Below are 144179 nucleotides of genomic sequence, written 5' to 3'. Positions count from 1 at the left end.
CAAGCATAAAGTCCTATAAGCACACAAATAGGGTGGGCACAGTTATGCCCATTCTATAGCAATGTTATTTATTTCCACAGATGATAAATGCTAGAAGTTAGGCATGGCTCTGACTACAAAATTCCTACTGGGAATTTGTCACCAAGACAGAAAGAAACAAAGTGGGAGGGACTCAAATATTTATCACCCAAAAAACAAAGAACTGTTCATCTATCCACAAATCCCAAACCCTCTGACCTATTAGTGAGTGCATTTGTTTCCAAGGGCCTCTGCAGCAAGGATGGGTGTCTTTAAAGCCAGACACAGCCTGGCAGTTATGGAGGGTCAAAATCCAAAACGAAGTTATCTGTGGGTTTGGCTCCTTCTGAGAGCCCAAAGGGAAGGATTTATTACAGACCTTTCTCCTTAGTTTATAGGTAACTGTCTCCAAAGTCACATAGCGCCCTTCTTGTCTGTGTCCATGCTTCCCATTTTAACTAAAGGCTGGGATTACCAAGAAAATTGAGCTCCCCTCTTGAGGTTCCCACTTTCCTTAATAAAATAACTTAAGAATGGAGTCCAAAGAAAGCTGGAGCTGGGTTTAATGGTGCACAACTTTAACCCCAACTCAGGAGGCAGAGGCAGAAGCATTTTTGTGAGTTTGAGACCAGCCTGATCTGCATAGCAAGCTCTAGGCCAGCCAGGGCTTTCTTTTACTTGTCAAAAGAAAGCAAGCTCTCTCAAGGACACTTTTTAGAGTTTAAAAGGAAAACCCCAGGGTATGCAGCTGTAGATGTCAGCTGCTGCCTAGAAAAGGAAGAGAAAGAACCAATCCATTTGAGTTAAGCTAGCATGGAGAACAGTCACATGGGATTTACGAAGCTTCTCGGTTAAAGTTCCATAAGATTAACACCTGCCAGAGGGACAGGTGTTAATCCCAAAGATGTGAGGAGAAAGACCACAAGACAAATCATGGCCAAATTAATTAAAGCAAGCAATTAACTAAAGCAAGCTTTTTTATTCATGTACACAGGCTTTCTCTCCCTAAAAACAGGGTTCAAGACATCAGCATTGGATGTGAGGAAGACAAGACCCCCTTCAGGAGCAGGGGGTTGCAGGAACAGAACATAAGCATAAGTTAGTCATGCCATCTTAAAACAAAGACATGAATTCAGGTGGTCATAACAAGATAGTTATTAACAACAGGTAGTCATAACAAAGTAGTCATAAAAACCCTTTGAAACAAAGGTAGGATTGAAAGATGGTTATAATAGTTGTTTAAAACAAAGAGAGCGGACTCTCTATCCCTCGTGGGTTCCTGTTCAGCACCCAGCGGTGTGGAGAGCCGGGAGCCTATCCAGGCCTCCGAGGCGAAAATGGTGGACTACAGCATTTGGGATCACATCGAGGTGTCGGACGATGAGGATGAGACGCACCCCAACATCGACACGGCCAGCCTCTTCCGCTGGCGGCACAAGGCCCGAGTGGAGCGCGTGGAGCAGTTTCAGAAGGAGAAGGACGAACTGGACCGATGCTGCCGTGAATGCAAGCAAAAGGTAGCCGAGCGCCAACACAAGCTGAGGGAGCTGGAAGTGGCTGAAGGCAGTGGCCAGGTGGAGCTTGAGCGGCCGCGAGCCGAGCCACAGCAGCAATGCAAGGAGGAGCAAAGCTGGAAGCAGAAGCTGGGGGACACGCCCAAGAAGAGCATGCCCTGGAATGTGGACACCCTCAGCAAGGACGGCTTCAGCAAGAGCACGGTCAATACCAAGCCTGAGAAGGCAGAGGAAGACTCAGAGGAGGCAAGAGAGCAGAAACACAAGGCCTGCGTTGAAAAGTACGAGAAACAGAGCAAGCATTTCGGCATGCTCCACCGCTGGTATGACAGGCAGAAGTACCTGTCAGACAATGTCCACCTGGTGTGTGAGGAGACCGCCAACTACCTGGTTATCTGGTGCATTGACCTGGAAGTGGAGGAGAAATGTGCACTGATGGAGCAGGTAGCTCACCAGACCATGGTGATGCAGTTTATTCTGGAGCTGGCCAAGAGTCTGAAGGTCGATCCCCGCGCCTGCTTCCGGCAGTTTTTTACCAAGATCAAAACCAACAGTACATGAAGGGCTTGTTTTTCATCAAGATCAAGCCAACAGTACATGGAAGGCTTCAAATACGAACTGGAGGCCTTTAGGGAGCGTTTCGGGGCCATGCCAAGCTGCACATAGAGAAGGCCATGAAGGAGTACGAGGAGGAGGAGCACAAGAAGAGGCTGGGCCCTGGTGGCCTGGACCCCGTGGAGGTCTCTGAGTCCCTGCCTGAGGAGCTGCAGAAGTGCTTTGATGTGAAGGACGTGCAAATGCTGCAAGATGCCATCAGCAAGATGGATCCCACTGATGCCAAATATCACATGCAGCGTTACATCGATTCTGGGCTCTGGGTCCCCAGCTCCAAGTCTGGTGAGGCCAAGGAGTGGGGAGGAGGCGGGCCCTGGGGACCCATTGCCGGAAGCCGTCCCCAAAGCCGGCAACAAGAAAGACTTCAGTGCATGACCTGCCCCGGCCACTGCCAGCAGCCTGCAGGCTTCTATGGGTCCTTCTCCAGAAAAGGAAACCTAGACACCATGTTCCTAGCTCCTGACTTCCTTCACTTCTGCTGCCCCTTACATCCCGGCCCATGGCTTGCCCCGTGTTCCCTCTCTTCCAGCCTGTCCCCAGCACTCATCAGACTTTCTGCTTCGGGTTGAGGGGCTCCACTGTCTGCAGCCCCTGCCCCCCAATCAGCATTATGCCAAAGTCCTGGGGGACTGGGGAGGGGCAGCAGTTGCCAGGTTGATTCACTGGGTTGAGGATACACATGTTCCCTAACGGGCAGGGTCTGTCCGTATGGGTCTGTGATCACTGTTTTTCTCCTGTCTAGCTTTCTGTCCTGCAACTGGTGCCAATGTCTAATAAACAGTTCCAGGTGCAGAGAGAGAGAGAGAGAGAGAGAGAGAGAGAGAGAGAGAGAGAGAGAGAGAGAGAGAGGGTTGCCATTTCCTGGAATAGGCATAGCAGAACTGTTATGCCCAGTTCTCAGGACCCCAAAAGAACCACCGCCAAGGAGACAACTTACCGAATGCAAAGACAAAGGTTTCTTTATTATCAAGCCACTCAGCAGGGATTCACCCACTCAGGAGCAAGTGGAATGTTGCTTACAGCTAAAGGGGTTGGGGGTAAAAGGAAAAGACCATAAGTTTAAAAGCCTCAAGATTACAAAGCTTCTGTGGTTGCATAGGATAAACAATAACTATGTTTTTTAAGCAGGACACAATTGAGCAGGATATTGTAGGGTTATGGGCTTGTTAATTATCTCCTGGACCAGGGATTTTTATAACTGTGAATTGGGGGCTATCTAGTTTTTTTAGAACAAAGGAATGTTGACACAGACAGTGGTGTGTTATCTGGTTTTAGGTCTCTAGGCACATGCTCAGTCCTTTGTTTAGCCTTATCTGTTGGGCTGCCCTTAGAGAGCTGAGAGGAGCTTGAAATTTTCCTTTTTCCTATATGGGCTTTGTAGTATAAGTTTTTAGACTTTTATTAATTTTTCTTATTTCAAGAACCATTTGTAGTTATGGTTACAGGTTGGGCATAGCCCCAGCCTTGAGAAAGAGAGTCTTAATCACAAACAGGAATGAACCAAGTTTGTCTTTACTATAAGACAGCTTTTAAGACCAAGATGGTAGCAGGCTGGTTCATCACTGGAACTCTGGAAAGGAAGAGCACTTTTCTCTTTAAAGAGGTAATTATTCCTCATCTCTTAAGCTGACTTCAGCAGATCTGAGTACTTGAGGGGGCATTCTTTAGCCAGATGATTGACCTGCCTAGCTGGACTGTTAGGTCTCTCCCAGGCCAAAGGTATCATTTTCTTGACAAAAGGAAATAGTTTTCCCTCAATAGGCCTTGACTGCTAGTGTGACAGTAGTCAATAATAATAATAAAGATAAAGAGCAGTGAGACTGGATTAGGACTCATCCTCATTCACCTTAACCAGATCACCTCTGAATGGGCTCTCCTGGCAGGTACTGGGTGTCAATGGACCAATTTTGTTGGGACACAGTTGAACCCAAATCCATGATCAAGCTAAAACACTCCTTACATGGGTCCTCCTTGCACCCCTCTTCATGGTCTTAAACTCAGGGCCAGAGAAACATGAAGCAATAAAGGTGTGAGCATCTTCCACCTTTCCCTGCTGCTGCCCAGGACTGGTTATAGGGTGCATGTACCAGTGCGCTGCCTTCTTCAGCACCATGAAGGGCACAAAGCTACTCTACTCTTTCCTCCCCAACCCTCCACCAAGGCCCCCTGCCATTGAGCTGTCCCTGCCACCCCTAGCTCCTGCCTTACTGCTCCAGCCTGGCCAACCTTCACAGAGTAGCCTCCCAGACTTGGAGCTGGGGACCCAGAGCCCAGAATCGATGTAACGCTGCATGTGCTATTTGGCATCAGTGGGATCCATCTTGCTGATGGCATCTTGCAGCATTTGCACGTCCTTCACATCAAAGCACTTCTGCAGCTCCTCAGGCTGTGATTTCCTCAGGAGTGATTTCCATGCCTCCCGTTCACAGTGACACCTAAACTCCTGATATCTAAACCAATGACATTTGTTTTCTCTAAGATTTAGTTGCACTGTACAGGTGTAAATATTTCCAAGCAAAATGTGTAGATGAAAAAAAAATGTAATTGCTATTCTTCACACAACAGGAGCAAATTAACAAGTAGCAGGAGATAGTTTTGTTATTCTGGTAAGATGCAGGCAAAACTTATGATCATGGCAATAACAATAGTTTTGTTGATTTATTTTTAGCTACATTTAGACTGTTTGCTAATTCCTGATATGGTCCAGTTTCCTCTTCATATAATATAACTTTATACATTTTGCTTTTGTATTTTTTATTTTTATTTTTACATTTCTACATTTTCTGAGACAAGGTCTAACCATGGCTAGCCAGGAACTCACAGAGATCTTCCTGCCTCAAGTGCTGGCATTAAAGGTATGAGCCACCATGTCAGTCCTCCTTAGTTTTTAATGCATATTACCATAATTCTGAATGGAGGAGTGTCTGTATTTTTGTATATTTTAAACTCGAAGATGCTAAAGTTCAAAGGCATTAAAAAATGTGCCCCAAGGCATATAATCAGTGATAAAAAAGGAAATTAAACCAAGCATAGCCTATAACCCTTGGCAACTACTGAAGCTGACATTAACTCTCTTTCTCTGTGCTCCTATAACAGAGTGTCATGGATTGGGTCTTTGACGAAGGATTGAAATTTATCAGTTATAGAGGTCCAAGATCAAAGTTCCCTAATTAATCTGTTTTAGTCTCATTGCTGCACATTCTATTCATACCTTGTGGGTAGTGATCTCCTGAACCCATATTTAATTTTAGCTCATAGAACAGGGCACAGTAAAACACGTGGAGCCTCCACAGTGGCATGAAGTAGCTGAACCAGTAACTGGTTTTTGAAAAGCAAGCACACTAGGTAGGGAGTCCCTTGCTGTGTTATTCCTCATATGAGGGTTCTGTTCTTCTAGTGCTCAAATTTTGGCCTCACATTCTCGTATAACTGCTGAATTCATATGGAGAAATGTGATCCTGTAATATTGTACTTATTGGGGTTTGGAGGAAGGCGATACTCAGGAGAGTCAACATTTATATTACAGGAACTAGAAACTTGTGTGTCGAGTTCACCAAATGTGTTTTCTCAAAATGGAGTCATCCCGGCTCAGCTCATCTTTGGGTAGAAAAGACTGTGTTTTCCACAATTCTTAGTCTCGTTAATACAAGGATTTAGAAATGGATTCAGCAGGAAGTGCAGGAGCAATTTTGTTAGCGTTTGAGAGAAAAACAACAGGGAAGGCAAGCTACAAGAGATGAAAAGAGGAAGAAAGAACGTGTGGTCTATTTAGCAGTGGCTATCATCCAAGTCTCCACGTGGTGGACAAACAGCAAATTGGTGGAAATAGGAGTGGGGAGTATCAGAGACTGGATGGGAGGCCCAGAGTGTTAGGGAGAGCATGCCCAGGCTTTGGTTAGAGAAGGAAGAGAAGGGAAAACTCTGGTTTTCTAACTGAGAAAAGCAGGCCAGCTCTGCAATGGCTACTTCAAGGAAGATCTGCAAGCAATTGCATAAAGTTTTTGGAAAGAGTAAGTACATTAGCTCTGTAGGGGATAATTATTCCTCCCCTCCCCTTGGCACTTCTTCAGGAGAATCAGCCTTCCTGAGAGAAAGGGGGCGGGGCTTGTCTCCTAGACCTATGATTGGCTGTCTCAACTGGACTAATTCTCAAATGAAGAGGAAATAGTATGTAATGCTGTAATCTTTGGAGTAGGTCAGAATGTCATGTCTCCACCCAGGGCCAAAGGTAAATTCCATTCTTTGGATCAGGAGGAAGTAGTTTTCTTTTATTGGATTCAACAAAACCCTGATAACTCCACCTTTCTGTGTGGGATTTTAAACCCTAAGGAGAGGCAAACTGATGCTTAAGTATTATCAGGGGAATGAGAGGAGGGTCCAACCTTGAGATGGTTGTCTATCCAAGACTACTGAACATTACTTTTCCTGCAGATTTTTCTGGAAGCATCATGACCAAAAAGCAAGTTGGAGAGGGAAGGGTTTATTGGCTTACACTTCCACATTGTAATCCATCACTGAAGGAAGTCAGGACAGGAGCTCAAATGGAGTAGGGACCTGGAGGCAGGAGCTGATGCAGAGGAGTGCTGCTTACTGGCTTGTTTCTATGGTTTGTTTAGCCTGCTTTTTTATAGAACCCAGGACCACCAGCCCAGGGATGGCATCGCCCACCATGGGTTGGGCCCTCCCACATTGATCACTAATTAACAAAATGCTCTACAGACTTGCCTACAGCTGAATGGAGGCATTTTCTCTATTGAGGCTCCCTCTTCTCAGATGACTATAGGTTGTATCAAGTTGACATAAATCTAGCCAACAAACTACCTTTGATTACAGTTTTGGCTGCTCCACTCCTTTTACCAATACTCTGTCAAACAGTAGAAGAAACATTTCACAAACTTATCCTGCCATGGCTCTGCCCCACAGTTTTGACTCAATGTCACTGCATAGAGAATGAAAATATCAACTAAATTTGGACAAGAAATCCAATGTCTAGATTTATAAGTCAATAGATACTTGTTTGCTTACTAAACAAATATAATAAATTTGTCGGTCTATTAAACAAAAGCAATAATTCAGATTTGGCAGGTAATTATTATCTACCATATACATCGCATATTTAAGATATGATTACTGAAGCATATATACATATATATATATGTATATGTATACATATATATGTATACATATATATACATATATATATATGTAAGTCTCACACTGTAGCTTAGACTGGCTTTGAACTCATGACAATTATCCTGTCTCAGCTTCCCAGCTCCTGGGATTATAAATGTGCCATGCCCAGCTACAGTTCTTTTTCTATGGGTGAATAACATTTACGTACATCAATGTGCATACATATGTATATTTGTCCTCTTCTGCACCTAGCTGTTGATATATATTTAGGTTGTTTTTATATCTTTTAGTGTACAAAATGTTTCCACATACAGGTTTAAATGAGAAAGGCCCCCAGGGTGTGGAACTGTTTGGGGAAGGATTAGGAGGTAACCCTTGTTGGAGTAGATGTGTCCCTGGGAGTGGACTTTGAGGTTTCAATGGCTTCCTGTTTAGGCTGTGATTTTGGGTGTGCTGGGTAGGGGTAGGGGTTGTTACAGAAGTCTTCCTTGTCCCTCTTTCTCAACTGTGTGTCTGCAGTCATCGGTGTCTCTGTCAGAGGAGCTTCCTTGCTCTTTACAGTCAGTGGAATCATGCATCATGGGTTTCCACATGGTTTCTGGTGACAGCACAGACCAGGACCCTGGCCCCAGCTGCAGTAGGACCAAGGACCCCGACAAGGCCCCTGGAGGAGGCCCATCAACATGGCCTCAAGTGGCAGCACAGAACAATCACATTAATATGGCCCCCAGTGGCAGCACAGCCCTCAGACATCAACATGGCTTCAGGCTTCAGCGTAAACCATGGACGTCTACATGGCCTTTGTGGCCACACACATCAACACAGACCCTGGCTGCAGCAGGACCTCAGACCAAGACTTGACCCTCAGTGGCAGCATGGACCTGGACATCACCATTGCCCCAGGTGGCAGCACAGGCCTCTAGTATCAATATGGCCCTTAGTGGCAGCAGGGCCCACAGACACCAACACGGCTGCAGGCTGCAGTATAGACCATGGACTTCTGTATGGAGTTAGGTGGTAACACGAGCCTCAGATATCAACCCATTCCCTGGCCACATCAGTACCACTGACCCACACATGACCCTCAGTGGCATCATGGACCATGGTGGTCCTTTGAGGGAGGTACAATCCAAGAAGTGAACCATTCCTCATCTCAGGCCTCCTTCATTGCCCAGAGCCAGAGTGATCCCATGGAAGGGGGCTGAGCCTGTGTCTGAGTAAACTCCAGGCTGCTGCCCACGACCCCTCTGACCCCAGCGGGCAGCAACATGTTCCACCATCGACCTCAGCACTCTCTCCAACTTGTCACCATCAGTCTCCAGTTCTGCCTCTCTGCATAGTGCACACGGCTCCACACCTCCATCCTTCCCACCTCTCCATCACACCGTTCTTCATAGTGGCAACTGCCAAAACTCTAACAGCACACAGGAGTGTGCTCTGAGGGAAGAGATGGGACTAGAAATATGAAGTACCCTATGAAAGCTGGGGAACACTGTACAAGTCCACAACGAGGGAGAGGGGAGAGGGCAAATCAAAGAGAAAGTTTAGGGACTAGGAGTGTAGATATTGTGCTTAACATGCAGGGGCCCGGGTTTCAATCCCCTGCATCAAGAAATTTAAGATGAAAGTTTATATTATACACACACTCTTGAATTTCTCTGGTCATAACAGACAAGAGAAAGCCTCCCAAGCACTGCTTTACCCACCATATGGTGGGAGATGAGGTTGGGTGTGAGTGTTGCTGGAAACTGAATAGGAAGAGGCAGACAAGGAACTTTCTGGACTGATGGTAACATTCTGCCTCTTAATGGAGTGTGGGTTACATCTGTCACATGCAGCAAATGTGTACCTCAGATGTATATTTCAATGATGTCAATGTTGTATTCAATGGGAAGAAAGTCATAAACAGTTATTAAACTCTAGCTCATAATATGCATGCTGAAGTGTTTAAAGGGGAGTCTACAGATGTCTGCAAGTTACTTTGAAATGCATTTTTTAAACCAGGAGGGCTGATGGATGAAGGAACAGATGGATGTCTATACAACAAAGCAATATAACCGGTTAGGCGTATGGCTTCCAACTTTGCTGTATGCTTCCAATTTTTTCCTAATAAAATGGTGGGGGAAGGATCCTTATCTTTTAGAGGTGCATACTGAAATACTTATGGGTAAATACTTACGGGCACAATGACCAGGAACTAGTTCCAAATAATGTGAAGGGTATAAGCACGGGGAAAAGGAGGCAGATAAGATTGCCCACGAGTTTAGTTATTAAAGGTGGTGATAGGTACATGGGGGTTCATTTTACTATTCCATTTCTGTAGGTATGTTTATATTTCCATAGAAAACCAAAAGGCTGGGAATGAATTAGCAAAAAAAAAAATGAATTAACAAGTGAAAAACAATACTGTAGTAGCTATGCTTTTTGAAAGGTCTCCCCCAATTGCTAGTATACAACTATGATTAAATATATTGGAAAGGGTTTTTTTGTAATGAATAAGCACTAAATTTTCTCCTTTTGTTCCCTATAGTAATGAAATCCCACTTAAGAAGTTGAAGTAGGGGAGAGATGACTCAGACAGAGGTTAAGAGCACTTGCTACTCTTGCGGAGGACCTAGGTTCAATTCCCAGCATCCACATCGTGGCTCACAACCATTTGTAACTCTAGATCCAGTGCCTTCTTCTGACCTCCACAGGTACCAGGCAGGCACGTAGTGCATATACATACATGCAGGCAAACATTCATACAAACAAAATAAATAAATCTAAAAAGAGTTGAAGTAGCCAGGCATGGTAGTACACACTAGTTAGTACTCCCTGCTCTCGGGGGAGGGGGTAGTGAGACCCTGTATCAAATATAAATAAATAGAGCTACTGTGATCTTATCAAATTTATTTAATGAAAAGCTATGCCTAAAACAACGATAGTCCAGTTCCCATTCTGAAAACCTTTCTCAGTGGGAAGCATCCATAAGTCGGCAAGCTACAAGTCATGCCTGATACTGGCTGCTGACTGGGTGCTCTGCCTCAAGATACTAAGAAGTCTACTGCTCGCTGTAGGGAGTACGTTCTCCTGGCCCCCTCCCTCAATTCATTACAAAGGGGGAAAGGGCCCTACACAGTTCAGAGATGTCCCCTGTGTGTAACCAAGTTCTCTGTATCCAAGATGCTGCTCCTCTTGAGTCAAAAAGAAAAGAAGAGATAAGAGTCAGCGAGGTGGTTTTGTGTGAGTAAAAGCGCTTATCATGCATGCCCAGCCTAACATAAAAGTGGATGGAGAGAACTGACTCCAACAAAGTTGTGCTCTGACCTTTAGAAGTGTGCCATTACACACACACACACACACACACACACACACACACACACACACTAAAAAATAAAGAGATAACACTTTCAAAATTTGTGAAAATAGAATGCCTCCTATATGTTCTCTATGCAATAAAGCTTAATTCAAAGGAACGCCCCTGCATTTTGATGTTTAGCCAAACTGCCTCAGGCTTTATAATGGGCCAGAAATATGACAGCCCCGGCTCCCTTCCAAGATCTTCATCTCCTCACAGCCATCAGAAAGAAAGGCTCCCTCTGCAGTATTCCTTCCTCACTGTTCTTGTCCCCCGACCCAGACTTTCTTGTGGTATTTCAAAACATTTCCTTATGAACCTCAGTAAAAACCTGAACAATAGAGGCTATGGAAAACGGAACGTTGTTCCCGAACAATTCAAAATCTAAAAATAAATTAACGCCTGTGTGTTTGGTTTGCGTTTTGGAAGCAAGCCCAAATGACTCTCTATACCAGCCCCTTTGCCCACACCTGTACCGAGACAGACACCTTTCCCTTTGCAGAAATGGTGTTATTGTTCTGTGAGTTGTAAGCGTTGTGGTTTTATTGATGAGCTCACCCCAGGGGCAAGAGCTGTACCTGGGTAATGGGTCACTGAGAACAAAGAAAGCAGAGCTGAGCAAGGACCTGATGTTTCATTGGCACCGGATAGCTACAGTGATGAGATGGCACCAGCCTTCCTAAAACCAAGGACATGTGAAAGGCAAGAGCAACCCAAGAGGCTGTCAGAGGGGTGGCTATGGGGCTGTTGTGTGTGTGACCCATGGGCAGTGATGGAGCAGGCCAGCAGCTGGTTCTACACTTGGCTGAGCATCGGCCCATTCCACAGCTCAGCTCCTCCACAGCGGGTGACCCTGGGAAAGTCAATGTCTTACTGTCAAACAGCTTCTCTGTGGTGGAGCCCAGTCACAAAATATGTAACATTTCAGACTCCACTTACATGGCTACAATGCCCTCTTTGCTCCGAACCCAGAATTAAGTATCTAAGTATATTTTCTGTTGCTATGGTAACTTTTTTGTCCTTGTTCGTTGGTTTTTGTTTTGTTTTCTTTTGTCTGGTTTTTTGGTTTTTGTTTGTTTTTGAGGCAGGGTCTCTTTACTACACAGCTCTAACTGTCCTGAAACTCATTACATAAATTCAAATTCATAGATATTATCCACCTACCTCTACCTCGTGATTGCAAAGATTGAAAGCTTCCACCACCATGACCAGCTAGTTTTGTTTTTTGTGTTTGTGCTTTGAAAGAGGTTCACACCATGCAGCCCTCGCTGGCCTCAAACTTGCAGTGATCCTCCTGTCTCTGTCTTCTGATTGCTGGGACTACAGATATATACTACCATCCCCAGCTACAAAATTCCTTATAATAATTGATTAACTAAAGTGAGTTGTGCAGGCCACTTGCCCTAGTTGGGATTTGGGTTTTTCTGTTTGTTTGTTTTGTCAGGTTGACACAAGCCAGAGTTACCTGGGAAGAAGAACCTCAGTTGAGAAAATGCCTCCATCAGATGTCCTGTAGACAAGTCTGTACAGCATTTTCTTAATTAATGATTGCTGTGGGAGGGCTCAGCCCATTTTGGGCAGGTGGCCCTGGGTTGCATACAAAAAGCAAGCTGAGCAAGCCACAGAGAACAAGCCAGGAAGCAGCACCCCTCCATGGTCTCTGCTCTAGTTCCCGCCTCCAGGTTCCTGCCCTGTCATATCTTCATGATGGGCTAGAAACTGCAAGATGAAATAAAACCCTTTCCTCCCCCAAGCTGCTTCTGGTCATGGTGTTTTATCATTCCAGTAGAAATCCTAACTAGGATACAGTCTGCCAAATTACTTGAACTCTGAAGGAGACCCCACCACATGGTGGGGGCTCCCTCCCAGAACCCCATTAGGCACAAACTATATCCAAACACCTGTTTTCACAGAGAGATCCTTTATTAAGTTGGGAAGAAAAGTTAAAGCAGCAAATGACCTTGCAGGTGTCATTTTAAGAGGAGAAGAAGGAGAGGTCTGTGCTAGAATGGGCTAGGGTGCGGTGGTAAAGGAGATAGAGGATGAGGGAGAAGGAGAAGGGGACAAGAGACAGGGGGCAGGGGTATCTATCCCGGAGAAACAAAGGACTGCCCCTGGATAGAGAGGAGACAGACATGGCACATAGGCAAATGCCAGTTTATAAAGGTAAAGGGGGAAACCCCATGTTAGGATGAGGTGTTTAATTTTCATTGAGTGTGTTAATTAGGTGAGCCAAAGGGGGCTTCTGATTGCTGGACCTTGGTGGTCAGCCTTAAGAGGAGGAAGTGGCCAAAAAGGGAATAGACCTTGGTAGCTAGCTTTAGGAATTCAATCTAACAGTTTTTAGCAAGGCAGGGGAAGCAGGGGAGGGGGGAGGGCGAGGTCTGCCAGAGCTCAAGTGGGCTAGTGTCCCTTCAAACCCTACAAATTGGGTCATAGAAATCTGATTAATTGCCAGTTAGTCCAGGTCATAATCTACCACATGGCGGTTATTTGAAACAGAAGTCTTGAGTCCTGAGTTCTTGCCTTGTGGGACTGGACAGTTTCTCCAGGCAGATAGTGTCAGGATTGGAGTGCATAAGAGGATAGCTAGGCAGGAGAGAATAGATAGGCAGGACTTCCAGGAAAAGAGAGGAACTAGGATGAAGGGGGGGGGCAACAAGACACAGAAAGACTTGAACATACAGAATGAAAGAAAGGTATAAAGCCATGTGGCAAAACACAGATTAATAGAAGCAGGTTTATTTAAGTTATAAAAGCTAATAGGACAAGCTTTCATAATTAATAATAAGTCCCCATGTCATTATTTGTGGGCTGGAAGCCGACAAGAAAATTCCTTGGTATGAAAAAAAACTACATCCATGTGGTGCCAGCTACATTGACTGATTATGCAAGGGAGAATGGGTAAAATCACTTTTCTGTTTTGTTGTCTTCATCCCTTAGAAGTACCTAATCCAGAAAGGCCTTCACAGAACCAAGTCCAGAAGGATGGCCAACATGCTGCATAGAAGAGGGGTGTAGCCGGGCGTTGGTGGTGCACGCCTTTAATCCCAGCACTCGGGAGGCAGAAGCAGGCGGATCTCTGAGTTCAAGACCAGCCTGTTCTCCAGAGTGAGTGCCAGGATAGGCTCCAAAGCTACACAGAGAAACCCTGTCTCAAAGAAGAAGAAGAAGAAGAAGAAGAAGAAGAAGAAGAAGAAGAAGAAGAAGAAGAAGAAGAAGAAGAAGAAGAAGAAGAAGAACCTGTACCCACTTGTATCTCGGGGAAAAATTCAGGACAATGTTAACTGCTATTTCTTTTTGTTGTTATTTTTTTTTAGGCAGTTTTGTTATGCAGCCATGGCTGACCTTGAATTTAAAATCCTTCTCGTAGAATTCCAGGTGCGCACCACCATACCTGGCCAGGTGGCTGTTTCTTGATGTGTCTCATATTCCTTACTTGCGTTGTTGCCTAGAGAGGTTAACAACACAACCCTTATAAAATAGAAGATATTTTGGACCCCCCTTTAATGAAAGCAAAGGAGGAGAGTCAGTGGGAAGAAATGTGGCCTGCTTTGAATATAGTTCCAGAACCAGTCTGTAGACATCGGAAACAGTGAGCCAAATCCCCAATGTGTGTAAGATAAAGAAATAAGTGGGACAGAATCAGCTGACCCGAGCTAGTGAGAGATCACTGACTCAGGTCTGACAAATGGGGAACCTGCTAAAACGGAACTAGATTCCCTTAATATAGGTGACAATGGTGTGACTTGGACAATATATGAGGCCACTGGCAGTGGGTCCAAATCTAACACTAATGCACAAACTGACTTTAGTAGAGCTCATTCTATATGGAGAGACACCATGCCCAGCATAGACACAGAGGTGTGGGGGTGGAGAGGTGCTTTTGTCCTGCCTCAACTAGATGATGGGACAGACTTAGTAGACTTCCTAGGGGAGGCCTTAGGGAGGAGTGGGGGCAAAGGATGGAGGGAGAACTGGGATTGGAATGTAAAAAATAAATTAATTAAAAATGCAAAATAAAATAAAAAGGAAATAAGTGGGAGCTTGTTGAGGCTTCAGAGATCCATCAAGGAGGAGCTGGTGAGAGGCCTGTATACTCGGACTCTCTGGGAGGCCCTTGGGAGACCCCACAGGACTGGGCGTGTCTAGATGCCCCACATAAAGAACACTCCAGGCTGACCACACACCAGTGCCCACCACATGAAGTCCCCAGCCAGGGACCCTCTAATAATCCTTCAGTCCATGAAGAGTGGGCCTCTGAAGGCCTCCCTCCTTCCTCTTCTGTTTTCTCTGAGGAAGACAAAAAAGAAAGGAAAGAGCCTCTATATTGCTTTGAAACAATGATGGTGGAACTGGAGGCCCATAAGAGGAAGGGGCTGACCCTGACAAAGCTCACCACCGAGGGTGAGAGCAAGCCGAGAATGGTACTTCAGGGCATGTTTCGCTCCACCCTGTCTCCCTCGAACATCTAGAGCTCACGTCAACTGATTCTTTCGTCGGCACCCAGTGAGCAGGAACTTGATCAGCCCACCCTCTTGGTCCAGCCCTCACCAGGAGAAATTCGATGCCCAAGCTTGTTCAGGCCCATCTGCCAAGCTGCATGAATATACCAGGGTAACTGGAGGTGAAAGGAAGGAAAGAGAAGACTGCCCCTGGGGAGTACTTAGAAACCAGTTTAGGATCTCTGTGATGGCAGCAAGAGGCCTCCTGGGTACACTTAGCAGCAACGCTGAGGACTTCGGCAGTCTTGTCAGCGTGGAGCTACAGCACAAACTCACCTTTTGCTAGCTGACCACTCATGCACAGCTGGATGCAGTACCAACCATTAGAAGACCGGAGGCTTGCAACAGGCAAGGGAGGTGCCACACAAGAGGGAGGAAACAAATCGGAAAACTCATCTGAAGGTGGGGTTTCAATGAGTTCACCAGGCCCAAGATAAATGATAAATATAGGTGTTTTATTGGGGAACAACTTACTCAGATCAGAGTAAATAACTTCTGCAGCCTTCCTGACCCAAAAGACACGATCTCTGCCCTTCCGATGCTCTCTGTGACCCAAGAGCGCATGCGCCCCACAGCTCCTCTCCTTTAAAGGGGTCACGTGGGCACCTGAAACCACACCCAAAGGGTGTGGTCACTACACCAAGGTCACCGGCAAGACAAGATGCCACTACACTCATCTGCAAACTCATTAAACTGTGCATTGAAGTCCTGCTTTTTTGCTTTATGCTTACTGAGGGGGTGGCTCAAAAACGGTGTTGTACAAAGAATGCCAATTATAGTCACATGGCACTTAAGCAAAGGGACACATTAGGCAATGTCATAGCTGTGTAAACATCACAGTAGTTTATGTAATCCTGGACGCCAGCCTACCATATGCCTAGACTGTAAAAAGTATATGTGTATGTGGTGGAGGGGTGGCCAATACTACAAATGTATTTTAAAAGTCATGCAGAAGCCTACTACTTTATAAGCTAACAATTTTATAAGCTAAAAGTACATACATATTTTATTATAATAATATTTACATTTTGTATATTTATATTATTTTATTATAATATATTTATAATTTTATAAATGTAATACATTTATTATATTTATATTTTTGTACATATTATACATAATTATTTATATATATAAAATTTAAAAATCAAAAGGATCTTGAACTTTATGTGCATGGTTAATGATAGTTTCTGATGTCATATGTTTTTTAAACCAAAATTCTAGTACCTGTAGGTTGTTGGCCAGAGAGCTCCCTAAACAATACAGGCTATTGCTACAGCCCTTGGTTCCCTGCCAGAACTAGAGGGTCAAAACCCAATTGTTAAAGAGACAACACAGAAAGAAACCAAGCTGGAACTATGTAGAGGTTTCCTCCCTGGTGGTTGGCTCTAACAGTACCCAAAATGCTATGCAGACTGTTGGGGGAGAAAAGTCACCAATAATCTTGGCCAGATGTAGATCTTACCTACTATACTACCAACCTTCCAGACAAGATGGTGCCCATGATACAATGGTGGCATGATGCTCTGGGGGAACCAACTGCTTTCTGATTAGAATGGAGGCCCACTCTATGAGAGGGAGTACAAGCCTGGTACCATAAACCTGGTCAAAGCCTATGTTGAGAGAAGTCACAACCTCTATAGGAAATCTACTACTGATGTGTTTGCTAAACTGATGTATAGCCAGACTCCTTCCAAATATTTGTGTTTGTATCCATTAAACCAATATAATTCTTGGCCTTGGTCTGAGAAACCTCTTATATCAGTGGATGACAGTTAAAGTAGTGACTTGCCCTGAGAGCAAGCAGCTGTAAAGTGCTTAACCCTATCAGGATGCCTGTATCACCCTTTCCAAGACCTGGAGAACATATGGAAGAATGGAGAAACTTAAGAAGATCTGGAGGATACAGAAGTGCTAGAAAAATGCCATCTGCTGGATATGGCACAACCACTGCAAACACGAACACACGATAGCTGTGACTACTGACACAAGCCCTGTAATCCCCCAGAAAGAGCATGAGAGTGAGAGGAGACTTTGGCTGGGAAAAGGGATCACCAGAGGTTGATGGGGTGAGTATGACCAGAGTACATTTGCACATGTTGAAAACAGAGAAAAAAGAAATGCTACCAGGGTCAGGGTGAACAAATATCAGATCATGCACAAGAGAAAATGATTTAATCTTGAGACCTTAAAACCAGAAGGTACAAGGACGCCACCGCCAGATAAGACATCGAGTGGGGATTTTTGCTGCCACTGATGATTTTGGCTGTTTGAGGAGAGGGTGGCTTTTGGTTTTGTAGGGCTGGGGATCAAATGCAGTGCCTTGTGCCTGCTAGGCAAACAAGCCCCTGCTGAGTTGCTCATCCAGCCAGGCATGGGTTTTACAACAGAGTTTTGTTTTACAACTTGGCGTGCACTTGCAATAAGGATAAAAACACAGTGTAGTGAACATATAACATAGCGTTGCTGTTAGTTATTATCAGTCCTAGGGACTACTCAGTATCAATGTGCTCTGCTCCCCATGACTGGCACTACAGAACAGGGTTACCACAAACTCAAGTACCATGTTTTACTATGGCCCTGTGAGAAATACTGTGTCACCAAGCAATGGGATTTTGGGGGGATCACCATAAACTTGTGGGACCACCATAATGTTTGCAGTCTGCTATTGACTGGGGTGCCATTCTTCAGAGAATGACCGTATGCCAAAGTTATGTATTCCAACTTCTGAAACGGGGATCAAGAAAAGGACTAAATTAGATAAAATATAAAACATGCTGGGCTTCTGAAGATCGTGTTTTGTTTAAACACCAGTCATTTAAAACTGACCTACTGATGATTTTTAAATAGTTTCACATTTGTAAAAGAAATTGCTCATTTCTTTGTTAATAATGACTTATTTCAGACCAACTTCTGTATCAAATCATTTTTAATATTGACTTTTTATTTTATTATTGGTGTATGAGAAGAAGAAAAGAAAACATAGTGTTCAAACACCATGGTGTATGCACTGAACAAGCCAAAGTAGCACACAGGCAAATATGGGATGTCTGCTCAGGCTGAGCACATAGCTCCTCCTCCAATGACTGCTGTCTTGAAGAAAAGACTGTTCACTGTACCCAGAAAATTCCCTCAACAACATGCATTTTCACAGCACCTTCTACATTAACCATGCAGTTCAAATGAACAAATCAATATAAAAATTTTTTGTATATAATTTTGGAGGGTTGACTGTATTTTTCTCCCAGAGATGAACAAAATCCCATGACCATTCTTGCCCGAGAAGAGCAAGATATTATTGTCTATGCAATATAACATTGTCATACAAGGCGATTTAACATAAAATGCAAAGTCTAGACTTTGAAGCCAGAGAACCCTGCCTGCGGGTCCTCATTCTCACTCACGTGAGACCTTAGGCAATTTCTTTTCCCTGCAAAGGGTTTTGCCGCACAGAACTGCTGTGAGGAATCAGGGACCTTCTCAGGGCTGACATTTGGAGGTTTCCAGAGTGAACATGCACATCACATTTCCCTTCTGAAAGAAAGAAATTTGACGTAAGTTCAGGAAGATGAGAAAAGACAATGACAGAGCAGCAATGTGACACTGGGAAGAGCAGAAGTGGATGGGAGCTGGAAACCAGGCAGAAGTAGGGCAGAGAGGAGGTGGTAAGGGGAGACACACTAGGCTACTTCCACAGATCCCAGGAATACCTGGGACCAAAACCCCTGGAGACCTGGAAAGGTGCCGTGCTGGGCACAACGGGAATGAATGGTGAGTGAAAGCCTATGAGCCACCTCAGAACCCACCCGGAAGCTCTCAGCCCATGTCCTGGGTCTACTGTAGGGCTTTATGAAGCAATATAGACACGGCACACTGCCAGCCCCAACGTTGCTACTTTAAAAACATAATATCACTCACCTGCCAGAGGGAGGATGAGAGCCTGGGTCCATTTCTGCAGGGCCTCGGCCAGTTTTCGCTCTGGCCTCTCCAGCCAGCCAGGGCTCCATCAATTCAAAGCTGAACAAATGGCTCATGAATTCTAATCCATTCTTCTGGTCTCAGCTTTCTTCTTCATGCTGGGAGGCCAAATTATAGTATTTTATTATTTTGTCTCTTTACTGTGTATTTTATTTATCTCTGTGCTGCCTAGTTTTGGAGCATTTTTTTTTCAAAAGCTCTACTTGTTCCTATGGATATTTTTATTCATGGTAAAAACCACTGGTGGCTGTAATGCACCTCTCCCCAACCTTCAAGATTTCTGTTATATTCCTGCCACCCAGCAAGCTTCGTTAAGCTGGAGCCAGATGCTGAAACTGTGTGGTGTGTTGATTCTAATGTTCTCAGCGCACACGAATCCTTTCTAGAATTCGAGAGTCTGCTCCTGGCTGCTTCATGTAGTGCCCACAAGCCAGCCTCCAGGAATCAACATACCAGGGCAAATGGAGAACAGACTTCTAATCCACTTGAGAGTCACCCACCCTTCTCTCTACATGCAGTCTCTTGGACACAGTGCCCATAGGCACTGGGGCGACTTAGATCTTGTTTACAATGTATTATCTTCTCACATTGTAGCACAATGGTTGACACACAGTAGGTATTCAATAAATACCTACTGAGTGAATAAATGGGTTGTTGTTTTTGTTGTTGTGAGTGTATGTGCGTGAGAGAAAGAGATGGGAGGGGTAAATTTCACTATATAATAGCCCTGGCTGGCCTGGAGCTCACTCTGTAGATCAGGCTGGTCTTGAACTCTCAAGAGATTCACCAGCCTTTGCCTCCTGAATGCTGAGATTAAAGGCATATATCAGCATCCCTGGCTATTGATAGATGTTTGTCTACAGTCTAAAGATGAATCTATTTTATGATGAAGTTAACTTGTGTTAGAAATTTCCAGGCAGCACTTCTAGTAGGGGCCCTAGAAAAGAAGGGGAGGAGAACCAAGATGAATTTTAATAACAATATCCCCTCTTGAGCCAGCTTGATGGCTCAGCAATTAATGATGCCTGCCACCCAACCTGACGAAGGCCCCAGCTCAAGAGGTGGAAAGGGAGAACCGGCTCCTGAGATTGTCTTCCAGCCTCCACACATAGGCAGCACATGTACCGCCCCCCCACACACACACACACTAATGGATAAATAAAAGTATTTTTAAATTTTTAAAATAATATCCTCTCACCAATGTCTCCGTTGAATTTTTCAGGAAGCCATACCCCTCCTGCCTATCCTTCCTGGCCTGGTCCTGCCCAGCACCAAGACACATCTTTTCCATTAAGTATTCTGAGGCCTACTTCTCATTTCTCTGTAAACCTCAAGCTTCAATGGCCGCTGGAGCTCCCCTGATGGCAGAACATGTTCTCTGAAGACGTGCAGGACTATAATCTTCTCTCTTGTAACCCAGCCCTTTATGATGATGTCACATTTGGCATGTTAGTGTCTTCTCAGCCTTGCTACAAATTCCATGAGCAGAGCCTGTGTCTTATATGTCTCATTCTCTCTATCCTGCATCACGTCAGGTGCATGGACTGTTCTTTCTAAACTTAGCCACTTCCAAGGCTCGATTCCCAATCACTCCCTCACTCCATTTAAGTGTAGGATGAGAAAACAAGGCCAAGAGTATGAGATGATAAAAGATCAAAAGCGCCCAGCCAAGACAGTTAAACCCAAATCGTGTGTTAAGTTAAATTCCTCTGAAATACTGGATGAGAAAGACAATGATGAGGAAAAAAAAAAAAGTGAAAGCTTGCAAAACAGTTTAGCAACCCCCTATTCCTTTCCCACATCCTTCCACTGCTAAGGAGCAGACTCCCTTCCATGCAGTCTCTGACAGCTCTAACAGAACCTCCTGAGACTGGAGCTTGGTTCAGCTCAACATGACTTAAAGAATACAGACACTTAGCCACCTGGAAGTCATAGCTGGGTTCTGCTAGCTGGGAGGGCTCTAAGAAATCAAGTTAAAGCTATAATTGCCAATCTAAAAGTCCATGTCTCCTTTCAAAATATGCGTGACTCTGTGGAAATAGCAAGAACTACCTAGCAAAAGCTTGTGTAAACTTTTGGGGAGAGAGAGGATTTATAAATTTTTCAGGGGCTTAAAGGGGTCATGCTATCAAAATGTTGCAGCTCAGTACTGGGTTAAGTCTTTGATGTCATAGACCAAAGAGCTTGACCCGGGAGCTCAGAATGGGTGGCCAAGGAGACATGGCCAGTGGTAAGACAGTCAGGTATGACCCAATTTCCCTGACTCCTAGCTGCCATTTTTTTCCTGCCACCCTTCTGCCCTGCTCCCTTTTTCATTATAAGAAATTTTCTTTGTGGCACCATTTGCTCTTCCGGGATTTGACCCATGGCACTTGTGATGTTTTGCTCCGTTACATTTTAAGCACCTCCCGTTTGCCTGCTTCCCTCACCCTAATGATGCCCACAGAGATGTAATTTTCTCACTTCTCTTTTTCTATTACCACCTCACCTGGCCTTTGCTCGCTCTCTTTTCTGCTACACATGGCACGTCTCTGGGTGCCCTTTTGTCCTCCCGTTCTGATTTTATGAGAAGTGTTTATTTCCATGTTTTCGGTATTTGCCTGGATATATTCTCACCGAGCTGATGGTAAAGCCCTTCTCTCTCAGCAGGACGCTGTTGCTCACAGCAATTACGCCTGCTGTCTTCCTTTTCATTTTCCTTCAGCTCTTGATGAAATTGTGCTTCCAGAAACCCCATGAATTCTTTCTGAAACTCTTACGTAACTCTATATTCAGCCATTCCATCCATATATATTTTTTTTATGTTTGGCTGGGCATTTGGGCTCATTTCCCCTCCAAATAATTTGGTGATGATTTGATCTAAAGTTTCTGTCAGTCTGTTGATGATCTCCGACATCCCGGTGGGTGGCTTTAGTGGCCATCAGATTCGGCTGATACATGAATCATTTGCTGCAGGGAGCGACCGCACTCCACTTTTGTTCTTTGTGAGTCTATTTTGCTTGTTTGTTTGGGGGAAAGTTTTGCTGCTGTGTATTTCTGAGAGGGAGAAGGAATGTCACTGTTGGACACACTCTTTGGGATAAGGTCTAAAATACATCTTTGAATGTCAAGTTGAATTCACTCTACCCTTAAAGAGCAAAACTCCATGCATATTGCATTTCTGTGGTTGATTTTAGAATTTCACAATTTTATCTCCCAGCTTTTCGTTACTGTAACAAAAATCCATGGGATGAGAACTTGGAGAAAAGGAAGCTTAATTTTGATTCACAGTTTTGGAGACTTCAGTCCATGAAGATAGATGGCAGATGGTTGTCTCCAGGTCTGTGGCATCATGACAGGCAGTACCATCATGACGGTGGGAAATAAAAAGGCAGAGAAGAGTTTCCAGGGTCTCCCAGTAATCCCATTCAAGGACACACCTCCACATGACTGAAAGACTGCCACCAAGGCTCCACCCCTTAAGGGTTCCACTACCTAACTGTGGGCAGGGGGTCATGCCTTTAGTATGTGGGTCATTGAAGGTGACTAATCCAAGCCATAGCAAAGAGAATATTTCACTGGAACTGATATGTAGCTTTCAATATATCCGCAGATAAGCTAGCACTTGAGGGTGAGTCATCGAGTACACTCCTCCATCTACAGTACTAGCCCTTGGCCCTTTTCTGCCCTGGAAGTTAAGGCTTCCTCACTAGAGAGGAGCCCTGGAAAACTCAAGGCAGAAGTCAGGTCCTTACAATGCCAAACTGGAGTTCAGAAGAGGCCAGTGGAGAATAGGGAAAGGGCTGGGAATGCTGTAGCTTAGAAAAGGAGAGAGCAACTCAGGTCCTGGTGGCCCTTTCTTTGAACTGTGACTCGATAGTGCATGTGACTTAGGAGCAAATGAGAGACTGATCAGTGGCAAGCAGTTGAGACACTGGATCTTGGGACATGGAAAAGACAACTTCATTCCAAACCCCACTTCACAGAGAGGTAGCACAGGCCTCCCCTAGTTGACTCAGCTATGAGGCTAAAACCCCAGAGTTCTCCTTTCCAAGACAGGAGGCAAGGCCTGAGAGCCACAAGGCTGTCACCATGGCACTGGCCTGCACCCTACTCATTCTCCTCTGGGTGCTAATACTCCCTTGTGAACCTTGAACCCATTCAAAGTGCAAGACACATCAGCAGGCTAATATAACTGAGTATGACAAACTCGATAAGCCTGGGGATGTGGCTCAATAGCAGAGTACTTGCCTTGCCAGTGCGAGGCTATGGATTCCATCCACACCCCTGCAAAGAAAAGAAAAGGAAACTGCCTGAAATGATTCCAGACTCCATATTATAACGAGCCTTTACTGTTCTTGTTGGTTCACAGCTGTCTGTCTCCAGGGGGCACAACACCCTCCTCTCCACAGCTGGCTGCACACCTGTGTGTATGCACACACATACATAAATAAAATGAATTTTTAAAACAAAACAAAATCTACCTCTGGGGCTGGAGGGATGGCTCAGTGTTTGTGAGTACTTACTGTTCTATCTGTGGACCAGAACTTAGACCCCGGCACCCGCATCAGATGGCTCACTAATGTTGCCTGTGACTCCATCTCAAGGGACCTGACACCTTCTTCTGGCCTCCTGGATATCATACACACATAATAACATATGTACATATAAATAAAACAAGACAAATATTTTTAAACCACTTGCTGTGAGTGGCATATCGAAGAGGAATATCCATGCTTGTCTGAAAATGCTGTCAACCCCCTTCCCACTCACACTGAGATGTGAAGGTGAATTTTTGCCAGATTCTTTACCCAAAGCGGATGCTGAAGTGTTGTAGAATATTCCTTTACACTGTGTGAAGATGTGTCACTGGGACTGGTTTAATAAGCTAAAGAGCCAATAGCTAGGCAGGAGGTACAGGAGGAACTTCTGGACAGAGAGAGCTCTGGGAAGAAGAAAGGGGAGTTGCCAGCAAGATGCAGAGGAAGCAGGATGGGCAAAATGGAGATGAGGTAATTAGCATATGGAAGAATGTAGATTTAAAAATATGGGTTAAAAAAAGAAAAATAAATAAATAAAAATATGGGTTAATTTAAGTTATAAGAGCTAGTTTGGAACAAGCCTAGGATAAAGGATGAACTTTCATAATTAGTAGTAAGTTTCTGGGTTGTTTTTTTTTGTGTGTGATTTGGCCACCCAAAGAAAAGTCCACCTATACAGAAGCAGATGGGAGAATCTGGGTATCCAGGTATGGTAGAACAAACTAAGTCATGCATGAATCATCAAACAATACTACTCTTTACACTAGTTTCAGAAAACTCTAAAGCATTTTAAAATGCTGTGTTTAAGGGTTTATGCTTATTTCCGAGTAACTTATTTTAAATAAATGGACTAACATTTAGTAATACTTTAATCTTTCCAAATTCTAATTTCTAGCAGTAATAATGAAGATATATCTATCTAGAAATTAGTGGCCAAAGGGACAGACACTGTCCTGTGATAGTCTCTCCAGGCTAGTGTTTGAATTTCAGCCTGTTCTCCAGCAGGCTAATCCTGGGTGACCAGGTGTTAACTGCATTTCTGGGAAGAGATCTCCCTGGGGTCAGGTAAGGGAATTTCAGGGCAATGCCCCCCCATTCCTTAGGAAGAGCTTAAAGCTCCTGCTTGAGCAAGAGACCCACAATGAGAAAGGTAGAAAATCCCTCAGTAGCTGAAGGTGCCACACCTGAGATATGGCTTTAAGAAGATATGGGGGCTAGAGAGATGGCTCACAGACGGCTCAGAGGTTAAGAGCACTGGTGGCTCTTCCAAAGATCCTGAGTTCGAGTCCCAGGAACCACACAGTGGTTCACAACCATCTGTAATGAGATCCTGTGCCCTCTTCTGGCCTGCAGACATCCATGCAGGCAGAACACTGTATACATAATAAATAAAAAAAAATCAGAGGAGGAGGTGAAGGAGGAGGAGGAGAATTAGATGACACTCACAAGAATGGGCTTGCAAGGGATCCAAACCAAGAACGGAGAAGGCTAAGGACCCTGACAGGTTACCTCCAGATGTGGCCACCTAGCTGTGATCAGTGATGCATCACCGAGACCAGCTCTGAGCTCCCAGGCCTTCAAGGATTGCAGACCTTGGCCAAAGGCCATTGGGAAGGAGCTGAGGAATTCAGACTCTGACCTCTCTAAGGATTCTCAGTCTCCTTCCCCTATTGGCCAAGCCCAAAGAAGCCAGGGAACACCTTCGAGAGCCGACACATGCACACAACCTCCCAACGCCCCCCATAAGTGAGACAATTTGAGGATGGCTCAGAAGACGCCAAACACATAAGGATGAGTTAACAGATTGATCAGATGCCAACAAATGAGAGTAGAACCTCAGCTCCAATAATTAAGGCACGCACATTCCTTCCCAAGCAAGCACAGGACATGTACAAAAACACCACAATTCTAAGTCAACAAGCATATGGACAAACGTTCAAAACCCAGTATCAAAAAGCACCTGCTTTCTGGTCGCAAAACAGTTTGATGGTGTGAGACCAGATGTCAAGGACAGAAAGGTTGGGGGGGGGGAGGGGATTCTAAGGACTTGGAAATTTTAAGAATAATCTTCTAAGGGACAGGGTCATAGCTCATTAGAATACGATGGTGCACAAGACACTGGATTCGGTTCCCAACACCACATCTCAAGAATGGACTTCTAATCACTCCAAAGGAAAAGAGTCAAACAAATCTATGTATCTGCATAAAGTAATGGAAAGCCAGCATATCAAACCTTGTAGATGTTGCAAACAGAGAGGTATATGTCCTTCACTGCCTGCATTGGGAGGTTTTAAAACGGAGAATTAGTAAGCTAATCATCTCACTTGAACCCTGAATAAAAACAAGAATGATGAAAGTATGAGTGCAGCACTGAAAGAAATAGAAAAAAAAAACGAGATAAAGAAAATCAGCAAAGCGTAGTGTTGTCCTATGATAAAAATCTAAAACTCTTTATGAGGTGGAGGAAGAGAAGAAGAAGAAGGTTGTAGTCTAAACGAGCAAAGTCCAAAGTCAGAGTGTACTAGGTGATTTCATAGAGTCTGATTAAATGGTGTGGTCCACAGCATCCCTGCCCAGCCTCTCCTTCTAGGCTCTGGCCTCAGATGTATGTGGTCCAGGCATGACTAAGTGAGAATCAAAACAACAGATGGGATGCTGAGCTCCTGGAGTGCAGGAAGAGAAGGTGCAAAGCTCCTGCAAAAATCCAGAACCTACCTGAGAAGTTAAACAAGCAAAAGACAGATGGGAGGTGCTGCATCCTCATTTTATCTGTAGCCAGCTCTGTACTTGTTATTCATGAGGTGGGAACTACCATTCAAATGGGATTTGGGGTGCTGAAGGGCTCTCCATGGCTATAGAAAATCTTTTTGTTGTGCTGTTTGGAGAATTTTCTCTCAGCTTTTTGTATTTTCCATTTTTCTTCCTCTGCTTTATAATACCTTTTCTACAGGGACCACAAATCCCTTCACAGTGCTCAGTCAGCTTTGGAAAATGGAGACCCATTTACACGTGCTATCACAGGATGTGTGGACCAGAAATAAAGCATTCTCCAAAATCATCCAAACCCCCGGGTGTTACATTCACGGAACACTGTGAACAGTAAAAGGTGCAAAGAGTCATTTCTGGCTTCATAATTACTGAGGGGAAATGCATTTCAAAACCAGAGGTGTGGAACTAAGGCTTACTTTTGACAGAGGTCCTACAAGACATACTAAATCATTGCCAACCACGCTACTCTCATAAATTAGTAGTATTAACCCAATTCAGAATCTACCTATTTTTTGTGTGTATCTCAAACCACAGATAAGCCAACTTTTTAAATGAAAATACAGCTTTTTATATGAAAATGCTGTCACTAAGCAAAATGTACTGAAAATTTTTTGTTTAGATTTTTGTATTTTGTATATGACTGCTTTGCTCAGAAAAATTTCTGTACCATATGCATTCTGTAACTGAGGTTTGGACAGTTGTGACCCACCATATGGGTTCTAGAACTAAACTAAACTATTCCTCTACAAGAACAATAAGTACTCTTAACCACTGAGCCATCTCTCCAGCCCATGAACATCTTTCTGACTCTTGAAATGATGTTGTTAATCTTTTAAAATAGTCTGTGTAATTGGGGGAAAAGATCTTTATTCCAATTTTTGGAGACTCAATTCATCCCACAATTTGAAACACCTATATTCTTTCTTCCAAGAAACGGTCCCCAAACAGCTCTTTCATTTCTTAGTCTAACTAAAAGATAAACAGTCTAAAAACCACATGTTCTATTACTTTACATACCCACTAGGAAGTAGAAAAGCCTGTGTATATAATGGCACTTTTATGGAATCCCAGCATCCTAGGAGGTACAGGCAGGAGGACCAAGAAAGAGTTCAAGGCCAGCCTGGGCAACATGAGACCATGTGTAAAGAAGAAAAGGGGACTAAAGTTTAATATTATCCTTATAATGGTAATTTTAAAATTTTCACTCTGGCCATTTGTAATGACAATGAGTAGAATATGTATCTATAACAGAAGAGCTTCCTTAATCAGCAGGCAGTTCTTCAGCATATTAAAACTTTAATTTCATTTTTTGTTTTTTTCAGAGGGGGGTTGTTTTGCTTTATTTGATTTTTTTGGGGGGTGGTTTGTATTTTTTTGAAACAGAGTTTCTCTGTGTAGCCCTGGCTGTTACGGAACTCTCTTTGTAGACTAAGTTGGTCTCAAACTCAGGGTTCTGCCTATCTCTGCTGGAATTAAAGGTGAGAACTTTAATTTCAAAGTTTGAGTTTTTGTCTTAAATTTTGATTATACATACATATACATACATACATATATACACATCACCAGTTTCTGTTTTAACTCAATGACACAGAAATAAATAATCTCTGAAATTATCCAAGAAAAATGAAGCATAATAACCTGATTGACAGCTCCAGCATTGGTCTCTGTCTGACATTAGTATTCTTACTATCAGACTTAAGACACAAATAATGTAATAAATCTCCAGTCTAAAGCGCATTTCACACACTAATTCTTCTTAGTTCTTCAAAATAGCAACTATTTTTTTTCTTTTGAAATCTGAGCACATTTTCACTACACAAAATGTACTGTGATTCTATGATGTCATACTGCACATAGCTTAGAAACGGGTGTACAGGCCCATCTATACAGTACAAGAGACTCATTTAGATAGAAGCAGGGCAACAGTTGATTTCTACCCACAATTGCAGGAGTCTAACATATAAATGGAGTGCCCCCTGAACAGGCATTACATGGGCGTTCCCTGGGAAGACAGCCACAGTCGGATCATTTCAATGGTCCCAGTCCAAAGGATCTTGAGTCACTTTGATAGGACAGTCTGTGACAGCTTCATAGACCCTGTTTTGGGCCACTGGGCATGGGCCCAGTGGAAAAGACAGAGTGGAAATGGCCCAATGAGTCACCCGTGGCTGCAGCCCAAGCCCTTCGCCCCAGCTGGCACAGCAATGGCTTTTCCACATTGGGCTCGTCAACTAGACCCACACAAGGGAGGGTTTTGTGTGGTTTGGCTTTAAGAGGCTGAAATTCAGCCAATGGGGGAAAGAAGCCAACCAGCTAACTTGATGTTCGAATCGAAACCCTGGGCAAGGTTCTGGGGTGCTCACAAACAGACAGGCACCACCCTGGAATATCACGAGGCACAGTTTCTTGGGAATTATTGCTCTAAGCTTTGTCTCATATTTGAAGGGTAGAAGAGCTGCTTAGAGACTCACCTTTTCCTACAGAGATCAGGTGAAAAGGCATTCTGTTTTGTGCCAACCTCATATAGCAGTCTAGTGTCAGTAATTGTAGACGGAGGTTTCTGTCCTGCCCAATCCCGCAACTGTTTAGTTCCAAATAAACACACTGAGGCTTATATTAATTATAAACTGTTTGGCTGATGGCTTAGGTTTCTTATTGGCTAGCTCTCTCTTAGTTATTAACCCATAACTATTAATCTATGTATTTCCACATGGTCTTGGCGTACCCATGATGCCCGGAACTGCTGCTTCTTCCGCAGCTGTATGCCATCTCCTCAAGACTCACTGTCTGCCTTCCTCTCTCCAGAATTCTCCTAGTCTGGTAGCTCCGCCTATACTTCCTGCCTGGCTACATCCTGCCTGTCCATTGGCTGAAAGAGCTTTATTCAGCAACCAATAAGAGAAACATATATTCACAGCATACAGAAGGACATCCCCCATCAAGTAATCGTTAGTTTATGGAGGAAAATAGGACCAACACTGTTATGGTGGGGATGGTTTGATTACCATCTAATATCTGCTACCAAACCCTGAATGTGACAGGTGCTTGGCATGATGTCATACAAGCCAATGTGGCATTGGGGCATTTCTTAGCTCTAGGGATTGGACCTGTACCATCCATCCTCACACTTCCATTCTCCCCTGGAGGTTGCATCTGCATGAAGTCTGACTGGAGGCAGGGATGACATCCCATAACACTGAGCAAACTTCATCACCAGACAGACCTATTTAGGAGAAATTTACCCATAACTTGGCTTGATTAATATCACTCTTTCCTAATACCATCAACCCATGGAAAATTTCACACACATGCTATATTGTTGAAAGAATATGTTTTAAATACAATGACAAATATCCACATGTTGACATCAAATAATTTATTTCCTGGGAATAAGCATATGTATACACATAAGCACATATACAGTATCATGATAAGAACTTAGATATTTATTTTCTAAAAGCATTTTCAATAATAGATCTTTATTTCTGTCATTTTTATAACATTTACTTTTAAATATGTGAATATCAATAATGTAGCCTAACCTTTTTTCATACTTGGAGATGACCTTAGACATGTAAGTTAATATTCTCTCCTGCAATACAGTGGTGCCCTTGGAGCTCATTAATGTACAGGAGTTCCCTTTTACCTTTACACTGAGAGACATCCATTCGAGAGAAACACTTTTTTTTTTCTACTTCCTGGCTTGCTTAGCCTCTACCCTGAAGGAAAGATGATCACTGTCCCTGCTGTCACATGTGAGTCAGGATTCTCCAGAGGAGCAGAACCAATAGAATCTGCCCAGTAAGATGGCATTTACCAGGTTAACTCACATGACCAGAAGTTGAGGATGTCCCACAATGGCCGTCTATAGGTTGGAGGAGAGCCCAGAAAGCCAGTCACTGCAGTGGGAAAAGCCAGAAGCCCCAGAACAAGAAGAAACAGAGATGGATGCTGAGGGTGTGGGAGGCCACAGTGAGGCACCAGAATTTGGAGTGCTGTGCCCATGCAACAAGAGCAGGCCTGCATTCTGGGCCCCCTCTTCTCAGCTGTCATTTTCCCCTGGTCCCCAGCCTACTAGCTGGTACTGTCCCATTCAGGGTAGGCCTTCTCTACTCACCTCACCGACCTACGTTCCAATTGTCTCAGGAAACCCCCTCTCTGGTCCATGTAGGGATATGCTTTACCCATTTTCTACACGGCCCTCCATCCAGTAACACTGACAACTGAGATTATCCTCACAGCCTATATCATTCTTTCCCCTCCCTTCCTAATCCCTACTCTACTGCATGAGTGGATTTTCTGTTTCTACAATGCTTGTTAGAATTAGTATGCTTAATGAGCCTTTACTATATGCCGAGTGCTGTCCTGAGGGTGGCAGGGAATCCTTTCTTCTGGATGCTACAACTACTGAGTGGATAGATGTTACTTAACCAACGAATCGCACAAAGCAGTGCGACCACACATCTGAGGGGTGGCCCTGATCAGAAAGGACATGGAAGATTTCCCAAATAGTCAGCTGCTGAAGACGGTGCGGGGGACAGTTCAAGTAGAGGACAGCTCACATTTGAAGGCCCTGTAGAGGAGAATGGGAAAGTCACCACAGGAAGGGGCTCCTGTGGCTGAGACCCGGGCCTTTGGTCTCTCTCCTAAGAACCGTGGAAGACAGCAGAGGAGTGAGTGACTAGCAGGGTAGATGACAGGAAATATGCATTTTGCAGATGCTGACTTGGTTACAGAGTGGATGACAATTTGAACCAGAACAAGTATATGTACACCCAATGGGGGTGTGGTGGGGCATGCAGAAAAGTGTGAGAACCTGTCAGCCTAGATCCCTGCCTCTTGCATAGGGGTCACATAACTGTAGTTGAACAAAGAAACGGCAACAGTGAAATATTTCTGATCATGCAACAACCAAAACTTGACTCCATATCAAACACGTAATAAATCTGCAGTGTTTCTGTTAGCACTCACCCTGTTGTATCCTCACAGCAACCTTGGTTCCGAACACAGAATGTGAGTGTTTGCTTTATCTGCACATGCTGTCTCTACATACTATGCTAGCAAATCCTGCCCGAAACACCTCAGCTCAGATTCCAGCTACTGCATGCTGTGCAGTCCATTTCACTACACACACAAAGCTCTCTGCTCCTACAAAAACACAGCGGTTCAATTACAGGAAACAAAGATTTTTACCATTTTCCCACTTTCATTCCCCACCTGTGTATCTTCAGCACCATTAGATGGGATTGTGTTAGACTGTTTAATTTTAAAAGTCGACATTTGAGTTCCTGGCTTGAATTTTGTTGAAAAACAAAAAAACAAAAAACAAACAAACAAAAAACATTTTTAAAAGCATTGAATTAGTTTTTCTTAGGATTAGCACAGAATTTCCAGCAATTTCTAAAATGGCTCTGAGCACACTTTTGCCATTTTGTGCTATATATTTATTGGAAGTGGCTTCCTCAGCATTGACCATTATAAAATCAAAATACAGATCAACTCTGGAAAATGCAGGAGGTGTTCAGAATCTTATGGCAACTAATATTCAGCCAAGACTTACTTCTCTACCGGAAAAAAAGGCAAGCATGTCATCTCATTAGCATATAGATTTTCTTTCAGCTCTCATAAATGATAAAATTAAATGTATACACAAAGAACTGCTTTAAAATAAGTTTCCAGATATTGTATTGTCAATTCGTGTTTGATTTATATACCTATTTTATGTATTTATAGACCCAAGGTCACACAAAAATTTCCCAGGGGAGAGGGGTTGAAGGTAGAAAACTTTAAAAGGCTCTCCCTGGCCTTGACGAACACAGACCACACCTTCATGCCCACAGATTTCTGAACTCGAGTGAGAAAAGAGAGCACATTCTCCCCAACCTCTAACTGAAACTTAGTAACTCCTTCCACCAAGAATGTGGGCAGCAAACTCGGTGGTATCAAAGCACCTGCGACCTTGCCACCAAGAGAAATCATAGATGTTCTCAGAACAAACCGGCTGCTGGGACATCAACGTGGCTGCCGAGCCTGTGACTATACCATGTTACATAATGTGCCCATCAGGATCATTATTGGGAAAACTGCAGGTCTGTACTCGCAGTACAACTTCCAGTAACAAACACTTTTAACATTCAGAAATAAAACTATTACCCAAAAGCTGTCATTTCCTTTGCCCTATAAAACTGTTTCTGAGCAGACTGAGTCTCCCTTCCTTTCTGCTTTAATTAATAGCTTTGGTTAAGAAATAGATACGGAGCCTGGCGTTGGTGTTGCACACCTTTAATCCCAGCACTCCGGAGGCAGAGGCGGGCGGATCTCTGTGAGTTCGAGACCAGCCTGGTCTACAAGAGCTAGTTCCAGGACAGCCTCCGAAGCCACAGAGAAACCCTGTCTCAAAAAACCAAAAAAAAAAAGAAAAAAAGAAAAAAAAAGAAAAAAAGAAATAGATACGGAGCTGGGTAATGGTGGTGCACGCCTGTATTCCCAGCACTCAGGGGGCAGAGTGATATGAGTGTAGCTTAAGGATTGGGGACACACGTGGGAAAGCTCTCTTCTTGCTGTTGCTTTGACTTGATCTGCTTTCCTGCCGGTTGGCCAGGTGCACTGTAAGTAAGGCATATTTCCCCATTAAATATACCCGTACCCTATCTGCTTACACATTAGTGAATCACCACTTATAGGGAAGCAAGTAGACCAGCAAAGCAGGTAGGTGCACTTCAGATGGTCACTCTCCCATCTCTCCTCCAATCCCCCAGTCTCATCTCCAGATCTGCAGCAGACTTCCTGTTGTGGCCTCTCCTCACTTTGCCCCAGTTCCCAGGGAATTAAGCAAATCCTGGTGGAATACCATGCTTTCCTCCCTCCTGTGGATTCCCTCAGCCTCCTACTGGGTACCAGTTCCCAATACCTAGATAAACATTTACCCAGAACCCACAGTGGCCACACATATCAAGATCCTAGAAGAATTTTCTACCAGGCAACACACAGCTATTACACTCTCCTAAGAGCCAGGGAGGGCAACAGAAACCAAGGAACAAAACACCCACCCAGCAAAGACAAGACCAGATATCAGCACCTAGCATTATAATCTTTCCAAACCCAGATCCTTAGACACCAGTGTAAAATCACAGTCAATAACAGCCAGATCAGTATGTCTCCATGAGAGGCCAGCAACCTACCACAGTGGGCCCTGAGTATTGCAACAGAAGCACAGGACAAAGACCATAAAATAGCCTTTATGTATATGATAGAGGTCCTTCTCTTCTTTAGGGTTTTTATTTCTGTGAAGAGACACCATGGCTACAGAAACTCTTATAAGGAAAACTTTTTTTTTTTTTTTTTTTTAGATAAGGTTTCTCTGTGTAACAGCTCTGGTTGTCCTGGAACTAGTTCTGTAGACCAGGCTGGCCTCAAAGTCACAGAGATCCACCTGCCTCTGCCTCCTGAGTGCTGGAATTAAAGGTGAAAGCCACCATTACCTGGCCAGGAAAACATTTAATTGAAGGGTCTTGCTTACAGTTTCAGAGGGTCAGTCAATTATCATCATGTGGGGGGCGGGGATGGCCAGATGTAGGCAAACATGGTGCTAGAGGAGCTGAGAGTCCTACATCTCTCAGGTAACAGGAAATCAACTGAGACACTGGGAGGGCTCCTGAGCATAGGAAACTTCAAAGCCCACCCCACAGTGGCACATTTCCTCCAACAGGGCCAAATCCACTCCAACAAAGCCACACCTCCCAATAGTGCCACTCCCTATGAGATTGGAGGCGCCAATTGTAATCAAACTACCACAGTCCTTAAAGAGGAAATATATAAATCCCTTAAAGAAATCTATGAAAACACAAACATTAGAACCTCGAAACAACTCAGGCCATTGTCAAGATTGTAGGTTGCTCACCACAAACTGACAATAAAGTCCCATTGCTGAAGACAACACCTGCACAACTCATTGAACATGAAGAAGTCAAACTGGTGCTTACATAGAGCCTTTACCTCTACATGGTAGAGTCTTTGGTACAGAAAGGTACTCTGCATGCTACCAAAGGAGAAACAGAAACATCAACTCAGCCATAAACTCTCTGATCTACAATGGTGTCCTGTCTGCACGATATGCTAGTGAGATAGTGGCACAAAGCTTATGGGAGTAACCAATCAATGATCTGACTTGAGACACACTTCATGAGATGAAACCCATACCCAACATTGCTTGGGTGATCAAGAACCTAAGACTAGATAGCCCAGGGACCTAGGGTAAGCCCAAATACTACTGCTGTAAACAAAACAAACACAAAACAACAACAAAAAACCGGAGCAATAAAATGACTCCTAATGGCATTCTATGACACTCATAGATCAGTACATTGCTCAGTCATCATCAGAGAAACTTTCTCCTGAGATGAAATATAGAGAGCCATAGCCAGACATGCAGAGAGAGAGACATCTTGGAACAGGTATGTCTTCATCAAAACCCCTCCCCTCAGGGCTCAGGGAACCCTGTGGAAGAGGAGGTGGGAAGAGTACAAAAGCCAGAGGGCATGGAGGACCCTTAAAAAACAGGTCCCTCTAAATCAACATGATCGATGCACGTATGGACTCACTGAGACTGAGGCAGCATGAACAAGATCTGCATGGGTCCCCACCAGATGGGGTCCTAGAGATGAAAGAAGTGGACACATGCCCTAGCCCAGAAGCTATCTCCAATTGACAGTCACTTGCAAATGAAACTTTAGTTTCCTCCAAGAGAAACTAACTGAGGGAACAATCTACTCTTAAGGGTAGGCCACATGCTCTATGGAGATGACAAGCAGAAAATGAACTCCTGTTAGAGCTCTTCCTTTAAAAAAAAAGCAAAGCCTTATTTTTTTATTTGTATTTATTTATATATTTCTTCTCCTTTTAGCCTACAAATCCTTTGCATACATATCATGGCTTCCAGTTTAGTGTTTTTATGGTATTCCTGAGTGTGCAGATGAGAGGGTCTCTGTTTCTTGTGCCTTCTTTTGGCCTCTTTTCCTTCTGTCTGTCTGTTTTGACCAAATCTGATGTATTGGGTTTTTGTTTTATCTTTTTATTTTCTTTTATTATTATCCCTTAGAAGTCTATTTTCTAATGAGAGACAGAAACAGGGTGGATCTGGATGGGAGAGGAAGAGGAGATGAACTAGAAGGAATAGAAGGAGGAGAAACCATAATCAGGATATATTATGTAAAGGGAAAATATCTTCAGTAGCAGGAAAACAGATGGATGGATGGATAGATAGATAGATAGATAGATAGATAGATAGATAGATAGATAGATAGATGAAACTGATACTATAGACTCATGTCTTCCTTTCCTGTGTTCCAATCTCCACTCATTTAGTTACAACTAAAAAATTCTACAATATCTCTTCAGAAACCCAGAGAAAATTTGAAGAAAAATCCCATTATTCCTAATCCTACCCAACATCAACAGACGGATTTAGCCAAACTAACGAAACTTAAAATCATGATCTCCCTTGGTGACTTCATCCAGTGCTTGTGCAAGCTATCCCAGCACACTGTTGAATTCTGGGAAGGCTGCACACCGATGTTCAAAGATGGGACAGTTTACTTTCAAATTTATCTAAATCTCCTGAACATAAGTTCATTCCTGTTATTTTGAAATGCCAGGGTTGTGGGGGTCAGCGCTGGGTTGACCCCTCTACCTGCTTTGAGCTCCTGTGTACTGGGATTACAGGCCTTGTGCCACCATGTCTGATTTAACTCATTTTAAAATTATTTATTTTGTTTTTTGAGATTACGCAATAACTACATTATTTCCCCCCTTAAATACAACCTGGGAGTTGGATGAAGTTGGCCCCGCCATTGGATATGTGACCCTACCTTGATTTTTCAATTACTATTAAATAAGTAACACATGATAAATGCCAAAGTAGAACTTGGGGAAAATATACAAAAAACATGGTTATAAATATTTGCTCACACAGATGATAAGACCTATGTTCTAGCATAGAGAAGACACCCTCATCAAACTTGGTCAGCTAACAAAGCTAAACAAAACCCACCTGTGTTAGAACCCTGCCACAGTTAGTTGCAAAACTTAAGCTCCCAAAACAACAAAGGGGAAAACTATCTTCTTTTCTGAAGCCAGACTTCTGGAGAGAGAAGCCACGTGAGCAATAGGATCTATCAAACAAGACCTTTCCTTCCCTCCCGTTCTTTCCCCTCAGCTGCCCTTTTCTGCTGCTGTCTTCTTTCTTGCAGCCATCTTTCGCAACCAAAGCAAGAGCCACAATCACTTACAGTCCATTTGTTGTCTTCCTAGAATCAAAGAAAATGAAGATAGGCTTCTCCCCTCCCCCAGCTTCTGCTTCTGAAAAATACCAAGGCAAGATTCCACCTGGTTAAGCTGAGGACATGCAGACATCATCAGACCACAGCCAGAGATAAGGAGCCAGGACCGTCCAGCTGTGCATCTTCCTGCCTGGAGCCAAACATAATGCCACCGTATTCTGTTTGAATCTTAAAAATGCAGCTCCTGGACAAGCAGGATGACCCACCTGGTAAAGCCATTGCCTTGCAAGCTCAAGGACCTGCATTCAAAGAGCTCCAGGCCAATCAGAGACCCAGTCTCAAAATAAATAAATAAATAAATAAATAAATAAATAAATAAATAAATAAGCAGAGCTTGAGGAATAACAACCAAAGTTATCCTCTGGCCTGTGTGAATTCCTGCATATGAGCTTGTGTGTGCTCTCAAGCACATACACATACACAGCAACTCCCATTTGCATCATTACCCAGTCTCAGAACAGAGAATTCTCTCCAGACATATGTGATAAATGTTCCCCCCACTGAAATGATGGTCATAACCTTGCATAACTTTGGCATAACTTTGAACTTACCAAGTATGGCTTTCCCCACTTTGACATTAAGGTACTAAACAGTAGCTTAGATGACTCTGTATCAAAGACCCTCTCCCTCAAATAAAACAATCACTGTGTAAATCATTAACAATGCCCTGCATAAGACAGAGGTGTGAAGTTGCACACCTGTACCCCAAGCACTTGAGAGGCAGAGGCAGGAGGATTGCCAAGTTCACAACCAGTGTGTGCTACACAGCAAGCACCCTGTCTCAAAACCCCAAATGTAAATAAATAAAGCTATGTGAAAAGGAATGATTACACAGTGATGTTAGGCAACCCCATTCCCACCCTTACACACCCTCCACCCTCACACCCACCCCACCCACCCCCATTTCTAACCTTCTCTGATATCCAAGTCCATCTTTCTGGAAGTAAAACAAAATGTTGAGGGTTTGGGTTTTTGTTTTGTTTGTAACTATGGCTACACTAACAATTTTAGAAGGTCATTAATGGTCTTTTCACATAAAAATCAGCAAGCATAAATAGGTGAGTTCCACAGCTCACGTAGACAAAAGCTAAACTGGAAGGAAGAAAAACATCTGCACACACACACACACACACACACACACACACACACACACCAAAAAAAAAAAGGTGCCAAAGGAACCTAAAATGTTCCCAGAATGGGAGAAGAGGGGGAAAGGCAACAGGCACAGAGAACCAAAGAGAAGTGGGCCTGAAACTCTCCTGTTGACAGGGACTGCAGCTGGAGGGAACACAGGAGTGGGGCCTGCCTGGGCCTGCCTTGTAGAGAGCTCTCAGGTAGCAGTGGGAGTGAAAACAGAGAAGAGCCTGAGGGTAGTAGGGACCTGAGCCATTAAAAAGCTTCTATAGAGCTTGGAGAGCCAAGAAGGGCCTGAGTCACCTTGGTTTTGAAGACAGAAAGGACCTGAACAGACAACATATGACCCAGCAGTGACCTTAGACATAGTCCAATAAAACAGAGCAGAATCTAGTTGTAAAATATTCTCAAGAGAAATAGGTTAAGCCCCACAGTCATGAGGACAACATCAAGATTTTCCAACTGAGTTGAAGATATGAAGGAAGAGAGCTTTGAACACAAAAGAACGTTTAACTGGCTGACCAAAGATCATATAGAATTTCTATATTAATCCTATAATCCCCATAATCTCATAAAGTGGACCCTGCCATCACCCCCACTTACAGGGGAGTAAGGTAAAGCTTAGAGAGGTGAGCTGTCACCCAAGGTCAGCCAGCAGGGATGACCCCAGGCTGTTTGGCACAGTAAAGCCTTAATTAGTGCACTATGTCACTCACCCTGAGGAATGCTGGGTAGAGCAAAAGACAAAGTTTGGCTGTGACTAAGGTAAGAACTTCTTTCTCAGAGACCAAGGGCATAGGGAAAGTTAAACAATTTGAAATGAGCAGAATGACCTTTGTGGATTCCAGTTGCTGTTTAGTGTCTTCAGCCACAGTTCCACCTGGCTACAATGTTGTCAGAGGAGCCCCAGTCATCACCCAACAAGGCCAGGCTTGAATGATGAGTGGGAAAAAGAACTCATTGGCTCAGTTTCAGACTTCTCATCTACCTTCTGCAGTTTGAATGTGCCCTTTAGATTTCATACATTGACACTTTAATGTCTAAATTCCTGTTAATGGTGGTTGGAGATGATTGGGTGGTGAGGGCAGCCTCATCATGCATGAAGATTGGTGTTCCATGTTATGGAGGAACCAAGCTTTCTCAGACATGCCTGTTCTGTCTTCCTGCATGGTGTCCTCTGCCATGACATGTTGTCCAAGAAATGCCATACCAGATACCAAGCAAAACCAAGGTGCCATGCTCTTGGGCTTCTCAACTTCCAGAACAATAAGCTAAATAAACCTCTGTATTTGTGAAGTACCCAATGGGTGTTTTGTTTTAGCAACAGAAAATAAACTAAGACACCAACCTTTGTGAGATCCAGTGAAGATTATTACTAGACTGTCTCCTCTTAAGAAAACATAAAGTAAAAAGTAAACGTATCCCACAGTACTGGGATCCTTAAGAATCAATTTAATGGACGTGACCTGATAGCACACACCTTTAATCCCAGAACTCAGGTAGAGACAGGAGATTCTCCTTGAGCTTGAAGCCATCCTGGTCTATATAGTGAGTTCCAGGATAGCCAGGAATACATAGAAAGACCTGTTTCAAGCGAAAATGATTTTACAGATGGTGAAATGAGTCTATAGAGCTGGGACTAGAGGAAACCACCCAACAGAGTGGTCTCTCCAGCCCTGTAGTGCAGCTTCCTTCAGGTCACACATGAAACAAGTATGCTAAGAGCAACAGCAGCTCTTCTGCTCTTGTAAACAGGACACATTTTTGAAATATGACTGATTGAAATTGCATCCGTCCAGGATTTGCATGGACCTCTCGGGAAGAAGCATCCTAATTATGACCATGCCTCTGAGACTTGAGGGCAGCTTCTACCTCCAGGGTATGACCTACAGTGGCCACACTTCAAAGTCCCTCCCCCTTGTGCCACTCAGTTACTTGATGTGACTGGGGAAAATAATGTCAGTGCTGGTGTTCTCTAACTCCAGCTCTTCAAATTCCTGAGAACTTTCCTGTACCTTAGAGACATTGGCCAGAGTCATCTAGGAACAAGCGAACTTCCATTTTAATACCCAAAAAAAAGGATCCACTGGGAGCCCAGAGAACTTTGTCTGAGGGAAGAAGAGCATCGCCTCACTATGACTTGGTCCTATTAGGAATTCTTGGAGTCAATAGGAAGGAAGCAACTCTGCACCACTTTCATTGTTACCTGAGGAGGACAGTAGAGAATGTCATATCCCCAGGGACTGCAGTGATAGGCAGTTGTGAGTAGTCATGTGGGTGCTGGGAATCACCCAGATCCTCTGTAAGAGCAGCCAGTGCTCTTAACCACTGAGCCATGTCCCCCGCTCCCACTTCTACAGAATAACCCCAAACAAAATAGTCAGACCTTTCGTTCACTGCTTTCTTGATCCTCAGATGATGAACAATCAAAGCCCTCTACCTAGGAAAACACTACTGGAAATATCATGAGCTTGCTTATACTGCGGCACTAGAGTCTGGAGAAATTCTATTGTGTGCAGAGCTCTTCGTTTCTCTGGGAGTTATTTAGTAGAAACAGTCTCTGCTCTTACATGCAGCTTCTCCCTCTGGGGAAGGATGTGTCACACAGGGTGACACATCTGACTTCATATGTGCAACCCATACTCCATGTAACTTAGCCTCAGGTAGCTTAGCTTTGTCCTGAAAACAAGTCTTCATTACTTGTACTCATGTGTATGTACATACACACACACACACACACACACACAGAGAGAGAGAGAGAGAGAGAGAGAGAGAGAGAGAGAGAGAGAGAGATGAATGCATGCATGCACATGGACAAGTGTCCCATACATTGTAAATTCACCATTTACAGAAGTGTTCATCAAGGCCTTGGCATAGGAATCCTGCTGTCCTGAACTCCTGTCTTTTGAACAAACACACACCACTGATTCATCACACCTTCCAAATGGCCAGCTGATAGCCTGTCAGTGAATTCTTGGCATGGCTGTGCTATTTCAATAGTTAAATTTATTTAGTTTTTAAAAATCATTTTGTTTATTTTTTATTTTAGAAATCTCATTTTTACTGAAAAAGAGCTTTTGGTTTTCTGCAGTTACCTCAGTGGTCATGAGCTGTTCTGGAATAGATGAGGTCTCTTCCTGTTTCTCCAGCAGCAATGGCATTCCCAGCCCTGCAAATGTGCTTTTGTGTGGAAGGAAGCCCTAATGGTGAGAGTAATTTTGCTCACCTCCCTGACTTTTCTTCCACTGATGACAGAAGTTTCTGTCCTGCCTGGTTCCACCACCCTTCAGTTCCAAATAAACATACAGAGGCTTATATTAATCATAAACCTTTTGGCCTATGGCTCAGGCTTCTTATTGGCTAGCTCTCTCTTAATTATTAACCCATAACTATTAATCTATGTATTTCCACATGGCCTTGGCTTTTCAGAGAATGCCTGGGTGTCCTATCTTCATGGTAGCTACATGGCGTCTCTCTGGCAACCCACTCTCTGTGTTCCTCTTCCCAGAATTCTGGTAGCCTTGCCTATACTTCCCGCCCAGCTACATCCTGCTGTCCATTGGCTGAAACAGCTTTATTCACCAACCAATAAGAGAAATATACATTCACAACATACAGAAGGACCTCCCCCATCATTCCATTTGAACTGGAGCTTGTTCAGTTACTCCCTGAGATGACATTTAATACTTCCCAAATCAACAACAGCAAATTATACCTCTCCTTTATCAAATATTATTTCTATTCAGTCAATAATTATCCAAAATACCACTTGCCAACAACTTCAGAGAGAAATATATGTTTGGACAAGAGCCAAGCCAAAGTGCCTTGGTACACACACTTTGTCTGAATTACTTGTGTTGTCTGCATGTGTGAGTGTGTGTGTGTGTGTGTGTGGTATGTGTGTATGCTGTTGTTTGTTTGTTGAGATCAGCTGTTCAACCCATGCTGTCCTAGAATTTGCTATGTAGTCCAGACTGACCTCAAACTCACAATTATATTTCAGACTCCAAATTGTTGGGGTTACAGGTAAACAACCACCACATCTGGCTCTTGTCCAAACTAATGGTATCACTCAATTTGAAAAGCAGTTGTCTTAGTTAGGGTTTCAATTGCTGTGAAGAGACACCATGACCACAGCAACTTTTATAAAGGAAAACATTTAATTTGGGTGGCTTACAATTTCAGAGGTTCAGTCCATTATCATCATGGTGGCGGATGGCAGTGTGCAAGTGGACATGGCGCTAGAAAAGGAGCTGACAGTTCTATATCTTGATCCACAGGCAACAGGAAGTGAACTGTGACACTGGGCATAGCTTGAGCATAGGAGACCTCAAAGCCCATCTCCACAGTGACACACTTCCTCCAACAAGACCACACCTCCTAATAGTGCCACTCACTTTGGGGGTCATCTTCTTTCAAACCACCACAGGAATATTTGTCCCTGATTATCCTTATTATCCTGGGAGTTTATATAAGGAAATGCCAAGACCTGTACCCACCAGTGCTTAGACCCAAGTCTTGACTGGAAATGTCAGTCTTTAACACTCTATGCAGCTGAGGAAGATTTTCTCAATTTTGAGACTGTCTTCTCCTTCTTCTCCTATAGAAAAGGCCAGCATTAGAGAAGCATCAGTCTGCTCTCCATGGGAGATGGCAGACTCCTTCCAATCTCCAAAACAGCATGAGGGGCTCTGACCTGCAACTGTTGTGTAACACAACCGGCATAGACTCAGTACAGGGTTCCATCCACAGCTACTGGGTGGCACCAAATACAGATTTGTAAATATACATTCTGTTGCTTTCCTAACTTGCCATCTCTTCTGCATATCAGGATATATTCAATCCTCCATTTTCCTTCCTCCCCTCCAACACTGCTGCCTGGCATGTAGAGTCTGGTTGACAGGGCCACACTGAAGACTGCAAGATTTAGTGCCAGGACGATGGGCAAAACTGTGTGATGCCTTCTGATGTGAAGCCTCCTGGCCAGTGGGCTACGCAGGGAAGGAGTAGTTTCTAAGAGGAAGCACAACCAAGGAGCCCATATGTGAAATCAGGGGACTCAAAAGCCAGCTCCCCCAGACCGTGCAGCGACTGGACTGAGGGGCCTCTCTGGAGATGTGCTTCCAAGTGTCAGTATGATGCAGAGCCTGCCAGCATCTGTGGAGCATGACCCGGGATCTGGTACTGGTGATGTGAGTGCAGAGAGTTGGGGCTGTTTGGTTTGGCAGTTTCCTAACAAATTAGTGACTTGATCTGGTTCTGCTTTGTAGCTACGAACCAGACATTTCCATTTGGAATGTTCTGTACACCAGCCAGTAAACCTGCTTGGAGATGGACATACAGATTTAGTCACATAGGTCAAAATTCCTTCAAGATGCCTGGCCCATCAAGACACACCAACTCCAGCCATCTCAGCAATTCTCTCCTGCTCTTTCAAACATCTTCATGGGCATCTTGGATGACAATTGCTGATGAACCTAAGCCCGCCAAGATGTACTGTCAAATACAGGGAGCTGAGGTTGGAATAGCCCTCTCCAAATACTAACTGTCAAAAACTCCAAGGCTTGCCTTAGGACACATCAGAGACACTACTTTCTCTACCGCTGTTCATAAGCAAATGCTCACATTCCTTCCTGGGTTTTCTTTCTCCCATCCCATAGAACTCAGGAGGGCCACGAGCTGGGATCTCAAATCCACCCTGGTTACATGGATGAGCTCAATGTGTTACACCATCAGGCCCCGAACAGAGCTTCCAGCTACAACCTATCCAATTCACATTTCCTAGGGTTTCTGTGTCTTCAGCTTGAGTTGGCCCCTCCTGATATTTTTAGATTTGAACTCATGCCTAGAAGCAGAAGTTTTGATGGAGATGAAAGAAAAAAATATTTTCCTTTTTAATTAAAAGCAGATGACAGAGACAATTCAGTCATGGAAAATAATAGAAGCATTTTCTCCACTGGACGTGATTCAGCAGAGAATTGGGGTTCTAACAAAGTGTCCCCCCAGAGAAGCAAGGGCACTAACAAAGTATCCCTACCTTTTCCAGAAGACACACCTTGTGTAATCTGCCTTAGGTCCCACCAGAAAATCACACACACACACACACACACACACACACACACACACACACACACACACACTATTCTTGCTTTGCCTTTCACCCTCATAGAACTTCTATATTGATCTTAACATTATCAGGGTGGGACCAGAGTCAAAGCGAGTCAAGGAGTTGGCTGCTTGGTGTTTGGTTTAGGCTTATTGTTGTTTTGGGTTTTTGTTTTGTTTTAGATTTATTTACTTTTATTACATGTGTATGGTGTTTTGTCTGCATGTCCAGAAGAGGGCATCAGATCCCCTGAAACTGGAGTTACAAACAGTTGTAAGCAGCTGTAAGTGTGCTGGGAATCAAGCCCAGGTCTTCTAGCAGCCAATGCTCTTAACCACTGAAACATATCTCCAGCTCCTGGTCCAGCTTGTTCAGGGCTTAGTTTTACCTTCCAACTGCTGGGTTCATCTTCAGGTTCCAGCTTTTCTGCTGCCCTGATTTCAAATAAATGAAGAGCTGCTTCCTGTGAGAAAACTTTGCCTAGTGTATTCTGTTCTCTAGGTCCTTGGGGACAAGAAGCATCACAGACACAAACAGACAGTCATGCTAACCACTGGGCTTTTCACTCATTCCCCTGTACAGTCTCCCCCCCCCCTTCCCCGTAAAGTCTTAACTGCATTATTTTCTCTTTTCCAAACACTTTCTGTTTGTTTTTCTTTCTCTTAATCCAATCTACCCTTGAGCATAGTCTCCTAACTAGGATAGTTTGTTGCAGACTAGTTTGTGCAAAAAGGAAAGAAGGAAGGAAGGAGGGAGGGAGAGAGGGATCTTAATTACACATTTTCTTACAACACTTTATTTAGCCTTTAAAATTCATCATCAAATTCATTTATACTTAGTTGTTCTCCAATCACACATAAAAAGTCCAAGACACTGTTTTCTACACTGAGGTAACACTAGGAACAGTGGCTAGCAGCCACTGTAATCAGAGCCTTGAAGTCACTTCTGTACTGTCAAAGGCTTGTCTCTCTTCCTTGTCATATCGAATGTAGGAAGAAGGCAATTTCATCCAAGTGTGTTGATTAGGATTACCAACCAGGCTCAGGTGAGGACAAACTCCATTCATGACATTCAGCACACAGAGAAAGAACGAGTTCTGGAAGTTCTATCCTACTCACTAGGAAAACCAGGGTTTTTTATTACAAGGCAGTAATCCAACCCAAACTAGCTTGAAATTAAGGGGGGACCCACTTGGTAGACTCACAAACCCACTGGGAAAAGCATGACTCCACTGGACAGTAGAGAGTCAAAATCTCAGCATGTGCTCTCCTCTCCCCATCCTTGCTCTCTTCCCTCCCCACCTCTCTTCTCCCTTCTACCCTCTCCTTCCTCTGCATCCTTCTGCATGATTTTGTTTTATTTCCTCTGGACCGGCTTCATCCACATAGTAAAACCATGGACTCATCTCTGCTCTTCCACTTGACCAAGGGAAGATTTGCTCTTTTTTTTCCCCCAGTTCCAGTTGAAGATTCCCTAAGCAACAACTCAATTGGCCTGACCAGAGTCAAATGTCTACTTCTGGGTACCAAGGGGGAAATCACTGAGGCCCTCACAGTCACCTTCATTCATGTCTACCACATGCGCTGATGGCCAAGCACCTCTCAGCCTTGGTTTCGTCACTGTAAAAGGAGATAGTGGGTAGAAGCTAAAATAGCCCCTCCTTCAAAGAGCTCTTGATTATGTTCCATAGATAAGCAATGTCAAAGGCTGTTATAGCATCCACCAAATGTGAAGACTCAAAAAATGTTCATTTTCCTTCCAAGGTGAGTCTTAAAGTCAAGGAAGAAGTCAGCGTGTAAAAATGGAGAGGAAAATGACTTGAAGTGTGGGGAGCCAGATGGGAAATGCTATACAATTGATTCAGAGTAAGAGGCACTGCATGGCTGGTAAAAGGAGGGTAACTGAGCCTTAAACCATTCTCACCTATAAATTACCCACAAGACCTGTGTTCTAGAATGGGGGTGGGGCACTTATCAGCTATTGAAAACTGTGAATGTCATGTTGACCGATCCATCGGTAGATAGTGAGACATTCTTTGCTACCAGAGGAAAGATTATTTCAGTCAAGTAACATTTCAAAGACAATATAAAAAGAATTGTAAAAGATTGGGATTTTGATGAACTGTGAGGTGCAAAACCTGAATTTGCTGCCTCTCCCTTTATAATGTTTTGGAGTCAGGCCAATGAATGTACCCAGCTGTGCAGATAACATGAATTTACTACAGTTCTTTAAAACTCTTCCCTGTGTTGTCTTCCTTCATACATTTCATCCTTAAGTTTTATGAGAGGAAAAAGGAGACCTCATATTATGCATGTCTTAGGCAAAATTACGATACTCAGGGAGCACAAAAGAACCATGGGCAGTCAAATTGCCACTTTCCTTGAATCTTTAAGAAGTCAGTGCACCTAAGTAAGACATGGTGTTTTTACATCAAATCAGTTTGACTCACACTAACATTTGTTCTTGACAGCTAATGTGAAATGTGATAGCTAATGTCTGAATAGTGACACAGAATCAAAATCCTTGTTCTTTTCTCTAGCATTCCCCACAGCATGTTTGTAAAAGACCATGACATCCAACAAATCACTAGAATGTTCCTTCTCCAGGTTTCCATTTCCTTTAAACACATAGTGATGGCCACACCTTCCGCCCTTGCATCATGTGGAGTCTTACACAGTTGAACACATGACTTTTCAGTCCCTCCTCAGAGCTTCTCCTCAGCCTAGGTTCTGGCCCCACCCAAGACCCCAGCCTTCCATGAAGCTTCTATTCCAATCCAGTCACCTTGTGCTCTGATTCTTATTTTTGTAGCATCTGTTCTTAACCAAATCTTCACCAAAGGCTGCCTGACATTGCAAGTTGATCCCAAAATATCTGTGAATTTATCAGTCCAACAGTACCCAACACAATGCCTAGCATGGCCGAGGCTCAGTAAACACATGTATGGATGAGCGGGTGAGTAGAATGCCCTTACATACAGGTCTTTGTCAGACTTTAGTAAAAAAAACAGCAGATTTTGGCTCAACCTTGTCAGCTACTTTTATATCAAATTGTCTTGTGGATCTGGAAAAACAAAGAACAATGTATAGAGCAAGACTGACGCAGGGTGTCATTAATACACTGTTCTATGCTGGACATAGGGATTGCATTAGGGACAGGAGATGGGCAAGCACCCCAAATCCTGATCCAAGAACTGCATTGTATCTCTATCAATCATCAAAAGAATAATTTTATTTCAAGTAAGCTACTCTTTCTGAACCCAGGAAAATCCATAGACATTTCCTAAAACATATATAAGTTCTAGTCCCCACCTCTTCATCAACAGAAGGAATTCCTACAGGACTTGGATGCATGTTTGATGCTCTAAGTGGGTTCACTGGCAACTTAGTATAAAACTCGGCACCCTATTTGAAAAATTCTTGTAGTTCCAAGGCAAAAGGGTGACTACAACAAGATGCGCAGGGCTATCAAGACCACTGGCAGGTGACCCTCAGAACTAAATATCACGTATATTCCTGTTCCCTGGATACATTGGACACCCAACTCCCTTAGCTAGGATTTCTATTGCCATAATGAAACGCCATGATCAAAAGCAAGTAAGGAAGGGACGGGTTTATTGGCTTACACTTCCACATCATAGTATGTCATCAAAAGAAGTCAGGACAGGAACTCAAACCAGGCAGGAACCTAGAGGCAAGAGTTAATGAAAAGGCCATGGAGGGGAGCTGCTTACTGGCTTGTTCTCCATGGGTGGCTCAGCCTGCTTTCTTAGAGAATCCAGGACCACCAGCCCAGGGATGGCATTGCCCACAATGGGCTGAGCCCTCCCACATTAACTATTAATTAAGAAAATGCCCTGTAGGCTTGCCTGCCTACTGCCAGTTATTATTTTCTCAACTGAAGTTCCCTTCTCTCAGATGACTCTAGCTTATGTCAATTTGACATAAAATGTACCAGAACACCAACTATGCCCTTACAGCAGAAACCAGCCTGGTTGGAGAAAAGGATAAGGGGAAAACTCCCATAGTTGGGACATTGATGAATAAGAGCATATACTATTTTAAACCAAAAAATACTGGAGTGTCTATATTTAGCTTTTCAAATTTAAACCTTTCCTGGGCCCCAATAATACATATGGGTTAGAAATAAACTGATATCATTTATATATTTTAAAAGAACAAGCTCTATAATACTGGTTTGTTAACTAACAAGTTGAGGAGTCACTGTTTTGGACTGAGCTCCCATGTACTAGGGCCCAACAGACTAGACTAAAAGTCAAAATGGAGTCACTAATGCCAAGGTTCCACGTCATTAAACCAACCAACCAAAACTGAGCTGTTGGGTGTCCTTAAGGGAAAACAGGAGGGGGGTGGGGGAGAAGGAAGGAAGGAAGGAAGGAAGGAAGGAAGGAAGGAAGGAAGGAAGGAAGGGGAAGGGAGCAGGGAAACGACCAATCCACTTTTTTATTCTTAATTTCTGCTCTGCTCAGCCCTACTCATCTTACTGGGTTCATGGAGCAGACATGTTCAATCCTAGACCCTGAAACAAAGCCCTCTTAGATGTCTAAACTTTCACTTTGAATTATCCAAACAAGGAGCCAGAATTAATGTCCCAAAGGCTGATTTGGGGTTGAAAAGAGAGGAAAGTCCCACGAAATGACATAAGAACAATTTTCAGTCAAAAGAACATTTTTCATTCTGCCTTCACCCTTTTTTTTTCCTGCTATCAATTAAACCATTAACAATTCTGAGGTATTTGTTACTCTAACACAGGCTTGTAATGCTCTGTTTTCATTTGTAAGGAAAAGAACCAGGACAAAACTGTGTCCAGGTCCCTCTCAGCTGGTAACTCAAGGTCGTGACACAGGTGGCACTCAACAGATTTAAACCTTTAACAACTGAGTCTGGGGATAGATAGTTGGGAGGTGGTAGGAAGTAGTACCAATTTAAGGCAGTGGCTCTCATCTTGTGGTCCTCGGGTCAGCAGCTGCAATATCCTGTGTGATGAAAATTCTGAGCCAGAAAAGCTTGGGTGGAGCAGCAGTTTGGGTTTTCCATAGTAGTAGTTAGTGAACCAGAAAAGTATGCAGACCAGTAGAGCTGAACCACAAGACTCATGACCCTTTGTAAGTCACGTATGCACACGCACTTTTCAGAAGAATGTTGTCATAGGTAGCCAAGGTACGAGTTTCCAGTCTTTCTCTGTCAACTGGCATCTTGCCCCACCCCCCTTCCAGCCTTATTATCTTGCCTGTGAGCCATAATCTTTTTTCAAAGATAATATATTTCAATATATACTGCATCATCTACAGAAATTCTGCTTCTAAAATAAAATTATTTTCTGCGGGGATGCGGAATTGTCATCCTTAGGGAACTTGACACATATTGCTAGAGCAAGCAATATGGGTACACTGTAAGGGGAAGGGGATGAGAGAGGAGGAGGCGGGGAAGAAGAGGAGATGATGATTTGCCATCTGGAGAGGTTCCCTTGCTCATTTTCTTGTTTAACTTTACATAGCAACCCTATTTTGCAGTGGGTGATCTAGGGTAAGGGTGAGTTAACGGACCCCAGATCACTTCTGTGAGTGGAAGATAAATACTTATTAATTCAGGATTGGAAGGTTCTAGACGGGAGAAGAAAAGAGCCTCTGGGAGGGGGAAAAAAGGGCCTCCGAGAGGGAAGACTAAGGGAAAGCCTCCACAGCAGGATGACACGTGCCAAACATCAGCCTTACCATCTAGACCGGTGTAGGTGCCACTCTTCCGGTGGTAAAGAAGGAATGGATGTTCCCACAGAGTCCAGAGGAGCAAGGACCAAACGCATATGGTAGGGTTCTTTGGACAGTTGCAACATACCAAGAGCACTTAGAGATTTCTGCATTCAGCCAGCCTGTGCAGCGAGTTCAGTATGCACCTGAACAACACTGGTTTAACCTGCTGTGGATGCAGAGCTTAAGGTTTTTGTGGCTTAGGAGATTTAAATGTTTTTAAAAGCTCTTTGGCAACTTCCTTAACCCATCCTTAATGGGTTCCCGAAGCCTCTACCAGACCATAGCCCGTCTAAGGATCCCCGAAGACACAGCTTCCCTCTCCTCCACCAGAGGCCATCTGGGGCCCTGAGTGGAGATCGTTGCAAACCACCCCTTCCCAGAAGGAACTTGAAGGGTACAGTGGAGATAGTGGTAGCAGGGAGAAATCCCTAAACCATTGCCCAAATTTATCTCAAGTTTCCCATATGTGGGAAAACATACCTAAAATCTAACCCACAGGAATGAATAAATAAATAGATGCCAGGCAAGAAAGTCTTAGTTTCCATGGCTTCAGGGCAAAGACCATCAGGGGACAGGGGTGGTAGGGGGTGGGTGTTCACACAAAGGTGAGAGGACCGGACTGACTGGGAATGGCAAGAGAATATAGCAAAAGCAAATCACAAATCTGCCACTTCCATGGCCCAAACAAAGAAATTGTACAAAGACTGACGGTGGTGGTGCAGGCACTGGATCCAGCACTTGGGAGGTAGAAGTAGAAAGGTATTAAGTTCAGGGCCAGCCTGGGTTACATAGCAAGCCTCAGTATATAAAAAGGGGGGAAAACCCTGACGTTACAAGGAAATATATGGACTGATATATAGTGTATGCAGTACTGTGGTAACAGTTTGTCACAGATTTAGAAAAATCTGAGTAAAGAAAAAGGACAGGATGCGTGACAGCATCTACATCAGGCAAAAGGATAAGGGACCCTAGTTGGAATTTTAAGCCAAGTAAGAACCTCACATCTGTCACTCATTATGGGGTAACAGTGAAAACTCAGCCATGTGGAAGTAAAATTTACCTAAAAGCTAAGATGCTAATTATTGGCAAAGCACTTAGGGTAATGACAGCCCACACTGGCCAATTCCCCAGGATCCTTGTGAAGCAATCACACTAAACTCCTACAGTACATACTACTGAGAAAAGCCAGGGGATGTGGCCCCACCCAATGCCCTGGTCCACGCAGGCAGATCCCGTAAGACGGAAACATTTTCCTTTCCTTGAAAACACAGTATGTTTGTAATTTCTGAACATGGGAGTCAAGTCTCACATCTGTTTCTCCCTCCTTCCTTCCCTCCCTTTCATTTTTAAAAAACTGTTTGGAGGGGCTAACAAGATGGCTCAGGTAAGGACACCTGCGGCCAAGGCTGATGACCTGAGTTCAATCCCTATGACCCAGATGATGGATGGAGAGAAACAACTCCTGAAAGTCATTCCCTGACCCTCACACTCTATCCCTACCACTCCAACACAAATACATACATACACACACACACACACACACACACACACACACACACACAGAGAGAGAGAGAGAGAGAGAGAGAGAGAGAGAGAGAGAGAGAGAGAGAGATACTTACACAGAGAGACACACACATACAGACACAGATACACAAAACACACATACATACACATAAAAACACACATACACACAGAGAGACACACACAAACACAGATACACACATGCAGATGCATACACAATCAACACATATGCACAGGCAGACACACACAAACACACACACATACACACACATGGACACACACATACAGACACAGAGTTAAACAAACACAGATACACACACATACACACTCACACACAAACACACAGACACATACAGAGACACACACAAACACAGATACACGCACATAAACTCACACATACATATACATATACACACAGAGACTCACACAAATACACAGACACTACATTTTTTTTAAAATGTAATTTTAACTATTAGGAGTCTTTGTTTGTTTGTTTGTTTGTTTGTTTGTCTGTTTTTTGAGACAGGGTTTCTCTGTGGTTTTGGAGGCTGTCCTGAAACTTGCTCTTGTAGACCAGGATGGTCTTGAACTCACAGAGATCCGCCTGCCTCTGCCTCCCAAGTGCTGGGATTAAAGGCATGCACCACCACCGCCTGGCAACTGTTGGGAGTCTTGAAATCAAACTTGAAATTTAAATATAGTGTATATTTTTATATTCTTATCAAGGGTCTGAAAACTTATTAAAAATTATTTCACTGTTTTAAGAACAATCCCCTAGTGACATTCAATGATTTATTTATTAATCATATCTATGTTCCTCAACTATCACTTGTTATTTTAAAATGTAACACCCACAGAGACCAAGGTTCAACCTCAACACATACGGGTACAAATCCCTGTTTCCAAAGTATCTCCTAGTAATTTTTCAGATTCACATTTAGACAGAATGATATACCACTGTATTTATCTCATAATTTTGTGGTTTTGTTTGGGGTCTTGTTGCTATTGCTTTTTTTTTTTCTAGTATAGAGATCCAACCAAAAGCTTCACAAGTGTCAGGCAAGCAGGCCACTACTGAACCATACTTTACTTACCAAGACCACAGCCAAAAGCTAATGCTTACCTCATCAAAATAAACGTGAGTGTTAGAGAAAGTCATGAGTCAGAAGATCCAGGTAGAGGCATAGACAGACATAGGTACAGGGTCCCTCTGAGTAGGACTGACTTAATACTATGATAAGCAAAACCAGTAACCTCTTGGTAAGAATGTCACTCAGCTGCTGCCTTCCTTTCCTGAGGATATGCTTAAACTGAAGGACTGGAGGCAGGGATGCCCATAACTAGACCCACATGGAATGTAAGATGCCTTGAAAGCAGCCAGAGCAGCTGGGGGCCTTACAGGCCTCCGTGGTATGCCTGCATGCGTGGGGCCCTGTGGCTTCTACAAGTGTGTTGGCCAGCAGCATGAGACACATGACTAAGGCTGACAACACATGGTTAAGTATGACAACACTCTAATGCTGCTCACTGGAAAAATGACTCTAAGCATAACTGAAGTCTTAATGTAGATGCTTGTGTTTTTCTCATATACCTCATTTCTTGCTGAACACACTGCTCTGGGTCACCTCCCTGTACCTGTGTCTGTTTGCATCTCTACCTGACTTATGGTTTTCCACCACCCTCGCATTTTATTTTGATGAATACCAATCATAAGCTTTTGGCTGAGTAAAGCCCAGAATAAAAGTACAAGTTCCTACCTGCTGCAAACAGGACTCTGGGAGCTAAGCAGGGTATCTTCCTTTCTCTAACCATCTTGTTAACTTAGCCAATAACTAGTTTAGTAATCTGTGGACTTGGGGGTCTTCCAGGTACTTAAAGATCACATTCAGAAGAATAAATGTGAGTTAGCATTGGTTATTAACCAAAAACAAAATATTTAGGTTTTAACGAGACATTACAAATCTACCAAATCAGGGTTAATCTTAGTGATGAGCAGTGACTCACAATAGTGACTTGACACACCATTTTATTGTGCAGAGATGAGACGTAGAGGAAGATGGTCTTGCCTTAGTCTGGGAGCTAAAAGAAATTACCTGGGATAGAAGCATCTTGCAGCCACTCCTAGGATATGTGTGACCTTCAGCTTTGTGACCTCACACTGAACCACCACCCCATAAGCATGGTCCATAACACGCCTGCTCCACATTTGGGTAGATGGGAAACCCAGGTGCTAAAACTATGTGAAGAGTTGTTACAATGGGTAGTCACTGCCCCCTCAGCTTTAACAGCTGAGCTTTTGGCTAACTAAAGGATCCAATATCAGAAATGTATCAATAGATTCTAATTCTAACGGACTCTGTGTGTGTGTGTGTGTGTGTGTGTGTGTGTGTGTGTGTGTGTGTGTGTGTGATACCTGTTCATGTGTGTTCATGTGGGGGCGGGGTTCACATGAATTTGTGTACATGTGGAGGTTGAAGACTGATGTCAGGTGTCTTCTTCAACTGCTCACCACCTCATTATTTTTAAATGCATTCCAGTTATTTATTCATTTTGGGGGGAGATGCTCTAGTTAGCATCTCTGTTGCTATGATAAAGCACTGACCAAAAACAACCTGGGGTGGGGGTATTTTATTTCATTTTACAGTCCGTCCTGAAGGGACGCCATTGCAGGAATTCCAGCAGGGACCTAGAGGCAGGAACTGAAGCACAGACCCTGGATGGAGGTACTTGCTGGTTTCCTGTTCCTGGCTTGCTCAGTTCCCTCTCTTATTCAGTCCTGCCCCACCTGCCTGAGGATAGCACCACCCATTGGGCTGGGCCCTCACACATTAACCAGCAATCAAGAAAATGCCTCACAGACATGGCCACAGGCCCATCTGAACTAGGCAGTTCTTCAGTTGAGGTTCTTCCCAGGTGACGCTGGTTGAGTCAAGTAGACAAGAAAGTAACCAGCACAGCTGTATGAATGTGAGAGTGCAAATGTCACCACATGTATGTGGAGGTCTGAGGACTTGTGGGAGTCAGTAATCTCCTGCCACCATGTGGGTCCCAGGGATGGAACTGAGAGTGACAGGTTTGGCAGTAAGTACTGGGCATCTGGTCAACCCTCCACTTTACTTTCTGAGATAGGGTCTCTCATGAACCTGGAGATAGCCAGTTCAGCTGGACTGGCCAGCAAACTTTGGGACTCCTCCTGCTTCACCTCTGCCCCATACTCCTGGCATCCAGTACTGGGATTACAAGCATATAGCACTGCACTTATCTTTTACAAGGGTGCTGGGCACTGAATTCAGGTGTTGGTGCTTTGGAAATAAATAGTTTGTCAACTGAGTTATTTCCCTAGCTTCCGAGGTTGTTGTTTGTTTGTTTGTTTCTTGTTGTTTTTAATACAGTCAAAAGTCCATTATCTCTTATCACCTTTAGGGTACTCACAATAAGAATTGTCTTAGGAAAACATAGTGTGTTACAGAAGCCACATGTTTAGGCATAATTCTCTAATGGAAACATGCTGTGACTTTCTACAATAAAATAAGCCCCCTCCTTAAGTACACCAGGCTTTTCGATCCTGAGTCTCCCTTCAAATGCTTGTGGGAAATCAACAATTTACTGAAGCCCATGGTGAATTTGGGGGGGAGGACTTCCATCTTATAACTCGAATGATCACACTCTACACATCTGGATCAGAATTTGAAATGCCCCCTTATCAGATTTTAACAGAACCTCTCAATCAAACCCAAAATGCAAATCTCGTAGAGTTTCATTACCCCCATCAGCAAGCTCATCTCAGGCATTGCAGAGAGCCCACTGCAGACTTGGTCAGTGGGTTTTGTGACTTTCCCATAGAACTGACCTCTGCAGCTTGAGATGCAGGCAGCTGCTGACAGTCTTCCTTCATTTGCTGAACCTGAGTCAGAGAAGGAATTCACTGTGCAATGACACATGTTTCGTATCTTTCAGATGCCAAATGTTCAAAGTATAAAAATATTTCGACAGGCCATTCACAAACTAGGCAGCGATCCAGTCATTAGCTCACACTACATCAGTGACCAGTCAGGGCTTTGTGGTTTATGTCACTGGGGTCCTCTCCCCTCCCAGCCTCACTCTCCTTCACTAAGCCTAGAGGGCTTGCTAGCTCAAGTTGCCGGAGTAGAGAATTTGCTGGCTCAAGTTGACATGGAAGTTCAGGAATCTAGATTGTTCCATCTGGTTGAAGAGAAAACAAGTTGGAGACAGAGCTGCATTCATCTGTGTAGGTGATGAGTCAGGGAACTGCAGCGGCAGAGGAATGGTTTCCAGAAAGCCAGGGCCATGCAAACACACGTGCCCACCACACCATCACTACCTCCAGCCCATAAGGAGGGACGGAAACTTTTCTCTGTTTTATATTTTTCCCACTCTGAATTTTAAGGGAAGAAAATTATAAAACCAAGAGCCTTCATATCCCAGGAGACATTTATGTTTAAGCTGGACGGAGCACTACCCCCGAATCACAGGCAACAATTTCACCCTGGCAGGGAAATGGACTAAGTGACTTAATGGATATTTTCCATCTCTAATTTCCATGATTAAAAGAAAGAGGTTGAGAGAGGTACATGTGGAGCCTATTGTGAGTTTGCCAATGAATCCTAATTTAGATCAAAGAGAGTCCATGAGACACCGAACCATAAACACCCTAGTGTGTGTTACTTCAAGGAAGTTGTTAGTGTGTTCCCGATGGCTATTATGTGATATAGTTGCGCTCCATAGCCTGCACCCTTTAATTACTAATACAGAAGAAAATCCCATATAAGAGCGAGGAATGTAAATGAGACCTCTGCTCTTTTGAACCTTTTATGCATTTGCCAAATTAGAGTTTGCCGTGGACTTTGGTTTTCCCTGATCGAGGTTGGTAGAGATCATTTGGCTCATGGGATTAAATCTGACTTTCTAAAAACTATTTCCGATCAGCGTGCAGATTTCAGACCTTTAAGTGTGCTTTGCGCTGAGACATGGATCATCAGAACCAGATTGGGAACAACTTTGAAGTTTTCAAAGGTATGGACAATATCCTCTTCCATTCTCCTCTTTCCTTCAGTGTTCAAGTACAGGTTGCTTGCTGTCCCCGAGAGAGCAGCCTGCAGAGTCCAGGAGCACACTATGTCACCATGCTCATATAAGCTCCTGGTTTCTGGGCAGAGCTCCAGGCACATGAGTCTGGATCAGTAGATATGACCACACTGTTGTTCACACCGGGCTTTCAAGCCCCATTTCAGGAAGAGAACAGCCACACATGTCATCTTGAACAGTATGAGTGTAACGATGCTTCCTTCTCTAGGGTTCTGCGGCCTGCCACCCTTGTGCAGAAAAAAAAGAAAGAAAGAAATGTCAACAGCTTTGCTCATGCATTGAGTGTAGAGTGTAGGACCAGGCCCTGTATCGATGCAAGGATGTGTATTAAGCTGAGTGAGTACTGAGGATGTTAGCCATTAAGTGAGGCAGGCTATGTCCAATCCTGCATCTTGTTCAATAAAGCAAAGTCCTTTGCCATCTGTCTCCTACTACAAAGAGATTATAATAATAAAATCATTGCTAATGAGTAAACTAAGTAGAGGCTAATTCCCTGGTAGGTCATATTGGTGTTCTTCTCCTGAGGATGTCCTGTTCTCAATGAGGCAGAGAGCACCGGGGAGGGCATTGGATTGTGCACAAACAGGGATGCCTAAAATCAAAAACCAACACAGCATATGTCGGCATTTAAAGCCCCATCAAAGGAACATCCAACTTTTCAGCTGTAACCCAAATGTAAATTTTCCTTACCCTGTCAATTAGCAGATTACAAAGCTTCTGTAGCAGGAAGGCCATTCTGCTGGCAGAGCCTGGGTATTTGGAATAGGTCCAGGGCAGACAGATGGTGTGGAAAAGGGGTGCCACAAAACGTTCCCTGTCTGCAGAACCAACCATTCTTCCACACAGCAAGTGTAACCTTCGAGGGGCTGAACCACAAGGGGAAGACCTTCACCCGCACAGCTGGAGAAGCATGTGGGTGTCTCCGTGCTCAAACTAGATGCTGGAGGCACAGTAGTCTGGCACTAGGGAAGCATTTAAAGAAGAAACTTGTGCAAGACAACTGACTGGAAATCATGTTCTTTGGCACTGAAAGAGTATCTCCTCAGTGAGCACAGAAAGCAGGGTCACTGTCTCCCCCAAGTTTAGCAGGATTGTTTAAATTAGGAGAATAGAGAGTGTGGGCTGTATTTGGGATGCTGACTGTACTACACACAGGAAACTGATCATGAGAACCACCAAAGATGTTTGCTGTACAACCACTAAATAACATCTTTCCATTGTTCGCTTCCACCTGAGACTATCCTAGTGGCACAGAAATGTTTATTCAGGAGTTGATGGTTAGTAAAGTTGTTACACATCATAATGTCCCCCTGCTGCCATACAAAATTAATCTTCTAATAGAAACACTAATTGATACTTCTTTGACTAAGAACAAAACAAAACAAAACAAAACCCTTAGATTCCCCTTTCAGTGAGACCCAAAAGGCAAAACAAAGTTGTATTAATTTAAAAAAAAAATTAAGATAAAGTGTCTCCATTCCAGCTCACAGCTTTGGAAGCTTTGGTCCATGAGGGCAGGGGATGCATGGCAGAGCCTACAATAAGGCTGTCCACACCAGAGGGGACCAGGAATCAGAAAGCAAAGCAGGGACCGGAGGAATACGTAACTGTCACATATAACCCTAGTGACTGACTCTCTCCAGTGGACTCTGTCTCCTGAGTTCCAACCATCCCAAAACAGCATCACCTACTGGGAAAAAGCACTCAAAAAAGAATGTGTGAGGGACATTGCCAATTCAAACCATAATCTCTCTGAACTGGTAGGTAACAACTAGCCATTTGTGAGTGCCAACAAGGCACCAGGCACTTGACCTGTGTCAGCTCGAGTAATCCTTTTAAGGCTCCCCAAAGATGGAATTATTCTTATTGTTTTAAAGGTAAGACATTAAAGACCCAAGATGGGAACCACCTTCTGACAATCACTCACATTGCTTGTCTCATTCCAGGGCTCTGACTTAACAGCCTGCTTTCTTTAAATTCCACTACAATGCTCATAAGTGAAAGGCAGCTATTGGTTCCAACTTCCAAGTCAAACTCTTGTCTTCAAATGGAAATGTGCCACTCAGGGCTCAGCAAAGCCACTGGTCCGGTTCCAAAGATTCAGTGGTTCCATCATTACTCCTTTGGCTGCTTTAGGTCTCGGCTAGTGGAACATGACTTTGAGTGTGAAGGGTACTGTGTCCATATAGAAACAGAAGTTCAGGCTATAGGAATACCTTTGTGGGTATTCCTACGGGACAGGAAAACTGGGTTCCACCAACCAAGTGAGAGACAGGAAGACAAAAAGGGGGGTCCTGGCACTTTGGGTTTTCATGGTGCCCTTCCCTCACTGTGCTCTGATTCTTTTTTCTGTGCTTTCCTTTCCTGGCACACTCACCCCTGGCAGCCTACAGCAAGGGACACCCAAACTGAGCTAGCATAGAGATCCTGAGACCATTATCTCAGTCAGAAGCTAAGATTTTTTTTTTCAGTTACTTCCAGCAAAAGTGGACTCTGATGTCACACAGAGCCTGTTGTTTGTTTGTTTGTTTGTTTGTTTGACATCATCCTGACCAAAAAAATAAAAGAGACATTGATGTCATGGCGTCTACAACAGCACTGATTAAACAACATACACCTGGCATAGCACTTGAAGCTACAGGGTTTTCAAACCCAGACAAGAGTAACCTGCCATACCTGGGGATGAATTTTATGACTAGAACAACTGTTTTCAGTTCTGAATGATCAATAAAAGAGGCTAATCAAGCAATTAAAACAAAATTAACTCGGTCATCAGTTTAAACTTTTCAACCCAGGCCCCTGCCCTACATCCACACCCGCTGAAGGGGTGGGGGGAATCACAAAAGCCTCACTGGAGTAACAATTGCCTATTTTAATGTTGGCAACTTAAACTGACAATTATGTTGTTAATTGATAGTTATTTCACTGAGTTGTCATCCATGGAGATTGTTCAGATTAGCAATGTTGTTTTTGCATTGTGATTAAACCTCTGGGTAGCTGCATAAGACTGTTGTATTCTATTAGAAGACATTCTAACACAGAGTAGAGGAAAGGGACTGCCCTCCTTAAAGACACAGCCCACTTAAAAGAAGCTGGGAATTACAAAGCCCTGCTAAAATGCCATCTTTAACAGATGTAATGCTGGTTAAGGGAATTTTCTTCTACAGAAGTCAAATATTCATTCGGAGAGTGACAGTCAGTGGTAAGGCTACCAAACATGCCAAGGAAACATTATTCCTCCTGACAATGAAGCCCACAGAGACCTAGTTTTGTTCCCGGAACTGTCTCAAACTCAAGACAGGTAGTAAAATAAAGGCCAGAGCCAGTCTCTTTTGAGGTTGTGTTGTGCTGGGAATCAAATGTAGAACCCTGTATATACTAGGCAGTTACTCGCCACTAAGCTACACTCCTGGTTAAACAGTACATCTTTTTGCTCTTATTACATTTAATTTGTTTATTTGAGGAGGGGCAGGTATGCACACTATGGTCTTGAGGATTAAACTCAGGACATCAGGCTCAGTGTAAGCATCTCCATCTGCTATGTCATCTCGCTGGCCCATCAATGCTACATTTGTAAAGAAAGAAGAGAGAAAAAGAAAAGAGGGCATGGTGGATTACAGTTGGGACAGGAGGATCACAAATTCCCTGTCAACTTAAGCTACACATTGAAACATTGTATCAAATAACAAAACAAACAGAAAAGCACTTATATATACACAACACATCTTTCTTGGAGAGTCTTAGTCCCTTAAAGGTACCTTACTGCTTTTTTGGTTTGTTTGTTTGTTTAATATAGGGTCTGGCTATGTTGTTCAGGCTAGTCTCAAACTCTTAAGAGCAGTGGTTCTCAACCTGTGGGTCATGACCCCTTTGGGGGTCACATATCAGATATCCTGTATATCACTTATTTTACATTACAATTCATAACAATAGCAAAATTAGTTATGAAGTAGCAATGAAATAATTTTATGGTTGGGGTCACTACAACATGATGAACTGTATTAAGGGGCTGCAGCATTAAGAAGGTTGATGATGGGGAATGTACTGTGTAGTTCATCTTATTGATTATTGAATAAAGTACTTGTTTGGCCAATGAGACAGGAAGTTAGATGGGACTAGGAGTCAAAGAGGATTCTGGCCAATGTAGTAGAGAAGTGTGATCCAGGCAGGAAATGACATAGCAAGGAGACTCATATTTAAGCAAGGAGAAACAGGAAGTGTTCCTTTTTCCCCTTCGCCTCCTACAGTGGCGGGATGTGAGCCACCGGCAAGAGAGGGCGCCAGCGAAAGGCATCCTCTATAAGATAAGTCTTATAAAATATAGAGATTTATGATAATTAAGACTGAGCTTGGAGCTGGAGAGATGGCTCAGAGTTTAAGAGCACTGACTGCTCTTCCAGACGTTCTGAGTTCAATTCCCAGCAACCACATGGTGGCTCACAACCATCTGTTATGAGATCTGGTGCCCTCTTCTGGTGTGCAGATATACACGGAAGCAGAATGTTGTATACATAATAAATAAATAAAATCTTAAAAAAAAAAGACTGAGCTAACAGATGAGAATCCTAGTCATTGGCCAAGCAGCATTTGAACATAATACAAGTTTCTGTGTATTAATTTGGGCCCTAACTCGGGTGGGCGGCTGGCATAAAGCGCCCACGTGGTGGTGGGGCTCGGGCGGTTTTGGCGGAAAGATTTATCATAACAGGTTGAGAACCATACTGGTCTAGACTCACTCAGGTGATCCTCCAGCCTCAGCCTCCTGAGTAGCTGCAATCACAGGTAGGCTACTCCACGCTGTCTGACCTATAGCTTTCAAAACTTGTAAAACCAAATTGAACTTCTAAGTTTTCCTACTGTGGAGAAGCCTTAAGCTCCAGTTACTTGTCAGGGTTGGGCAGTAGGGAAGAGTGATCTTGGGCATCTACTGGCAGCATCTCAAGAGACCCAGACTGGACCCTCTCCTCCGACGGGGCAGTCCTGGCCACAAGGTGACAGCTGCCCAAATCTTAGACAGAGTGTTCTGCTGGAATGAAACCCAGTGATGAGGGAGAGTCGTGTTTTTAGGATGAAAGTGGACATTTAAGCTACTAATCATCTCTGCATCTTAATCTCCTCTTAAATCAACAGGCCTGGTGATGGTGGGGGAATGGCTTGGTGGATAAGAGCCTGGTGATGGGGGCGGCGGGTGCTGCGAAGATGACTTGCTGGTTAAGAGTTCTTATTGCTTTTGCAGAGGACCTGATTTCAGTTCCCAGCACCCAAGCCAGGCTGATTTTAACCACCTATAATTCCAGTTCCAAGGGGATCCAACACCTCCTTCTCACCTCTGTAGGCACCAGCACTCGTGTGCATATTCCTACATAGATGCCCACAGACCACATAATTGGAAAATGTCAAAAATCTTTAAAATTTTGGGCTAGAGAGATGGCTCAGTGGTTAAGAGCACTAACTGCTCTTCTAGAGGACCCTGGATCAATTCCCAGCACCCACATGGCAGCTCACAACTGTCAGAAACTCCTGTCCAGGGAATCTAACACCCTCACCCAGACATACATGCAGGGAAAGCACCAACACACATAAAATAAATGAAACTTTTAAAAAATTTAAATTAGCACGCCTGACAATAATGGCCAAATTGGAGCAACATTATTTTTCATGTAAACTATAAATTTTTATTTGAGGGGGTTTGAGACAGGGTTTTTCTTGGTAGCACACATAGGCCACAAACTCCCTATGCATTCCTAGGCTTGCCTCAAACTCATAGCAATCCTCCTGTCTCATCTTCCTAAGTGTGGCAATTATGGCATGCATGACCCATGAGCATCTATATTACACTGCTTCTCCTTTCCTGCCCCTCATGCTGTCCTTCCTTCAGCCAGCATAGCTGCACAACTCACTCACTGTGTGGTGAGAGCACAGCTCTGGCCGAGACCCACAGAACCCCCTCCCACACTGCTGACACACGGATTCTAACATCTGTTTAGACAAACACTTCTCAGTCACACTCTTGCTCCTCATGGTTTGGGTGGGACATGCACCATCTCAGGGTGAGTGGGCACCTCAGGTCCCTGCATTTGGGTTATTCCATGTCTCTAGTCAAAGAAGTGGATCAGGGATGAGCACAAAACCCAGTTAATCAAATAAAGAATCCACCATGGAAGTTTTACTAGAAGTCCTTGGAAGGAAAAAGAAGCATCCTTTCTTCAGAGTTTATTAGGTGAGGTGATGTAAGTTTAGACATAGCTGATGGCCACCATGGAGATAAAGAGGGGGAGGGGCAGGGGAAGGTCACAGAAGGGAAAAGAGGATTTAGGAGGACCTACACTAGCATTTGTAAATTCGCACTTACACTGGATTGAGAAAATAGGAAATACATTGTAGGGAAAAAAAAAAAAGAGTCAGACCTCTCACTATCAAAAAAGAATCTAAATAAGAAAAGACAAAGGGCTAGAAGGAACTATGACCCTTGGAATTGGAATCGGAGGCTCTCTGAATATAGACAAAAATCTGTATTTGTGTGTGGGCATGAATTAGTGTAGTATATTTCCAAGAGTATCTCCTGAGAGCACTTGGATGGAATGACACTCAGTAGCAACCAGATGCTGGTTCTAAATACCCAATTCTTAGGTGAAAGGGACCAGAGCTCCTTCAAGAACTGAATGTTTCTAAGGAGTGAGTTGAGAGACTATCAGAATTCTGTAGTGCTGGTAAGTCAGGAAAGGGAGAGGGAAGGTTAAAAGCCCAACAAAGAGCTTGTGAAAGTCTACAGCCACACTACCCATCTATCAGAGGATCCCAAAGAATGTCCTGACTGCCCAAACCGGAGCCAACTGAGCAGCAAAATAAACACTGGGTTATAATCCATAGAAGAAAATACACACCTGTGACAATGTCATTATATTGTTTTGTTCTGTAAGTAATGAATGAAGCAATCAATGGACAGGCCAACTCCTCTAGCATTTCCCTCCCTTGAGTTAGTGGGTAGGTGGGTAAGACTGCTCCTTCCTAACCCTATAGGACACCCCAGCTCCTCTGGGACCTCCCACCCCCACCCATCAGGTAGGCTCTGTTCTTTCCCACCCTGTGAGTCTTCTGTTTCTTCTGGGATATTACTTCTCCAAGCTAGGGCTTGGGCATTGCTCTGCCCTGTACCACAGGCCTCAGAGCTCCTCCAGGATCTTATCTCTAGGTGCTGCCAGGCTTCCCAGCTCCCCGAAGCATCCTCCATTTCCATGCCTCAAACTAGACCCACTCCTTCCCTGCCTGTAAGTCACCCACCCCTCTAGGATCCCAGGTATGCCCTGCCCTTCCATAGGCCTCCTGAGGACACACCCAGCCTCCCAATCACCAAGGCTTCAGAGCTTACTCATGGTGGATCAGACAGACAGGAAGAACCGAATCTGAAGGCAGCAGATGAGGAGTAGCAAGAGGTATGTGACACTTGGATGATGTCTGCAGCCTCTTAGCCGTACACTAGTGGGAGAGCCTGCCGCCTTCAAACCTGTCTTTCCACAAAAGAAAATGTCTTGAGCCTCTTACAACTTAATCTCTTGAATACTGTACCTGCCTTGCTCAAAGAAGAAATATACAACCAACAAACTACTTCAGATGAAGCCAGGCATGGTGGCCCTTACTGATTAACACGGCACTCGGGAGGCAGAGGCAGGTAGATCTCTGTGATTCCCAGGCCAGTCAAAGTGATGTGGTAAGATCTGTCTCCAAGAAAAAACAAAACAAAACAAAACAAAACAACAACAACAACAAAAAACCCTACTTCTGATACACAACTCCCAGCATAGGAACAAAATTAACACAGGAAAACCAAGCTTCTCCCTCAAAACAAAAAACAAAGCAAAACAAAATAAAAGACACACAATGACAAACATCACAATAGCCTCAAATTTTTACAAATATCTTGGAAAAATTTGTGTTAGTAGGGCTCTCTAAAGAAACAGAATTGAAAAAAAAACAGAATTGATAGAATGACTATATATTCAAAAGGGATTTACTAGAATGACTTGTAGGATGCAGTCCTGGTAGTCCAAAAGTGGCTACCACACACTAGAGAGGCCAAGCATCCAGTAATTATTCAAACCAAGTTGGCTGTCTCAGCAATGCCAATCCGGTAAGGTAGGCCTGGGGACCTCCTTGAGAGCTTCTAGTCTTAAGTTCACATGAAATTCTGAAGAAGTTGGTCCTAATATTGGTGAAGGAATGCCACTACAACAGGATAGACTGAGGGTAAGCAAGCAAAGTCATTTCCTTCTTCTGTTTCCTTTTATCTGGGCTGCCACCAGAAGGTGCTGCCCACATTTAGGATGGGTCTTCCTGCTTCAAGTAATCTCATTAAGAAAACATTTTGCACATGGGACTGAGTGCCTAGCAGCTGTGTTTTAGTTGATTCCAAATGCAGTCAAGTTGACACCCAAGGACAGCCATCACAAAATTTAACCAAAGAAGTGAAAGACTTTTATAAGAAAATCTTAAGTCACTGAAGAAAACACTAAAGAAGATACCAGATAAAAGGTCTCCCAAGTTCATGGATTGGTAGGATTTGTGGTGATATTTTGTTTGTGCTTTAACAAATAAAGCTTACCTGAAGATACGAGTACAGAGTTAGCCACACGAGTTAGTCATAAAGGTCAGCAGTGGTGGTAGTACGAACCTTTAATCCCAGCACTGGAGAGACAGAGCAGACCCAACTCTGTAAATTCAAGGCCCAGGCTACACAAGATTGGATCAGTCTAAAAGAGAAGCAGAGTTCACACCTTTAATCCCAGCACTAGGGAGGTGGAGACAGGAGTGATATGACTGGGTGAAAGAGGAATATGAGGCAGTAGGAGACAGGAGCTTATTGCTGTCAGTCTGAGGTTTCATTGGAGACAGCATTCAGTCTGAGGATTCATAGGGACAGGATCGCCCCTTTGATCTGAGGACTCAGTAGAGGTAAGAGGTCTCTCTTATGGCTGGCTCCTTTACTTCTCTGACCTTTCAGCATTTACCCCGATATCTGACTCCGGGTTTTTATTATTAAGACCTATTAGAACTTGTGCTACAAGTGTTAATATTGTGAAAATGACTAAAAGTAATCTATAGATTCAATGTGATCCTCGACAAAACTCCAATGCAATTCTTCCACAGAAATTGAAAAATTAATCTCAAAATTCATATGGAAATTCAAAAGATCCAGGATAGCCAAAACAATCCTGAATCATAAACAATAAAAGAAACACTGCTGGAGGTTTTACATCCCAGATTTCAAGTTATACTATGGAAATACAGTAATAAAAACAGACATACTGGCCGGCCAGTGGTGACACATTCTTTTAGTCCCAGCACTCAGGAGGCAGAGGCAAGTGGATTTCTGAATTTGAGGCCAGCCTGGTCTACAGAGCAAGTTCCAGGACAGCTGAGACTACACAAAGAAACCCTGTCTCAAAAAACAAATTTAAAAAAAAACAAACAAAAAAAAAACATAAAGGAAAACAGACATACTGATTCACATTCCTCCAGTCACCTGATTTTTGACAAAGGCCAAAAATATACATCAGATAAACAACAGCATCTTTAGTAAATGGTGCTGGTCAAACTGGACAGCTACCTGTGGAAAAATGAAACTAGATCCTTAACTCTGGCTCTGCACAAAACTCAACTCCAGATGGATAACAGACCTCAACATAAGACCCTGAATCTCTTGATCAAGAGATTCTTGATCAAGAAACCAAGAGAAGAAAGTAGAGAAAGAATGAAAAAAAAAAGAAAGAAAGGAAAAGACATGACTGTTCCCAGGTGTGGTGGAGGAGAAAGTGTATTGCAGGTATGTGTGAGAGTGTAGCCAGAGGCAGAGACAGGGACATCTGGGAGAATCCAGAGCGGTCATGATCCTGAGCCATGTGAGGAGATAGGGGGTGGGGGGGAGAGGAGCTGCCAACCAAGAGGGGCATTCTGGGCATTCTGGGCCAACAGACTGACCAAGAAAATAGATGAAAGGGACCAGGTAAACAAAATGGCTGAATACGTAGGGAAAGGCAGCTGGTGGAAAGGCAGCCCAGCCCCCGGGTTGTAGAAGTTTAGGGGGGGGAGGGAGGGGGGAGGATATGCCAGCCATACTCTGCAACAGGTAGAGGCTGAGGGACGCTGGGAGAACCTGGCAGCCACGTCCACTTTGATATGTTAAATAGTCTCCTCAGCCATTCCTCCCAGTGTCTGAGACTTAACAAGAGTTTATGCTTCAACTTAGAAGCACAAGAATGGACTTTCTGAACAGGACCCCGGCAGCACAGGCATTAAGTCCAACACTGACAAATGAGACCCATGAAACTGAAAGGACAAAGGTCTCAGCAAAGGACACTGTCAATCCAAGTGAAGAGGCACCCTACAGAAGGGGCAAAAGTATTTTCCAGCTACACATAAGCAAAGGGCTAGAGTCCAGAACATATAAAGAACTCAAAAAACTATAAACACCAAGAAAACAAACAACCCAACTTAAAAAAAAATGGGGCATGTAACTAAACAGAGTTCTCAAAAAGAAGCAATACAAATGGATAAATATTTCTTTTAATTTTCAACATCTTTAGCCACTAGGGAAATGCAAATTAAAAATACTTTTTGAGATTTCATCTTACCCTATCACAACAGCTAATACAAAAAACAACAACAAATGTTGGAAGGGGGAATTGCATTATTGGTGGAAGTGAAAACACTATAAAAGTCAATGTGGAGTTTCCTCAAAAAGCTAAAAGTATGTATACCATCTGACACAGCCATACCACTCCTTAGCATGCTCCCAAAGGACTTTGTCTCCTACTTCAGAGGTACTTGCTCATCCAAATTCATTGCTGTTCTATTTACAATACCCAGGACATGGAAACAACCTACAGGTCTACCACTGGATGAATGGGTAATGAAAATATGGCACATATACACAACAGAATATTATTCAATGTTAAGAAAAACAAAATTATTATATTTGCAAGTAATTGGATGGAGCTGGCAACAGTCATTCTGAGTGAAAACATCTCACGTTTTCTCTCATATGTGGGGGCCATCTTTAAGTCTTTAAATATGGGTGTTTAACTTTGAGCATTCATCCATGTCAGTAAACTAGTAAGGGGCAGGACTTCAAGAGAAGTGAGATATAAGGTGGGTGGTAAGAAGGGGGAAGATAAATAATAGAACAAGAAGGATTAAATGGATTATGGGGGCAGGAGGGCAGACTAGAGGCAGATGTATGTGGAAGGATAACTAACACTAAAAAAAACTCTGAAAATGTCATATATAAACTGACCACTGTAGAAGCTACATAAAACACATACATACACACATATTAAAGGAGTTGCCCTATAACGAGGGTCCAATGCCTTGACCAGATACTACAGGCTATCAAATAAAAAGCTCAGTACCAAGTATTTGCTGCCTCTTTTCCAGTTGTTGGTCAGTAGGGTCCCATTAGGCTCCCTTTCCCCCAAAATTACAAGTTATTGAGAATTGCTTTTGAAGACAAAACTATATTGCTGAAGGCATCACATATTTGAGTCACAGGACATGGAGAAATCAAGCTTGCAGTGAAGTGAAAGTGTCATCTCTTTTAGATACCTTTCCTAGAGCTTGAAAGTCCTATGTAGGCTACCAGGAGAGAAAAGCAATCGACGATGTTATCCAGTTATTGAATGCGCCAGGACACAATAATAACTGTCTTGGCAAGATAGGCTGATACAATAATGGCACTCGTGTTACAAGAGTAACCAATTTCTTTCTAATTGATCTGAGGCCTGCTCAGCAAAACACATGCCTGGTACTATTAACTGGGGAAAAACAAAAACAAAATCAAACTGTGGCTGGCTAGGTCATAAGCCCTGCAGAGAGCCTAATAATTTTATTCTGCTGAATGGACACAGTAATGAACTCCCCCTAAATGTTTACTTTTGTAGACATCAAAGAAGCTTCTTTTTGCAGTAAGTGGCGATTAATACAGAGATACACAACTGGTCGGCATGCCAACAATAAGAGACTGTGCAGTGCTCATCTCTAAACGAAATATCTGTACCACACTCCCTACTCACAGCTTGAGTCACCGTAGGAAAGTGGGTCAGAGATTGTAGAAGCCAGAGTTAGTGGATGTCTCCAAGGAAATCATCGCTGGACACAGCAATGCCAGTGCATACACGACTTCATAGCAGCTGTGGCTACATGTGCAAGACCTTTGCAAGATCAAGCCAAACAAAACCCCACCATGGGTGGTAGAGGGGCTCATGAAGATCCACCTCTAGCTGAGGCGCTATTTATTGACAACTGATGGCTCTTGGGAAAGGGAGAGGCATTTTTCTTTAAGAGCGTGGCTCGCTCCCTCTCAAGAAAAAAACCAACCTCTTTTTGCGTGCGTGCGTGTGTGTGTGTGTGTGTGTGTGTGTGTGTGTGTGTGTGTGTGTGTGTGTTTAAAAGTTCAAGGTCTGGGTTGGAGAGATAGTTCAGTGGTTAAGAGCACTGGCTGCTCTTCCAGAGGACCAGGGTTCAATTCCTAGCACCCACATGGTAGCTCACAACTGTCTATAACTCCAGTTCCGGGGGTTCTGACACCCTCACGCAGATATACATGCAGGCAAGACACCAATGCATATAAAATAAAAGGAAACTAAAAAAAAAAATAAAAAATAAAAAGTTGAAGGTCATTCTCAACTACATAGCAAGTTGAGATCCATCCTGGGATTTCTAAGATCCTGTCTCAAGAAACATTTCCCCTCCGTGGCATTGCTGCACTGGAATAATTTCCAATCCCTTTTCACCAAAGAGGAACAAGAACTGATTGATGTTTACTGGTTACTCAATCCCCCTCCATTTGAAGAAATGTGACACCAGACCTCATTGCCTCCACTTCAAACTGCTATACAGACTACCATTAACCCCCCGACACTTGGAGGTGGCAAAGCAAAAGGTTCAAGCAACATGACATGTTCAGTGACAGAGACACTGGAACATCTCATGCACACTGATGCATCACATGGGATGGTTAAAAGGAAGGGGTAGCAGAGGAAGGAATCCTCAGAGAATCCTCTTCACTGAAAACCCCAAAAAGTCACCCCTATCTCCTCCCTTTCCTGCCAAGTGATCACTGCAAAAAAAAAAAAAAAAAAAAAACCGACGATAGTCAAATTTGGGCCAATCGCTGTGACCTCTCAGGCCTTTGTCTCCACTGCTCTGAGGACATTACCAATTTGCAGGGCTACTTCTAACATCTTGACCAAGAAAAGCAGGAGTAAATTAGTACACTTTCTTCAGAGCAGTGCAGACACATCCCCGCCTCCCATTAGCTCATTGAGAAAAGCTTACCACCCCCCAGAAACTCTGTCTCCTGATGAAGGGAAGCAAGGTTCATGTTAGCTTTGTCGTGGCTGCAGCTTTCTTTCTAGTTCAGAATGCGAGCTGAGGCTCACTTTGGGCCAGTGCTCATCAGGGTCCCTCAGGATGGCTGCTGCCTCCACAGGGCACCACACATTCTAGGTGACAGCCCAAAGCCATTCAAAAAGAAAGCTCAGGATGGAAGAAACACTTACCCCCCTGCAGCTTTTCTTCCTGAATTCCTATGCACTGGCAGGCAGGTGCTGAAGGCAGAGGGAGTTTTAATTTAAAGCTTCCCAAAATGTCTGCACTTGGGTTAGCCCCCAAATGGCCCAACACTAACATGTTTCCTTGGAAGGATAACACATTAGTAGCCTGTCTTAGTCAATGTTTGATTGCTATGAAGATACCCCATGACCAAGGCAACTCTCATAAAGAAAATGTTTAATTGGGAGCTTGCTTACAATTTCAGAGGGTTAGACCATTATCACTATGGTGGGAAGCAGACAGGCATGACATTGGAGCAACAATTGAGAACTTTATATTCTGATAGAAAGGCAAAAAGCAGAGAAAGACACTGGGCCTGACTGGGCTTTTGAAACCTCAAAGACCACATCCTCCCACAAGGCTACACCTCCTATTCCTTCTAATCCTTCTCAAACAGTTCCACTCCGTGATAACTAAACATTCAAATATACTAGACTATGGGGCCCATTCCCATTCAAACCACCATACAGCCCTTTCATGAATCATGCAACACATTTTTATTGACAGATTTTTGTACCAAAACAGGCTGAGGAAACAGGACTAAGCAAAATAGAGATGCAAGCTTTCCTGACTGAATTGGTATTACCTCTACCCAACAAACTTTTTTTTTTTTCCACACAGGGTTCCTCTAATATCCCAGTATGGCCTTGAACTTGAACAACTCTTGCCTCAGCTCGAAGAGTGGGCCACCTAGCTCTTTATCATCAGTAACTTCTGCCACTCCTCCAGGAAGCCTCCTGTGGACCCCATCTGGCTTCAGTGGCCCCTTTCCTATCTCCTATAGCATTTTGGGTGTCCCTAGCACTTTTTGCACTGAAAGGGAATTCCTCATTCCCAAGATTTCAGAGGTGCACTGTTAATTTTATGTCTCAAAATCTGTGTCATTCTTATGTCAGATGTAAAGGACTATATAAAAACAACCCTCATAGCATTTTAATTCTTAAGCTCGACCGAAATCGAGGGAAATGGGTATTCAATGGACAAAATCCGGGGAAAATGAGTCTGGTCTGATGGCACACTCCTGCAATCTCAGTACTTAGGAAGGATGGCGGCAGGTTGAAGCCCAGCTTGGGCTTCATAAGGGCTTCCAGTTTGGGGGTTACAGAGAGAGGGGAGAGAAAGGGAAATAGAGAGAAAGAGAGACAGAGAGATGGAGAGAAAGAACACAGGAGAATCTTTAAAGTATGTCTGTATCGCCCTTGATGGTAAATGTGTTTTGGGGTCATGAATTTGGTCTACATCACTATAATCCATTAAAATAGTGATAATTTGTTAATAAAACACTTCTCAGGAAACTTTCCGTAAGAAGCTTGAAATGGGAACAAGACAGCAGATAATGGGGAAACCAGATTGGCTCTGGCAAGGCCTTAATAGGCTCTGTCTTAGCTTCACTATGGAGATCTCTAAGATGCTTACTTATCATCTTCATCAGCTTACCGGTTTAGATGATAAAAGACCCAGTCTCTCCCTGCCACTAGACCAACCAACAGCCCAGATTCTAGCCTCATGGCTCACCAGGCACCTTCTTCCTATGTCTTCCTGCATGTTGCTAGTAAGAGTGATTTTGCTAAGTGGATCCCATTAATTAAGACCATTGAGAGACTAAGCCCCGGGTTTAAAAATTGAAATGAAAACCAGGCCTGTAAATCATAGTGACAGATACAACACCGAAGTGAAACTAAAGGGAGAAAAACCAACCTACCTGGCCAAGAAAACCCTCCCATGCCTAGCTCCTCTTGGAAATATGCAGGTTTGAGTGAAATCACAGTACTTTTTAATTCAGAAACTCTTTTCTGTATCCCCCCCCCCATAGTCCTGTCCTTGCATTTCCCACACCCACGAGCCATCTGTGGGGTCCAGGTGTTTATTATCTTGAGCTCTTGACAAAAAGGAAACAATGTTTCCAGGGCAGTGAATCATCTAAGTGGTGACCAACAACAAAGGCCATTTGCATGATTCCAAATAGAGCTTATTTGCACAAGATACAATAAAATTAGAGTTACTGAGTGTTGACTTTTCATAACTACCCATTTCACAAAATGATTAAAAAATAGGTGGAGAATCACTTACTGCTAATGATCAGAAACACAAAGAGGCATCACCAGAGGTTGACATTAGAGGGCTCCTTCAGAGAAGCCATTTGCTCTGCACTTCTTCCTCAATGTTCAGAGCTTACCTTGTTGTTATTATCTTTTAATGACTGGGAACTGCTTTAGTTATTTTGAAGCACACACAAAAAAAATTAAGTAAAGACACTGATGTTGTAATTATGTCATCATAAAGAGTATTGTAAAAGACAGCTTGCCTAAAAACATGGTGGAAATAATTTGGGGAAATTGTCAGGGACAGCAATTTGGTAGTTGGAAAATAATTTAGGCAACAAGCAATGTGGTCTGCTTACCCAAACCATAGAGAAAATGTAATTAAAAGGGGGAATGGAAACTATTGTGGCCTGCACAAAGAAAAAGTGGGTAAGGACTTTTCCTGACTGTGACCTTCTCCTGTTACAAGTGTCAGCACAGAGAAGCATGGGCACAAGCAGCATGAAAGGGAGACAGAACTGTCCAGACTCCTCCTGGCCACCTGGGATTTGGCCCTGAAGATGGGGATAAGCCTAGAAGAGGGCTGGTAATGTTGACACTTTACCCCTTTGATAGAAGCTGAATTAATATGCAAGTACCAAAGAAAAGAAACCTACCATTAGCATAAAGAGACAGATTGCTGTTCAAACAAACTATGGGTCTGCCATCAGAGATACATAACGTGCTGGGGAATCCAGATCATTGTTATCACTTGCTCTACTCAGAATTTATTTCCTCATAAAGCTCAGATTTTACTTGAGATTTCCAGCTAACACATGAATACAGTCTTGGTCTTGAAAAGAATTGAAATTAAGTGTAATTTGGTTGTATTTAGCTGACAGCATCAGTGTTATTCTCAAGACAAGTTTTTGTTTGTTTCCCCCCAAGGTCAGGCTCACCAAGGGAAGGTAGCTGAGATGACTTGAACACCTGACAACCACAGGATCCTAGCTCTCTTCATGCAAGCTAAGAGCTAGAGACATGAATGACTGCCATACCTCGTCCAGCTGAGCAAGCCCAGGTAGACACACACAAATGTTCTTTGCTTTGAGCTCAGCCTGACACTTGCAATTAACTCCTGGTGCTGGGGGGGGGGGATGAATGAACTGAGAACAGATCCCCTCTCTAGTCAGTCAGTAGATCTCTGCTCTGTGAGGCACAGCAGATAGTTACAGGAGACATTTTGCTGGCTGCGGTAAATGGTAAAAGAAGTGGCTCAAACAGGACGAATACAACACAGGCACAGGAGGTGGAGGTCCAAAGCTCATATCTAGGGATCCAGAAAATGTTTTCTTTCTTTCTTTCTTTTTTTATCTATTTATTTATTTTGGTTTTTTAAGACAGAGTTTCTCTGTGTAACATTTCTGGCTGTCTTGGAACTCACTTTGTAGATCAGGCTGGCCTCCAACTCACAGGGATCCACCTGCTTCTGCCTCCCGAGTGCTGGGATTAAAGGCGTGTGCCGCCAACGCCTGGATTGATTTTCTTTTAAAATCTAGGGCACAATAGATCCAGCAATTCTACTTCTAAGTATATATACAAAGTTTGAAACAGGGATCCAAATAAATACTTGTTCACAAAAACACACAGCAACCAAACTCATGATAACAAAAAGCTGGAAACAACACAAATGTCTATCCACTAGTGACTGGGTAAACAAAATATGGTAAAAATTGTTAGAATTTTAATACAAAACACCTCCACAGGTTGTTTTAAATGCCTAGTCATCAGTTAGAAGTGCTCTCTGGAGGCTGTGGAGACTTTAGGAAGAACAGTTTAGCTGTGAGTAGGTCACTGAGGGTAGGCAGTTCCACAGAAAAGCCACCTGAGCAGGACACCTTGATTTACAGCAGGTTTAAGTGGTTTGTGGTTTTAGTGACAAGAAGGCCACTGTTGACATCAGCAGCATTTTCAGTGGAATATGGGGCAGAAACCAGAAGGTGTAGTGATTTGTTAAGACTGGGAAAAGTGGAGAGTGTAATTCTTGCAAAAACTGGCTGTGAAGCTGAGGTGATCCCACAAGCAAACCTCACCTAGCTGCCTGCTGGTAGGGCAGCAGGAGCCGGAGGCAGTATCAAGTTTCTTTAAAAAAAAACAAACAAAAACAAAACAAAAAACAAAAACAAAAACCTAGCAAACTGCTGCTACTGATTTTTAAGAGTTCAGTCATGAGCATGACAGCAGCTCTTCTACAGCCTAGCTGGCAACCGAAGCACGATCTGTTCATTTCTGCCTGCTCTTCGGGACACATTAAGTGAGGGATTTTAACTTAAGAGACTGCTTTGCTAGTAGCTCTCAGTTGTGGGGAAAGCTTGGGAATGGATGGGAAACCAAAAGGCCAGCTTAAGGGTCATGTAGTCATGTTACGACTTCTGGCAGCAAGGTGCCTCCTGTAGCAATTTTTCACTTCTAGGTTGTCAAGGGATGTAACAGTAGCAGGACTGGAGGGTCAAGCCCACCATCACGTTCTGTGCACTGGCTTCCTCTGACATGGTTAACTCTTCTCTACGCTCTCAGCCTGTACCCACCCCAAACCTCAAGTCTAGAACACACAGAACGTCTCAGAAAACTTACCCTTTTCCTTCTATCAGAAAAGGGAGCATCCCACAGAGCCCAAGTGACACGTCTTTGGTTTGGATGACATTTACACCTACCGACATTTCTACTCTGCATCTACAGTATCTTGAAAGGTAGATTCCCTTTCCCTCTTTACCATCTGATTAAAAAAGTAGGTTTGTGACTATGTTGCAGCTTCATAGTTTCTATTTCAGGGCTGACTAACTGACTTCCAATGAAGAGTAGTTTAGATTTTGGCCAGTAACATAAACCCCAGGAGCAATCTTTTGGCATTGTTTCTTCCTGAATTTGGCCTATCAAGTAACCCTCAAGTTCAACACCAGAGTGTAAACAAGGAAGGCCCTGTTTTTCTGTGTGAATGTCATAAAAGGTTTACTAGGTGTCCTCACGAACTGTGCCAAGCAAGCAGCTGCAGGGCTACACTTAGGCTCTCGTGCTTGGGAGTAGACATTCCAGATGCCACATCTGTGGACACTTAGCAGAGTTATGCTATAACTGGTGTTCAAGGAGAGGGAAACAAAAACTAGCCTCTCCTAACTTTTTAAAATAGAGACTGTGCTGTTATAATGAAACAAGCACATGAAACAAGAGAAACCACACAGAATTCTGTTGAAGTCAGAAAGGTAATTGTAGTCATGTCATTAGCCACTACCCAGAACACTTAGAAATCATGAAATCATTATCATTTTATCCTAAGTGCTGAGTATACAATAGGCTCTCAAATGTCAGTTGAAGGAGGGATGTTATCAGCCCTACAAATTCTACCATACTGGAGCTACTCATTTAGGACTAAGTCAGAAAACATTTGGTCCATAATTCCCTACCTATTCACCTAAGCCAGTCCACCTACCCCAGTGGAACAGATGAGGTTACACATGAAGGAATAGAGTAGATGGTGGCCTAAGAATCCCTGCTATAGGTCTGTATATTATATGCTTACTTTTTAATGATGGTAATCCTGTTACCCTTTCTATGGATGAGAACATTTTAAGAACGTAAAACATCTGTAGAGTAGCATGGACTTAGGAAACAAAAAGTGGTTAGTTGGGAAGAGAGATACTTTTCCTTAAGCACCCCCCCTTTAAAACAAAAAAGAAAAGACAAAGAAAAAGCTGTGTGTCTGTGTGTGTGTGTCTCTGTGTGTGGAGTTTTGCCTGCATTTACATAGGCAGTGCAGTGAGGTCTTAACAGGGTGCTGAAATCCCTGAAACTGCAATTACAGACTGCTGTGAGCAGCTATATGGGTGCTGGGAATCAAACAAGGATCCTCTCCAAGAACAGCCAATGCTTTTAGCATCTTTCCTCTAGCACATTAAAAATAAAATTGCTACATCAAATATACAGTTAACAAAACATGTTCACCCAGCTTTAACATTTTTAAGGGCTGGAGATGTAGCTCAGTGGTAAAATACTTGTGTAATATCCTCAAGGTTCTAAGTTTAATCATTTAAGTGTCACAAAATATGAAAATTTTGTTTTGAGACTGGGTCTCACTGTCCGGCCCTGGCTGGTCTTGAATTCGGATGTCTACTTTTGCCTCCTGGGTGCTGGGATTAAGGGCGTGTCACAAGCAGCCTGAAGTAGTTTTAAAAAAACATACTGTGAAGAATGTCTTTAAAACTCTCATGAACGTTTAAAGGAAATTGCTTAATAGGTAGCAGCGTAATTTCACTTTAATTTTTATTATTTGCTCAGTACTCATCAGCTCCTGGTAAGTCTATTCTGTCCTTGTTTCCACTCTTACCACATCCTCAGATGACTAGTCTTTTTAGCCACCCAACTACTCATCGATTAGGCCACTCTGCAGCCTAAAACCAGCATCCTTTTTCACTGTCGTGTGTGAATGTCCACCACAATCTTGACACCTTCTACAGTGTCTGTCTTCTTGACTGTTCTTCCAACCCCACCACTTCCTAGAATGTGCTCATTTCCCAAGGCTTAGTCCTCAACTTAAAATTAGTGTTTGAAAATTCTGGACTTGGATAAATTAATCTTTTCTGGGGAGCAGGAATCACTAATTTTTCCCACAGCACTTTACAAATGCAACAAATACATAAGTCAATGATTTTATATGTAAATATGAGCAAGGCAAGAGGGAAATCAATCTCTTTAACCTTAACAATAAAAGTGAGCCACTAACATCAAATTTTGTTCCCAGGGTATCAACTAACTGGTGTCAGGGTGTTACACAAGACTCACTACTCATTCATAGCAATAAGTTTTAAGCACTCTAGTCTATTTACACTGAAAATATTTACCACCCTCATAAAATTTTAACTGTAAGTAGTATATAGAATGTCAACTTTTAAAGCCAAAATTTCTAAATGCTAATTCAAATATTAAATACAACATAATGAAACAAAAAGAGAAAATTTGAGGCAGTTCTAGGATCTAAACTACAATTAGTATCTGAAAGGAATGCCTATTGTTCTTATTTTTCTCACAAAATACCATTTATTATGGTTAGTCTTTTACAATTATTTTATTTTTACTGGTTTTTTTTGGGGGGGCTCATAAAAGCATACAATCTTTCCAGGCAAATAATAAATATGTAAACTACATGGAACAGCTGCTACTATTTTTGTCTTATATAAACCTCCAGGTTGGGGGGGGGGAGGTGTTTCTTGCTGAATTTTAAATGATTGTAACAAAGGTTATATAACAACCTAATGAACTGCCAAAAAAACAAAACAATGAAGTTAGTCAAATGTACTTTTAAAAACTATTTTCCAGGTGGCTAGATGACTCAACAGTTAAGGGCACAGGCTGCTTTTCTAGAGGACTGAGGTTTGATTCCCAGCATCCTCATGTTGGCCCCCATCTGTAACTCCAGTCCCAGGGGACCCAACACCCTCTACTGGCCTCCTTGAGCACCAGGCATACCTGTGGTACAGACATACATGCAGACAAAACACCCATCCACATAAAACAAAGATAGTATTAAAATACCTTTTTTCCAAAACCTCTAAAAATGGCTCACAGGTAAAGTGGTCACAACCTGAGTTCCACCCCTAGAACCCATGTAGAGATGGACAAGAACCAAACCCCACAATGCTGTCCTCTACTGTAGCCATATGTTTTCACTAAAGAGTCTTTTTTTCCTAGAAGTTTTCTAACACAAACCAAGGAAGGTGGAATTGATGTGTATTCCCAGCACATGGGGAAGAGGCAAGAGCAGCTCATCTTCAGCTACAACTTCAAGGGCAGCCGAGCTAAAAGATACTCTCTCAAAACATAAAAATGCTTTCTAGGATTTCCTGATGAACATCCTGATTAAAAAGTTTTTCTTTTGACGTATTATAGCAAGCACACAATTGTGACAGCATGTATGTGGCACTCAGGGGACAACTTTATGGAGCTGGTCCTCCTTCAACCTCTACATGGCTTCCAGGCCCGGGACTGAACTCAGGTTGCTTGGCTTATGTAGCAAGCACCTTTATGTACTGAGTCACCTCACTGGTCCCAAAAATTATTTTCTACAAAATGCACACCAGCTTACCTAACATGTAGGGTTGTTTTTTTTTTTAATTATTCTTTTTAAATTTAATTAGAAACAAGCTTGTTTTACATGTCAATCCCAGTTCCCTCTCCCTCCCAGGGTTTTGATTTTTCAAGACAAGGTTTCTCTGTGTAGCTTTGTAAACCAGGATGGCCTCAAAAATCACAGAAACCTGCCTGCCTCTGCCTCCCTAGTGCTGGGATTAAGGTCGTGTGCTGCCACTGCCCAACTATAACATGTAGTTTTAAATATATTTAAGCATTTTCACTATTTTGAAGGCCAAAATTATAAGGCAGCTGACTATGTAATATGTATACCTCCTTTTTAAAGACTTCTAGCTCAGTAGATGTATAATAGTTAATTACTTGCACATAAATACAATGTGCACTAACTGTAGTCATTAAAAAAAAACTGGACAGAACTATTAAAGGGTGTACAGTGAGATATACTCCTGTCTACTAACAGATTTTATAGCCACAGATTTGGCTTCAGAGCAACTCCTCAAATAGTTTCCAAAACAGCCAATATTCAAAGAATATAAAAACAGAAATACAATCATTACAGTGTAGGACAAATATTTTCACCTCAAAAATCTCAAGTCCACAATCACCTTTCAAGGCCAGTAGTAACCTTTTTTCAGTGCATTTAGTCCCTACAAAATGCTTGGGAATTCCTGGATCAAAGTGCTGGAAACTCAATCTCCAATTACTTAAAAACATCTTGGTGCTGGGGAGAATTCAGTCAGCAAGATGCTTACCATATAAGTATGAGAACTCAAGTCTGAGTCCCCAAGTATGGTGGTTCCCCACACCAGGGAGGTAGGAACCCCCATCCCCTTAAGGTTAGCTGCCCACTCAGCCTAACCTAACTGGGCCGCTCTGAGGGTAATCTCCTTATACCTCACACCCATGCCCCACACATACACAACCTACTTTCTAACTTAGTAGATGTTTGATTCAAGCAAACACTACTGACAATATTAATAGAAAATTATTCTACATGGTTTTTCAAATTCTGATCCTCAAAGTATTGATTTCTAGTAAATTCCAAGTAACAGTTCCTCTTTCACATCCTAAATTAAAGCCTCACTTAGAAAAACTGCCCTCGATTACTCTGTGTACCTAGAGTTGACTTATGCACTGAAATTTCAAGTACCAGTGTCAAGTTGGGCCAGGGTAACAGATGATGGAAACCTCACTAACGCTGTACACACAAAGACGCATTCCATTGTTTTCTTCCATTCCTACCACCCTTCCTCTGTACCTGAGGTTCACACACATTCATAACCCTTTGAATGGTTCCCGCCTGCCATGATTACCATAGCTTGTCTGTTACCATTTTCAGGAATAGTTATGTAAATGCAGAAAGTGCTTTGAAAAGGGAAATAGTTTGCAAACTGGTGTTGATAAAATTGATACAAATCAATGTGAGCTAAGAAGGTAGGCTTTTTTCAAGTTATATTTAATAAATTCATTTTACGTGAAAAATTAAATTGCCAGCACCTCTATACACCTCTTTTTAAGTAAATATATTTGTTTACAATCCCAGCATCTGAAATCAAGAATCTTAAAATAAAAGGCTAAAGAAAAAAAAAGCCAGACTTTCTTATCCATACCACTGCAATATTTTAAATCCATTGGACTACAACAAACTCAAAAGAAAAAAAAAATAGTGTTTTATTAACTACCACACTGTTATAATACACTTTTAACGTACAATAAGGTAGCCTTTAAATCTGAGGTGGTCTTAAAGATAACAAATGAACAGAATCCAACTTCTTGAAATAGGTGAACCGCTGCAGTTATAGATACATTTAGGAAAATTGTAGAGCTCTTACAAGACCAGCAATGTAATTTTATTTTGTACATTTTTAATTGAAAATATAAACAATAATTAAAAAATAAAAGAAAATACAGCATAATAAAAAACATACATTTCTCAATTAAATGTATTGGATACATATAAATTTTAAGGGAAGAAGCAAAAAAAGGAAAATGGTTGATATTTAAGTGCAGACTGACTATCTAGACAAAAAAATTAAAAAATATCATAAAGCTTCTAAGTTTCTATGACTAATATCCATATGGTTGGAGTATCGTCACTGTGGAAGTGATTTTGTTATGTTTGCATATGTTATACTTTATTGGTAATTTACACAATGGCTTTTAAGGCCCTGGCAGACATGTTTTTCTGGAAACAAGATTAGATTAAAAAAAGAAAGAAAGAAAAAGAAAAAAAAAATCACTGCTAAGATGCAATAAACCTTATTATTATTATTTTTGGTCCTCCAAACTTCAGGAAAAGGGGTAATTCACTAGAACATTTTCTTACCACCCAAATGCCTCAACCTACACATTTTAAACTTTTTAAAAACATCGGTTATATTGCCCAACTTCATTATTGAAAGAATATTAACAAGACATTATTTTGGCAAATTAAATCTTAAACATGGCTTTTCAACAGGATTTAAAAGGTGACTATCCCTAAAGTTCCATGTTAAAATGTAGTTTTCAAAATCTTACAAGAGTAATGCTTAAAATATTGTACAGTTAACCTAATTAAAATAATTAGCCTCAAAATGACAAATTGATAAGCTAAGTAAAGCCTACACTATGTAACATTTGCTTGGAAACTTGATTTGTCAGTTATGCATAATAAAAATTCCAGTCATCAAGAAAATTACAAAAATTTATCATAACATGATTTCTTTCACCCACCAACTTTTTTATCTTACAATAGATAAATACCAACAGTTTCTCATTTTTACACTAAACCACACAGGATTGATGCATTTGGTTAGACTACCATTCGCATTGTTAAATTCAATTTTCTCTTTATATAACTTGGTAAAATTTCATTTCTTCTAGATTCCAAAAGTACCTACAAAACCCATGCAATTTTACCATTTTTAATATACTATGGAATATCATACAAAGTAAGGCATTTCAGTGTCATGTATAACCAAGTTACTGTCAATCCAAAAATTTTTGCACATCAATAAAAAGATATCTAAGAACTTAGGAACAATATTCTTCTCACTACTGTATAAAAATAACCACAATGAATAAGTATTTGTGTAATATTTACTCCATTGTCTCATTTCCAGAAACTGTGACAAGCTGTAAAGGTATTTCAGTGTTGGTAAGGATGTCTTGATTGCTGGTGGCAGAAGTATTGACAGTTCCTATCCCTGAAACAGACCCCTGTTGAATATTTGCAAGGATAAGTGTTGTTCCTCCTGCAGTAATCAAGGTATCATCTCTCCCAGCTTCCACAGATGCCAGCACTGTACTGCTAGAGTGAATAACTTTTTTATTTTGATGTGTTTTAATATGTTTGGCAAGGTGATCACTTCTCATAAAACGTTTTGAACATTCTGGACAAACAAACTTCTTCTCACCTGTAAAGAAAAATTAAATTGCTTAGTTTTAAAATTCCACTTTACAGATTAATGCCTGTCTCTCCTGAAACAGAAGGTCTAGTGGAACTATACCAGTCTCATGAGCTGCCCCTTTAAGATTTCCCTTATGGAAATAATTCTACCCAAATATTGGGCATTCCCCACCCCCACCCCAAACATGGTTTTTCTGTGTAGCCCTGACTGTTCTGGAACTCACTATGTATATCAGGCTGGTCTTGAACTCAGAGATCTGCCTGCCTCTGCCTCCTGATTGTTGGGATAAAAGGCATCCTCCAAGCCTGCCAACTCGATACCAAAGCTAAAGGTGCTGTCTTTTGACTTCAAGTTCCCTCTTTAATCTATGCCCATTTGGGTGATCAAATAATCTACACATATTTGACCAGATTTTTTTTCTCTATATACATTATTCTTTTTCACAACCTACTGAGGAAATTCCACTGGGGAAAAATTCTGTTGTGGGCCATTTTAGGGTCTACACTATAATTGCTCAATGTTGCTATGTCTAGAACTTTCTCTGCTGAGCATATTCAACAAATTGTAACAGAAAATCCCGCTACTCATATACTCTTCATTTCAAAGAGGTTAATCTCATCTTTTAACAAGTAACAGAACTAAAACAGGAGCATTTAATGTGCATAAACTGCCTCATATGTCAATGTCATCTACTATGACATTCAAAGCCAAACTAAGCAGAGACGACTTATTTGCTTAACCAAATAGAAAACTGCAAGTAGTCCTAATGTGTCAGACTTCAAAATTAATGCTGTTCATTTGACCATGTTTCTTCTTTCTAGATACTTCCTTAGTGTCAACTTTCAATTCTTCAACACTGCACATACAACACTTTGATCATTTAATTTTAGCACAAGAAAATTACATTATACTATGTTAGACTTCAGTGTGAATCTGTCCTATGCCCATGTCATACAATTGCCATACATATGTAAAAGAGAGTAACTGATAACCAATACCTCAATGAAACGCCCTTCCCTCACCTCAGATACTCAAACAGATAAGATGGAATATCAGAATTTACCAGAAAGGAGTCTATCATTTGCTAGTATAATAAGAGAAACAGCACTAATTTAAAATGTGAAGAGAATAAACAGTAAAATATGCTTTAAGACATTCAAATGTCAATGAAAGCCAATATAAAATAAAAACTATCAAGAAAAATCTATATTAGCTTGTTCTTTAGACTTAAATTAGTATTACTGAGGGAAGATTTTTTATCTAATTAACCCACTTTAAAGATCTGATCAAGAAAGGTATGCTGAAAAAATGTCTAGTATGTTTAATAGCCTATGATTCATTTTGTCTTTTAAAAGCAACTATAGAACAGGGATACAGATCAATGTGTTGCACACACATGGGTTCAATTCCTGACAAAGAGAGGGAGGGAGGAAGAGAAGAGGGGAAAACATAAAAATTATTAGTAACCTGTATGTGTTCTTCTATGCCTTTGTAATTCATCACTTCGTGTAAATCTTTTGCCACAGAACATCCAGTTACAAATAAAAGGGCGCTCCCCAGAATGCCAACGTAGATGAGCTCTCAAATGTGAGGTTTTCCCATAGACTTTACCACATCCTGGTATATGACAGATGTGTTGCTTCTTCTTTCCAAGATTGGTACCTCTAAAAAACACACAGAAAAATATATATTTATATCAATGCATTCAAAACCATTTATATCAGAGTTTCTTGAGTTTCAAAAAGAAGATATTACCACCAAGAGATCAGAAACCAAAACCATTTTAAGTCTTATTTAAGTGAAAATTTATGTATTTTAAATATACAGATTTAATGTATTAATCTCATTCAAGAACTGACTGTTGTCTGAATATAACTATGTTTAATAATGATGTAACTAAAAGGACACTTCATACACAAAGAATACACAGTAAAGCTATTAACTATCCCATCAGAATCATTCTCAAATACTATGCACAGGACCAATTCAACTAGTTTTATTCAAAGTCATGATGTCAGATAATTTTTATAGTTTATTACCCAAAGAATAATGTACAGAAACTCATCACAGGTACAATTAAAAGGCAGATAGACAGCTTAAGCAGGATTTAAATTAACATGATTTAAGAACATTTAAGTTACTCAAATGGTTACACCCTGACATACACTTGACTATCTATGTTTTTAAAAAATCTAACTAAAGCTATGTTCTTAACTCTCCTGGTATCTCACACAACAAATACAAATCAAAATCTTTACTGTTAAAATCTTCCCCCCATAAACCATGCAGACATCCAAAATTATTCACAAGAGATATAACAAAATCCATTTTCTCCACAGTGCAAAATTTTACATTGTACTTAAATATTTGATACAAAGGACAGTTTGGGAGATGTTCTCAGATGAGTGAACGGAGGTATTTTAGTCTAAGCAAGAAGAAACCTTTTTGAATCCAGAAACAGTATTTCAATAGCATTAAGCACTACAAAAACATTTCTTAAGAACAAAAATTAGGATTGTTACTGATTTTTTTTTAATGCATGATTTTTTGGACATAATTATCAAAACCACACTGTATAAACTTCGCAATGTTTCTCTAAGATAAAAAAAAAGGCACCCTAACCCCTTCCCAACTCCCCTCCTCCCTCAAACTCAATCTAAGTGTAGCCTGTAAACCTTTCACAACTACTAAATCCTCCTGTATACAATATACCTATCGTTTTTCAAATTTCCCCCACATTTATATTTTAATGTACTCACACTCAGTAGCATGTGAAATTGCCATAGGACAAACAGTGCTAAACGGTGCAGTGCTGGCTGTTAGATGCCATAGGTGTTCTGAACAGGGAGACATCAATGTGGGCTCCAGTAGTTAGAGAAGGCTTCGTGGAGGAGGTGGGTAGGATTTAGATAGAAAGGAGGGAAGGCATTCCAGGCAGAGGAATAGCATAAGTAAAGACAAGGAGGAATCATGCTGTTGTCTCAAGGGCAAGGATGTCATAATCTAACACATTCTAGTTCCTGCTCCAGTCCACCCCCAATTTCTAAGTCTCTTTAAAGAGCTGAGTTGAGAAAAACAGGTTTTTTCCTGGCTTATTTTCAATGCCCAAATCTTGTTTCCATTTAATTTAGATTTTTAAAATTTGCTTTATTTTTAAATAGATCTAAGAGAAAGAACAATGTCTTCATTGGTATTAATATTGCGTTCACCATAGCAATTTCACAGGAAACCCAACTCAGTTCACTCATGATTTCACATTCCTTTGTTAAGGGTACCACTTTGGTGAACTAATGTGATTTTTATAAACTCAAAAGTGTAATTTGACAAACCTATCAAAATTTTAGCCTGTGAGTACCAACAAAATACAAGACTAACAAATGAGCAGCAACAAACATAGGTTCTCAGAAGACTGAGAAAAATGGTAGGGAAAGATTTCTTTTTCTGTTGAATTATAAGGCAAATGAAAAGTAGTCATTAAAAATGGAATATGCATCTAGGAAAAAAATCAAGTTGCATCAACTGTATTATAATTTACGTTAAATGCTTAGCTTGCTGAGGTTCATGTTAGTGCTTAAGGAAATCCAACCCAAGGTAAGATCTAGATAGACCAGATATATTAATGGCCTATCCTATGAAGGAAGAGAAAGGGCTCTTAGTGTTTCCATCTTGAATATACTAATGACCATTATATAACCCCACGTAACTAGCAATTTTCAATTTCTGCTCATGAATGCCTAAACTTGTGCCCAATAATTCAATGACAAGACAACGACAAAGAATAAATCCAAATTCTGGACAAAGTTAAGAAAAGTTAACTATAGCCTCTTTTGCTTATGGTGGCAGAAACACAAGCTGAAATGCTGACAAAACAAACTTTGTAAAATAAATGGATTGATGCTTAATTCATGCAAAACCCATGTAACAATAATGCCTTTAGATCACTTTGCATTATTATAACTATTTCTTCAATTAGTCTCTAAAGACTGGTTCTGCTACATAGAAGACTAGCTAACTGGCTAATTGGTTTAATTTTTTAAATTCAAATCTATTATTTTGTATGTGTGAATGCTTTTCCTGTATGTATTGTACACCACAAGCATGGATATTTGTTAAGCTGCCATATATGGGTGTTAGGAACCAAACCTGGGCCCTCTAGAAGAACAGCCAATGCTCTTAACTACTAGGGTATCTATCTCTCCAGCCCCTGAAATTTTGTTAGTTGTACGAGAACTCCTTTACTAATAAAATGCATTGTGCAGACGGACCACTGACAGTAAGGATGTAGAAAAAACTGAGAAAATATACTTGTACATGTGAAAGTTCACATAAAAAAAATCAGTTCCACAAGACAGACAATTCACAAAATGAATTTTATAAAACTACTGAATATTTCAACCTTACCAAGCAATAAAACAAACTAAAATAAATGAACTATTTCTTGCCTATCAAACTTTAAAGGGTTTTTAAAAAGAAGTAAAAAGTAAGAGTTGCTCAGCACATGGGAACACAGACATCCTGAGGCAGTGCTGGTGTAAGTAGAAAGCAATACAGCTTTTTAGCAGACAATTCCATTGACCCAGCAATTCTATTTCTGCCAACATACACTAATGAGACAACCAACAGATGTGCAAGGACGTAAGTGTGAGACTTATGACAAATCCCAAACAAAGGAGAAAGTTAAATTATATATCCACATACGATAATATACATCGACCAAAAGATGACACAGAGCAGACTTGGAAATACGGTCACAAAAACTTACAAAACGAGACATAAACAGTAAGAAAGATGTTTCTACTTTAAAATATATGTAGTATTGCACAAAAATGTTATAGTGGTTAGATCTTGAGGTAGGATATGATTTGTGGGGCTTGTGTTGTTCTGAAATATTCTTCTACTCCCTCTCAATTTTTAGGTCATGTTTAGCAAATTAATTTAAAATGGTTTTTAACTTTAAAGAGTAAGTGAAGGCTAAGCACTGACCCCCATATAGATTTGAAGAATAATTTATCTTGAAAGTGCCTCTAAAAGAAGAGTACATTTCAGAAAAATGACTGCCTATCGAGAATTCCACATTTATTATAAATATCTAAAGGGTAGGTTCAAAAGCAGATCCACTCAGTTGGCAATACAATGTAAGGGTTAGGAATCTCCAGTATATAAAAGGGTTCTAAAGCCAGTTGGTACAGGCTGGCCTCAAACTCTCTCGTTGAGTGCTGGCAATTCTATCTCACTCAGAGCGTGTGTGCATTTAAGCAATATAACTGTGTGTGACACATATGTGCCACTTATAAGAACATAGTAAGTTTTTGAATGTTGGCAGCTATCAGGCCCCTCCCCCTTTTGTGGTTTTTCAAGCCTCACTGAAATAATGACTTTGTCCTAGTCATTATTTTTGCAAATGAATTGACTGAAGTAGAAATCGATCAATAGGACCAACCAGAGAGCTGAAAGATAATCAAGTTTTTAACAATGTGCATTTATATACACAGTTATACTCCAGCATATTTTGCATCTTAAAAGTAGTACATAGGAGAAAGGTATTGCAGCCTTTTACAATAACGACTGGAGATTTTATCATTCCGTCTTTGTTTTATATGTTTCAAAGCTGGGCAAATAAGATTCCGTGACTACTGAATCTGGACAGGTAAGTCATTATGAAATATAATTCTGCTCATCAAGTATTTAATTGCATCTTGCTTGATACCAACATTGCTATCTAAGTTTTCTTTTTGCTAACATTTGGTCTTTTTCATCCCATCTTCAATAATACTGTACCAATCATTTGAGCTGTTTCTTATAATCATCAGGACAGATTTTGTTGGGGCTTTTTATGATCTAAGTCTATCTTAATAAGCTTACTCTAGCTACATTTAAAGTAATCACCAACCATTTGAATTCATTCCTGTAACATTATTTTTGTCTTAGTTTATCTTTTAAAAAAAATGAGGTAAAATACTACCATGCTACTTTCAAAAAAATAAGTCCCCATCATTAAGTTTTCATCCTCATTTCTGTTGAAAATGATGTATTTATACTTATCAACTTATTTCTGAACTTCTTACTTTTATGCAGCAATCTCAAGGTATAATTTTTTTCTCTGTATTTAGGCAAAATTTATTATTGGTTTGCAAACAGGCTAGTAAACCTGGGTCCATAAAACTGTATCTGTTATATTCTTTTGAAGACTAAGCAATTTTAGTTTAAAAGGCATTTGTATATGAAAATTTGTATATATCTTGTCTAACTTCTGCCAAGCATACAATCACACACCCAAAATGATCATGTGATGAACAATTAACCATAATTAAGTGATACTGCATGCAATGTTTTAAAAATTAGGATGATATTAGCACTCCTTAAAGCAACAACACATGGTTGATGTATGCATACCTCCCACCACCTTCTTTACAGTTGGGACAGGTGCAAGCTACCCTCCGAAGTCTTTTTCCTTCTTGATGTTGTTGGTCCCCTTCTTCATCTACCACTTGTACTCTTAAGTGTGTTAGGTCATTGGTATTCAGTGTAGAATCACCACTGAGCTGCCACTCTTCAGGGTCAGGTTCTTCTTCCTTGATTCTAATATCTAGAGATAAAAGGGGGCAGCACATATACACATGAGATGCAGCCTACTGGTTAAAAAGACAGACATTAGTTTCAAGCATTTTTCAGTTAAAGTGAGTATTATATAAGGAAAAAAAAATCAACTGTTTATAAAGCATAGTCATTTTCCTTTGTGGCTTTTTCCCTTCAAAACAATCTATTTTATTTTTAACAGACTTAGCAGAAGAGGAAATAAGGCAAGCAACAGAGCTTACTTTTTTTAAGGCTCCAATAAGAATATGTCAGTTAGTTAACTGAGTTACTTCAGGGCCAAATCTAGGGCCTCATAGCCCCCTCCCCCTTTTTTCCTTATAATTTTTTGAGATAAGTTATGATTAAGTTTCCCAGGTTTGCCCTGAACTTGCAACTTCCTGCTTCAGCATACAGCTGAAATTTGAGGCCTGCAATAGCAGGTCCAATCATTCAATAATTTAATAACCAATGTAGCCTGGAACATATGTCTCTAATATCTTACAACTTACAGCCATTCTATTTATAGGTGCCACATGAATGTAAAGGAATGTATTCACAGGGCCAGGATATACCTCAGTCAGTATAGTGCCCTGTCTCAAGAGCAGACAATCTAAATTCAGATCCCCAATACCCACATAAAAAATTGAGTACATATATGTCACAGGGGCAGGAAAAAGAAAAGAACCGCTCACCAGGGGGACACACAAGTAGAAGTGGATTCCTATAGCCTACTGGCTAGCTAACCTAGCCAAATCAGCTCCAAGTTCAGAAAGAGATTCTGTCTCCAAATGTAAGGTGGACAATCGAGACAGACACCCAAGACCAATTGCTTGTCTCCATTCATATTCTTTCTCTCTCTCTCTCTCTCTCTCTCTCTCTCTCTCTCTCTCTCGGGATGAAAACGTGGACAGAGAGCATTTCATTTGTACAGTACATGCAAACTCAAGTTTTAAAGTCAACAATTAAATTACTGATGTACTTATAATGACTATGTTATACAAGGATGTATACAAGTATAAGACAGTTTCTGGTTTATTATAAACCAGACTTGGAAGCAAAAGGAGTATAGAGTGATAAAAAGTGAACATAGCAAGCAGTCATGTTATTTTTTTTGGCCAAGACAAAAGATCTCTACATATCAGTAATGCATCACTTTCTAAGTGATCCTACGGCTATTAAGGTTTTCTCAACCCAGAAAACTAATTTTAAAAGATAATAATGATGATAAAAGTATCATCTACATAGAATCCTTTATGGCAACAAAGCAAAACAAAAAAAACCAACCCAAATTCCTGAAAAACATACAAATCTAAAAATCCTATTTTGAATCTTTAGTAATTGCTAATACTTTGGACAAAAATAACCTTGAACATAAAGTATATAGTGCTTGAATGCAGCTTGGTGGTAGAGTACCCAAAATTTGTCCAGCATGAGAAAACATAAAAACAAAACGTATATAATTTCACAGCAATGCAAACTTAAAACACATTTTTAAACGTCGGTGTGGGGTGGGGTGGGGTGGGGTGAGCTGGAGAGATGGCTCAGAGGTTAAGAGCACTGACTGCTCTTCCAGAGGTCCTGAGTTCAATTCCCAGCAACCACATGGGGTCTCACAACCATCTGCAATGAGATCTGGTGCCCTCTTCCGGCCTGCAGGCATATATGCAGGCTGAACATTGTATACACAATAAAATCTTTAAAAAAAAATCTAGGGGAAAAAGAAGAGGAGGAATTCAGGGCTGAAGAGTGGAGTGGATATTAGTGTCAATCAATGATATAAGAACGACTGAAGGGGAGAACCAGCTCAGTGGCTAACCAGGTTTGGTCCCCTGCACCCACATGCCAAGACTCCCAATCACAGAGGATCCAACAGCCTCATCTGGCCTCCAAGGGTACCTGCACTCACATGCACATATCCCCAACACAAATGCACACATGGATTTTTAAAAATTTATTTTTAATTATGTAGTGTCTGTGTATGCACACGTGAATGCAGGTGTCCATGGATGTCAAAGACATAAGAACCCTGTGGAGCTACAGGCAGTTATAAGCTACCTGACATGGGTACTGAGAATCTAACTTGGATCCTCTGCAAAAGCTCTTAACCACTGAGCCATCTCCAACCAACACATGTACATAATTAAAAATAAAATAGTGAGCAAAAAAGTACTACTAATAACACATGTAACTGGGCTCATATTGTTGTACACATATGTAGTCTCAAGATCTGAGGTGACTAAAGCAGGAGGTTCATAAATCTGAAACTAACCTGGTCTACATAACAAGACTGTTGAAACACAACAAAGTGCTGAAGAGATGGGTCAGTGGTTAAGGGCACATACAACTCTTGCAGAAGACCTGGGTTCAGCTCGAATGGAATCCTCTGGTCTCTGTAGGCACCTGCAGCCATGTCTCCACGCACACACACAAATACAATAATCTTGGTAAAAAATATTTTTAAAAGAAAGCAACTTTTTAAGCATGTTCGAGAGACATGGAGAAACATAGCAAAAAGCTGGGAAGTTAAAAACAACAAGAAATGCTTTGTTCTGAGAAACAGGAAAGCTGACTATGTTTACTACCTATGAGAAGGATCTATGTGTGTGTTGGGGGGAGGTGATCAAAATGCCAGGAAGAGACGATAATCCAGAGAGTACTCAAAGTGTTAGCTGACAGAGCAATCACCTTTTCCTCTGTCAGACAAGGGACAAGAAGAACACATACATTCATCCAGATATGTCCACAATTATGAGCCTATGTACAGTGTGAGTTTCATCTGGTGACTGAAAATGTAAAAAGGGATATTCAATCTGTTGTTTCTGTATTTTTAATGGAGTCAGGTATTATAGACTTTTCCATATATTAAAGATCTTAGCCTCTGCCCTTTCATATTAGGTGTCCAACTGTAATGTGACAAGTACCATACATATATTGCACAGTATTAGCTCTAGCAAGCTGAATAATGCTAGTTTATAGATAGCATATTCACAAAATAAAAATTTTATTATGTATTTTAAAATCAGATCATGACATTTAAGTCTCAATCTTCTATGTGTTTACTCAACATCATTTGTGATACCTGCATAGAGAAAAAAGCAGGGGCAACACAGTATAAGAATGCATCTTAAAAATACAGGCTGAGACATGAGGACTGCTTTGGTTCAAGACCAGTATGGGCTGCACAATGAATTCCACCAGCTTGAGTTTTTATTTTAATAAGAAAAAAATATAATAAACTAAGTGCTGTATCCCAGCACTCAAGTGACAGGAGGAGGAAGACTGCTCCAAGTCTGTGGTCAGCCTGGTCTACATAGAGACAGCCAAGTGTGGACTGTGTAAGATCCTGTCTCTTAAGAAGCAAAGCAACAGAAAGAACATCTATCTGAATAGGAACTATTAAGACTTAAAGACCATCAAAAGAACAAGCACACAAAAAACACTGAGCGATGGCTCAGCAGTTAAAAGTACTGGACCCTGGTTCGATTCCCAGCATCCACATGGCAGCTCACAACTGTCTTTACCTCCAGTCCCAGGGGTTCTGCCACCCTCACACAGACATACACACAGGCAAAACACCAATACAAAAGAATAAGGAGGAGGATGGGGGAGGGAGGGAGGGAGGGAGGGAGGAAGGAAGGAAGGAAGGAAGGAAGGAAGGAAGGAAGGAAGGAAGGAAGGAAGGAACCCAGTAAGTATGGGAAAGAATGGAAAACAACCTGGCTGAGGAAATGGAGATATTTTAGAACAGTGGTTCTCAACCTTTCTAATGCTGTGATCCTTTAAAACAGTTCACTTTGTGGTGACTGACCCCCAATCATAAAATTATTACCTCACTGCTACTTCAACTGTAAATCTATCTGATATGTAAACCCCATGAAAGAATCACTCAACCCCCGAGTTGAGAAGCAATTTTAGAACATTCCTACTCTCTTTCTTGCTAATTCTTTCAAAATACACTTAAAGGAATATGCCAGAAAAAGGACTACCAATTTAGTTTGCTTTCTTACTATACAGACATACACAATGTAGTCAAGCCCAAACTGAACACATCTTGGTCCATCAAAAACAAACCTTCTCCTTGTATCCCCTTGGCATTAATAACCTAACTACTCAAACTAGCAACTTCAGCAAAGTCTTGCCAGTACATGCTAGGTGCTCTCTCTCTCTCATCTCTTTCTCCAAGTCATCTTGTACTTAACCTGCCAAAATCTTGTTCCCAAATAGAAATATAATTACATCTCTTTACTAAGTCAAGGTAAAACACTAATTTTCTGTTTTCTCCTGGATTAATTTCCAAAAATCAGGATAGAATTTTAGGAGTAAAAATACTCTCATTATAATGGGCTAATATAACTTATGTATTTATCTAACCTCACAGAATGTACACCACCAAAAAAGAAACCTAATGTAAGATGTGTGCACTGTTATAATGACTTCTCAGTGTGGAGTCAGCAAACATGACAAATGTGCCACTTCTGATACGGAAAATAACTAGATGTAGAAAGACTTCTGTGTTGCTGAAGAGCCAATTTCTTGATCTGTGTTTCATGTGTTTATCTTCCAAAATATATAGTTAATATATATGATTTATATGTTTCCCAAAAATTATACTTCAATTTCTCTTATTACGATTGCATCTTCAGTTTCCAGTTCTTTCCCCCACTTAAATGAGTTGAAACCCCAGAAACTTATGGTATCTTCTAAAAATTAAGTTCATAATTTAAAGTTTGGAATATAATTTTATTTGTCCAACAAATACGTAAGCACCTGCAATGTGTTGAGTTACTCTTCTAGGTTCTAAGGAGAAAATTGTTACCAAGAGTTAAATGAATGTCTTTATCAGGTTTACCTTTTAATTAGAAGAGGACAAGTAAGCAAGCAGGCAGCAATTGGTGGCAATTAAGTATATGGAAGAAGAAACAGGCTAAGGAGGAATAGGAAGTGAAGAGAAGGGAGTAATTACTGTTTTTTAACAGAGTGGACAGAGACAGTTTTTGCCAATGTGGTAACATCTGACCTGAAAGAGGTAATAGAACAGGTGTGATCAAAGCACAAAGAAAAACAAGCTGGAGTTATGTCTGATGAGTTCAAATAAGGCAGCCTGTATAGCAAGAATAAAATAATCAATGTGGAGAAGAATACGAGAGGTAAAAATTGAGGTAGGCAAGGAAAAAGAACCATATATGACATACATTATTACACAGGCTATTGTAACAACTTTACATGTTATTCTGAGAGAAGAAGGAGTGGTAGTATCTGAATTGGATTTTATGAAAATAAATCCAGCATTATTACCCTGGATTCTATATAATGTCCTCCAGAAGACAAGGGTAAACATAGGAACACTAATTATATTAGGAAGCTATTATAAATTACTTTAGCCAATTATCAAAAGTGACATAGACCTTTAATTCCAGCACTATGAAGCAGAAACAGGCAGATCTCTGTGAGTTCGAGGCCAGCCTGGTCTACAGAGTGAGTTCTTGGGGAGGCAGAACTATACAGTGAGTCTTTTAAAAGTGCACTCCTGTAATCCTAGCACTAAGGAGGCTGTTACAGAAGGATCCAAGTGAGTTTCAAGCCAATCTGATCACCACAATGAGGGCAGTGGTAGTTTGCCAAGGATAGTCAAGGCTCTGGGCTCAATGTCCAGCACTGCCAAACAAGCAAAGCAAAGCAAAAATAGCCAGTGAAGGAAGACACAAGTCAAAAGAAGTCAGTTATTTTAGAAATATAATCAACCATGCTAAATACTTAATTAGTAAGTGGGGTGATGTCAGGACACACTTTTAATCCCAGCACTTGTGAGACAGAGGCAGGCAGATTTCTGTGAGTTGGAAGCCAGCCTGGTCTACAAAGAGAGTTCCAGAAGAGCCAGGACTGTTTCGGGGAGGGGGAGAGGGGAAGGAAGGGGGCAGGGGAGGGGAGGGAGGGTCTGAAATTAGCGTGTTGATAAGGAGGTTACAGAATGACTCAGTCAAGAAATACTTTGAATGCAAAGCCAAAGATATCTGGGAATAGGTCTGAGAACAGGCTAATAGGTCTGAGAACAGAAATAGGTTAATAACCCTGAAGGTTTTGCCCTTAGTAACTAGAATCGTCATTAATTATAGGTATCAAGTTTGTAGGAGAGGGGTGAAAAAGTTTTGAGATTCCTACTAAACATCCCATCCAAATGAAGACAATGATCAAACACCTGATGGTTCTAGAGTTAAGATACAATACTGGCTTACCAACCTAAGTTTGAATAGCATTAGCATATACAGTTGATATTAAGAGACACATGCAATGGCTGGGCAGTGGTGGTGCATGCCTTTAATCCCAGCACTTGGGAGGCAGGGGTAGGCAAATATCTGAGTTCGAGGTCAGCCTGGTCTACAAGAGAGCCAGGACTACACAGAGAAACCCTGTCTTGAAAAACCATGGATTAATTAATTAATTAATTAATTAATTAATTAATTAAAATAAAATGCCCCTTAAATGTAAAGATGTTGCACTATCTTGACAAGAGATATTTCCATGAATTAAGAACAAAACTCAGCTTAGAGCTGATTCAAAAGAATAGACATCTCTTTCCAAGGGTTCTGCTGTCAAAATAATCACTATAGTTTACATCTAAAATGTGCCTCAAAGGTCCATGAGATAAAAGCATGTTCCCCACATGGCACTATTGGGAGATGGAGGAACCTTTAAGTAAGTAGAAAGTCTTTATGCCCAGCAGGGCACGGCCATCACAAAATCCTGAAATCCCAGCACTTGTGTAATAAAAAAGCAAGAGAAACAGGAGTTTAAGGCTAGCCTGGACTCAAAAATCAAACAGCAACAACCACAAAAATCTTTGGGTCACCATGTGCATACCTCCTGAAGAGGAGAGTGGTACTAAAAGCATAAGCAGTTTTGACCTACAGACACTGCTTACAAGGATATGTTCTCACCCTAGAAAACAAAGCCAATTGTGCAGAGGACTAAGACCTCCAAAACTGTAAGTCAAACAAACATTTCCACACTTGACTGTGCTAGGTACTCGTGACTAAAAGTTGACTAACACAGTGAGTTAGAAAATGTCAGGCAGCAGGCTGGGCAGAGTTGGTACATGCTTTTAACCCCAGCACTCTGAACGAAGAAGTAGGCAGATCTCTGTTCAAGGACAGGCAAGACTTTCACAGAGAAACCCTGTCTCAAGAAAAGGGGGGGGAGGGAGGGAGGGAGGGAGGGAGGGAGGGAGAGGAGGGAGGGGAGGAGGGAGAGAGAGAGAGAGAGAGAGAGAGAGAGAGAGAGAGAGAGAGAGAGAGAGAGAGAGAGAGAATATACCAAGATGAAGAAATGGCTCAGTGGTTGAAGAACACATACTGTTTCTTAAAGAGGACAGGAGTTCAATAGCCAGCACCCACACATCAGGCAGTTCATAACTGCCTAGAGAGCCAGCTTCAAGAAGCTAACCTCTCTGGGCACATATATAGACACACATAAGTAATAAAAAAAATTTTAAAAAAAGAAAAGGTCAGGACATTCCCTAGGCTAACCCACAAATCGATTTAACATATAAGACTATCTGAAATACCACAACTAGCTTTTACATAAAGTAGTATACCTGTAAAATACATACCAGCAATATAAAAGGCAAATGTGCTTATTTAAATGATTTACTATTTGAAGAAAAGCTTAAGATTTAGAAATACACGACAGAATAGAAATTTGAGGGTTTTTGCATAACGTGTTTAAGAACTTTACAAAGTAATAGCACTATTTTTAACTATGTCTATTATCTTCATCAAAATGTTTAAGTTTCCCTCTGGCCTAGTACTGTGTTTGTTTGTCCTGTGATTTTAGTTGTTTTTTGTTTTTGACTGCGCTTATTTTTAGGACCTAACTGCAAATCAAGCTTATAAATGGCAGGAAAATACATGTTTAAAAAACTTCCTATGCGCCGGGTGTTGGTGGAGCCACACCTTTAATCCCAGCACTAGGGAGGCAGAGGCAGGCGGATCTCTGTGAGTTCAAGACCAGCCTGGTCTCCTGAGCAAGTGCCAGGATAGGCTCCAAAAGCTACACAGAGAAACCCTGGCGGGGGTGGGGGGTGGGGACGGGACGGGACGGGACGACACCGGGACAACGTTCCTACACATGTAAGAGCTAAAATTTCAAAAGGGGAAACAGGAACTTACAGTGAGCCAAAACGCGAGCGTGTGTGCACACAGTGGCATGCAATATCATTAATATGACTATAAAGATAAAACTAATTTTCAACATCAGTTAAGCACTAATTCAGGAGACAGATTTCTAACAAAAGTATTGTTCCCAGGGGAAAAAAAAAATCTTCTCTCTTCCTAAACTGCAATAGAGCTAACAGAATATTTACAGTCAACTCTTAACTGCTTTATCAAGTCTGAAATGTGCGTATTTAATATAGTTAACATTGTATAAATATAAATTGTGACAGTGTTGATAGTGTATGGTTTTTATACAAGTCTTTAATGAAAATACTTCATTTGATTTTTAAAGTTTTAATTACATCTTCTCTTTAATCATTCTAACCTGCTATAAAAACCACAAACAGAATTACAAGGTATATCCTACAAAATCTCATACTGTTTATTTAGGTTTTCCTAAACAGATTCTTATGGACATATTCCAGAGCTATCAAAAAACTTTTCCCTAATTTTCCTTCTAAGGGATAGTTTTATAGACATGGGCTCCTAGAAACTTAAATTCCCTGAGTCTAATCAAAACAATACAAGATAGACTTACTTTTTTTGTGTTTTGTTTTTAAGACAAGGTCTCACTCAGTAGCCTAGGCTAACCTGAAATTCACCATGTAGTCCAGGCCTTGAATTTGTGGAACCCTCCTATCTCAGCTTTCCCAAGTGCTGACTGACTTAAAAGTATGAGCCACCATGCCTGGCTCCAAGGAACAGATTTCAAAACTAAATTTTATTTTGGTACTTCCATATGTTATAAAAGATATATATATGTTGTATTATCTCAATCTTCAAGCCATCTTCCCCCAAACCCTCATTCCTTAGATTTGGATCACTACTCTTCTATAACTGCTTCCCTTGTCCCAATAAAACATCAATCCCTTAGTAATTTTCTTTTTTTGATTTTTTTGAGACAGGGTTTCTCTGTAGCTCTGTAGACCAGGCTGGCCTTGAACTCAGAGAGATCCTCCTGCCTCTGGCTCCTGAGTGCTGGGATTAAAGGCATGCACCAACATTTATTGTTTTTTGTTTTGTTTCTTAACTGAAGTTTTTCAGATTACCAAAGTTTTTCTACCCACTTAAAGAGACTATTCTGGGGGCTGGAGAGATGGCTCAGAGGTTAAGAACACTGACTGCTCTTCCAGAGGTCCTGAGTTCAATTCCCAGCAACCACATGATGGCTCACAACCATCCGTTATGAGATCTGGTGCCCTCTTCTAGTCTGCAGATATACATGGAAGCAGAATGTTGTATATATAATAAATAAGTAAGTAAATAAATAAATAAAATATTTTTTTTTAAAAAAAGAGACTATTCTGGAGCAGTTATTCTTCCTATCAAATTTAAACAATACAAACTATTTAAACACACACAAATGAGGCATATACTCATAAAAAAAAAGCTTTCTAAATGCATTACAAAAGATCCCACTTTGTTGCCTTACCACAAAAATGAGAAAAAGACTTGCTATTACTACAGTATGAACAAAATACTAGCTTCACTATTTTTTTTAACCTGCTAAGGAATAGTGTTTTAATCTTTTAGACAATGATAAGCTATTACATTTTTTAATGCTTACTATGCACCATGGTTAAGCAATATAACCTCACCAAATGCCTCCAAATACCCTTAATATTTTTTTCTAGATGACACCACAAAGGTGTTGCCTAACTGACATTAAGTTACAGTTAAAATAGACAAAGGTGGTGCACAGAATAAAAAAATAGCTACATTTATATAAGCCTATTATATAAGCCTATAGGTCTTACTGAGAATTGACTTCTGGGGTTGAGATAACTTGTTGGGTAAAGTATTTGCCATGCAAGCATGAAAAACTGAGTTCAGACCCTAGGTCTCCATGTAAGGAGCACATGAAGGGACTGGTCCTGCAGACCCAAAGCTGCAACATTACCACAACAAAGGGCAACAGCAGGATAACCAAGAGGAGTCCCAGTGAGGGCCCAGCATCAATAGTGTAAGAGAAACCAGAGACCTCAAATGAGACCAATGATTCTTTGCAATGAACATTTCCAAGTAAAGATATATGGATAAAGGGTTTACTGCCTGACTCACTGTGTCACACTACAGCTTCCATGACAAGACTAATTTCTTTTCCTTCTCTTAAATTTTATTTTATTTTGGACAGGAAAGATGCAAGGGCAGAGGGCTGATACAAGGGGAAGGAGAAATTAATGGGATGGAGGTATATGATGTGAAAGACACAAAGAACTAAAAAAAAAAGTGAAGGCCAGTTTGGTGAGCCAACCTGTAATCCTAGCACTTCAAAGGCAGAGACAGTCAGAACTCTGTGAGTTTAAGGCCAGTCTGTTCTACATAGACAGGTCCAAGACAGCCAGCGCTACATAGTTAGACCCTGTCTCAACCCCCCCCCCAAAAAAAAACGTTGGAGGGGAATGACAGGGGACATGTACAACAGAGGAAGACAGTCAACATTAACTCTGGCCTGAGTGACCTCCACAGGTACACCACAGGTACACACAAGCATGTGAATGCATGTGCACATACACATTAGTTCTTTACATCAGAGCCAGTTTACAGGAACAGGAGCACTATTATTTCCCCATATGCATAATACATAGTAACTGCAGTTTGATAAAATTAATGACTTTAAAACTTGAGGTGAATTTTTAGTATATACCTACATACTCCGTACTACAATACAGTAGTATGTAGTCTTATGGAAATCCTACACACTTCAAAGTAGAAATAACAAGGACATTATGCTAATTGAAATAAGCAAATAAAACACAAATTCCATAAGCATTAAGCATCTAAAAAGTAGCCAGAATCATGGAAACAGAAAGTAGAAAGCTACAGAGTCTAGGGACAATAATAACAGGGAATTAGTACTGAACACATAGAGAACTGTGGTTTTGTAGTATCAGAAAGTTTAGGAGCTATGTTGTACAATATGAACATACTTAAATGAACACTTAAAAATAAATTAGTAAGGGCTGAAGTGACGGTTCAATGGGTAAAGGTTTTGCTGCCAAACCTTACAACTTAAGTTCAATCTCTAGAACCCTCATGGTAAGAGGAAACCCAGCTCTCAAAAGCTGCTCTCTGACTCCATTCATGCACTATGGTACAAGGGCACTTGCCTGTACCGGAACACAAAATAAAGGATTAAAAAAAGTTAAGATGATTATTTTAATGACTTTTTTAAAACTACAACTGAAGCAAAAGTTTAGGAATGCCTCTCAATTACAGAGGACTTGTTTTAGGAATCTCTAGATAAAAATCAGTGTCAAAAGTCTAGAATAGGCCGGCGTTGGTGGCACATGCCTTTAATCCCAGCACTTGGGAGTCAGAGGCAGATGGATCTCTGTGAGTTCGAGGCCAGCCTGGTCTCCAGAGGGAGTGCCAGGATAGGCTCCAAAGCTACACAGAGAAACACTGTCTTGAAAAAAAAAAAAAAGTTTTTGAAGCTACTATAAGTTAAGATGTTCTCCCTAGGCTTTAGAAAAACAGTCAAAATAATTTGTAACTGGTAACCAAGAAACGAGTGATTTATTTGAAACACCTATCATAACTCACTATCCAAATTCTAATAGTATTAAACATTCATATTAAGAACAGATTCGATTTTTAGAAACTAATAATCTGAATGTGATTGTGAATGGTTAGGTATTCAATCTGAAGATTTTTGTCTCCTAAGTCCCTCTGATGACCAAATTCAATTCAATTTACTCTTCTTCCCATATACAAACACACTTTATCCTCAATACAGAGGGGAACCAAAATATACTATAATTAAAAGGTATCAAACTCAATGATGAGGTTCAGTAAGTCACATGGAACTAACCTAGTAGCCCCACATACAACCTCTTTACAGACACTTATTCACTAAACAAGTTACCTACCTACTTAGACACATGGGGTAGGGTGTTAAAAATACATTCATGAAAACACCTTTATTAAAAAAAAAAAAAAAGGAAGCCAAAAAATCCCCAGCTCATAAATAATTTGTAAACCTCCAGTTAACAGTACAAGGTGGTGGGGGGAAGCTCTAACTCTCAGGAGAAATTTCTTACTCCACTGCTTTTCCAGCCTCTCCTATAAGATTTCTTTATCTGTAATCCTCATTTGATACAAATAAAATCAACATCAGAGTATGTTCCCTAACTGAGAGGAACTCTTAGTGTACAAGCAGGTAAGAGAGTGATTAGAGCCAGGCTGGATCAAACTTTGACGTTAAACCTTTTTCAAAGTTTTGTTCATGTCTGTGTTTCTTTGGCTATACAACTGAAAAAGTTAACCAGGTCTCATCCACTTGAGAGTTCCAAATGCCAGTGTCTAAACCACATCTTCCCCAAAACTTTGCTTTGACTTAGGTCTCCCAGGTTCCTTTGTTCTTTTTCTTAACTGTGGGTACTCTGGAGGTTCCCCAAACTTGGCCATCAGTCAACACATTTAGGTTCCCTTTCCTCCCTACAGAACTGAAAGGCACTAACCCCTTTAGCAAATCACTGAGTCACCTTAATAACCTTTTCCTAAGTTTTAACAATGGGAGTGAGTGAGAGCCCCTAATCTTGAGTGGATCCTCTCCAAAGGACTGAGAATCTTTTCTAGTTTATCTTTCTCCTAAGAGTTTGCTGCAGTTGATAATGGAAGCTAAAATAATGTTTGCTTTCCAAAGTCATCCCCCAAAACAAATATCAGTCCTTGCTGTCCATGTTTTTGCAGCTAAGATTTTTATCAAATGTTTCTCCTTTGCACATGACCATCCTCTAACAGCAGTTTGCACTGCTTGATTGAGCCAATGCTACAGTTAAGGTTTTCTATTAAGAACATAAACATTCCTTCTATCAATTTTTAATTAAAACAGATCACTAAGTATGATCCAAGAGACACATAATGAAAGTCACATATATAATTTCCAGATAAAAAGCAGTAAATGTTAATACTATTTCACTAACCCATAAGCAATATAAAAATTACTAATTTGAGCCAGGCAAGGTGGTGCATGCCTGTAAGGCCAGGGCTTGCAGGGTAGAAACTTCAAGGTCCCATTACCTATGGAGTTCAACGCTATTGTAGCTACATGAGACCATGAGACTATCTAAATACAAAAATAAAACTGAGATTTGTATATTCTACTTTAATACTAAATCTTCTAATTTCAATTTGTATTTTACGTTTCCATACCTCAATTCATCTAGACATGTCAAGCAAGCACTTAAAAGCAACAGAGATTATTTAATCCCTAAAATTACAGTAATTTAAAATAAAGGTTTATTTTTTTATTCATATCCATCCTTTGACAGCTAATGCTTTACTTCAAGCTTTTCTCACAGATCAATCATAATGGAATAGACACTGGCATACTTCAATAACAAAGCATGTTGCACAATTATACCCAATTTGGGTATTCTGTGGGAAAGGTATTCAAAGTTGACAACAGTTTTGACAACTAGACATTGGTTTGGTTTTGAGACAGGGTTTCTCTGTGTAGTCCTGGCTGTCCTAGATCTCTGTAAACCAGGTTAGCCTGGAACTCGGAGATCCTCCACCTGCCTTCCAAGTGCTGGGATTAAAGGTGTTCCACCACCACTTAGCTAGACTCATTTTTTAAAAATCACAATTTGAAACTTTCAAACTATGTTTTCAGTGAATTTCATCCCAACCTTTCCTTCTTTTCCCTCAACACATATACTTGCATTTCAGTAACTGAAAGGTTACTCACAAGATTTAACCCAAGATGGAAGAGAAAGGAGGGAGGTAGGTACAGAAGAGGTAAGAAGAAAAATAAGAGAGAAGGACAGGAGGAAAGGTAAACAATAAAAGGTGAGATTATAATCTATACTTCATCAAGTAGATTCTACAACCAACTAAATAACAGTAACTTTGACAAGAAAAATTCTTTACCAAGTAACGTATTTCTCCTTTAACAAAGTTCCTGAAGATTTGGAAGAGCAACAAGGAAAAATGTCAACACTGCTCAAACACTATTCAAACAAGACTTCAAATTTTCTTTAAAACTTCTCTTACCAAGACTCTAAAAATTAGATGGAAAAGTTACATTCATTCCTCAAAAGTGGGATAAAGGAAAACAGAAGAATAGCAAAGCATTGTGGTACACACCAGAACATAGCACTTGAGAAGAAAGCCAAAAATTCAAGGCCAGCCTGAACTACACAGCAAAACCCTGTCTTAAAGGGAAATAAAATAAGGAGATGGGGTAATATTTACACACACTAAAGACAACTTTCACTAATTTTTACAAAGGTTCTTCTATTTCCTTTATAAATTAATTTCCTGACATTTAACACTAAAAATCAATTGTCTACTCACTCACCCAAATATAAAGATCAGTATCAGATTTTCAAGGTTAAAAAGCTGACGCTGTGGTCTCACAGGTGAAGCTGAACTAACTCCCCCTTTCCTCGGAGTAAATGCTTACTCTGTTCCATTTACAGTCGAGCATTCGCAAAAGCATTTGGGGATATTCGAAGATCCATGGTAATGGCTGAATTACAAGAAATATTTGGAATTAAAAACTTGTAAGTGATAAGCAATAAAAGCATCATAAGGAGAGACATACATATATAGGGAAAATGTACTGGTTCAGGTGTGTGTTCACTTCAAACAGCCATTAATTTTTCCTTATAAACTTAAAAGATTTACTTTATGCGTATGAGTGTTTTGCTGGCGTGCGTGCGTGCGTGCGTGTGTCTGGTAACTGCATAAGCCAGAAGATGGTAATTCCTAGATTCACTGGGACTAGAACTACAGACAGTTGTAAGCTGCCATGTGGGTGCTAGGAAATGCACCCAGGTCCTTTGAGAAAGTAGTAAATGTTCTTTACTGCTATGCCATCTACCTTCCAGACTTTTGAGTGCTCTTACTATTCTAAGATAAAGTAGGTTCCTAAAAAAGCAAAGATTATGGTATCTAAGCAATCATACAGTTGCTTTTCTGAAGAAAAAAAAAAAGATAAAAATCAAAACTCAATTGTGGTAGTTTGAATAAGATGCCCCCCATGATTGGTGACCCTGCTTGGAGACTTAAGAGGTGCAGTCTTGCTGGAGGAAGTCACTGAGGGTGGGTTTTGAGGTTTCAAAGACTGTCACATTCCCGGTTTTCTCCTTTCTAGTTGAATTCAGCTGTTGCAGTGGTCATGCCTGCCCAATATTATACTTCTCCCACTGTGATTGGCCCTTATCACTCTGGAACTAACCCTAAACAAAGCCTTCCTTCTGTAAGTTGCCTTGGACATGGTGTTTTATCACAGCAATAGAAAATACACCAATCCAAACCAAAATTAGCCACCTATTCCAAACTAAACTCCCCAAAGCCAGATATCAAGGAAAGAGAAATCTTACTACTTAACAAAATGTAACCCAGTAAAACATCCTGACATCAGAGAAGTTACAGAAAATGTACATATTTATTTACCTGTATGTTTTACAACTGGTCATAAAACTTAAGGTCCCCAATCTACCCTCAAAACTCTCCTAACAAGCCAGGCATGGTGGCACATGCCTTTAACCCCTGAATTTGGGAAGCAGAGGTAAATGGATCTCTGTGCATTTGAGGCCAGCCTGGTCTACATATTAAGTTCAAAGACAGACAGGACTACACAGAGAGACAATGTCTCAAAACAGAAACTTTCTTAAATGCCTTTAATTCTTTTGGTTTTTCCAGACAGGGTTTCTCTGTACTGCTTTGGAGGCTGTCCTGGAACTCGCTCTGTAGACTGGCTTCAAACTCACAGAGATCCACCTGCCTCTGCCTCCCGAGAGTGCTGAGATTAAAGGCATGCGCCATCAACCACCAGCCCGCCTTTAATTCTTTTTAAGATCTTAAAATACTGTGTGTACATGTGTGTTGAGTTTATGTGCCCTCTACGTGTGCAGGTATACGCAGAGCCCAGAGGGTGTTGGATCCACAGCAACTGGAGTTCCAGGCAATCTGAACCAATTTAACCAACACCGACACCCCCACCACACCTTTATTATTAGCTCCTTTGTCAATTACCTTCCCTTCTGACTTCAAGTACCTATAACTTCTTAATTTGGTTTATATTCTGAGCTCAGTCTCTACAATTCTATTACCATACTCATTTCAAGCAATCAAATTACTTGTCACATCCAAATTAAGATTTTCCTTAAACTGTCAATGATATAACCTTTCTTAAACAATGGATCTATCCATCCTCTAAATACACCGCTTCAATACCTAATACTCTTACTTCCTTTCATGACTTTATCCTATGTAACTAAAATAGCCTTCCACCTTCTTTAGTACTAGTTTCTTCTCGTTCCAGTTTACTCAAGTCTTTTCTGGCATTTTTACTTGTTATTCCTCTTCAAAATGTTGCAATCCTAAATAAAAAACTGAAGGCAGGTTTGAGTCCACCAGACCCAAGATAAATGATAATTAGGTATTTATTAGGGAAGCACTTACACAGAGAAGAGTAAATAACCCGCCTCGGTCTCCCTGTTCCAGAAGAGACAGTCTCTGCCCTTCCAATGCTCTCCACAACCCAAGAGAGCAAGAGCCAGCCCCTCATCTACCTTATAATGGGTCACATCTGCACCTGAAACCACTCCCCAAGGGTATGACCACCACCACAAGTTCACTGGCAAGGCAAGATGCCAATACAAAAAACTAATACATTTCTAGCTGGGCATGGATGCTCATACCTTTAATCCCAGCAATTGAGAGGCAGAAGCAAGCAATCTTTTGAGTTCAAGGTCAGCCTGGTCTACAGAGCGAGTTCCAGGACTGTTGGGGAAAACTTGTTTTGAAAAACTAAAAAATGAAAACAAACCTATCTACCCTTCTCTCATGTTTTTGAGCCTTTTCTCTTTTTATTAAAATAATACAACCAAAATGTAAGAATCAAAAGTATTTATAAGAATGAGTTTTCTCGTTCAGATGTAAGAAACAACTCTAATATTTATTATGAATGTCTACCTCTACCCAAAACTTATCAACTATTTTCTTCATTACACATGAAACAAACCAGTAAGAGAGTCTAGAGAGGGTACAATTCATCTTCAGGATTTTCAGAGATCATGAAATCCTCTTCCCACTTTTAAGCCAAGTTAATAGTCATACACAGCCCAAGATATTACTAGGAATAGGATTCACTAACCCAGGCATTACTCATTTCTACCAACAATTAAAGTCTCATCTTTTTAACAATTTTTGAGTAGCCCAAAATTTTCGCTCATGAATGATATGAAAAGATGAGGCTGAAGAAACGGTTCAGTAGTTAAGGTCACTCTGCTATTCTTAGAGGACCAAGGTTCAGCTACCAGCACCCAGATAGTGGCTCACTACCATCTGTCACTCCACTTTCAGGGGATCCGGAGCCCTCTTTTTACCTCTGCATGCACAAGCATGCACATAGTGCCCATACACACATACATACAAGAAAGTAAAATATTCACACAGATAAAAATATCTTTAAAAAAAGAAAGACTGGCCAGGTGAATGTGGCCTTTAATTCCTGCACTTACTCAGAGGCAGGTGGATCTAAGTTCAAGGCCAGCCTGGTCTAGAGTGAATTCCAGGACAGCCAGGGCTGTTTGTTACACAGAGAAACCCTGTCTCATAAAACAAACAAGCAAACAGAAAAAGAATGGAACAGCTATAGCCAGGAATAGCAAGAGACACAGCATAAAAATGTTTAATTTAGAAGAAAGGTATATATGTCCAGAAATATCAAGACAACACACAGGCCTGGTAATGTCTGAATAGTTACCCTTCTACTAGGGAATTTATGGCTATAAAAATGGTTATAGTAAGGTCAAATAGTAGGAAGAAAAAATTCTGCTTTATAAAGAAGACATTTTTTAAAGTTTTTCAATCTTTTTATTGTTGAATTTTACTGTTTTTATAAGCTTTATTATTTAGAAAATGCAAACAAAAACATTACACATCAAAAATTAACTAGACCCAAAGTCTACATGATTCAATGACTTTATATACAATAGAATTCGTATTAGAAATGGAAGCTGTGAAATGTCACATAAATTTTACAATTTCAGTACTGAATAGATTTTATCTACTTATCCATCACCACCAAGAACAAAAAAATCCACAACAGAATTAGAATCTGACAATTAGCATTACATCCTCTTGCACAACTCATGCTGTTTGCTTGAATTCACTCCTTCCTCATCCCAATTATCTAGCTTTGGTTTTCCCTTTTTTTCATGTTATACTACACCCACAGGTACACTTGTTTACATATATGTACAACACTGGTTAGATTCCACATACGAGAAACACAAGGTTTTTTGCTGAGATTATATGACCTCACTTAAATATCCAGCAACAAATAAATGGAAAATGAAAATCTGGTGTATATATAAATGGACTACTCAGTTCTAAAGAAAAATTTCAAAAACACTACAGAAAGGTATCTTTAAGCTACTATTTTGTAGCTTGTAAACTTGTGCTCTATATGAGTATTGCCTACTTAAAATTTGAAGTGTGAGCCAGGAGTAATGGCACACACCTTTATTTAATACTTGCACTCAGGAGGCAGAAGCAGGAGGATCTCTGTTGAGTTCAAGTCCAGCCTGGTCTATATAGTTGAGTTCCAGGATAACAAGAGCTACATAGTGAGATTCTGCCTCAAAGGGAAATATATATATTTACATGAGTATGTAAATTAGTGTGTACTGGAAAGAGGAAAGGTTAGAGGTGTGAAATAAAGATCTGTTTACCTTACCACCTCACAGCAAACTCTAAGAGTCAGACTAACAAAGTGAGAGCAGAGGAAGCATAGTTTAGAACCAAAAGTACAGAGAAAGTTTCTACTAGGGAACAGAGACTAATTCATGCTGTATCTGCACCTCAGCAGCTACAGACAAATGGAGAAAACACTATTATTCAAGAGAGCAGCCAGTACTAAAACTATTCATTTCACATTCTAATTTCTAATTTTTTTCAAGTGACCATTTCACAGCCCTCTCCTCAGCTTGTGACATCTGCCCTCCTACCCAACTGGTTTCTATTATAAAACAAGAACACGCCAGACGTTGGTGGCGCACGCCTTTAATCCCAGCACTCGGGAGGCAGAGGCAGACGGATCTCTGAGTTCGAGGCCAGCCTGGTCTCCAAAGCGAGTGCCAGGCTAGGCTCCAAAGCTACATAAAGAAACCCTGTCTCGGAGGGAAAAAAAAAAAAAAAAACACAAGAACACAAGTTTTGTCATATTGCTTCTAGTCAACTAATCTGAAAGAGGAGACCTCTAGCCATATCCCTCTCCAGTCACAATATGACTATCTTACTACATACCCAACCCTATACCTATATCCTAAATTTCATCCTGCTTGTCTACTTAAACATCGTTGTTCTATTACTATTTCTTTTGTCATCTTTGTGTTTCAACTACCATCTTCTGCTTCAGTGATCTTCCAAGAAAAACTCCTAGGTCTGTAACTATCATCACTGCTTCCTTAAATATGTATTTGGTTAGTATTTAGATTGTGCTGTGTTAGAATCCTTGACTTCTAAAACTACTGTTTTGAGTTACTGGTTTAAATTTCATCAAAAAAAAAAAAAAAAAAAAAAACTTCAGGACTGGAGAGATGGCTCAACAGTTAGCACTGGGAGCTCTTGCGGAGGACCCAGGGTCAACTCCCAGAACCCACATGGTGCCTTGCAACTAACTATAAACCAGGGGACCTGAAACCCTCTTTTGGCCTCTACAGGCACCAGACACATACCTGGTACACAGGCAAACATGCAGACAAAACACCCATATACACCTTCAAACATCTTTGTATTGAAATTAGGACAGAGCTTCCACCTAGACCTGAATTGGTTCATCTCATCACATCCATGCTTTTAAAGACACTCAACATTTCATCTCTAGTCCAGCCTGAACAGCAGATTCTGATATCCAACTAACAGTTTACTGAAGCCATTCACTTGACAATCAAAATAAAACTCCAATTTAACCAAGTTCTAACAGTTGTGGATTTCCACTGTTCCGTAGTTCCCTTCCTACTGACTTAACCAAAGTCCCTCTCCTCTCTGCCTTGTGCTTACCCTGAACCAAGAGTCAGTTCCTAAAAGAGGAGAGGCAACGAAAGGATCTTAGAAAGATCAAATGTTTGGTCAAACTCACTACTTTAAAAAAGGTGGAATAGGGGCTCAAGAGATGGCTTGTCGGTTAAGAGCACTGGATGCTCTTCCAAAGGACCTGGGTTCAATTCCCAGAATCCACATGGTAGCTTACAACTGTCTATAACTCGAATTCCAGACGATCTGGCACCTTCACACAAATATACAAACAGGAAAAACATCAATGCACATAAAATAAAAATATATTGTAAGAAAAAAGGCTGGAATGAAGGTAATTTTTTGTTGTTGTTAAAGGATTTTGTTTTTTTAAGGACAATTATAGAACACTGGTTTGGGAGCTTTCTCTAGTAGTTTGGAAAACTGACATTAAATTCGTATCTATCAAAACTGTGTCAAACAACGATATACTTAAGTATATCCATTTATGCCTAAGTACAGATAAACTTTTTCCTCCGAAAATAAAGACACTTTTTTCTCTTTCCCTCTTTTTAATGCTGTGGATCAGGGCTATGTATACCACTACACCCAGCCTTCATTTCCCCATCTTGTCAATTAAAAAGAAAGTTTTCCTAATAACCTAATATTCATTAGGACTTGGTAAATGGCTCAGCCAGTAAAAGGTCTGCAGCACAAGCATTTAGACCCAAGTTCAGATCCCCCATGTAAAAAAAAAAAGGGGGGGGGAGCCAAACATGGTCCTATGTGGCTGTGACCCTGGGAAAAGGGGGTGGGTAATGACAGTAAGATCATCCCTGCAGCTTGCTGACCACCCATTCTAACCAAACAATGGGCACCAGATCCACAGAAAGACTGTCTCAAAACAAAGTAAAACAGGCAAGGTGGGCCTTATCATAAAATCAGTCTCTACAGCCACACCTACTCAACTATACACACAAGAAAACACTTCTATTCCCAAATGACAGTGTCTTAGTTTTTATTAGTAGTGCTGGAATACCCATCAAAAAAACAAATCACTGCCTTAAAAACCCTATCACCTTGTATTTAAACCAGTGTATTTGATAATATCTGAAGGTTAACTTCATGGAATCATTTAATGTATTCCAACCTAGTTTCACAATCAATACAAATCCAAAGTATGTGTCCTGCATGATGGATATAATGTCTCAGGCCCAAGACCTGAGAGGCTAAGGAAGACTTATGCAAGTTTGGTGCCTATCTACCTTAGAATGAGATTTGTCTCAAAACAAAATCATAAAATTTCCAGTAAGTTTTCCTAACAATTTTAGCACTGTACAACACTAACCTTATAAAATCTTCAAAAATAAGTTTCTAAAAGAAAAGAAACTTCTAAATGCTTTTAGAACATTCCAGAAATTTCAAATGTTTCAGCTTGTATCTTCCGAGATGTCTTTCAAAAGTAATTCTCACCATAAAGGGATTAAATCCAAAGCCTGTTGTGTGCTAAGCACTGAGCCACAACCCCAGCCCAGGACTCTCTTTTTATCCTCTTTAAATGTGACCATAGTTCACAAAAACATTTTGTTCAAATTAGGATATCCATAATCTCTCTCTCTCTCTCTCTCTCTCTCTCTCTCTCTCTCACACACACACACACACACACACACACACACACACACACACACGGGGGGGGGGTGGTATGAATACATAAAACTTAACAATAAATCTTAAGAGTACCTGCATGTGTCAGGCCCCAGGCTTAATCCCCAGCATCAAACAAACAAACAAATACATCATACAATACATTATCAAATAATACAAATCAACACTTTATCTTTTTCAAGAGAAAACAAGCCAGGCACATCGGGGCATAAGAGTAATCCCACCACTTAACAGACAGAGGCAAATGATGCAAATTAAAGCCCAGCCTGTTTGTTCTACACAGCAAAACCCATTAACAGCCAGGACAACCTTTACATTTTTGCAAATCCTTGAATGCTTGAGGAAAAGACAGAATCTCAGATCAGATTCTACATTCAATTGCTTGTTATATGTGGCATATGAAGAATAACCTCACAAAGATATGTAGCTGGGACAGGAAGGAATAACTTAAAAGAGCCTTCCAGCTAACTGTATTCTTTGATACTACTCCAAACTTAACAAGTGGCAGTCTCTTTCTTTCCTATTTTTGGGTTTTTTTTTTGTTTTTGTTTTTGTTTTTCAAAGGTTTCTCTGTGTAGCCTTGGCTGTCCTGGAACTCATTCTGTAGACCAGGCTGGCCTCAAACTCAGATTCTCAAGCTCTGCCTCCGGTAGTGCTGGTATTAAACACATCACAAACACAGCAGCCTCTTAAAGGTCAGTTTTAAAGTAGAATCTTTAACTGTATCAGTAAGCTTTCCAGGCTCTACTGATCTATCTTGCAGTTTAAATGGTTTCTAACACTATAAACTGTTCATGTAAAAACACCACTGGTCCACCCAGTTTTCCTAGAGACTTCCAAATGTCGGACATCCGATTATATTTTTAAAAATCTTTATCATTATCACCATAGCACCAGAAAAAATATAAGCTTATACAGTAAATCTGAGCTATAGAAAAAAATTCCAATTTCTTCTGGAAATCCTCAATTTTACTACTGACAAATATTTGCCAGTCAGATGTGACAAGCTCACTTCTATTTTTGCAAAAAGGTATCACTTCATATATGCAGTCTCAAAAGCTAATTTTGAGGATGAAGAAATTGCTCAGAGGTTAAGAGTACTGGCTGTTTTTCCAGAGGACCCAAATTAGATTCCAGCACCCATCTGGTAGCTCACAACCATCTGTATCTCCCAACTCCAAAAAGCCAATGTCCTTTTCTGGCCTCTATGGGCACCAGACATGCACACAGTGCCCAGGTATACATGTAAGAAAAATACCTAAACACACTGAATTATCTTTTCACCCAACTAAGATGTCAAAATGAAAAAAGTAGTCAATAGTAAGTACTGATGGATATGCAGAGAAACTGAGCCCTCGTGCATAAAACAGTATGCTTGCACATGTTCTCTCTCACACACACATGCACAGGCAGGCAAACACACAGAGACACAGACACACACAAATGCTCATAACAGCATGATTCATAGTAACCAAATAAGCAGTAACACAATGTCTACCAACAGACAAGTTTTAATATATCCCTCCATGGGGTATTATTCAGTCATAAAATGAAATAAGGTACTGATACATCTAAAACATGGTTGAACCTTGAAAATACCATTATATGAAAGCAAGACACAATAGGTCACTAATGAAATGAAAAGCAAATTAAGAGAGACAGAAAGTAGGTACGGTAAATATGAGAAGTGGCTGACAAGAAATTAGATATGGGTTGCTTGGGGTGAAGAAAATGCTGTAAAAGTAGGCAGATTATAGTTGCACAAATCTTACTACATTGAAAACTATTGAATTGTACACTTTACAAGACAAATTTTGTATTTGGACTATACTTCAATAAAACTATTATTTTTAAGCACTTGAGATGATTTTTAAGCACCTGAGTTTGATCCCCGTTCCCACAAGAAGAGAACCACCTCTTTCTGAACCAATGTGCACAATGGCATACACATAAATGACCTGCATTTACACACAACATAGTTTCTTTAAAAAGTTACAACTTTTTAGAGTCATACAACATGTAAGAGTCAAGTTTTGTAAATGTTTTTACTGACTTATCAAGTAGGTTTTCAGTAAAACTGTAATTTTTCTTTAGAAGTACGTAATCATGAAGAATACAAATACTTTTCACAGTTTAAAGGGTTTTTCTTTTTTAATGTATGCTCCTGTGAGTGCCCGTGCATGTGTGTGCATATTCCGCACAGGAGTATGCAAGGGGCCAGGAAAATGTTTAAGATCCAGGCTTAGGATCTGAAGTTACAGCCGTTTGTGAGCTACCCAAGAAGCTGGGATCAGAACTGATCCTCATAGCCAGGTAGTGGCCCACATCTTTAATCCCAGCACTTGGGAGGCAGAGGCAAGTGGATCTTTGTGAGTCTGAGGCCAGCCAGGTATATAAAGGGACACGGACACGGACACGGACACGGACACGGACACGGACACACCTCAGACTCTCTAGAGGCCTACAGATCAAACATTGAAAAGCCCTATTCGAAGTCCAGTGGTGGTGTACACCTTTAACCTCAGCACTCAAGAAGCAGAGGCTGGTAGATATATCTCTGTGAGTTTGAGGCCAGCCTGGTCTACAGAGGGAGTTCCAGAACAGCCAGAGCTATAGAGAAACTCTGTCTCGAAAAACCAAAAGTCTATTCTAAATCAGTTTCAGAAACCCAAGGTACAATAATTTCCAAATGCAAATGTGAGACTCAATGACAGCCCCACCTTTCTAGACATATATCTCAAATTCCTAAGAACAGGAAGAAGAGAAAATGGGGAGAAAGGCAGATCTCTGAGTTTCAAGCTGCCTGGCCTATAGAGCTAGTTCTAGGCCAGCCAGGGCTACACAGAGAAACCCTGCCTTAAAAAACAAAACAAATGAACAGTAAAAATTGGTACATTTTTTTAAAAAGTGATGATGGAAGTCACTTCAATTACTTCAATTCTGTAACCCAATTTAAGACTTTAGAATCAGACAGACTGTAAAGTTTTAACTGTATAATCTCCGCAGAAATGTAAATGTGAGTTAGAAGAATTAAAGTTATAGAAGTGCAAAATGAAAATATTCAATGCTATCAATAACAATGATGCTACATTTTAAGCTTCATTATTTAATCATGCCTACAAAATATTCAATGAGTAGACTTAAAACATCTACTGTATATACTTATTTAGTAGCTATTTCTAACTCAGCCAATTTTAATAGCACTATCACAAAACTCAAAATATTAGGTATGGCCAGTATCCACATAGTTTCCTAGTCTAACATCTCATTTTATACAATGAAAAAACTGAATTTGCAGGAAAAAAAAAATAGCCAGAATCACATATCTAGTAGCTGAGACAATTAAGTATTCTTAACTTCCAGCACCTTGTTTTATTATGCCAACCTAATACTCCACCCAAATACCATATATACAATGTTTAACTCAGCCAGGCATGGTGGCACACATCTTGAATCACAGCACTGGGAAAACAGAAAGTGGCAGATCCCTGTGAGTTCAAAGCCAGCTTGGTATACACTATACACTATAGCAAGTTCCAGGCCAGCCTTGGGATACACTAAATCAACCCCACCCTCACCCCGCCCCTAAAAAAAAAAAGTCAAACTCATCCCATACCAAGAACAATTTAGACACTCTCCTGCCAAAAAAAAAAAAACAAAAAACAAAAAACAAAAACCTATGATGTCTGATAATACCAACCAGATGCCAAAATAAATATGTACCTGTTGTAGGAAAAAAAAATGTTACTAGTACAATAGAAAATCTTTCACTTCAAATATTACAAAGTTTCAAAATGAACAATTTGGAAGATACAATGATGCCTCCTTACATATAAATACAAGGATGTAGCACTTTTAATGAATGTCAGATGCTGATAAACAACTAAAGCAAAGTTTTCCTGTTTATTATCATTGTACTTTTTATGACATAGCATTAAGACTCACCTGCAGGACTGTCAGCATTCTCTCCTGGATGTAGCTGTATACCAGTAGAATCTATAGAATTTACTGTAACTGTCTGTAGATTTGGCAACTGACCAGTGCTTAGACTAACTGGAGTTGAAGTCAAGGCTCCACCTGCTGCGACTTGACCAAGCGTGAGTGTCTGAACAGGCGTCAAAGTTATTTGTTGGGCAGCAGTATTCTGTATCTGCAAATTCTGCAAGTTCTGGACCCCTTGTACTTGAAATGTTTGCCAGGTTATCTGTCCAGAAGGGGTCACTGTCTGTGCCTGAATTAAAAAGGTTCCAGGATTCAGCTGCAACTGAAGGTTTTGCAAAGCCTGTTGTGATATATTTTGACCACTGGCTTGCACACCATGGATTGTCTGTGGTGTAATACCTTGCACAATTTGGGCTTGACTGGTTGGCTGCTGAGAATCTTGAAGTTGTAGATGTTGTACAACAGGCTGTGCTGTAGAAACCTGAATATTTTGAGCCTGTGTCTCTTCAGAAACAGGCGACTGAATATAATTTCCCTGAAGATCTGAAGAATGGACTTGCCCACTAGAAGTAGTCAAGCTATTTGTATTTTGTTGTAATATACCTGTACTATCTATCGTAACAGGCAACTGTGATGAAGAGGATGTTGGCACAAATAAATCTGTATCAGCATTAGTTTCATTAACATCAGGAGAAACCCGCTCACCAGTCCTTTCTGAATTGTCTGAACTATCCATAGCTTGTCCTGTGTTTATCAAATGTCCATCGGCATTAATGCCTGCAGTCATTGTCTGAGAACTTCCCGAGAGTCCCAAAGAATCTAGATCGACACTATTGATTGGTACAAAGGTAATATTTCCTGGCAGACCAAGAGGCACATTAGCAACTACTTGAGTTTGGCCAGGAAATGATGAACCACCAATTGCAACTCCCTGAACCTGGACTTGACCAGTCTGTGGTATGAGATTCTGGATATTAGCAGGAGGTGTTCCAGAGGCAAGTAAGGTTTGATTAGAGCCAGGAATGATCTGAATTTGACTGTTTTCTTGATTTATACCCCCATTATCTGAGGAGCCTGTGAAGCCAATCTGAACCTGCTGGGCATCTGTTGACTGAATCTGTGGTATTACTTGATACTGAACATTGGACACTGTACCATTTGATGAATCTGATCCTGGCGCAACTGAAAATATTTGTTGATTCTGCAAATTCTGAAGGGGAAGGACATACTGCCCACTTGATGTAGCAGCACCTGGAATCTGTACTAGATTACCAGCTTCATCTTTTATAGTTGTAGGTGTGGCTGACAAAACCTCCCATCGGTTTGGTGCTCCTCCTAACTGTGCAGAAGCCAAATCACCTGTCTGGATGAAGAAAACAAAAATGTTGTGATGTATTTGTGATAACTTAATCCAATTCCCAAAAAACCTCACCTAGTATAAATCCTACTATGTAAAAATGAAAGCATCTTAATAAAACAAGAGTTCAAATACAGAAGCAATGCTATATACATACCATAGCAATTTTCACTTCTAGCTGTAAGTTACTATAATCTTAGTACATCCTATTTAAATGAGGAAGTGTCTTAATCAGAATATTCTAAATTATTTGACAACCACACTTTTTTTGGTGGAGGTGGGCAAGATCTCACTATGTTGGCCAGACTTGTCTTGGAACTCATATATCCATGTGATTTTTCAGTCTCAGCCAAAGCAGCTGAGAAATTGGGGGGAGGAGGGGGGCTGCTAGCAACACAAATTGATCTTTTAATCACTCATCAATAATCTTTAAACTGTACACAACAGAGGGGTGTGAGCAAGATTATAAACAGGACATTGTTCAAAGAGTATTCAATCCACTAAAAATACTTAAGTAAGCCAGGTAATGGTGACACACACCTTTAATACTGGCATTCGGGAGGCAGGGGGCAAGTAGATCTCTGGGTTCAAGGCCAGCTTGGTCTACAGAGTAAGTCTCAGGACAGAGAGAGCTAGGAGAAACCCGGTGGGGGGGGGGGGCTTAAACCCAGACAGGATGGAACACAACTGTAATGCCAACACTCAGGAGGCTGAAGTAGGAGACTGCCTCAAGTTTAAGACCTGCTTGGGCACTAGGTGGTGGTGGCACACACCTTCAATCTCAGTACTCAGTAAGTAGAGGCAGAGTTGTGGGCCAGCCTGGTCTACAAAGCAAGTTCCAGGACAATCAGGGCTATTAAAAGAAACCCTGACTTGGGGGTGGGGGTACCGACCACCTTGGGCTATTAAAGCAAGCCTAGGCTTTATAGCAAGACTTTAAAAGGAAAAGCAAACCAAAAGAAAAAGAAGAAAAAAAACAAACAAACTGAACATCAGGTACCATTGGGGGAAGGAGAGAAAAGCATGATGTTTGTTACCAAGCTATCAGAATTAGAAGAGTAAAAGAGTAAATCTGTATTATTGTTATATCATAAATCTAAAAAAGCTACAATTTTATCATGGGTAAACCACCACTCTCTAAATATATGTATATACATTTATATACTATAATACATATATACATACATATATATATATGTATATGTATATATGTATGTATATTTCTTTTTTTAAAGGAACTCCTGGAAGGTGCAGGGGAGACAAAACTTAAACAACCACATAGCCCCTGGGTAATGTTAAGGCTCCTACCTATAATCCCAGAACAGGGGAAGCGGAGATGGAGGGTCATCTGGGATCCAAGGCCAGCCTAGGCTATTAGTAAGGCCTTGTCTCAAACAAAAACAACACTTAATGAGAAAAAGTGATTGTCCTGAGACTATACAGCAGAGGTCAAGTCCTCAAAGTTTTACTACTAGCTAAATGCTAGAGAAAAGAATGTGGTTTTGCCTATTACTCTAAAATCACAGTAGACTATGAAGCATCTATGTTTTATACTCAGTAACAGACAAGAATCATCCCCATGGTTTATATATTCTGCAACATTAGGAAAATGCCAATGCAGGCAAACAATGCAAAAAAAAAAAAAAAATCCTACATGACAAGGTCAAAGAGCAGATTTTTTTTAAGGGAAATCTGAAATTGGGCTTTTCGTTTATATGTCCGGAACCATAGTTACACACTCTTAAAGCAATCCTGTGGTACTGTTATTAACATCTATACTTCACAGATAAGAAATACAAGAGACAAGTCATATAATTATCATTATCAAACAGCAGAGTATTTAATAGTAAGGGTAAGTGCCTACCCCAGACCCCAATCCCCTCTCAAACTGTTATACTTGCCCCTCACTAAATGAGCAGGAGTAAAGTTATACAAAGTATACTAAGACCAGTCGTAAAGACACTGGAAAAAAAAGACCCTATATGACTTACTTACCATCAAAATAAAGCCATTACTACCTCATTTATTACAGATCTGTTTGTGATTTACAGTAACTGGCACTGAACAATGGAAATATATAAATATAGCTTGCCCAGCAATGTCAATGTAGGTATGACTGAGCATCAAGGAATTTTTGTATTATCCAAGAGTACTGTTTGAGAAGTCAGCCTAGTTTTTAACTTACACTAATTTTTGCAGAAACTTTTTTAGAACAGTACTTGAGAATACTACTCTTTGAGAATATAGTGAGACATTAAGAAATCCAATACTTAATTTTCAGTTAAAAGGTGTATTTCAAAGAATGAACTACAGTTCATCTTTGATTTAATGCAAACAAGAGCATATTTGTGAAGATGAAATAAGCATATACAAGCAAAACAAAATCTGTCCACAAATGGTTACAACTCTATTCAAAAGCAAACATAGACACACATGCTAATATAATGTGAAAAGAGGAATATAATAGCCACATAACCAAAGTACAATGTGGGAACACAGAAGATGGGGGGTAGGGGTGAGGACTGTTCACACTAAAGATAATCAAGTCATTAAAACATAAAATTTTACTTTGGTCAGTTAGAGGCATTAATGAAGGTATAGAGACAATAAAATCCACAAAATAAAAAGAAACCTTATGAGTTCAAGAGGGTCCAGGAAAGGCTTATATTCATAGACAAAAGAATAGGGGATACAACCAGATACTTCTATCAAGACTTGTAAATGGCTTTGTAGATCCTGCTGAATTGTTTGGACTTTATCCTACAGATAGTAAATGAGAACTATAAAAAGTTTAAGTGATTGGTACAATCACATCTGTATTTTATAAGATAAACTAAAGACCCAGTGAAGGAGATTTAAATAAATGCAGAAGAAAATAAAGGTGAAGAAACTCAACCCACTACAAATCTCCAGGCCTGCACTAAAATAAAATACACTTAAAACTGATCTTCAATGTTTATATCAAGGATCAGGCATTGAAGTCACTTTTGGTTCAATCTTGACTTGGAACTGAAACTATAAACATAAATAATCTTTCCTAACATTACAAAACAATGTTTTATTTCAGTTTTTCAGCATTTTAAGAAAACTGAAATTTAGTCTATTTTATATTAAAATCTGCATAAAAATAAAATCCGAAGGGCGTTGGTGGCGCATGCCTTTAATCCCAGCACTCAGGAGGCAGAGGCAGGCAGATCTCTGTGAGTTCTAGGCCAGCCTGATCTCCAGAGTGCCAGGATAGGCTCCTAAAGCTACACAGAGAAACCCAGTCTTGAAAAAACAAAAAAATAAAAATAAAATAAAATCCATTCATCATCTTAAGTTATTGTTCCACGGAGAATCAACTGTCAAATTTTCCACTTGCATGAAATTAACAAATATTCTTGGGTTTTATAGAGGAATACAGTACTTTATACTATCCTAAGCTAGTTTTACAAAACTGGTATTTTGTCCATTTGCTTTAAAAATGACAAATGTATGATATACAACTGGTATTTTTTACAAGAGTAATAAAATAGATAATTAACCACCGGTAAACAGCTTTCTAGTCAACAAGTTCCTTGAAAATACACACAGCTACTCAAGTATCAAGTTGCATAAATACTATGTCACCTCTTCAGAGCTAAGTAAACTACCTTACCAACTTCTGGAAGTATACATAGTTAAATGAAGGGGAGGGCGCTGCATATCTTACATAATATTATATATTAAAACTTTTGTGAATAATCCTAACGTGAAAAGCATTTTTAAGAAAAAAAAAGTATTTAAGGAGAGGTACAGTGGCTTATACCTGCAAACCAAACACTTGGCAAGAGAACCTCAAGTCCTGAGACCCACCTAGGCTATAGACAGACTGTCTGAAAAAGAAACTGCATATATATGCACACACATGTATATGCAAAGCATTATGTAATTCCGAGTTATCATTAATTATTAAAATTATGATATCAGACTTAAAATTATATCAGACTTAAAAAAACATCCATTAGATACCTGAAACAAAAAGTACGATCAATATAGACTTTCTCAATAAATTAGTTTCAAATCACTCAAAAGAAAATTATAGAAAGTATATGTGGAATGAAAGAAATCATCGACAAAAATGACTTTGAGACATTAGTGACTAAGAAACTATAACCAATGTATGTAATTCCACAATGAGCAAGTTCTAGATAGCTCAAAACATACAAAGCCTGAAATCTAAAGCCCTTTCCTTCATACAAGTTCCATCAACATACCAGTGAAAAAGATCAAGTACACTAAAACCAAAAGGAAAAGTGATAAATTAGAAAGTCATCTAATAACAAAAGACAGTAACTGGAAATACTACCGAAACAAAGGAAACAAGGGAAGAGCTTAGATTGCTTTAGTTGTCAGATAACCCTCTATGTAAATTTCCAAAGAATACTAAGCCACTATTTTTATTTCCTATTAGAAAATGAACAAAGAAAACATCATCTAATATCAAAGTTGGCATTGTAAAATGTGTGTTTTCACACATAACAAGGTGAAAAGGACCATAACCTACAGGAGCCCTGGGTGGTAGCGGCACTCCCAATGATATTGCTATAGCAATTCATGACAAGTGCATTCTCCAATGCAATTAAGCACAGAAACAACAGGGTGAAGACTGAAAGAAAAAGAAAAAAAGGGAAAAAAATGATCTGTCTTCTTGGATTGTACCAGTGGAAAGGGAAAAGAAATTCTCAATGCATTTTGACAGAACAATTAACTTCTTAGACCCCATAAATGGCTTTATAAAAGCCAGAAGGATGTAACTGAAAACCAGAACAAGTGTGAAACTAAGGTGGAGTAAATAAAACAAAGTTCTTGGGCATATAGTCAAGTAAAATTTCAATTAGAACTCAGACTTCAATTACACTGTAGGGACTTCCCCATCCCTACCCAAAGTGTGGGGGTAGGAGAAACAGAAGGCAAGGCTTTGCAAATGCTAGGCATTTGCAATCACTGTCCCTAACCTACATCCTACCTCTGTAGGTCTTAATGGCAAAATAGCCTACTCTTGAAATGAGTTAAAATTCACCCTTTAAATTGTGCCAGAATTTACCTGCAAAACTAATAAACACTAAATTTATAACTTACACCAGTGACTTTCGTAAAATTTGCTTGTATAGTCTATTTCACTAAAGTACAAATAAGATAATCAAATTTGTGCAAATAACTTGGACAAGTTAATATATGCAGAGATCTCATATTTCCTAATTATTAGTAATAAAACACAAAGAAATTTTGCTTTACCATCTTTGGATGTCCATGTTACAGGACATTATAGGTGGAACTGCTGTGACTGCCTAATGTTTAGCGTTGCACAAACACCCTTGGCCAGGAACCTCTTTCAGAACAAGTTCCAAACTCAAAATGGTATTTAAAACAAGCCTGTAGTGAACACTGGCTTTTCAAGGTACTTTTCATCTTGAAATACCAAGCTAAACAACTGGCATTAGGTTGAACATCTGCCCTTGACTTTAGACACATTTAGATATGTTAGACTAGAATCTAGATCAGAAAATGGACATTAATGGAAAAACTAGCAAAACTCAAAATCTGCAGCTACCTCAGTAATACATCAATGTTCATTTCATAGATCTGAAAAAAAGTGCCACAATAATGGAAGTATTAGGGGTGAACGGTTTAAGTTAACTCTGATTCAATATTTCCAGTTTTGTTATAAATCTAAAAACATTTCACAACTTTTTAACACAACTTTCAAGACACTACTATCCTCTAGTCATCTCCAATTATGTGAGTACTTAAGATTTATTGACCTCAGTATAGTTTTAAATATTGAAACTATTGAACTAGTTTTCTGAAATGCTACAGAAAAATTTGAATCACTTTTAAAATGGAAATTAGCTTTCATTTTCCACTAATATTAAGACAAAAATACACAAGACAGCTAATGTTTTTCACCTTATTCAACTTTCAGCTCAGTTTATTTCAACTTTGCTCAAAGTGAGAAACTGAAAGAACCCTGAGTCTTATCAAGTACCAAAATGCACCCAAAAAATGCCAAGTTTGGGAGTTCTCTAGCCAAACTGTATTTTCATGTTATTACTGTTAATAATGAGCTCAGATTGTTCAAGCTCATCTGGCAAGAAATGTGTTCTTGGTAATGGTCTGATAGTTCAGAGAATCTTAAAGAAGCATGGAAACATTACACACACACATTCATATTCTCTCTCTCTCTCTCTCTCTCTCTCTCTCTCTCTCTCTCTCTCTCTTCTCTCTTCTCTCTTCTCTCTCTCCTGGAGTCAGTGTACTAATCCTATACCAGACTACTAAAATATATGCTTTTATCCCTAACTTTCTTGTCACCATCCCCTTCCCCCCATCTGTAAGGGCATTTCTAAACTTTGGTAGAGTTACAAGAAAATTTTACCTCTGCAGTAGCTTATTAAAGTAACCAATAAACTTATTCTGGCATTTTGGGACTGGGGGAATATAACTTTTATAAGTTTACTAACCCATCTATATTTAAAAATAATTTTCTGAAAAAGCTTGTTTACATTTCGATCTGCTTTAAAAAAAAAATAAGACATTAAAAACACTCTCACTGCCCATAGTATAATTTAAGACTAAAATGACCTATTTCCTAATATAGTGTAACAATTAACTAAATGCCTAGACATTATTTGCTACACAATAGCAAACTTTTCTAACAGTGACAAGTCAAAGTGCCACTACAGGAACTGGTTCCTACAAACCCACTTCTAAAAAAAATTAGTCTTGAGAAGTGTTTTAACAACCTAATACGTGAACACACCTTTTCACAGTAGGGCTAAAAGAGCAGCAATGACCCACACAAACGTAAAATGCACACTGTCTACAGCACCTTAATTTTATACTGAGTCTTCACATTAGACTTCCAGCTCCTCTCTGTCATAGACATTCTAAAATCTCCAAAACAATGCCAACACATCCCTATCAGACTAGTCATAAAATTCAATTTTGCCAACCAAATTCAACTCTTAAGTATGGGGTGCACTAACATGCATGTAAACAAAATAACTTTCATCTACTTTTTGTTTCTAAGACCTATATTCTAGCCAATTTCAAAGGCTAAATAAAGTATTACTATCTAACATAGCCTCCAACTGTTTCATTTAACCCTATTCAGGAAAAACTTGTGCTAAGTTGTAGCAGTCTGGAAAAGCCAGCAATTGTGAATGGTCAGGTTTTTTAAAAAAGGCAATAAAGGTATTCGTTCCTTCGTATAAAAGAACAAGCTCTTTAAATGATTTACGGCCCAAACTAACCATGATCTGGGAACTTCAGCAAAACAGCCCAATTTTCAAAAACTCTAGAAATTCGAGCCACTGCTTCTGTAGGTGATACTATCTATGGCCGATAGGCTGTGCCTGCATATGTAGTGCTGAGAACGATTCCCAAGCCCTGATACCAATTACTCAAACATCCATTTTGGAGGCCCATGCCCACCCCCCACCTCCTCCATCTCAGACTTCATTTTGTGAAGAATTTTGCGCGCGATGCCTCAGTGACAATCTCCGGAAAGCGCGGGCGGGCCGGTCTGGGCTCCCACCCGGGAGGCGAGCGGACAGCAAAGCGCGGCGGGGCCGGGCAGCCCGCGCGTGGCGACCGCGCGGCGGCGGAGAGGCCTTTGGGCGAGCGAGCGGCGGCCGGGCGGGCGAGCGAGCGAGCGGGCGGCTGGCGCGCCGCAGGCCCCGGGATGGCCGGGCGCGCGGGGCCTCGGCGAGGGCGGGCGCCGCCGCGCGCGGACTTACCGCTCCGGCGGCGGGCGGGCGCGGCGCGGCGGGCGGCCCCGGCGGCGGCGGCCGCCTCCCGTTCGTCGTCGCCCGGCGATGGCGGCCCTATCTTGCTGCAGGTAGCGGCCAGCAGAGCGAGCGGTGACGGCTGAGTGTCCTACCCGCGATGGGCGGGTTCAGAGAGGGAACAGGGGGGGTGGCGGTTAGGGGCGGGCCCGCTCACACAGGAAGTGCGCTCGCCTCCGCGCCGCTCCGCGCCGGCCAGCCGGGCCCGCGCTCTCCTCCTCCTCCTCCTCCTCCTCCGGGTCGACGGCGCCTCTCCCTGCGCTCGGCCCGCTCGGCGGCCCCGCGGCGGACGGCTGCGCGCCGGGCCTCCCCTCCGCCCGGTTCCCACCCGGGAGGGCGCGCACACTTGCACACTTACACACGCACAAAAAAAAAAAAAAAAAAAAAAAAAAAAAAGGCGGCGGGCGGGCGGGGCGCGCGGGCGGGGTCCGGAGCGTTGGCGCCTCGGGGCGGGCAGCTCTCCGGGGCGGGGGAGGGGCGGGCGGGCGACGCGCGCGGGAGGCAGGCAGGCAGGCAGGCAGGGAGGGAGGGGGAAGGGAGGGACGGGCGAGGGGAGGAGAAAGCGGCGCGCGGGGAAGCCGGGCCGCGCTCAGCCCGCTCCTCACCTGGGCCGCCCGCCAGCCGCCCGCCGCGCCCGTTTCCGTGGCTGCTGTGCTGCTGCTGCTGTTGCGCTTGCTGCCTGCAGAACCTCTCCATGGCCCGCCGCCGCCAGCCGCCGCTGTCCACGTCAGCACCCTTCCTCTTGTTTTTCACGCTTTTCGGGAGCTGCAAGGCACATGCGCGGGAGGGGGGTGGGGGGGAGGAAGGCGGTTGCCGGGGAGGGAGGGAGGGAGGGGCCCGCGGGCCGCGGCCACATTAGCGCCAGCCCGGCCCCGGCCCCTTCCCCTCCCCCCCCCGGCGGCGGCGGCGGCGGCCTCGGGCGGCGCGCTCCCTCCTCCCCTCCTGCTGCCCCGCCCGCCGCGGCTGTAACCCTCCTCCTCCTCGTTCCCTCTCCTCCTCCCGCGCTGCCCCTGCCTCTCCTCTCCTCTCCTCTCAGCTCTCCTCCTTTCCCTTCGCGGCGCTTCGCTGCTCTCGCACCGTCAGTAACTCACATACGCCCGCACGCCGGCCCGCGCCCGCACACAGGGGGATGGCGCTTCCCGGCGGACTGGCCGCCCGCCCGACCCGGCGGGCACTGCGGCGCTGCTGGGGCTGGAGGGCTGGACGCTCGTGGCTGGCTGCTGGCTGGCTGCTGGCGGGGGGAGGGAGGGAGGCGAAAGGGAGTGCGGCTTTCCGCCTCCACAGACACTCGGTCGCACACTCGGGGCCGGGAGCCGGAGGCGGCGGCGGCGGCCCCGGGCTGGCTGTGGGCGGCAGCGGCGGAGGCAGCGAGGGTTGCTCTCTCTCGGCTTTACGTACCGGTCATAGTGTGTTTAGGACACCTCAGGCGGGGCTCCCCGCCGCCTTACACATGGTGAGAAGCGAAGGCGGCGGCGGCGGGAGAGGATGCGGGAAGCGGCGGCGGACACGGCCGGAGCGGTCCGGGGATTTTTTTTTTCCTATTTTGATTGACTGTGCGGGAAACACAAAAGGTGGAGCCTCCAGCCCAAAAGGGGGGAAGAGGGTGACAGCCCGCCCGGAAGTTCCGCCCCTCTTCCCGGCGCTCATTTGCCGCCACGCTCTCCGTCGGCTGCGCTCATTGGCCCTGGAGCCTGTCCGTCGCTCGGCCAGGCGGCAGGCTTCCTGTTTGCCCCCGGGTGGAAGGGGAGAGACAATGAGCGGCCGTGGCGCTGTATGTTCCTGAGAACGGCCCCAGCTCGCGGCGCGTTTACCCCGCTGTGCCTGCCTCGTTCCTCGGCTGCCGCCGCCGCCAGGCCCGAGGCACAAGCCTCTTCTACTCGTTGGCCCTTGGAGCAGGCCTCTCCAAGCTGTCGGGGAGCTGAGCTGGGGAGGAAGTCCGTCCCCGGTAGCTCCGGCTCCACTCGACGTCTCCTCCATCCTGGCAGCCGCCTGAGCCGGATCTCCCCAGGGCCTGGGCTCTCGGAGCTGCCTCTTGCCAGAGCTGCCAGAAGGCCACCGCCGCTCAGCCCCAAGGCTGCCGCTGCGGTCGCTGCTGCTACTGAGCAAGCCGGACCCGCCCCATGAGCCCTGGGGGAGGGAGCTGGTATTGGGGGAGACACCCCCTCCGAGGCTGGAGGAGGACTTTTTCACACACGTTCAACTTTAGGATCCGCAGTCGGGATCCATCGCCTTCCCATCCCCACCCCCAGCCACGTTTTATGGACACTAGAGGCAGGCACTTAGAGCAAAAAGATATCTCAAGTCGCTTCATAAGGGAAAAAGAGTTTTGATTCGGGCCGGTGATAACCAAAACAGACTTAGCTATATTTTACTTGATGAAGCACCATCACCTTTTTTGCTGGACACACTTAGTCCCTGCTTCTTAATTCTCCTGAGGAAGCAAGTCAACTATTGTCAGCCTTTGTTAAAATAGTAAAACTCACTGAAGTGCCCTTCACCTTGGGAGCATTTAGGTACACTTTTTCCTTCCTTTGACATCCTTAATGCCTTGCAGTCATTCAGGAGAAAAATGCTCAGGTTCTCTGTGTGTCCTGCCAACAAGAAACATAGCTGCCTATTAACCTTTAGATATATTTGCTAAAAGGTTAAATTCAAGATGAGGAAACACTGCCCACAATACTCCTTTTATTGCAAGTCTGTCTCGAGCAAGAATCCACATTCCAATTAGTGTAGTTATTTATATAATGTTGTGAAGTCTAAACATTTAAACTAATTTTATGTGCACTAACTTAAAGTCTTACTCCATTTGCCAAAAAAAAAAAAAAAAAAAACCACGAATCTCGGTTCCAGAAGACTTATTTATATTTGTTATCTATGCTCATAGATTAGGAAATCTGTGCTTATTGTGCAAAAGATTATCAAAGACTTGTCCTTAAATTATAAGTCCAAGAATAGGATTCATTTCTTCTAACAGTAGTTTTTCCTATGTAGAATGGGCTGATTGGAGGAATAGAGAAAGAGGGATAGATGACCAGATGGAAGAGCAACATAGAGGGGACACCCAAGTAGAGTGGGAGAGGATGTCACAGAGTTGTTGCTTTGTCCCTATCTGGATAGCTCTAAAAAGAATATTTCAGACATTTGCTAGTATTTTTAATGCTGCAATGACAGTGTTCTGTATTGTGCCATACATGTACAATCTTTTTAGATCACAAAAAAAGATAACCCAAACTAGGTATCTTGAAGCATAGCTCTGAGCAAAATCATCACTCACAAAAAATTTTAAAAATTTAAAACATCACTACAGTCTACACCCTGCCCTCTGTCCGGCAGCGGGTGCCCTAGCCTCAGAGCCCTCATCCAGTGGCTGATGGAAGCAGAGGCAGACATCCACAGATACACACTAAACTGAACTCTGGAACTTAGTTGCAGAGAGGGAGGAATGAAGATCTAAGGGGTCGGTACCAGATTGGAGAAACCCACAGAAACAGCTGGCCTGTACAAGGGGGAACACATCGACCCCAGATGCTGTCTGGGAGGCCAGTACAGGATTGATCCAGACCCCAGAACATAGATGTCAATGAGGAGGCCTCTGCACTCAGGGAGGCCCCTAGTAGTGGATTAGTATTTTTTCCCTGGTGTAAGAAGGGACTTTGAGAGCCCATCCCACATGAAGGGATGCATTCTTGCCCTGGACACATGGGGAAGGGCCTAGGCCCAGCCCAGGATGATGTGGTGGACTTTGCAGAGCCCCCATTGAGGGCCCTACCCTGCCTGGGGAGTGGTGAGTGGGTGGGGTGGGGGGTAGGTGGGGTGGGGGAGGGGAGGGAGAAGGGATTGACATGTGAAACAAGCTTGTTCCTAATTTGAACTAATAAAAAAAAATCACTAACTACTACAGTGAGATTCAGTACACTTCTCCAACCACACTTGAAAGAGTTAACTGTTATATAGACTCTTTTTGTTTTTTGAGGCAGGGTTTCTCTGTGTAGCACTGACTGTCCTGGAGCTCACTCTGGACCAGGCTGGCCTCAGAGATCCAACCTGCCTCTGCCTCCTGAGTATTGGAATTAAAGGCATTCACCACCACCACCCCACTACTACAGATTATCCCAAGATGACAGAAAATGAAATTGTCTCTTGAAAGAATACTTTTTTCTTAACTAGTGAAGACACATGCAAAGCATAATGCTTATAATTATATAATACACACATGTAGTAACTAATATAATTAACAAAGGATTAACATGTTTTGATATAGTCATTGGATAATATTTTCAAAGTATAAATACCATGAATAAATCTCAAAAACAAAAAATAAGATCTGTTTTTCCCCTGTTCTCATGCCTTGGCCCAGTTTCTTGTCATGTTTTCTCTTAAGATTTTCACAAGCTATTCCTGGACAAGAAACAAAACCAGATCACCCTATTCCCCAGTAGACTAGGACAAAAAATTGGTAATAACACCAGCTACAACTCCAAGAAAAGACAAAGAAACCAAGCTGGAGCTGTAAAATACTTACTGAGCAGCTTGAACATTTATATGGAATCATGATCAGCAATTAGTCTTACCATATCTAGCTGAAAATGTCAGTACTGTCTGGATAGTTGTGCATCTTTAAATGGGCTCTGATTTTTTTTTTCATCTACTCCAATGAGGTGGTTCAGAATATGTAGAACTTTGAACTGATTAGGGAAAAAAAAAAAAAAAAGAGTTACAGAAGGGTGAGTTTTAAAACATACCAAGTATGTGGATGTAGATAATGCTGTAGCCATCAGTTTTGTCACAATGACACAATCTAGAGTCACCTGAGAAGACAGACTCAATGAGGGATTGTTTAGATCAGGTCGGCCTGTGTCTATGAGGGACTGTCTTCATTAGGTCAATTGATGTGGAAAGACATAGCCCACTGCGGATGGCATCATTCCCGAGATCTGAGTCCTGGGCTGTCTTAAGAGTGGGGACAATAAGCTGAGTTGTAAACATGCAAGCATTCATTCACATGTGGAGGTCATGTGTCAGGCTGAAGTTCCTAGTTGCTTGACCTCCCCCATAGAAAGGACTATAACAGAATTCTAAATTGAAAGGAACTTTTCTCCCATTAAATTGCTTTTGTTCGGGGTATTTTATCACAGCAACAGAGTGACACTAATACAGAAATTCACTATAACATTCCTCAAGAGGATGATAGATACTAAGTTTTAAATGGTTAAAGAAGAAAATGAGAACCAGTCAGATGACTTAGCAAATCAGAAGGGCTTGTGGCCACACCTGACAAACCCTCTCCTACAAATTGTCCCCTTCCTGTGACAACAAGCCTCCCACAAACACCATAAATAAATAAATGTAAAAATGGAAGGAAAATGAGATTTGAATGGATTTCCTAGGTGCTGTGCTTATAAGTCAAGTTTTACTTAAGTTAGACTGAGTATATCACCATCATTCTCCGTATGTTGTCTGAAATAGTATATAATTACTTTAAAACAAAAACAAAGATCTTTTAAATGAGTACCTGTAAACAGAGTGAAACAAGCCTTGACTGACAGGTATAAGTCAGTGACTCAATATGACTAAGGGCTCAAGCCTTAGTCACTGGGGAATTGGACTGAAATAAAGACAGGGAGAGGCCGGGCGTTGGTGGCACACACCTTTAATCCCAGCACTCGGGAGGCAGAGGCAGGCGGATCTCTGTGAGTTTGAGGCCAGCCTGGTCTCCAGAGCGAGTGCCAGGATAGGCTCCAAAGCTACACAGAGAAACCCTGTCTCGCTATGACCTTGCCTTGGTCACTAAGAGGTTAGGTGCCTGCCTCATGGCAAGGAACCAATCAGAAGTTAGCTGGTGGTGCTATGCTTTATGGCTCTGGGTGTGCTTTACAGACAAGTGCACAGCAATGAGGCACAGAGCATAGCAACCACCCTTGGAGGGCTATGGGCCATAACAACCAATTGGCCAATTGACACAGGTCAAGCCCTCCAAGCCTAGAGGCACACCAATCCTGAGCCTGTGCATACCCCTAGACACTCACCTTACGCTGCCCTACAAGATTGCTCGGCAGCGGGTTTGAACTGTCTTTGCTAGCCATCCGCCATGGTGGGTGGGTGAAAGACCCAAGCTAACATGGGGTTAGCTTGTTAAAAAAAACAATAAAGCCTCATGCAGTTTGCATCAAGCTCTCGAATCTGCCTGGTGATTGGGGTGACCACGGTCGTGGTCTGGGACCCCGGATACCTGAGTTTTTCCTGGGTTCTAACAACAGTTAATATGGGGTTTCACATTCGTGGGTTATGGGTACCAGAGGACACCCATGGCCCATGGGTGGAAAGATTTGGATGCAGAGCTAAAAGGAAAAGGAGGCCAATGCACAGACTCAAAACTTTGCCATGGTCACAGACCTCTGTCCATTTGTTCTAGACATGAACAAGTTTCTTGCCTTTAAAGAAAATTCTCCATGTATGCCAGACTTGGTACATTCTTGTAATCCCAACACTTGGCATGAGGCCGGAGAATCTCAAACTGAAGGCTTGCTGGGCTACACAGTGAAACTGTCTCAAAATAAGTGGAGAGAGATGGCTGGTTACCTCAGTGGACAAGTGCTTGTCTAATATGTCAGATACCCTATGTTCAGTCCCCAAACCCAATATGTAAACCCTCCATGGGATGGTGCAGTTGCCCCTGGTTGTTGTGTTTTTTCCTTATGCAAGGTCTCAACAGTGAGCCTTCCTGACACCAATTTCAACATTCAACACTGTAAACACTTCCTCCTGAGAACACTCGCCTGCTTAAACCTCATCTGCTTTCCTCTCAAATGAATATTTCTCCATTTTAGCCACAGTGTCCAATTTAACATACACAAAATCTAGAGCAGTGAAAATGCTTTCTATTTGTTCCTTACAGCAGCCACTAACCACACACAACCATTAGTACTTGAAATATGACCAGTGTGGCCACAAGATTGACTTCTTTTATTTTAATGTATGTAAATTTAAATGGCTGCCTGTGGCCAAGGGCTAACACATTGGAAGGTACTACCTTGAGTCTCTGCCTTCTTCCAGCCCCTACATCTGCATACCATTCTAGACTCCATTCCTGGTTCTTTGGACTTTCCTCCGGAAGCTCGGCATTCCTGAAACCCCAGCCATCATCTCTCAACTCAGGCCTACTTCTCTAATTATCTGCCGTCACCTGGGTTCCTGTTCCATATCCTTAGGCTCCGTAAATTCCTCTTGAATGTGTCACTTAGCCTCAAACTGAAAACATTCAAAACGTTCAAAACTCCTAACACAACAACGATACCATCATTTTTTCAGAATTCCAGGAAGGAGTCAGGTTTGACACATGTCTCCCCAGCTTTCCCAGTAGCAGAAGCCATGTGGTACCCGCAAGGTTTCCTGCATAATCTCTCTTAATGACTTGTTTGTTAAAACCACAAAATGCATTGACCCCTATTCTGCAAGACACCGCAAGGCTCTTACCCTCAGGAAAGGTAATCTACATAAAACCCAAAATGTAAAATACACAGTGGTAGATGGATTGCCTAACATTCCTGCGTTAGTTTTCTGCAACACAAAAAAATAAGACAGATGAAATGCATTGTCAAAGAATGCTCCCATTACTCTCAAACCACTGAGCATCAGTCAGTCAACAACTTCTGGGTGGCATCAAAGCATGCTTTGCCCTGGCCAGGTCTGCACACTCCTGCTACGTCTGTCATGCTACTCATTTTCTTTTTCCTAGTTCCAGGTCATTTGTGGATCCTATGCAAGGATATCCCTTAAAATCCCCTCCTGTTCCACACCTAATCACTCATCAGGATCCCCCTCCCTGTGTTCCTGGCAACTCAGACAAGTCTTTAAGCTCAGTGCAAGCCTTCTTATAAAGTCATCACTGCCCACCCTCAGTAATTCCCTACTCTTTAGCCTTCCATTGCTCTTGTATCATACCCTCCATAGTTCTTGTAAATCATGATTTAACATTGTCAAATACAGCCTGACCATAAACATTGTACTCACAAGCAGCTCTTACCTTCCGTGTTTTTGTTTTGTTTTTCTTTTCAAGACAGAGTTTCTCTATGTAGCCAAGGCTGTCCTGGAACTTGCTCCATGTACCAGGCTGTCCTTGAACTCAGATATCTGCCTGCCTCTGCCTCCCAGATGCTGGGATTAAAGGCATGTGCCAACATTTTTGAACAAGGCATTAATTTTAATGAGCTATAAATTTGATATTTTAGTATTAATGGCTCAAATTTCTTATTTCAATGAAAAGAACTATTCAGTGATAATGACCTATTGATTGGAAAGGAGCTTTAAAAAAAAGTATTCACCAGTTGAGCAAACAATCCTAAACTGTTAAAAAAAAAATAGAGAGAGAGATGAGTGATGGCCACATCTGTAATCCAATCCAAGCTCTCAGAGTCTGAGGAAGGCAGCCTGCAAGTTCAGGCTAGGCTGGGCCATATGTCTCACTGACTCATGATAGATTCTCGGAGATGTGGAGTTATTACGTTCAGATGTGTACCTTTTAGTGAGTCAGCAGCCTCCACTGTATAGTGTCCTACCCTTGGTCACAAAGATGGCCCTTCTTAAACTAAGTGGGTCACAAAACTAGAAGATTGGGAGGAGGAGGGGACCTAGAGGGAGGGAGAAGACAAGGGAGTATGTGGAATGAAAGTAATTAGAATAAACTAGATACATTTATAAAATTATCAAAGAACAAGTTTAATTGATAAAAATTTTAGTATACAGAAAGGGGTATTTTTCCATCTTGGGGTATGGAAATATAACATAAAAAATATAATAACACTAATAAAACCAAATAAATAAAAACCAAACTGAATAAAATAACTTACAAAGCAACATTTGTGTTGTTATGTATCATCTAACATGTAATATATACAAACTTAACACATAATAATTAAGTTGCTCTGTCATCTGATTTTAAGAAATTTCTATACTGCTAGGCGACCCCTAACGTAAGAGTTCTGTCATCATGACAAGTGTCCTTAATTATGTGTTTCATGAGTTGTTTTCTCAATCGAATCTGTTAAAAGTATTTTTATTTAATTTCCCTAGTCACTCTTTTTTCCTGAAAGCATTTGAATGATCTTATTTCTGCCGTTCCAGTTTGCTGGTATGTTTTTCCTTCTCCACTCTACTTTGACTGTTCTGACTTCACACTCCTGTGAGATAATCTTTCTACTTCATATTTCCTCTACCCTGAACTGAATAAGCCACTTATCTGCTTATGTTCCTAGTCTACTCAAGTCATCTCATCGCCTCTTTGTATTGACTGACCCTCCCTCTAGTTTTGTGTAACAAGCTTACTGCATGTTTCTTCTTCCAAACCATTGACATAATGAATAAAATTGGTCCTAATAGTGATCGCTGGAGCTTTGTGGCCCATCTATTCCGACCCATTCCACACTCTGATATCAAAATCAATGTTTAATCGACTTACGTAGTTCATCCCTAGGCCACACTTAGCTAACGTCTAGATTCGTTGTTTGTATACATTTCATAGTACTTCATCCCAAAGTCTAAGGAACTGGTTCTTGGCTTCCTCAGCTGTTATTTATGTTAGACTCTGCAATTATTTCATGACAATGAGGCAGATAAAATGAACTCATTCTAACTCTCTTTAAATTAAATCATAACTTTCTGATGTTTCAATTGTTGATTTCTTACAAAATCCACCAATTCTTTCTCTATAGATATTAATCTTAGTAATCGTAAATCATGTGCCTGGGGTGGGGGAGGGGTATTTAGATAATGAACAATATTTTAATGAGAGATTTGCTTATTATAACTGTCAAAGGTATAAGATAAAACATTTCGAGACCCTTTTGTCTTTATGGAAGAATTTGAACATCTATTAAGAATCAGGAAGAAAATATTTGAATTACAATAGTGAAAACTCAGGAGTTATAATCCATAGAACTATACCTTTTTAACAGTGTTATTGTATGTAAATTACACTTTGATTTTTAAATTTTATGTGTATGAGTGTTTTGTCTGCATGTATGCCTGGTGCTCCTGGAAGCAAGAAGAGGGCAATGAATCCTTTTGAACTAGAGCTACAGAGGGTTGTGAGCTGCCATGTGGATCCTTGGGATCAAACCAAGGTCCTCTGGAAGAGTAACCAGTGCTCTCAACCACTGCCATCTCTCCAGCCCCTACTTTTTCGTTGTTGTTGTTTTGGTTTTTCAGGACAGGGTTTCTCTGTGTATTAGCCCTGGCTGTCCTGAAACTCACTTTGTAGACCAGGCTGACCTTGGTCCTCCTGCCTCTGCTTCCTGAGTGCTGAGATTAAAGGCGTGCATTATCACTGCTTGGCCAGCCCCTTCTTATAGATTCCTCACTCTAGAAGGCCCAGTTGAAAGGCTGGAGATGCTGCTCAGCATAGAACATCTGCCTATCATACGTAAGGCCCTAGGCACAATCCCTACCACTAAAAAAAAAAAAAAAAAAAAAAAAAAAAATGTTAACTGGGATAAACTACTTAAGTCAACTAAGCATTGATTTTGATAGCAAAGTGTGAAGCAGTTTGGAATGGATGAACTATAAAGTTGCAACCATCATGTAAGTTAAAAAGTTGAGTAGTAGAAGGAAGAGATCCTATGAGACCATCACAAGGGGCCTGGAGATGTAACTAACACACACATAGTGGCAGAGAGCATGGAACAGGTCTCTGGAGAGTATAACATTGACTATTCATGTGGAAACTTTTAAAATTACATTTACTCTTTTATTTATTATAGCACATGCCCATGTGGAACCAGGGGACAACTTGCAATGGTTGGTGCTTTCCTTCCACAATATGAATCCCACCAGAGATCAAACTCAGGTGGTCAGACTTGGCAACAAGCACTTTTAACCACTCAGCCATCTCACTGGCCCTGTGGAAACTTTAAGAAGATAAACACATATGAGCGCAAGCTCAGAAACGAAAGTAAGTTTGAAAAAAATACATAAGGCAATGGAATGGAAAGAAGCAAAATCTCCTTAAAGCTTGTTTAGTATACACTAAAAGGGAGTGCATTAGAAGGCTGAATGAATAAACAGAGTTCCCTGTAAACACACATACCTACATCTCCTGGAATATAACAGCAAGATAGTAGAAGAGACCTGTGTGCGCGTCTGCTTTGTCCTCCTGAAAGCAAAAAACCTTGTACATAGTAGGACCTCAGTAAATGTATTGGCTAGATTGATATTTAACTTCTGCAGCCCAGTTGTTCCTGATTTGTTTGGGTATTACTTTTATTTGACCTTTCTTTCCTCCTTCCTTCCTTCCTTTCTTCTTTCTATTAGGATTTGTGCCTGGTGCCAATGGAAGTCAGGAGGGCACTGGGGATCCTGTGGAACTGGAGCTGGTGATGCTTTCAAACCATGTGGATGCTGGGAACCAAGCTTGGGTCCTCCGCAACAAATGCTCTGAACTACTGTGCCATCTCTCCAGACCTAGAATTTATTTATTTGTTTGTTTATTTTGTGTATTTTGTTTGTTTGTTTGTTTTTCCAGACTAGGTTTTTCTGTGTAGTTCTGCCTGTCCATCCTGGAACTTGCTCTGTTAACCAGTCTGGCCTCAAACTCAGAAATCCAAGTGCTTCTGCCTCTCAAGTGTTGGGATTAAAGGCATGCACCAGGCCAGGCTAGAATTTTATTCAATTATTTATACAGTTGTATGTAATCACAGGTGCCTTTAGAGGCTAGAAGAGGGCATTAGATCCTTTGGAGCTGGAGTTACAGGTGGTTGTGAGCTGCCTGACGTGGGTGCTGAGAACCAAACTCAGGTCCTCTGCAAAAGCAGCAGGTACTCAACCACTGAGCCATCTCTCCAGCCCAAGGAAGGCATTTTTTAAGATGTCCCTAAATTTGAGTCATCTGATATTTTTTCATCATGTCCAGACTGTGTCATCGGTTTTGGGTCCGATCTTATTTTTAGACTCAGCAAATGTCAGTGCTTATTTTCATGGTTACATTAACCATTATGGACTTTAAGTCCACAGAACATCATTTAAGCAAAAGGAACTAAATTAAATCAGTTGAGCAAGATCATATAATTAGAGTGGGTTTTCTGATTCGAGATACAGTTCTCACATTACCGTCTCAAAAAGGGCAACATCAAAATTGCTTCATGTTTAAAAAAAATTATTTAAACTTAGAAAATGACAGTGCTCATTGCCCAAGTTCGTCTTGAAGCCTTGAGACATTAGTCTTCTATCTATGCATATATATTTTCTTTTGTAAAAGCTGGGTTATAGACATATGCTAATTTTAATTAGCCGTTAAATTTGAATATACCGTTTATACCCTCCTATGTAACAAACATCCCTTGCATCATTTTTAATGTTTGTATAAATTTCATGGCATAGATATGTTATTTAATATGCTTATAGCTAAACATTTGTCCAGATCTGTGCAAACTTCCAGAGGTCTAAGATTACATGCCGTTAAGTATACTGCTAGGTTTCTTTCATTATTTTTTCTGCTTATTGTTTTGTTCTGTTTTTTGAAATTAGGTCTCCTTGTATATGCCAGGCTCACCTTGAACTCTCTGTGTAGCTATTGACAACCTATACTCACAGCCCTCCTGCCTCAGCCTCCCTAACACACCTGGCTACTAACTCTATTTTTATTTTATTTCTGGCCAATTTGATATCATCACAAAATCAATGTACCCCTACCTCCTGTTTTGTTGACTTTGACTAATGGGTGAAAGAGGGCATTTTTACAAGATTAGGACCTTTTCTGTGATACCCTTTATTAAATTTTATTTATTTGTTATTTTATGTGTATGAGTGTTTTGCTGCATGTATGTTTTGTCACCACCTTTGTGCCTGGTACTCACAGAAATTAGAAGAGGACATCAGATCTCCTGGAATTGGAATTAGAGACATTTGTGAGCTACCTCATAGCCTGGGGTCTTAACTGTAGAGCCATCTCTCCAGTCCTCATCATTTTTTTCTTGAAGTGACATTAAATTTTCTATCTCAATGATGTCTTCATATTTGGATGTTGCACTAGAGTCATTTATTTTTGGTCTGTGTAAGAGTTTTGGGGGGTTGGTTGTTTGGATTTAGGGTTACTCTGGTTTTTAACAGGTTTGGGGTTTTTTTTGTTTTGTTTTTTTACATTTTTTTATTTGTTTTGTTGCAGGGGCATGCAGACTCAAAGGACAGTTTGTGGGAATTGGTTCTCTCCTACCATGTGAGTCTAGGTGTCAAACTCAGGTCTTTGTGCTCAGCTACAAGCACTTTTACCTCCTGAGCCATGCCAACAGTGCCTTCTTTGGTTTTAATGTAGAGCTCAGTTCTGAATCTCTGTCCCTCACCACTGAGCCCTCAGGGAACAGCAGCACCGCCATGGTCCGTTGGTGCTTTCCTCTCTAATGATGCAAGGTCCTGCTCACCACAGCTCCAAACTTTAACAGAGGACAAAAAAATAATAATAATAATAAATAAAATAAAATAATAAAAAAAATAAAAAGACAAATTCTAAAGCACACTGACTTGGAAACTGACAGATTCAGGCTGCACCCAACCCCCAAAGAAACGCATTCCAAAGGTAATTAACAGAAAGATTAAAAAAAAAAAAAAGATTCCTCTATTTGTTTGTTAATTTTTGGATTTTCGAGACAGGTTTCTATGTGTAGCCCTAGCTGTCCTGGAACTCACAGAGATTCACCTGCCTCTGCCTCCTGAGTGCAGGGATTAAAGGTGTGCACCACCAACAACCCAGCTTGATTCCTCTTAAAAAAAAAAAAATGTTTCACATCAAAAGCTTTACATTAAATATAAGTAAATAAAAAAGGGAAGCTGGTGTGTGTGTGTGGGGGGGGGTATAGTTCAGTGGTAGAGGCGTGCTTAGCATGCACGAGACCCAGGGTTCAATCCCTGGCACCTCCAGTGTTTTCAAGGGCTACCTGCTTTCTTTGCGGGGCGTTGGTGGTGCACGCCTTTAATCCCAGCACTCTGGAGGCAGAGGCAGAGGCAGTCGGATCTCTGTGAGTTCGAGGTCAGCCTGGTCTCCAGAGCGAGTGCCAGGATAGGCTCCAAAGCTACACAGAGAAACCCTGTCTCGGAAAAAAAAAAAAAAAAAAAAAAAAAAAAGGAAGCTGGAGGCAAAAGAAAAGCCTGGTTCAAAACTGTGTAATCAGGTTCCTGTTGTGATAAACACTGTAACACGATTTCTAATAGGTCTTAATAAAAGCCCAGAGTCAAATATTAGGGGTGAAAGCTGAAATATCAGAGAAGCAGAGAGCCAGCTATTAGAGTTCTTACAGCTACAAAATCCTCAGACTGAAAAGAGACTGAGTTACTGTCTCCTCCCGCCTATATTCCTCTCTGCACCCAGCCATATCACTTCCCGTGTGTCTGTACAGACCTCTATGGTTAGCTAGTGGCTAGCTCCGCCCTCTGATATTTAGGCAAACTTTATTTGTATAAACAAGATATCACTACAAAACACCATTAGCAAAAGCAGCTTGGGGAGGTAAAGGGTTTGTCTCCTCATACAGCTCACATCATGAAGGAAGTCAGGGCAGGAACTTGGAGGCAGAACTGAAGCAGGAGCCACGAAGGAACACTGCTTATTAGCTTGCTCCGATTGCTTTCTTCTACACCGCAATACCTCCTGACCAGAGATGGCTCTGCCCATAGTGAGCTTGGACCTTCCACGTCAATCAAGAAAATGCCCCCCACATGTGCCTATAGGCCAATCCTACAGAGGCATTTTCTCAATTGATGTACCCTTCCTTCTCCCACATGATCCTAACTTGTCTTAAGTTGACCAAAAAACAGAAAGAGTAAATGTAGTTTGCTTCTTTATATAATTTGATCAGAATTTGGGGCTGGGGAGATGGTTCAGTGGGTTCAGTGCTTACTGTGTAAGTATGAGGACCTGAGTTCAAATGCCCAGCACCCCCATAAAAGCTGGTGTAGTAGTGTCCATGCAACCCCAGCACTGCAGAAACAACTGAATTCCAGGACTTGCTGGCCAACCAGTCTAGCCAAAACAGTAAGCTCCAGGTTTAGTGAGAGGTCCTGTCTCAAAAAAATGAGGTGGAGAGTGATTGAGCATGACCTCCTCATGCAAGGATACACAAACATATACTTCCAACACACACAATTTATAAAGAAATACAAATTGCCTGAAACTATATACATTGATGGTATACAACATGATGTTTGTAAATATGTACATATCATGAAATGATAAATTAACATAGATACATACTTATCTTTTCCCATTTTTAATTATTAAGGACACTTAAAATATTAGGAGGGAGAGGGGACTGGGAGTGACATGCAAAATAATCTTGTTTCTAATTTAAATTAAAAAAAATGGAGAAAAAATAAAAAAAATATTAGGACTTAGGACTGGCAAGATGGCTCAGTGGGCTTGTTGATAAGAGCTAAGTACCTACATAGTGGAAGGAGTTAACTGACACCCTCCCCACCCACACACACACAGGACCCACACAGGGGAAGGAGTGAACTCACACACATACACACACACACACACACATACACACGATTAGTTTTTTAAATGTAATAAAAATGTTTAAATCTACTGTCTTAGCAATTTTCAAGTATACAGTCCACTGTTAGTAATTACAATCATCATGCTGTACAGTGAATCTGAACTTATCCCATGTAATCAAAATTTTGCATCCTTTGGCCAGCATCTCCCCACTTCTTTCTTCCTCAGCCCCTAGTAACCACCATTCCACCCTTTCTATATGACCAGCTTCCTTAATTACATATATGTGAGATCACATAGTACTTATCTTTCTATGCCTGGCTTGTTTCACTTAGCATAACGTCCTAGAAGTGGGTCTAACTCTAAAGCTACAAATTAGAAACAACTCAGCATTCTTCCAGAAACCCCAAGTCACACCACTGATTACAGAAGGCTCCAGCCTAGATCTGGCTCAATGATACTGTATTATGGAAGTATTTTCTTGAGCACTGCCTGCATTTTAGATTTCCCTTGTCGGCGACCTTTCTTTGCCATCCAGTTTTCAATATTAATGCAGCACGGAAGGAGAGAAAGAGGGATGCTCCAGCCCAAGCTAAAGCTGGGCTCCTGGCCAGGACCCAGAATGCGTCTGGGCATGTCTGAAGGGCTTGCCAGGCTTCTCTCTGCAGGAGGGATTGAGGAGGCTCACAGAAAATAACATCCTAAGGCAGTGGGTGTGGGGGGATACATCACAGTTTTCAAAGTCACCAGGGAAACTTAGAAAAACAACAGCTTCCTGCACAAGTATATCCCTCCTTCCAGAAAACTCTCTTGTTCTCCGACTCTCTCATTCTTAACCGTCCCACCCCGTAGGTACACAGTAGAAAAAGTACCACATTAGCATCAGACGGGCCCTTAGACGTGTACACATCAGGCATCACAGGCAGGCTAAAAGCCCCTGTGGGAAAAAAAAAACAAAAAAAAAAAAAACAAAAAAAAACAGGCTTCTCTCCCTAAAAGCTCTCCAGGCTCTAATGGAGCAAGCCTGCTGAGTGAACCTCGTTTAGTTAGTTTTTCAGAGGCTGCCTCTATCAGGACTTCTTAATAGTGACCACAGACCCTGGGCAGTTTAAGACACAGGAATCCATGAGCCCCCAAACGGCACATTGCATACTGAGGGTGTGTGTTTCCTTCTCTGTGAGTTTCACCGGGTTATAAAGAGGGTGTGGCCCTCCAGCTGCCCTGGCAACTGCCAAAAAAAACAAAAAACAAAAAAACAAAAAACAAAAAAACATAAGTGAATGGATTTTTGTAAGATCATGAAAATGTTACTGTGACAAGTATTAGCCAAGCAATGCTGCTGTTTCAATTAATACGATTTTTTTTTCACTTTGACCTGGCAAGACATTAGTTGCATGAAAAATATGAAACTCTTCCCTGTGCCTCTTGGTTGAAATGCCCAAACCCAGTGCTTCCTCTCCGAAGTCTCTGTACTCCTTTTAACACCTAACCTTTACCTAGTGTCTTAGATATGAATGCACATGTCATCTCTTTAAATTATAGCCTCTGAGAGTAGGAAGTGTGTCTTGTCCATCTTCTTTCTACCCCACAGTTTCCAGAGGAATACATTTACCTCATTATCAGATTGTTAGACCACCAGAAAATTCAGGTATCCGGGGTCCCAGGCCATGACCTCAGTCACCCCAATCACCAGGCAGATTCGAGAGCTTGATGCAAACTGCACGAGGCTTTATTGTAATTTAACTAACCGCATGTTAGCTCAGGTCTTTCACCCACCCGCCATGGCAGATGGCTAGCAAAGACAGTTCGAACCCGCTGCGTACAGATCTTTATGGGGCAGCATAAGGGGAGTGTCTAGGGGTATGCACAGGCTCAGGATTGGTGAGCCTCCAGGCTTGGAGGGCTTGCCCTGTGTTGATTGGCCAACTGGTCATTATGGCCCATAGGCCCTCCCAGGGTGGTTGCTATGCTCTGTGGGTCATTGCTGTGCGCTTGTCTGTAAAGCACACCCAGGGTTGTAAAGCATAGCGCCACCAGCTAACTTCTGATTGGTTCCTTGTCACAAGGCAGGCACCTAACCTCTAGTGACTAAGACAAGGTCATAGAGCAGGTGTTACTCTCATGGCTGCCGAAATGGGGAGCTGGTCCTTTCAAGATGAAGGAGCAAATACACTGTAAATCTATTAGAGTTGCCAGGCCTTTATATTCTATGAAAAAAACTAACCCTGTTCCTATGCCCATTATGCTTTTAAAACACATTCCTTATAATTGAAAGTGTCTTACTCTATTAATTTACCTAGTTAGTTATCACCCACTATTTGCCCATATTTTCCGTTTACTTGGGTGTGAACCACTCGGAGGCCCAGACTGTATATAAATCTTCACGCCTTTTGTGAGGGACACATGAAGCCAACCATGTTGTGTCCTGGTGTATATGTGTCTCACAGCATGGACACACCTCAGGGGAATGTTTCATAAAAGTCAGACCTAGATGGAACAGAGACTGGGAGAGATGGGAAAGAGAGACTAAAATACAGCTATTAAGATAGGATTTAAGCAAAAGAGTCAAATCATCAGATTATGGAGTTCTATTCAGAAAGGGAAACAAGCCAAAGGGAGAGATGCCTGAACCTGTCTGTAGGAGAAAGCAAACATGAGGGCAGCCCAGCCCTAGAGGTGGGTGTGGCTTGGCAGCAGTATTAGGGTTTTGGAATTGGCTCCATTGCATGCTAGGCAGGAGGTGCCAGGTAGCTTGAGGTTTTGTCATTGTTGTTTTGTTTTAACCCTATCACCCTGTATGGTCTATTCCAGATTGGTGTCAGAATTTTCTGACTGCGATCATTATCTGTAACAGAAAAAAAAAATCACATTAGTGAGATTGATTTTAGTAGCCTGTCTTCAAAATTCAGCAGGAGCAGATGAAGGTGCATTCCTGGTTCCCAGAGGCACTCAGGGAGACCTGGCAACTTCCTCCTTTTCTTTTCAGTTTAATTCTATGTTGCCCCGTTTATTCAGCCCCACACATGTTAATGCACACTCAGCTCCATACAGTGTCTCCAGTCATTGTGTGATTTGTTAAACATTTCAGTTTAGTGGCTGAAGTGTGTTACAGAATGATCTTGATGGAGACGTTAATTAACTAACCGTGGACAGAGTCCCCAGTGTCAGACCAACTATTCCACGGTCAAGGCTCAAACTAGAGAGAGCAAAGTTACAAAAGTTGAAGTCAAGCTCTTTGTTAGCTACCCATAGAGTCGATACTCTATAAACCCGCCCAAACAGCAGCCTTGGTGCCCAGGTGTAAATTAAGGGTTAATGCAGTTAGAGAAATTAGTATCACATCACTCATTTATCTTATCACATGTTTAAAGTACTTATTTGTCATTTTAAAAGCTTATATTGAGTTCCTATGTGTGGGATCCATCACTAAGCCAAACAAAGATCCCATCCTGGGAAGTTTGCCTACTAACAGGAAAGAGTCCTGGAAACCAACTGTCAATCCTTGGGATAGTTTGTGTCTTCTCTAAGGCTGAATCTTTGGAAGTTAGTATCATTCTGTCCTTGGATTTTCATCTCTGGGCCCAAAATAACTTCTGTCCCATCCCTGGAATGTCGGGAAAATCTCTGTATGTCTGGGCTTTAGCTCCACCCAACCCTTCCCCCATGTAAACATGTGCACATGCTAACAGTGTCTCCTCACCGCAGTCTGTTAGGGAATCCCCGGCCTTTGGGAAAGTCGTCCAAACAGAGACTGGAAAAGTGTGTGCCAGTTTAGTGTAAAGCCACTGAATTCTCAGTTGAGGAAAAGAACAGAAAAGCTAAGGGGCTTCTCAGTATAACACAGGAGGCCTAGAGAGCCCTTCCTCTCAGCCTAGTGTGTTTCTGTCATATCATGCCCAGCACCACCCACACCCAGACGCACAATATACTGTTGGGGATGTAACAGGCCAAAAGAGCCAGAGGTATAGCAGGGCGGCCAAGGGATTGAAAATAACAAAAGAAGGACATCTGGTTCTACTGAAATCCACCTTGGACTCCATATTGGAGCTCCTAGATATGACATCACCCCTACCACCTCAAATGAGACTAAAGCAAGGCATTTGTGCTAGTGTGTTATCCTGTGGAACCTCCAATAGTTCCAAGGTAGCCATAATTACATTAAATTAAAACCAGAAAACAGCCTGGCGGTGGTGGCACATGGGAGGCAGAGGCAGGCGGATCTCTGTGAGTTTGAAACCAGCCTGGTCTACAAGAGCTAGTTCCAGAACAGCCTCCAAAGCCACAGAGAAACCCTGTCTTGACAAAACAAAATAAATAAAAAACAGTGTGAATCCACCTTTATGTTTTTAGATATTTTTCTCGCTTTAATAGGATGATCCAGCTTTGCAAGTGTCCAATATTGTCACAGTGGGACTAATCTAAGAGGCTAGAACTTTTCCAGATCTCACTTACTATTATTGGAGATCATTGGCCTGAGCCGATGGTTCTGGTGAATATGGGAAAGAGATAATGAAACCCAGGAGCGTGTTCTTGTCTCCATTGACATTTCCTAAAAACAACAAACTAAACAAACCTAAAGTTTTATTTGAAAGCATCATATGCTTCACCTATACATGTACTTTTAACAGTCCTTACCAACTAGTTAATTAGCAGTTAACCGGTGACATGTCTTTCCTATCACATTTAACTTCTTCACATACCAGTTTTATGACTTAGGACAAGATAGCTCTTCTGGGCCTTGCACTCTCCACTCTAAAGGAGAAATGGTAATACCTGCCTCAGTGACATATCTAGGTTGAGAAAATTACGAGATCAAACACAGGAAAAAAAGTTAAACGGTATCGCTATGCAGTCCTGGAACTCACTCTGTGGACCAACATGGCCTCAAACTCAGAGATCCTTCATGACTCTCTCTCCTAAGTGCTGGGATTAAATGCTTGCACTGCCACCTCCCAGAAAAAAATTTAAATTTTTTTTTTTGGATTTGTTTTATGTGTGTGGATGTTTTGCCTCTATGTATGTCTGTGCACCACATGTGTGCCTGGTGCCAAGGGAGGTCAGAAGAGGGTGGTCAGACCCCTGGGAACTGGGGTTATAGATGGTTGTGAGCAACCATGTGGGTGCTGGAAGTTTAACTCAGCTCCTCTGCAAGAACAGGTGCTATTAACCACTGAGTGATCCCTCCAGCCTGAAGCATTAGAACACATTTATAAACTACAAAACACTGTAAAAATTTAGTTATTATCGGCTGGGCAATGGTGGCACACGCCTTTAATCCCAGCACTCGGGAGGCAGAGGCAGAGGCAAGTGGATCTCTGTGAGTTCGAGGCCAGCCTGGTCTACAGAGCTAGTTCCAGGACAGCCTCCAAAGCCACAGAGAAACCCTGTCTCGAAAAACCAAAAAAAAAAAAAAAAAGGGAAAATTTCTTAATTAAGTTCAGTCTTAAGTAATACTATGAACTCCACTGCTGCAATTGTTATACATAGTGTGTGCGCGCGCACGTGTGTGTGTGTGTGTGTGTGTGTGTGTGTGTGTGTGTGTGTGTGTGTGTGTGTTTTACCTGCAATGTGTGTGCACCAGGTCAGAAGAGGGCATAGGACCTCCCAGAATTGGAGTTACAGATGGCTGTGAATCAAACCCA

The 144179-nt window shown here is 41.6% G+C and overlaps 2 protein-coding genes and 1 pseudogene across 2 annotated transcripts; 1 reads left to right on the top strand and 2 right to left on the bottom strand.

The window, feature by feature from the left end:
- The first annotated feature begins 1355 nt into the window (after positions 1-1355).
- Positions 1356-2522, top strand: LOC100770308 (annotated as a pseudogene).
- A 77258-nt stretch (positions 2523-79780) lies between these two features.
- On the bottom strand, positions 79781-124464 carry Sp3 (Sp3 transcription factor). The gene is given in 10 exon segments (XM_027420454.1): positions 79781-81528; positions 82990-83186; positions 87916-88108; positions 113895-115254; positions 123012-123029; positions 123031-123150; positions 123234-123412; positions 123665-123824; positions 124137-124402; positions 124458-124464. Coding segments are annotated over 10 exon segments (2817 nt in total). The 3' UTR covers positions 79781-81211.
- LOC118239111 lies at positions 123789-136420 on the bottom strand. The gene is made up of 3 exons (XM_035447067.1): positions 136317-136420; positions 124458-125229; positions 123789-123824 (listed from the first exon to the last, which is right to left on the bottom strand). Exons 1-2 carry the CDS (start codon positions 136418-136420, stop codon positions 124482-124484), a joined length of 852 nt encoding a protein of 283 aa, XP_035302958.1. The 3' UTR covers positions 123789-123824; positions 124458-124481.
- Between the last annotated feature and the right edge of the window lie 7759 nt (positions 136421-144179).

The sequence above is a fragment of the Cricetulus griseus genome, chromosome 6 (genome assembly GCF_003668045.3).
Source record: "Cricetulus griseus strain 17A/GY chromosome 6, alternate assembly CriGri-PICRH-1.0, whole genome shotgun sequence".
Lineage (NCBI taxonomy): Eukaryota > Metazoa > Chordata > Mammalia > Rodentia > Cricetidae > Cricetulus > Cricetulus griseus.
This window is presented reverse-complemented; position numbering and strand designations above follow the sequence as displayed.

What these genes read in the sequence shown, in the direction of transcription:
- LOC118239111 (XM_035447067.1), bottom strand. Translation starts at nt 136,420, where the DNA reads ATGGCGGTGCTGCTGTTCCCTGAGGGCTCAGTGGTGAGGGACAGAGAT. An exon ending in CTGTTGGCATGGCTCAGGAG is followed by an intron (nt 125,230 to 136,316) that starts GTAAAAGTGCTT and finishes GTCCTCCTCCAG; the next exon opens with CCTCGGAGGGGGTGTCTCCC.